At 44.1% G+C, this 144,179-nt stretch overlaps 2 pseudogenes; both read right to left on the reverse strand.

The window, feature by feature from the left end:
• Positions 1 to 54,336: 54,336 nt before the first annotated feature.
• LOC109873446 (integrator complex subunit 2-like) lies at positions 54,337 to 106,652 on the reverse strand (annotated as a pseudogene).
• A 7,059-nt stretch (positions 106,653 to 113,711) lies between these two features.
• Positions 113,712 to 144,179, reverse strand: part of LOC109873444 (mediator of RNA polymerase II transcription subunit 13-like) — a 138,071-nt pseudogene continuing 107,603 nt past the window's right edge.

Here is a 144,179-nt window from a genome sequence, read left to right on the forward strand (position 1 = left end):
GCCTGTAGTGGCTCACACGAGAGAGGAAAGATGAACCGGAGGACGAGGAGGGGACAGTTTCCTGTGTACACGGGGACATGACGAGGTACCCAAACGTGCTGGTGAGGATAACCACCCCAAGGGGGAAGTGCCAGATGCATGTGGGGGCTGTTCCTAACCTGCCCGTGTCCATTCTCCTAGGTAGAGATTGCCCTCTCTTTCAGGCACTGTGGAGGAGGGACCTGGGGACGCGCACATGCGAGGTAGGAAGGAGAGGAAAAAGGATGGTTGCCTGCGCAACCCACCCCCCCACCGCGAGAGGTGTCCACTGGGCCCGAGTCGGACCCAGAGGACGGAGACGACCCAGCTCCGGGAAGCGAGTCATCATGCGTGGTAGACCTCAGGCTCCCCTTATGGATATGGAGACACCAGACGGACCTCCCAACACGGGAATCCTCACAGGTCAGTTCAGGACAGCCCAGTTAGAAGACCCCAATCTCCAGAACGCGAGGGGCCAGGTGACTGCGGTGGATGGCGTGCTGTTACATTGGGTAAGTGAGTGGCGCTACCCCCACTTCGCCATCAAGCATAATTCTTTGTATCAGGTAGTAAAGCACAAGGGGGAGACAAAATACTTGTTACTTATACCCAGCCAGTATGTTAGGACTGTCCTGCAGCTTGCCCACACCCGCCTGCTTGGGGGGTGGTATCGCGGGAGGTCTACCCCGGGGTTGGTAATAGAGGGGAGGTATGTGTTGCGACGTTGGGCTGGGCACCCCGACATGGATGGCTCCAAGTAGAAGTAATCAGGGAAAAGTGCCAACCAGCCGTGGTGGCCACATAAAAGTAGCACTGTGGCACACCGTGAGGAAGAACAGAGAGACTGACACAGAGCAGAAGCTGAGATTTCGTTGTTATGTGTATTTTATTGCCTAGTAAAGTCGTGTTTGCTGACTAGAACCTCCCTGTCTCTGTGTTCATCTCTGCACGCTCAACCCAACACCCCACGGTTTACCACAAGTGGTAATACTAGTCCAGCTAAGAAGATACATTGTATACAGTATATAGCCAATGCTAAGTATGACAGTTTCTCCACACACTCAACACAGTATATCCAGCTGAATCTGCTATGGAAGACGTCATAAAGGCCATTTGAATTCAGCCCTTAATTCATAAACCCTAGTTTATCCACACAGCACATACAGGCACCACTTCCCTTCCCAACCTTATTCACACTGAATAATGGTAAAGAAAGAAAAACCTAATTATTATTTTTCCTTGTTCAGCACAAACCTAGCATTGTTCTTAAAAATAGCCAGGCGTCTTGATTTAAATTTAATCCGGAGGATTGAAGAAACTACCTGAGATCAAAGGGTCTCTTTAGACTTTACTGTGAAGCAGAGGAGAGGAGAGAAAAGACACGTCTCCCTGGATCACAGGAGGGAAATTGTACTCTGTACTACTTCTAGCAAATCTTATTAGAGAGAGACACAGTGGCACTGAACAAGACTATATTTAATGAGAGGGAAAATGTTTGCCTCTAGTGATTGAAGCAGCCTCTGTGTTCTAATTATACCAGAATCAGTTTATGGGTACAGTCTCTCTTCACTGATGAAAAGTGGCTAAGGGTTGCTTTCAATTAGCGTATTAGATTGACACAATCAGATCGTGTCACGGATTTCATGGCTGCGGTGACGCACTCATCAGTGACTGAGAGCAAATTACTTGAAAATAAATGCCTACCTAGGTAATGCAAATTTATATGGTTTTAGCTGTGTTGATTCTGGATCATCATTTATCTGTGTTGATTCTGGATCATCATTTATCTGTGTTGATTCTGGATTGTTATTTAGCTGTGTTGATTCTGGATCATCATTTAGCTATGTTGATTCTGGATCGTCATTTAGCGGTGTTTATCCTGGATCACCATTTATTTGTGTTGATCCTGGATCATCATTTAGCTGTTTTTATCCTGGGTCGTCATTTAGCTGTGTATATCCTGGATCGTAATTTAGCTGTGTTGATTCTGGATCGTAATTTATTTGTATCAATCCTGGATCGGCATTTAGCTGTGTTGATCCATTATCATGATCCTGGGTCTTAATGTTCTAGGCCAGAATTGAAACATGATCATTTGAAAAATAAGCCACGGGAGTTTATTGTGTGAGATGACTTTCAAGTAGAAAGACATGTATAAAAGCATCAGATACCATTCATATCTGTTGGTGAGCTATCAAGTGGCTAGGACAGGCAAACCCCATACTATTGTGGAGGACTTAATTCTTCCTGCTCCCGCAGATATGGCTGGGAAATGCTGGGGGGAAAGGCCCCAAAAAACTATACAGACAATGCCTTCATCAAACAACACTGTTTCACGGCGCATCCGTGACATGGCAGGATATGTTTTGAAACAACTGCTGCTTCGCATACAAGCCAGTGAATTCTATGCGTTACAGCTGGTTGAGTCAACAGGCCTGGCACAGTGCCTGGTATATGTCCGTTATGTTTATGAGGGGTCAATTAAGGAAGACATCCTCTTCTGCAAACCACTGGAAACCAGGACATGAGAGGATATTTTTTTAATAATGGACAGCTTTGTGAGATCAAATGGACTTTGGTGGTCAAGATGTGTTGGTACAGTTGAAGTCGGAAGTTTACATACACTTAGGTTGGAGTCATGAAAACTGTTTTTTCAATCACTCCACAAATTTCTTGTTAACAAACTATAGTTTTGGCAAGTCGGTTAGGACATCTACTTTGTCCATGACACAAGTAATTTTTCCAACAATTGTTAACAGACAGATTATTTCACTTATAATTCACTGTATCACAATTCCAGTGGTTCAGAAGTTTACATACAATAAGTTGACTGTGCCTTTAAACAGCTTGGGAAATTACAGAAAATGATCTAATGGCTTTAAAAGCTTCTGATAGGCTAATTGACATCATTTGATTCAATTGGAGGTGTACCTGTGGATATATTTCAAGGCCTACCTTCAAAATCAGTGCCTATTTGCTTGACATTATGGGAAAATCAAAAGAAATCAAATAAAACCTCAGAAAAAAATTGTCTGGTTCAAACTTGGGAGAAATTTCCAAATGCCTGAAGGCGCCTGCAGCCGTCATACCGCTCAGGAAGGAGATGTGATCTGTCTCCTAGAGATGAAGGTACTTTGGTGCGAAAAGTGTAAATCAATCCCAGAACAACAGCAAAGGACCTGGAGGAAACAGGTACAAAGGTATCTATATCCACAGTAAAACGAGTCCTATATCGACATAACCTGAAAGGCCACCCAGCAAGGAAGAAGCCACTGCTCCAAAACCGCCATAAAAAAACAGACTATGATTTACAACTGCACATGGAGACAAAGATCAGCCTTTTTTGAGACATGTTCTCTGGTCTGATGAAACAAAAATAGAACTGTTTGGCCATAATGACCATTGTTATGTTCATAGGAAAAAGGGGGAGACTTGCAAGCCGAAGAACACCATCCCAACCGTGAAGCACGGAGGTGGCAGCAACATGTTGTGGGGGTGCTTTGCTGCAGGAGGGACTGGTGCACTTCACAAAATAGATGGCATCATGAGGTAGGAAGATGATGTGGATCTATTGAAGCAACATCAGTCAGGAAGTTAAAGCTTGGTCGTAAATGGGTCTTCCAAATGGACAATGACCCGAAGCATACTTCCAAAGTTGTGGCAAAATGTCTTAAGGACAACAAAGTCAAGGTATTGGAGTGGCCATCACAAAGCCCTGACCTCAATCCTATAGCAAATATGTGGGCAGAACTGAAAAAGCGTGTGCGAGCAAGGAGGCCTACAAACCTGACTCAATTACACCAGCTCTGTCAGGAGGAATGGGCCAACATTCACAGAGGGAGAGAGAATGAGGGAGAGTGGCATTTATTTTCATCTTTGGCTGACAGATTGTCATTAATCTTGTGAGGCGGCGTGGGGAACGTTTTGTAACCAGATTTCGTAGCACATTAGCATGGAGAGGTTCACCTGTCACCTGAGTGAGGCAGAGCTGTATAATGAGGGGGATTCGTTTATGCGTCTGGATCAGTATTTAAAGCCTGGAATGGCTGATAGCTGACGGTAAATGGGCTTCTCATTGTGGTGATTAAATCAGTCGCTTGATTGGTTTCTTTTGTCTGGGTTGGTCAGTGAGGAGGATAGATGATCTGTCCATAGGATTCCCTAAGGGCAGGGAATCCCATGGACCTATTTGCATTTCCCCCACTAATAGTTAAGGTTTGGATTGGGGGACGGGAAGCTGATCCTAGATCTGTACCTCATGGAAACTTTCCCTAGAGATACATAGAGGTGAGAGGTCAGAGAAAGGCAGGGGAAACTGGGCGTAGTAGCTGATTTGATCCCTCAAGATAGAAGATGATAATATCAAAAACTAAACTTGTTATTCCTGTGCTCTAGTCGTTGACCTGTGGCACGTTTTATTGTATAGCTGCTGATGCCATTATATTTAGGGGAGTTATTAAAAAACATGATTGATAAGCATTTTTCTACTAGATAATTGAAAGCCATGGATAAGTAATGGGACAGTTGAAGCTTTTTGACTCCGCTTCATTACTCAGTAAAATATTTTCAGTTCTCAACAATCCTCTTTCTCTTTTTCTAGCTTTTACTCCTCCACATGTTCAGTCCTTTGCACAGCTTTGTTTTGCAAGATGTTTAATTACCTTGATTAGCATCATGTGCATGTTGAAATTGTAAATGAAAACAATAGACGAGAACAACAGATGCATTAATTAGGCTGTTTGAAGAAGTTCTGTAATTGTATTAGCTGTTAAGCAGAGTAGCATGTTCAGGGCTGTGTGAGGTGAGCTGTCAGGGGTGGAGATATCAGGTAACTGGGTCTGCCTAGTGGGCTGCCTAGAACAGTGGTTCCCAAACTTGTTATAGTCTCGTACCCCTTCAAATATTCAACCTCCAGCTGCCTACCCCCTCGAGCACCAGGGTCAGCGCACTCTCAAATTTAGTTTTTTGCCATCTCTGTAAGCCTGCCACACACACACTTTACAATACATTTATTGAACATAAGATTGTGTGTGAGTTATGTCACAACTCTGCAATGTTGGAAAATGATGTGGATATATTGAAGCAACATCTCAAGACATCAGTCAGGAAGTTAAAGCTTGGTCGTAAATGGGTCTTCCAAATGGACAATGACGCCGAGCATACTTCCAACGTTGTGGCAACAGCGTGTGCGAGCAAGGAGGCCTAAAAACCTGACTCAGTTACACCAGCTCTGTCAGGAGGAATGGGCCAAAATTCACCCAACTTATGATGGGAAGCTTGTGGAAGGCTACCCAAAATGTTTGACCCAAGTTAACCAATTTAAAGACAATGCTACCAAATACTAATTGAGTGTATTTAAATTTCTGACCCACTGGGAATGTGATGAAAGAAATAAAGGCTGAAATAAATCATTCTCTCTACTATTATTCTGACATTTCACATTCTTAAAATAAAGTGGTGATCCTAACTGACCTAAGAAAGGGAATTTTTACGACGATTAAATGTCAGGAATTGTGAAAAACTGAGTTTAAATGTATTTGGCTAGGGTGTATGTAAACTTCCGACTTCAACTGTAGGTACATGGTTGCAAAGGGCACCAGTGTCTTAACAGCACAATTTGCCAAGGCAAGAAACTCTGAACGCAGCCCTGTCCAAGAAATCTGACAGTGGCTTCCGATTAAATAGAATTTTCACAGAACCGCTTGTTGCAATTTTGATGAGGTTCTCTTGTTCAGATATTGGTAAGTGGACTGGAGGCAGGGCATGAAAGGGATAACGAATCCAGTTGTTTGTGTCGTCCATTTCGGGAAAGTACCTGCGTAACTGTGTACCCAGCTCACTCAGGTGCTTCTCTATATCACATTTGACATTGTCTGTAAGCTTGAGTTCATTTGCACACAAAAAAATCTGACAATGATGGAAAGATCTGTGTTGTCCTTGTTAATGCAGACGGAGAAGAGCTCCAACTTCTTAATCATAGCCTCAATTCTGTCCCGCACATTGAATATAGTTGTGGAGAGTCTCTGTAAACCTAGATTCAGATCATTCAGGCGAGAAAAAACATCACCTAGATAGGCCAGATACTCGTCAGCATGCAAGCGGTCAGAAACCTGTAGAATCAGGATAGATGTTGCGTTACTTCCTGGAATGTATGAGGGCCAGAGTGCTAGCTAGCTAATTAAATTAAAAAGCAATGCATATTAAGTCAGTCGGGTAATGGTGGATGAGGGTGAGATATTGGCAAAGATTGATTTGAACTATTATATTCCATTTTTCTTTCCATGGCTCCATACAATGTCTTCTGGCCTATAACTGTACGTCTGATAAGGTTAAGTCATTTTATTCATGCATTTTTTAAAGGGAATTGGATAAAGCATATTTTCCAATGATCGTTCTACAATCACTCTTTCTTTCTTAATAGATAAAATTGTGTGGAACAAAACATGCCAGCTACTGACCTCATATTTTGTCATAGGTCATTACCAAACCCCCAAAATGAATACAGTGCATTCATGCATTGCCTTCCAAATAGTCGATGTAGTCGATGGAGCAGCAATGCTTGGAAAGTAGGGGCCGAGCAGCTTGAATTGAGTGTAACACAAAGTAACGATGCCTTTCATAAAGCCTGGGCAAATCAAATCAAACTTTATTTGTCACATGTGCCGAATACAACAGGTGTAGTAGGCCTTACCGTGACATTTTTACTTACAAGCCCTTAACCAGCAATGCAGATTTAAGAAAATAGAGTTAAGATAATATTTACTAAATAAACTAGTAACAAAATAAAATAACAATAACGAAGCTATATACAGGGGGTACCGGTACCAAATGAATGTGCGGGGGTACAGGTTAGTTGAGGTAATTTGTACATGTAGGTAGGGGTAAAGTGACTATGCATAGATAATAAACAGTGAGCAGCAGCAGTATAAAAACAAAAGGGGGGGTCAATGTAAATAGTCCGGGTGGCCATTTGATGAATTGTTCAGCAGTCTTATGGCTTGGGGGTAGAAGCTGTTAAGGAGCCTTTTGGACCTAGACTTGGCTCTCCGGTACCGCTTGCCATGCGGTAGCAGAGAGAACAGTCTATGACTTGGGTGACTGGAGTCGTAGACAATTTTTTGGGCCTTCCTCTGACACCGCCTAATATATAGGTCCGGGATGGCAGGAAGCTTAGCCCCAGTGAAGAACTGGGCTGTACACACTACCCTCTTTAGCGCCTTACGGTCGGATGCTGAGCAGTTGCCATACCAGGTGTTGATGAAACCGGGCAGGATGCTCTTGATGGTGCACTGTAGAACTTTTTGAGGATCTGGTCACCCATGCCGAATCTTTTCAGTCTCCTGAGGAGGAAAAGGCGTTGTCGTGCCCTCTTCACAACTTTCCTGGTGTGTTTGGACCATGATAGTTTGTTGGTGATGTGGACATCAAGGAACTTGAAACTCTCAACCCGCTCCACTACAGCCCCGTCGATGTGAATAGGTGCATGTTCGGACCTCCTTTTCCTGTAGTCCACGATCATCTCCTTTGTCTTGCTCACAGTGAGGGAGAGGTTGCTGTCCTGGCACCACACTGCCAGGTCTCTGACCTCTTCCCAATAGGCTGTCTCAACGTTGTTGGTGATCAGGCCTACCACCGTTGTGCCATCAGCAAACTTAATGATGGTGTTGGAGTCGTGCTTGGCCACGTAGTCGTGGGTGAACAGGGAGTACAGGAGGGGAATAAGCATGCACCCTTGAGGGGCCCCCGTGTTGAGGATCAGCGTGGGAGATGTGTTGCTGCCTACCCTTACCACCTGGGGGCGGCCTGTCAGGAAGTCAAGGATCCAGTTGCAGAAGGAGGTGTTTAGTCCCAGGTCCTTAGCTAAGTGATGAGCTTTGTGGGCACTATGGTGTTGAACACTGAGATGTAGTCAATGAACATCATTCTCACATAGGTGTTCCTTTTGTCTCTGATTTTTGATTTTATTTATCCTCAGTCATCTCTGCTCTGCTCGCTGGCTGCCAGGGAAAAGTGAGGCCCACATTATCAGTACTAATAATTTAAGCTAAATACAACTGTCACGTCTCATTTGGACTCATTTGCGCATTATTGTGTTTGTTTATGTTCCATCTGGTTTAAGAAATTACGCGTTGGCTGACAAATCGCTGAAATTAATGAATTACATTCCGGGTTCCAAACCCCCATTTATCGTGAATGAGAATTCAAACAGGCTTCTCTCAGCTTCCTCTGACAATAACACAATGTGGCAGAATGTTCCGGGAGACGAACGCAGCTGTCAGCCGTCAACAGCAGACCTGTGTTTTGTAAAGGAGGCTCAGATCACTCAGCCTCTATCATACATTATTAGCGCAGCACACGTAATAACAGCACCAAAGAGATATGATAATCCTTCCCTTATGTTTAATTCAGCCTACACGGGTCAATTTGACCTGTACCATAAGTACATTATATATGATTTTAACCTCCCAAAATGTATTTTCCAGTAGCTGAGAATGTCCTCTTTCATATGCAACCCCATGAGTTGATAGACCCAACTGTTAAAAATGTAGATCCAAATGCTTGATTACTGTACCAAAGTCCTTAATCAATCAAATGATGACATTTCTGAAATGTTTAGGTCATAATTAGCCAAACTTCCGATCACTGTCCCTCGGCCTCTGAACATCACAGGGAAAACATAGTTATATCCTTGTGATCATCGTGGATAGATCTGCACCGTACATAATACCATTTGGCTCTAGCGCAAAGGTCAAGGTCAGATTTACTTCAAATGTACTTCACATCAGCCTCATTGGGACATCATCCATATATCTATGTGATCAGCATGGTCGCACCATTCTATGTTTTACTTTTCAAAAGTTCTATAGACCAAAGGTCAAATGTTCTATTCAATTGTTTTAATTATGTGTTTTCCAAGTTTGAGAACCATACTTAAGGAAGTAGATTAACTATCAATGGTGTATTGGAGGCGAAGTCAGGTGCAGGAGAGCAGAGTATAATGAACAGGCGCACTTTTATTATAGTTCCCAAAACGAGAGCACTACATAAATCAAACGCGCTCAAAAAAACGGAACATAACAGTAAAGCGTGTAAACTAACACCACTTCACATGAAACAATTACACACAAAACATGATGGGAAACAGAGGGTTAAATACAAGTAGATTGATTGGGGAAATGAAAACCAGGTGTGTATGGAAACAAGACAAGACAAATGGATACATGAAAAATGGAGCGGTGATGGCTAGAATGCCGGTGACGTCGAACGCCGAACGAACAAGGAGAGGAGCTGACATCGGCGGAAGTCGTGACATGAACGGTCATGGTGGCAAAATTACATTAAATTGTATATTTTGGCGATTTCAAACTCTTTTCCCGGGCCAAATTGACCCCGAACATAAGGGAAGGGTTAGTCATTTGATATTGACAGGCACTGACCAGAACACCAACCACACGCCTGGTCCAAACGCCTGGCCCAAACACCTTGTCCAAATGCCTGATCCAAACGCCTGGTCCAAATGCCACCATTAGACTAGGTCTCTGTCTCAGTCTCGCATTTCCCTTGCTGTGTCATCCTAAACACACACCAGCAAGATATTCCTTGGAAGCTAATTTATTCCTACTGTATCTAAACCTTTTGACTATTCTTGTACATACTCTATCACAATCTTTGCAGTATAACAACACAGTCTTTGGAACTGCAGAGCATAGGTGTGGCTCAGCTGACATCATCCAGCCTCTCTCCAAAGGCCTTTCTCGTTAAATACAGTTAAAATCATACAGACCAAACTGCATGAAGTACAGTACAGCTACTGTACTAAGGCACCATGGGATGGAGGCGTCAAGCAGTACAAATATAGAATGTAATTCTGCCGTGATGCACTTAGTGCTCTGCTATGAGCATGTTTCCTCCTAATCAGCACTACTTTCATTTGATAGCTCACTCTGTCAACAGCTTTGCCCTCCTCTCGGCTTCCACTTCCTACGCACTCAATGCCTCACACACCCAAGAGAGATAGGGAGAGAAATTGAATGGAGAGATGGAGGGAGAAGGTTTGGAGGGAGGAGAGAGACGGAGGGGAAATAAAATGTACCCTGGAAAACTACATTCATAAGCAGAGAGGATCAACAATTCATCATTATTAGTGGGCGTGATCCAGTCGTAAAGCCCGCCATACCTCCTTTCCTCCTTTCTCTCTCCCTCTCTATATGCCTGAAGAACTGCCCTTGGGCAAAACTGATGAGCCTCCAACCTGTAGCCTGGCCAGCGTGGAGCCAGGCCCAGAGCCACAGGGCTGGCCTGGTAGTGGTACAGAACAGTAGCCTCCACTGGATGGTTCTGTTGCTCAGTACCAGCCAGTACATTAGCTGTCCAAGGAATTTATCTTGCTGGGATGACAGACATTATGCAGAGGGATTTGGAGATTTATGGCAACACAGCAATGCTACTGCTATCAGACCAACATACAGTACGTCAATAGACAAGACCCAGGAGATGAATTGCCTGTACAAACAGCTAGATGAGTGAGTGCATGGAGAGAGAGAGAGAGAGAGAGAGAGAGAGAGAGAGAGAGAGAGAGAGAGAGAGAGAGAGAGAGAGAGAGAGAGAGAGAGCGACTACCATGTTCTCCAGGAACTGCTGACTAAATGTGTCTGATTGATGACCTTGGTATACCAAGTTTGACGTGTTTGTTAACTAAGCATGGGTTGTTTTCTAAATAATATTTCACTCAATAGCATGAGTTGAAACAGTAGGGCTGTGAGGATTACAGAGCACATTGAGTGGGTCCCTCTCATGACAAGACACATTTCTTTGCACACATCATTACAAAAAATAAATATATTTGAGATACCAAATACAGTTTTAGAACAAGAAAGGACAATAAATCTGCTGTGAGACATTCAGTAAACACTGAATACATGTTGGTACCAAATCTTCACAGTATGTATTGATTCGTCTGGCTTTAAAAGTGCTTCTCGATTAGAGCGGAGTTTGTAAAGACATGGCTTGGCAGGCAGATCTAGCCCATCTCCTCTGAAATAAAGTAGTCTGTTTGATTTAAGTGTCCTGCCTCAGCAGCACTGACAGCACTGCACAGGCTGAACAGCAAATCTGTAGGCACTGTGATGAATGAAGATCTCTCTCTCTCTCTCTCTCTCTCCCTCTCTCTCTCTCTCTCTCTCTCTCTCTATCCTCTCTCCTTTCTCCTCTCTCCCCCCCCCCCCCCCGTCTGGATGTATATGGAGATAGAAAGGGTCTGTGTTGGCAGAGGTGGTGGCAGGTGGTTGAGAGAGCGCTTTGGCAGGCCTGGACTTCTACTCAGTCCATCTGGCCACGTCTCTCTTTTCCTTTGAACTGCACCATGGGAAAGATCCACAGCGTTCGTTCACTGTCGGGGAATACGTTCAACAGACTCTCTCGTATGAGCAAATGTACAAATACTAATGCTATGCCATACTTAAGACTTACGAGCAGAGGGGGACTTGTTCACAATAACAACACGCACACAACACAAAAAGTGCCGCCAAAAAGAAAACACGCCCGAGAAAGGAAACCGAGCGCCTACACCAAGAGTTGTTGTCATGCTGTGTTGAGAGACATAGAGCGTGGGTTGGCACTTTTCAGTGCAGCCTGGGAAATAGAGAGAAATGTGCTGAATTTAGGGAGTTCTCCCAGACGCACTCAGTGTTGTCAGTGAATGACAGACCTGGGAGAAGGGAAATGGAAGGCAGGGTCTACTGCCATGGATCGGAGCCCTGACCTGGGTCTGAGTCCTGACCTGGATCTGAGTCCTGACCTGGATATGAGTCCTGACCTGGACTGAGTCCTGACCTGGATCTGAGCCCTGACCTGGGTCTGAGTCCTGACCTGGGTCTGAGTCCTGACCTGGATCTGAGCCCTGACCTGGGTCTGAGCCCTGACCTGGGTGTGAGCGCTGACCTGGATTTGAATCCTGACCTGGATCTGAGCCCTGACCTGGATCTGTCTTGACCTGGGTGTGAGTCCTGACCTGGGTCTGAATCCTGACCTGGATCTGAGTCCTGACCTGGACTGAGTCCTGACCTGGATCTGAGCCCTGACCTGGGTCTGAATCCTGACCTGGATCTGAATCCTGACCTGGATCTGTCTTGACCTGGGTGTGAGCCCTGACCTGGGTCTGAATCCTGACCTGGATCTGAATCCTGACCTGGATCTGTCTTGACCTGGGTCTGAGCCCTGACCTGGATCTGTCTTGACCTGGATCTGTCTTGACCTGGGTGTGAGTCCTGACCTGGGTCTGAGCCCTGACCTGGATCTGAGTCCTGACCTGGATCTGAGCCCTGACCTGGGTCTGAGCCCTGACCTGGATCTGAGCGTTCCTAGTGGAGCAGGGCCCTGGGACTGCTGCTTGCCCCATCATTTATACACTGTCCATAAACAAATTATCCGTAATAATACTAAAACCCTGTGTTTTCCACCCTATTGTTGATCAATACATTTAATTTACTGCAGTAGAAAGATTAGAATGGATTTGATGAGAACCCCCATGAAGCCACTGTGATGAAGGTACAACACATATGGTGTGACTGAAGCTCCTTCATACTTCTGGATTTGATGTGGATTTAGAGAGGCTTGTGCAACTCTGTCTGTTTACATTCAGATTTCAGGCTGAGCGTTATTTAAGGAGTGAGTTCAAATGAAAGGAGGAGAGGGTCTGCAAGTGTGCGTGTGTATGCAAGTGTGCGTGTGTATGTAAGTATGCGCGTGTATGCAAGTGTGCGTGTGTATGTAAGTATGCGCGTGTATGCAAGTGTGCGTGTGTATGTAAGTATGCGCGTGTATGCAAGTGTGCGTGTGTATGCAAGTGTGCGTGTGTATGCAAGTGTGCGTGTGTATGCAAGTGTGCGTGTGTATGCAAGTGTGCTTGTGTATCTGAACCAGACGAATGGGAGAGGCATGGCAGGTGCAGAGCATGCTCAACTGTCTGTGTCCCATTTGAAAATCTACCTGGACTAACATGAGATGGTATTAACAGCACACACAACTGGTTAATTGAGTTCACTTTTCTGACCAACACAAACTTCCTAGGCATTGCCAAGACAAGTAGCTCAACAGCCCTTCAACCATCCATCAAATCCTTCTCTGATAGATGACATAAACTCTGATATTTAAACAGGAGTGTTATTGGAGTTACATAACGGTTGAAGGAGACCTTTCTATTACCATCACACACAACACCATAATGGAGCCATATCCATGACAGGAGTGACAGATATACTGGTGGTCATTATCTCCCTCACAGATTATATACTGTATTTCCAATGCTGGCTACTTCATCATGACCATAATAGGAAAATCCATGCAGGCAGGCAGACAGGGGTGAGGTTGGTGTGTGAATACCATGGGGCACATTTATTGGAAAATAGCGCCACCCGGTGCTCCATCTTGGTTGTTCACCAAGGCCCTTTTACTACTCAGTGTCAGCTCAGCTACAACATTTAGATCAAAAATTCATGCTGAAGTCCTTATCTAAAGCCTCTTGTTCATTGTTTATTTAAACCCCACCTGCTCTGTTCTGGCATTACATTCATGTCTGAGCTATTCCGACAAATCTTCAGTTGGACCTGTGGAAAGTAATATAAATACTAAAATATTCACAACAACACAGAACCCAGGAACAAGCACCGATCAGACAAACTGTCACAAGCTGTTTTTTTCTGCTGTCACAAGAAATAAACACGATATCTGTCAGGGATAGGCCTAAGGGCCAGTGTGTGTGTGTGTTTGCAGACTGAATAGTTATATGGCTCAGTAATACACAGCATTTCTAACAGAACCAAGACTGTGCTTCTCCTCATGTAATGTAAGGTTTTGACACACCTGACCTTATACCAGAGCATAGTCTGTATTGCTCTTTCACAAATGTGAGGAGTAGGACATTTCACTTTACATCCTATGACAAATGCACATTAAATGTATATGAGCTGGAATTATATCTACTGAAATTATATGAATCAACATTTGAGCTCTGAGCAAATCTCTGTAATATAGCAGTTCATCAAAGCCCATAGTCATAGCCTAACCATATAGAGAGAAACCGCATGCCACAGTGCTATAGTGTGGACACTATATAAATAATGACATTGAATATGTATTGTACTTACCTGCAGTTTAGTATGATTGCTATTCATGTGTGCATTGTTATTATTGGCATTGGCATTGACCGTGACCTTTCCCTTTGATGAGGTCATCACCTAGAGTCGGATCTGGACAAGGAGACTCTATCACATGTTGAATGGGCTGTATCGTTTTGCTGTATTGGTACCGTTTGTACATGGCTGTACACCTTTTATTTCTTAGGTTGAAAATAAAGGAAAGTAATATAGAAATGTGTGTGGGCATTACTTGTCAAGTTACTACACACAGGAAAGAAGATGTCTTCTTATAACACTGTGACTCATTCAAAGGTTTGATACTTTTCCATCTGCGTTTGATGAGAAGGATATACTGCAGTCTGTCTCTGTGGCAGAGGACGGCAAAGACGGAGCTCTCTCTCTCCACGAGGTCTATTATTCACAGTGTGATGAACACAAAAGGAGGAATTAAATGCTCCATTCCTCCATCATGTCCTGCCCATCCTTACCCAAGTTCAATTCGTCATTAGACACCATTGACTGTAATGAGGTTTGACAATTATAAGGTTAAAAAATACAAATACTGAGTAAAATTAAGATAGAAGGGACCTTGAAGTGCAATTACTTATGAAATGTATTGACCTTCACAACTGGAATGATACACATTGTAAGGGTCACTTAATTGTTGGCTGGGGTTATAAGGTGTCAAAGGCTTTTCTAGGTGGTTGTAATGAGAGTTTAGACTACAAAACTACTTGGATAAACTAGTGTCAATGAAGATATAAACCACTGACTAGAGCAATACAAGCTAATACTCTTTCCCCAAAACACCAAAGACATCATACTTATTGGCTTACTCAGTAAGTATTGAGCACTAGGCCTAGACAACACTTGGTTACAGACCTTTCATGGTTTAAGCCAGTCTTTTTTCTTTCTTTTTTTACTCAGTGGGATCTCAACTTACTGTGGCGAGTTAGAATAGTAGAATACAAAAGGTGCAATTTCAAAATTTGTTTGTGCATCAGCAATTTTTCTCTTATGTCAGTCACTGATAGTCTCTCAATTAGCCCATGTCAGGTAAACATATTTAGATTGGTAAATTAGCTGGCCCGCTAGATCTAAATTTAGTAACCATGGTCAAATTATTATTTTGCTAGTCTCACTCACATATCATCTTAAAAACTGCAAACATGTCTCTCGAACCTATGGCAAAATGTGTAGAATTGCAGGAAATTTGCCATAAAACAGCAAGTGTTCCTCTTCGCCCCAAAATAAAATGTGTAGAATTGCAGGAAATTTTCTATAAAACAGCAAATGTTCCTCTTCGCCCCATGATAAAATGTGTAGAATTGCAGCAAACTTGCTTTAAAACTGCAACATTTTCTCTACTCCCCATGGAAAAATATGTAGAATTACACAAAATGATCTCTAAAATGTAAAAGAAAATATGCACATGTGTCCCGCCCTGACCTTAGAGAGCTTTTTATGTCTCTATTTTGGTTTGGTCAGGATGTGATTTGGGTGGGCATTCTATGTTCTATTTTCTATGTTTTTGAATTTCTTTGTTTTGGCCGGGTATGGTTCTCAATCAGGGACAGCTGTCATTCGTTGTCTCTGATTGGGAATCATACTTAGGCAGCCTTTTTCCCTTTTGTCAGTGTGGGAAGTTAACTTTGTTAGAGGCATCATAGCCCTGTTAAGCGTCACGGTCGTTTTGTATTGTTTATTGGTTTTGTTGGCAACATTCAAATAAAAAGGAATATGTACGCTCACCACGCTACACCTTGGTCCACTTCTTACGACACCTGTGACAGAACTTCCCACCACAAAAGGACCAAGCAGCGTGGTAAAAAGGAGGACTGGACATAGGATGACATTCCGGACAGAAAAGGATCCTGGACATGGGAGGAGATCCTGGCTGGAAGGGATCGCCTTCCATGGGAACAGGTGGACGCAGCCAGGAAGGCGGAGGCAGCTGGTAAAGGGGCCCATCGTTAAGAGGGAACACGGCTAGCAAGGAAGCCCAAGAGGCAGCCCTCCCCCAAACAATTGGGAGGGGGCACACGGGGAATTTGGTGAAGTCAGGTTATAGACCTGAGCCAACTCCCCGTGCTTACCGTGGGGAGAAGTGTGGTACTGGTCAGGCACCGTGTTATGCGGTGGAGCACACAGTGTCTCCAGTGCGCGTTCACAGCCCAGTGCGCTACCGCCCAGCTCCCCGCACCTGCCGGGCTAGGGTGAGCATCCAGCCAAGAAGGATGGTGCCGGCTCAGAGCCCCTGGTCTCCAGTGCGTCTCTCCGGCCCAGGATATCCTGCGCCGGCTCTGCGCACTGTGTCTCCGATACGTCTGCACAGCCCAGTGCATCCTGTGCCAGCGCCCCGCATTTTCAGAAAGAAGATAACCATCCAGCCAGGATGGGTTGTGCAGGCTCTACGTTCGAGACCTCCAGTGCGCCTCCATGGCCCAGTGTATCCGGTGCCTCCACCAAGAACAAAGCCTCCGGTATGTCTCCCCAGCCTGGTGAGTCCTGTGCCTGCACCCAGAACCAAGCCTCCAGTATGTCTCCTCAGCCTGGTGAGTCCTGTGCCTGTGCCCAGAACGAAGCCTCCAGTGATGATCCATGGCAAGAAGCCTCCAGTGATGATCCATGGCACGAAGCCTCCAGTGATGATCCATGGCAAGAAGCCTCCAGTGATGATCCATGGCAAGAAGCCTCCAGTGATGATCCATGGCAAGAAGCCTCCAGTGATGATCCATTGCACGAAGCCTCCAGTGATGATCCATGGCATGAAGCCTACAGTGATGATCCATGGCACGAAGCCTCCAGTGATGATCCATGGCAGGAAGCCTCCAGTGATGATCCATGGCACGAAGCCTCCAGTGATGATCCATGGCACGAAGCCTCCAGTGATGATCCATGGCAAGAAGCCTCCAGTGATGATCCATGGCAAGAAGCCTCCAGTGATGATCCATGGCAAGAAGCCTCCAGTGATGATCCATGGCAAGAAGCCTCCAGTGATGATCCATGGCACGAAGTTTCCAGTGAGGAGTAATGGCAGGAAGCCTCCAGTGATGATCCATGGCACGAAGCCTCCAGTGATGATCCATGGCAAGAAGCCTCCAGTGATGATCCATGGCAAGAAGCCTCCAGTGATGATCCATGGCAAGAAGCCTCCAGTGAGGAGTAATGGCACGAAGCCTCCAACGATGGCCTCCAACGACGGCCTCCAGCGACGGCCTCCAGTCCAGAGCCTCCAGCGACGGCCTCCAGTCCAGAGCCTCCAGCGACGGTCTCCAGTCCGGGGCCCGCAGCGAGGGTGCCCAGTCCGTGGCCCGCAGCGAGGATGCCCAGTCCGGGACCTGCAAAGAGGGTGCCCAGTCCGGGGCCCGCAAAGGGGGTCCCCAGTCCGGAGACCGCTACGGGGTCCCCAGTCCGGGGGTAGGCGACGGGGGTCCCTGCATCAGAGGCGCTACCAAAGTGGGGTGAGCCAGAGGTGGAGCGGGGTCTATGTCCCGCACCAGAGCCGCCACCGCGGATAGATGCCCACCCAGACCCTCCTCTATAGGTTCAGGTTTTGCGACCAGTTTTGATAGTTCAGGTTTTGCGACCAGTTTTGATAGCCTTTAGCCGCACCCTCATCCTACTCCTCCTCTGTTCCGTGGGTGATGTGGAGGTAAAACCGGGCCCTGCATGTCCCCAGGCACCCTCATTTGTTGACTTCTGTGATCGAAAAAGCCTTGGTTTCATGCATGTCAACATCAGAAGCCTTCTCCCTAAGTTTGTTTTACTCACACTCTGCCAACCCTGATGTCCTTGCTGTGTCTGAATCCTGGCTTAGGAAGGCCACCAAAAATTCTGAGATTTGCATACCCAACTATAACATTTTCCATCAAGATAGGACTGGCAAAGGGGGAGGAGTTGCAGTCTACTGCAGAGATAGCCTGCAAAGTAATGTCATACATTCCGGGTCCATACCCAAACAGTTCGAACTTCTAATTTTAAAAATTAATCTCTCCAGAAATAAGTCTCTCACTGTTGCCGCCTGCTACCGACCCCCCTCAGTTCCCAGCTGTGCCCTGGACACCATTTGTGAATTGATCGCCCCCCATCTAGCTTCAGAGTTTGTTCTGCTAGGTGACCTAAACTGGGATATGCTTAACACCCCGGCAGTCCTTCAATCTAAGCTAGATGCCCTCAATCTCACACAAATCATCAAGGAACCCACCAGGTACAACCCTAAATCTGTAAACAAGGGCACCCTCATAGACGTTATCCTGACCAACTGGCTCTCCAAATACACCTCCGCTATCTTCAATCAGGATCTCAGTGATCACTGCCTCATTGCCTGTATCCGCTACAGGTCCGCAGTCAAACGACCACCCCTAATCACTGTCAAACGCTCCCTAAAACACTTCTGCGAGCAGGCCTTTCTAATCGACCTGGCCCAGGTATCCTGGAAGGATATTGACATCATCTCGTCAGTTGAGGATGCCTGGTCATTCTTTAAAAGTAACTTCCTCACCATCTTAGATAAGCATGCTCCGTTCAAAAAATGCAGAACTATGAACAGATATAGCCCCGGGTTCACTCCAGACCTGACTGCCCTCGACCAGCACAAAAACATCCTGTGGCGGACTGCAACAGCATCGAATAGTCCCCGCGATATGCAACTGTTCAGGGAAGTCAGGAACCAATATACGCAGTCAAAGCAAAGGCCAGCTTTTTCAAGCAGAAATTTGCATCCTGTAGCTCTAACTCCAAAATGTTTTGGGACACTGTAAAGTCCATGGAGAACAAGAGCACCTCCTCCCAGCTGCCCACTGCACTGAGGCTAGGTAACACGGTCACCACCGATGAATCCATGATAATCGAACACTTCAACAAGCTCGGCCATGCCTTCCTCCTGGCTACTCCAACCTCGGCCAACAGCTCCGATCCCCCCCCCCCCCTCCGCAGCTACTCGCCCAAGCCTCCCCAGCTTCTCCTTTACCCAACCCAGATAGCAGATGTTCTGAAAGAGCTGAAAAAACCTGGACCTGTACAAATCAGCTGGGTTGGACAATCTGGACCCTCTATTTCTGAAACTATCCACCGCCATTGTCGCAACCCCTAATACCAGCCTGTTCAACCTCTCTTTCATATCGTCTGTGATCCCCAAGGACTGGAAAGCTGCCGCGGTCATCCCCCTCTTCAAAGGGGGAGACACCCTGGACCCAAACTGACCTATATCCATCCTGCCCTGCCTATCTTTGGTCTTCGAAAGCCACGTCAACAAACAGATCACTGATCATCTCGAATCCCACCGTACCTTCTCCGCTGTGCAATCTGGTTTCCGAGCCGGTCACAGGTGCACCTCAACCACGCTCAAGGTACTAAACGATATCATAACCGCCATCGATAAAAGACAGTACTGTGCAGCCGTCTTCATCGATCTGGCCAAGGCTTTCGACTCTGTCAATCACCATATTCTTATCGGCAGACTCAGTAGCCTCGGTTTTTCTAATGACTGCCTTGCCTGGTACACCAACTACTTTGCAGACAGAGTTCAGTGTGTCAAATCGGAGGGCATGTTGTCCGGTCCTCTGGCAGTCTCTATGGGGGTGCCACAGGGTTCAATTCTCGGGCCGACTCTTTTCTCTGTATATATCAATGATGTTGCTCTTGCTGCGGGCGATTCCCTGATCCACCTCTATGCAGACGACACCATTCTGTATACTTCTGGCTCTTCCTTGGACACTGTGCTATCTAACCTCCAAACGAGCTTCAATGCCATACAACACTCCTTCCGTGGCCTCCAACTGCTCTTAAAAGCTAGTAAAACCAAATGCATGCTTTTCAACCATTCGCTGCCTGCACCCGCATGCCCAACTAGCATGACAACCCTGGATGGTTCCGACCTAGAATATGTGGACATCTGTAAGTACCTAGGTGTCTGGCTAGACTGTAAACTCTCTTTCCAGACTCATATCAAACATCTCCAATCCAAAATCAAATCTAGAATCGGCTTTCGATTTCGCAACAAAGCCTCCTTCACTCACGCCGCCAAACTTACCCTAGTAAAACTGACTATCCTACCGATCCTCGACTTCGGCGATGTCATCTACAAAATAGCTTCCAATACTCTACTCAGCAAACTGGATGCAGTTTATCACAGTGCCATCCGTTTTGTTACTAAAGCAACTTATACCACCCACCACTGCAAACTGTATGCTCTAGTCGGCTGGCCCTCGCTACATATTCGTCGCCAGACCCACTGGCTCCAGGTCATCTACAAGTCCATGCTAGGTAAAGCTCCGCCTTATCTCAGTTCACTGGTCACGATGGCAACACCCACCCGTAGCACGCGCTCCAGCAGGTGTATCTCACTGATCCTCCCTAAAGCCTAACACCTCATTTGGCCGCCTTTCCTTCCAGTTCTCTGCTGCCTGTGACTGGAACAAATTGCAAAAATCATTGAAGTTGGAGACTTTTATCTCCCTCACCAACTTTAAACATCTGCTATCTGAGCAGCTAACCGATCGCTGCAGGTGTACATAGTCCGTCGGTAAATAGCCCACCCAATTTACCTATCTCATGCCCATACAGTTTTTATTTATTTACTTTTCTGCACTTTTGCACACCAGTATCTCTACCTGCACATGACCATCTGATCATTTATCACTCCAGTGTTAATCTGCTAAATTGTAATTATTTGCCTACCCCCTCATGCCATTTGCATACAATGTATATAGACTTTTTTTTCTACTGTGTTATTGACTTGTTTTTTGTTTACTCCATGTGTAACTCTGTGTTGTTGTCTGTTCACACTGCTTTGCTTTATCTTGGCCAGTTCGCAGTTGTAAATGAGAACTTGTTCTCAACTAGCCTACCTGGTTAAATAAAGGTGAAATAAAAAATAAAAGAAGAGCGCTTTTTATGTCTCTATTTTGGTTTGGTCAGGGTGTGATTTGGGTGGGCATTCTATGTTTTATTTTCTATGTTATTGTATTTCTTTGTTTTGTCCGGGTATGGTTCTCAATCAGGGACAACTTTCGTTGCATGATAAAGTAGTACTTTGTTTATTGTTTTTGTTGGTGACATTCAAATAAAAAGGAATATGTACGCTCACCACACCACACCTTGGTCCACTACTTACGACGCCCGTGACAACATGTGAGTACACAGACCCATGAGCAACTGCAGCCCCTCATGATGACTTAAGATTTTTTGTGGTCCCACCCCTATCAAAGTTGCTCATCCCTGATGTAGATCTTAGCTGTAAAAAGCTCTCACTGGCCTGCAGCACAAAAGCAGACTTGTGTAAAAAAAAAAAAAAAAAAAAAAAATACAAATGTAGTCAATTAATCTTAACATGCCTTCATGGTGGAGGGCTCTGTATTACACATGATATCATTTCATAAGTTTGACTGCAGGATCTCGTTTAACCAGAAAGGCACCCTGTTGCTCGTAGTATGAGCTATGGGCTTTTATTAAACTATAAATTACATTTTGCAGGAACAAAGAGGGGGGAAAAGGGTACTTTGAAACTTTGAATTGATGTCGAAGACCCGTAGTGATTTTTCTGCGAATCTAGCCCTGCCTCGTTAACTTCCACTTGCAGCAGTGTGCAGTCTGTGGGAATGAATCAACCCCATTGACGAGCCCATTTTACAAGAAATGAGATGTGGCCCAATGATGGTCTGGGAGGCAGAGTTGAATGGCTATTGGAGACACACTATTAAATAGGATTTAAAAGAAGAGTCATTTTATGCGTCTGAGAGATCTTCATCTGTCACCTTGAGTAGAACGTGCTTAACAACACTAATACATCCCGCTTGGGGATCTGAGGGATGAATTCAACCATAGATGTTCTCTTTTATTTGTTCTGCTGTTTAATCACAGGGCTGTGATGGCTGCTGGCAGATCTCTTCTCAGCCAGAAGAAGCGTTGAGCATTTTTCCACACACACAGGCTATTCTACATCGATCCATCATATGCTTGAGATTAGCTAAATCATCAGCAAATATTAATAGAGAATCGCAACAATGTGAAACAGGATGGGGAGTGGGTGTGGAGATAAAACTGTGAGGTCTGGAATTGTTATGAGAATAGGGAGTCTAGCTTGTGTATGGTTTATGTAGACATAACAAAGCAAAATGTTGCCAATTTTGTATTGTCAGAGCCTAGCTTTTATATGACAGCGTTTAAAAAGGTAGCATTTCATGGTGTGGTTAACTACCACTTTGTCTTAATTTAAATCATGTGTAAAGCTGTTGCCAGTTAGATAGATGTAATGTGTTTGTCTATTAAAGGTGATGGCCACATTGGGATTGGTTAATCACACTTCCCTCTGTGGACCAGGTGATGTGTGAACCAAGACTCTAGTCTTCCACTGCTATACAGCATCAATGTCATCCATCCTCAGTCCTGCTAGTAAGCCTACAGGGTTAAGGGCAGAGAATGTCCTAATCTGGTTGTCATACAAAAGTGTTATTTTTTTTAGGTTAGGGTTTTATTTCAGGTCCCTCTCCACAAGTTGAAGCAGTACCTTCCCAACTCCATTTCAAAACATTGTCTTCCTACTGAGCATAACCCTGATATTGCACTCACCGTCACCAATCTACTCCAATGTTAAACACTCCCAGGCCCCACCCCCAGGCCATTTGTCAAAATTATCTGTGATTAAAACCCCAGTGAGACATTACATTACAAAATTATAGCTGACAAATGGGACTCCATTTATCCCATGCGCCAACTGCACCCCATGATAAAAATACATCCTCAAGATGTCTAATAGAAACCTGTGTTAGCTGATTACAGATAATGAATAAACAGAGAGAACATGAATGTTGGGGATATGCACTTGTAAGTGGATGATGTGAGGTAGGAATTGAATGATTAGAGCGTTCAAATACCTAAGACACCCAGGATCATTTCTATTCCTACCATTTCAAAAACAAAATCACATATTCTTGCTTTGCAAAGTGGTATTTAAATAGATTTGTTTTTGTTGTGATACAAATTAATAACAATGAAACAACTACAATATAGTTGTTGTATAAATATAAGTATTCATCGCTTTTGTTTAGGCAAGCCTAAATTAGTTCAGGAGAAACATTTGGCATAACAAATAACATAAGTTACATGGACCCACTCTCTGTGAAATAATCAGGGTTGACATGCTTTTTGAATGTCCACCCCTTCCTCTGTCCCCCATACATACAACATCTGTAAGGTCCCTCAGTCAAGTGTTGACTTTCAAGCACAGATTCAACTACAAAGACCAGGGAGCTTTTTGAAAGCCTCATAAACACATGGGCAACGATTGGTAGATGGGTAACAATAACAAATCAGACATTGAATATCAATTTAAGCATGGTCAAGTTAATAATTACGCTGTGGATGATGCATTAAACCACCCAGACACATCAAAGATGCAGTTTTCTTTCTGACCTGAGCGGAATGACTTTTTAAAATGCTATTGCTTTCAAAGCAGCTTGTAGGTAACCCCAAACAGTAAAAAAAACACACAATAGAGAAGGGCACTCAACATGACACAAATGGCTGATGATTGGTTGAAAGAAATTGATAATAAGAAGATTGTGGGAGCTGTACTGTTAGATTTCAGTGCAGTCTTTGATATTATTGACCATAACCTGCTGTTGAGAAAACATGTTTTTTTCAACCTCTGCCATATCGTCGATTCAGAGCTATCTATCTAATATAACTCAGAAGGTTTTCTTTAACGGTTCTCTAATGTCAAAAATGTAGGGTGTGGTGTACTGCAAGGCAGCTCTCTAGGTCCTCTACTATTTAATATTTTTACCAAAGACCTGCCACTGCCATTAAGCAAAGCATGTGTGTACATGTATGCTGATGATTCAACTATATACGTATCAGAACCACAGCTATTGAAGTCACTAAAACTCTTAACAAGGAGTTGCAGTCAGTATTGGAATGGGTGGCCAGTAATAAACTGGGACTGAACATCTCTAAAACTAAGAGAATTGTATTTGGTATAAATCATTCCCTACACTCTAGACCTCAGCTGAATCTGGAAATGAATGGTGTGGCTGTTGAACAAGTTGAGAAGACAAAATTACTTGATGTTACCTTAGATTGTCATGGTCAAAACATATAGATTCAAAAGGTTGTAAAGATGGAGAGAGGTGTCACACCCTGACCATAGTTTGCTTTGTATGTTTCTATGTTTTGGTTGGTCAGGGTGTGATCTGAGTGGGCATTCTATGTTGGATGTCTTGTTTGTCTATTTCTATGTCTGGCCTGATATGGTTCTCAATCAGAGGCAGGTGTTAGTCATTGTCTCTGATTAGGAACCATATTTAGGTAGCCTGGGTTTCACTGTGTTTTTGTGGGTGATTGTTCCTGTCTCTGTGTTTTGCACCAGATAGGACTGTTTTAGGTTTTCGCACGTTTGTTGTTTTGTTAGTTTAATAAAGAAACTGTCCACGAATAAAGTACAATGAATAACAACCACGCTGCATTTTGGTCCGCCTCTCCTTCACCTAAAGAAAACCGTGACAAGAGGTCTGTCCATAATAAAGATATTGTCACGCCCTGACCTTAGAAAGCCGTTTTATTTCTCTATCTGGTTAGGTCAGGGTGTGATTTGGGGTGGGCATTCTATGTTATCTGTTTCTTTGTTTTTGGCCGAGTGTGGTTCCCAATCAGAGGCAGCTGTCCATCGTTGTCTCTGATTGGGAATCATACTTAGGCAGTCATTTTTCCCTATTTCATTTGTGTGATCTTATTTTTGCATTGGTTGTTCGTTTGCCATGCAGAACGTCATGTTCATATTTGTTTTGTTGTTGTCGGTGTTCATTAAATAAATAAATAAATAAATAGAATGAACACGTATCACACTGCACTTTGGTCCACGTGACAGAGATGCTCTGCTTTTTTTGACACCACACTCCAAAAGCAAGTCTAGTTTTGTCTTATCTTGATTATTGTCCAGCCATGTGGCCAAGTGCTGCAAAGAAAGACTAAATATTATGCCGAAGAGTTGAGGAGAGACTGACTGCATCACATATTTTTATAAGAAACATTATTGTGTTGAAAATTCCAAATTGTTTGCATAGTCAACTTACATACACCTCTGACACACACACTTACCCCACCAGCCATGCCACCAGGGGTCTTTTAAAATTCATTCCCTTTATCCAGAACAAATTCAAGAAAGCATACACGATTAAACAGAGACATTATTGCATGGAATTCCCTTCCATCTCATGTTGCTCAAATGAACAACAAACCTGGTTTAAAAATAGATAAAGTAACATCTCACAGTACAACACCTCTCCCCTAGTTGACCTAGATATTGTGTGTATGTATTGATATGTAGGCTCTGTGTGCCATTTTTAAATGGATGTAGTTCTGTCCTTGAGCTGTTCTTGTTTATTCATGTTCTGTAATATTTTGTTTCCCAGGAAAATAGGGATCCTAACGGGGATCCTAATAAAATAACAAAAATACACACACACAAACACAAACCAAAACACTTGGATGCAACCCAAAACCATCCAACAATGAGATGCCACTGAGAACCAGCTTTTGCAGTAGCTGATAAACAAGCCTCCATCTGTGATATCAATTACCAGGAAAACAGCCAGTAAAAACAAGCCCAGTGTGTGTGAGGTCTGTCTAGGTAAAAACAAACAGTCCAGTGGTGTGGCCAGGGTGACATTTATAGAGATGACAGCGGTGGCAGGGGCTGACGGGCAAACACACACACACTGGGCTGATAGTGGCTGACGGGCGAAGCAGGAAGGCGTGCTGATTAAAGGTTCTCTCCCCACCTCCAACCTGGGTTCTGTCAGCCTGTCACCATCTGCTCTGCATCCCACGGGCTGGGTGATCTGCTCCACTGTCTCACAGTGGAACATACTGTAGCTCCATGGATTTATATTGATTGCTTAAGGGGGTAGAATTCTCAGGTCAAAATGTCTAATATTTTCTCACTTTCCCACTGACAAATCCTCTCAACAAAGCATCTTTCAAGGTGAATTAATAATTGATTGCTATTTGATATGATCAGAACCTGAGTAGGTGCATACATCACTGTACCTCTCAGAGTAAACCGAATTCTGATGATTCCACGGGTTTCTCCATGAACTCAGTTGAAATCCATGCTAGATCAATTCATTTCTGATGTGTCATCACATAATGTCTGTCTGGAATTGTGATAACTCATGAGGAATAAAAGATTGGAATGGGTCAGAGTAGGAAATCAAAGTCAGAGCCACAAAACAACAGCACATCACAGGACAGTCAGCACAAAGAAATACAAGAGTCTCGAAAAATCTAAAAGAGAGTAGGATGAAATAGTCCTTCACCAGCAGCAGCAGCACACACCTACAACCACACACACACACACACACACACACACACACACACACACACACACACACACACACACACACACACACACACACACATTTTCTTCTTCTGTGAAAACCAAAAGTACAGGGCCTATTTCCTACATCCGCACCAACAGTAAAGGGATCGCTCACGCTAAATATCTCTCTCAATTTCTCCTCAATGTAAGCACCCCTCCAGGTTAAGACAGCTGTCATCCTGATCTACGGCCCTGTGCTGGCACCGTAATGTAGGCCAAATTGCCTGAGTTGCTGGCAATGATGCAGTCATTGTGGAGGAAATTGGAAATCAATTCTTGTCATCACTGAACATAACTCTTTTTTTTAATCTTTAACTTGGGTTCAGGAGACCCTGTGTATGCTATGGCAGCTCAACCACTGGCAACCACATAACATACCATAATAAATAGAAAGACAGAGAGATGGAGGGAGGGAGGGGGGACAGAAGGGAGGGATGGGGAGAGAGAGAGAAAGAGAGAGAGTGGAGAGAGAAAATAAGGGAGGGAAGGAGAGGGGGAGGTAGTGATAGAGCACGAGAGACATTCAGATAATACACAAGCCCTAAAAAAAACTTTGATGAATTGTGTTGCCATTCAACATAATTATCCTCCTGATTAACAACGGATGAAACAAATTATAGAGCCCCAGGGCTGCGTTTGACGCTGGGAAAATGAATTTATAAATATAGAATCACACAAAAAAAGATAATGATATCTTAATTCTATCCTCAGGGTAGGTGCTTATTAATGAGTTTTCTTAACAGCTTCATAATGTACTCTCAGATAGGCTATGCTACGTTGAATCTTCAGTCTTTAGATGTAATGAATGAATGGTATATGTGAGAACAATAAACAGTTGCACAGCTGAGGGTCATAGCATAATTTTGCATAATGGAACAATTATGGAAGAAAATGTGGTAAGATACATTAATGAATTATCACAATCCATATTAGGCTATTGTGAATGCAAGATAAGACATTGTTCTGTTTTGATCTTCTCCTGGTTCTATACATAAACCACTACATAAATTCTATACGTATCTCGGGAAGGAGTCGTAGTTGTGGTGGTGGTGGTCCCATGGGTTACACCATGGGTGTTTGAGGAACTGGGGGTGGAGTGATGATGTCTCATGAGTTATACCATGGCACTGGACTAGTAGGGGATGTATGGGGATTGGGTCTATGGGGATGGGGATTGGGATTGGGTGGTGGCTGGGGTGTATGCACTCTTAGAAAAAAGGGTTCCAAAAGAGTTCTTTGGCTGTCCCCATAGGACAACCCTTTTTGATTCCAGGTAGAACTCCCAACCCAGAGGCAGCTGTGCTCAATAAGAGCCAATCAGCAGCAGCATTGCTCTTCTCCTTCTCCCCTCCATCATCCCGTAAAACACTGCTTCCATTCAGTCGTCATCCATTATACATCAAAACCCCCGCTACAAATCTCCTCAAATAGAACATTGTGTGTGGGGGCGGTGGGGTGTTTGTTTATGTTCTTATCCCAGTTGTAGATTCATCCTCTCGCGGGACGCTTGCTGAGGCACAAGTCGTCCTTCATCCTAATTGGCTTTGTTAAGAGAGCAGAGCTGAGACGGAGACTGATAGAGATGCATTCCGCTCTTTCTGGTCAAATCAAACGTTGTGTAGTGCCTCAATGCCTCATATCAAAGACCAATGGCTATGTAAATGTAATCAGTCACAGATGTGATGATTATCCTAGTCAGTTTGTTTTCTGAATTTGGGAGTTGGTTTGTGTGTTCTATTCTTGTAATCTGGGATCCTTCATCTGAATGATTCCAGTGTACAGAAGGTTCTTTGTGGAAACTCAGCCTTTCCTTTTCATCTGGTTCTAATCAGAATAGCTGAGATGTTGTACATACATACGGTGCATGTTTCTCTGGCTCTGTGCTTGTGACCGTGCAGAGGAACATCTGTGGGGAGGTCTCATGCCCGTATCCTGGTATGTCTTCTATACATTATGGTCATGGAACAGCAAGCTTCATCAGCTTGGAACTGGAAATACATACTCCCTCCCACTGGCTGGCTGCATTCCAAGTAACAACCCATAAAGCTTCAAATATTCACAGTTTATAATAAGTGCAATAACATTACTGGAACCACACTCAGGTGGAAACCCATTCCTCCCTTTTCAACAGTGAAAATAGCAGTGTTAAATACCCACTTTATAGAGCAAGCCTTGAAATTCCACAAGCAGGAACCCTGGCGAAACAGAGAGGAGGCCCTGATGTCCCCCACCACAATGTAACGTCTGGAAACTAAATCATGTTGATGAAAAAGAGATCTTGTTAAAGTTGGTGAAACAGGGCTCCAAGAAAAGTGAAGAGACCCAGGAGGCCGTTAATAAACAGAGAGAAAAGCACACTGTGGCTGTGCCAAAGGAAACAGGCACCTTCGAAAAGACACGCCACACTAATATAATTCCCTCTCTCCTTTGCCAGCTCACTGGAGCCTGCGATGAATTAAAGGGAGGTTTAAACAAGGTAAGGACAGATAGGATATCCTTGGGTCACAAAAATGATTTTGAGGGAAAATAATCCACCCCGTACTGGGGTTTCATGGTGAATGGAATACAGACGGTCATTGTGACAATGTATAATTTACACCGGGGAAAAAATTTAAGGAATAGAGTGTTTTCTTCTTCTTCTGAATCAGAGCTGACACAGCCTCGGTAAATTGAAAAAGCATGTCAAAGGAGCTGGAAAATGACTTTCAGAAAAGTGTGCCCACTTCATTTGCTTTTTTCACTGGCTGAGAGAAACTGAGCATGACATAATTTTCACTTTCGTAACTCCACTCTCTCTGTCTGAATAACCTCTTGCTCTGAATACCACCGGACTGGAAAATACTATAAAACATCAGAGGTATAAAGCCTATTCCTGCCATAGAGGTGACTTTATCCAAAAGCGAGGACACATTTCACAGCATAAATGAAAGGTGCAATATGCATAAATCGCTCAGCCATATCCTGGTTGCTAAAATTATAGTTTGTCTAATTTTAGTTTGTGACAAAACAAGAAATGTATTGTGTAGAGCCTTTAAACTCAACTCTGGACCTCAAAGCCAGTTCCACTGCATTTTTTCATTGTTCCCCTCTAATCATGGACTGACTTAGACCTGGGACACCAGGTGTGTGCAATTAATTATTGTGTAGAATAAAAAATCAGCAGGCTCCAGACCTCGTAGGGTAAGAGTTGAATACCCCTGATGTAGTGAATCATTGTACCATCTAAACCGCTGTGAAATATATTTTCAATAACCAAAAATATTATATTTTCAGCTGTTTGAAGCTGGTGTACAAAACCGAAAGTAAAAGAAGCAAAAATAAAACTTAATAACATGAAGAATAGAAATAGTGCCCATAGAAAAGCTTATTTTACTTGCTTCCAATGATAATGGCAGATCTATAACTCACATCTCTATGTGAATTTGGTTGGGTCGCCCAAAACGTTTCATATTGCGGCATTAATATAAATAATTTGTCCACATTTCTTGCAGATTACTCAAAAACATGTACTATTTGACCCAGCAGACACAAAAATAATTTTATATAAAATACAAATAGGTATTCACGGTTTTAATTACATTACATCCTGTTCTCTCATAATAAAGTCTACCTTGTGTTTTGTTATCTCTGTCAACCTTCAGCTAACTCACAGTAACATTTAGTGTATTCCTCCATCACCCTTCCCCCAAATTCCTGTTCACTTTCTCCATACCTTCTCTTCTCATTCTGTCACTGTTGAGCTCAGACACTATTCATCCTTCTCACTATTCACACAGAAAGGTGGACGAGTCTTGACCTTATCATTAATCATCTGGTGAAAGGGGAAATACTTGCCATTGATTGACATGCAAACATTTTTTAAAGTCTAATTTTTTAAGTCTTATATTTCGTATACTGTAACTCCTTCACATTATCTCTTATGCCAAAATGGTTTTCCACAAAGAATCTCATGGATAGACATCTACATCCACTGATAAAAGTCCCATAGTGATACAGCTTTGCATGGGTGGACTGGGCATTGCTATGGCAACCGCTCAGACTAGAACCATACAGTAAGACCTGATTATAATGGAGGGGTTGTTAAGCAGGATATCATCACCTTGGTCAAGCAGAAACCAGATATGAATATCAATGACCAGTTAGTTCAGCATGCCAATAGGCCTGGAGAGAGAAGAGCAGGAGCATAGCAGACCTCATTATAGCGGTACAGTTATGCTAAGTGGAACATCTGGCAAATCACAGCCCCTCATCTGGATGGACCCATCCACAGAACACATGCAGCAGAGAGACAGAGACAGAGAGAGCGAGAGAAAGAGCGAAAGAGAGAGTTGAGTTGCACGCCACATAAGATTCAAAGCCACTAATACCCAGCCCTCTCTACCTCCCTGCCATAGCCCCTACTAACCCAGACTGCCCTCCATCTGCTAGGCATCCATTTCCTCTCTAAGGTGAGAAGACCCAGCAGCATATGCCACTGTTTGGATAAGCGAGCATGGCTCCCCAGGTCAGGCTTTCATCTGGCCCACTTTGAAGGGCCGCCGTGGGGCCGACTGGGAGGGTTGGTGAGGGAGTTACTGGGTTACTGTGGCAGGACATATTCACTACACCCCAGAGGACATGCAGGGTTACTATAGTAAAGCACCACTGACCAGTGAATAAACACCTTCCCTGTCGGCTTTCATTGTGTGTGTGTTTAATTTGTTCACCGGCTGTCACAGGGAACACATTGCCTCTTGGAACATTTGTTTCCTGTGGTTTCCAGCATAACAGTTTCACATAGCAAAAAAACAGTTTTAAAATATGCTATCTGTAATAGCGTTTCTGACCTTTTTGTCTGAGCTTATTTTAAAGGTCAACAAAAAGCCAAATAGATTGTTGTTTACTAGTATAATTTGGTTATATTATGATTAGGTCTTTCCCTCGATTTGTTATTCCATGCCCATCCATGAGGCTTGGGGATATGAAAAGAAGCTGAAAATGACTTTAGGTGCAGACATGCTGTCAGGAAGGAAGATAAAAAGAATAAAATAGCAATTACACGCTGGCGTGATTCATTAGGACAAATGCCGAGTGTGGTTATGAAGCCGATTTAACAGCGTTTCATTACAACAACGACCGAGAATTCAATTAGCTAGTCTGCTTCCCGGAAGCCTTACAACACCATGCAACTCCTCTTCTTTGAACCTTGGACATGGACAAGAGGCTCCAGGACTGACACAGTCATATGTCAGTCCTGGATAGTCTTCCAGACTATTCTTGTCCTGGACAAGGACTAATGTTGTCGTATACACTTATACGTATACAGTATATTAAACATTAAGAACACCTTCCTAAAACTGAGTTGCACCCACCCCTTTTGCCCTCTGAATACCCTCAATTCGTCAGGGCATGGACTCAAGAAGGTGTTGAAAGCGTTCCACAGGGATGCTGGCCCATGTTGACTCCAATGCTTCCCACAGTTATGTCAAGCTGGCTAGATGTCCTTGGCGTGGTGGACCATTCTTGATACACATGGGAAACTATTGAGCTTGAAAAACCCAGCAGTGTTGCAGTTCTTGACACAAACCGATGCGCCTGGCACCTACTACCATATCCCATAAAAAGGCACTTAAATCTTTTGTCTTGCCCATTCAACCTCTGAATTGCACACATACACATTTTTTGCAAATTTTTTTAAACCTTTATTTAACTAGGCAAGTCAGTTAAGAACAAAATCTTATTTACAATGGCGGCCTACCGGGGGAACAGTGGATTAACTGCCTTGTTCAAGGGCAGAACGACAGATTTTTACCTTGTCAGCTCGGGGATTCGATCTAGCAACCTTTCGGTCACTGGCCCAACGCTCTAAGGCTTGAAAATCGTTCTTTAACCCGTCTCCTCCCCTTCATCTACAATGATTGAAGTGGATTTAACAAATTAAATTAATAAGGGCTCATAGATTTCAACTGGATTCACCTGGTTAGAGCATGGCACTTGAAATGCCAGGATAGTAGGTTTGATTCCCGGGAAACCCATATGTAAAATGCATGCACGTATGACTGTAAGTTGCTTTAGATAAAAGCTTTTGCTAAATGGCATATATTATTAACGATTAACCAAGATTTACCAACATGAGCCAATGTGTGTCTGCACTGCACAGATGCATGGTGGGTCTGGAGATACTCAGGCCTCATCTATTATCATCTACCCACCCTGGGACTGAAGAGATGAGAAAGATCTACCTCTGCTATCTGCTCTGCTCTTAATATAATGCACTGTGCCGTGATGAAACCCTACATCTGATTTAGCATTTCAGCTAATTGGACCTCAGCAGTGATAATTAAATGAAGAGGGCCAGTTGGTGTGTTTGTATTCATATTCATACAGAAATTCCATGAGATATTCATAAAGATATTGTTTTTCTATTCCATATATAGCCTACACCGAAAGGTTTAAGCCGTCTCATTTAAATGCTGCTTAGAATAAAAAGCCTTTGGTGTCCTGATCTTTTCAGAATCAAGGCTGTTTAAAAATGTTAGGCTCTCTAGTTAGCAATTCAAAGGACCTAAGAGGCAATTATGGCTTCTTCATGTCTCCACTGTGCCCTGCCGCATCAAAAGCTGACACCGCACCCAGCGCTTTAATATGAGGACACGGACATAAATGTTTCAGAGCATATGAAAAGGTAACAGTGTCATATTAATGGGTCTCTTTCTTTTCCTCCTCCTCCCTCCCTCTCTCTCTCTCTCTCTCAGACAATTCTCATTAGCTTTTTTTATTTCCCAGACAGTCTCATTTATAGAAAATAAAGTGCTTGTGTGATTGCGCCTCGGCTTGAAGTGGAGAGCTGAATTGTATCGTCATTCCCAGGCCCATAATCAATTCTGTCAGTAATGACAGTGTTGGGAGGAGAACAGTGGATTGTTATAGGGTCCTGGATACTAGTGGAGGGCTCGGTCTTGTCTTCTCACTATAGCATCTCTCTCCCTGGCCCTGTTGAGTTATTCTAGAAGCATCCCCTCTCCCTCTCTCTCATCCCACACAGCTCAACAGACAGTAGGGCAGGCTTCCCCAACTTAGGGCCCGGGGGCCGAATTTGGCCCACGGGTGGTTTTATTTGGCCCCCCAAGTTTTCTGAGAAAGGGGTGATAATTTTGGAAATCTGTTCCCAAGTACTGATAGTACACACATGTAAACAAGGTTTGAAATGATCATGTTTTTGTCAAATATTATATCCGTTTGGGCTTCTTGCATTCAATTTCCAGTCTACAAATGATTTGTAATTATGTTCCGGCCCCCCGACCAGCCGTTCGGCCCACGGCTGAATATAGTTGATGATCCCTGCAGTAGGGGATCCAACATGCTGTTAACCGACTGTAGCTCTTGTAATCCAATTTTCTAAAATATTATTTTATAGTTTAATATGAAGAGAGAGAGAGAGAAAGCGTCTAGAAAAAGAAAATCAATGAATGCATCTTAAATATCGATAGTAGACATCCTCATGGACTGACGATTATGAATCTGTTATGGTTATATGACTAGACTGAAATACAGGTATGACACTAAACATACAAATCCAGCACATGTGCAGACAATACTCAGAAGCACACTAACATCCACCCTTCTTATATTTTATCTTCATATGCGTTTAATTGGGTTTCAGGAAATAAACCCCATTTTTGATTTTCTCATTTAATTTCATCTCTAATTTGATGAGCCTTTAATTTCACTTGACTTTATTACAACATGTGCAACAGAAAATGAAACCCTCTTTTCCTTAGATACTCACTTTCAATGTCATTTTAGAAGCCCTAGCTACTGGCCGTACAGGGATTGGTAACCTTTGTCTCTATTCACCAAGGAACAAAACAAGTGAAAAAGCATCTGTCCATCCCTACAGGCATAACAAAAGCCACTACATGTATGTTTGTTATCAATATTGAATTACTAGCTAGAACACAAGCATTCTGAAGCCAATGCCCATGGTTGATGAGCCATAGATGTGGCTGCACTAGGCTGTCATGCACATTGTTCAGCAGCACAGCTTACTACATAGTGTATGAGAAAGAGTGCGGCAAGCCAGCCAGACATCCTCTCTGCCCTACTGGCATTATTGTGAGGGTGTGTGAGCAATTTGCTGGTCTTGTTGGTGGATTACACAGAGAAAGTAGGACGTTGTTATCAAAATAGGAAGCAACCAAATAGCATCCAGAATGAACAGGCCTCAAAATCATACACATATACTGTTGATATAGCCAGCAGGCATGCTCTTATGATGTAAAGGCACCACTATCAAAATGTGACTCAATGCTAATTCAAAGTAATGGATGGATCTCCTATGCTCAAGACTTCATATCCCATGACCACATACAATTTCAACCCATCCACCTGTAAAGGTGAAACAAAATTGGCCATTGACATTCAGTTGGGCAGTTTGAAGATGTTGCAGTGTTGTTGCACTTCAGCCGTTTTTATAGTTTGTGATGGGAGCTACCGGGAGGGGGGACATGGAAGGGGAAGGAAGGGAGGGAGGGAGGAACTGTATTATTCAACTGTGGAATGCAATAGCTTTGTCTCGCAGCGGGATATATCATATTTTTGGACCAGGGGAGAGCAGTTTACCTCACTGTCAGGGTGGAGGGGGAGAGGTGGAAAGAGGGAGGAATGGAGGGAGGGGTGTAGAAAATATACAAATTTCACAGCTGAGCACTCCCGCCTAGTTTGACAGCGTGAGGAAAGGATTTCACACCTGAGATAACCAACCACATCAAAGATGGGATCATATTCTTACACACAGGAAGTGGGCTTTGCCCCTCGGCATGGTTTTAAACCAACACAGCAACAAAATGTCTTACATTAACTTACTCCTTATCCTGCTCTTATCCCTTTATCCTCCTACTCAGGAATTACTATAGCTAAAGGCTTAATTCAAATCCTCATGCTCTGTTTGTGGGTCATTCTGTTGTAGCTATTGTTCGAGATTCTGGAGGAGTGCTTGGACAAGGAGTTTTAAATCATAAAACTACTTTAGAACTAATCTAATACATAATTGAGGCAGACTCCTTTCAACAATGTCATTATTTAACTTGGGCCTAACCTTGTCTTATTTTAGATTGATTGTATTGCAGCTTTCGAAAGGGCTAAAGTGCAGTGAGTATATATGGTGGGTTTATTTACTTCTGAATCCAATGCTTGGCCATGCTCCACAGTCCACACAGCGCCAAGGGTAGAGGTGGGTCTGGATCCAACCTCCCCAGCCAGATGGATAAAAGCTGCCAATGGGACAGTTTGGGCCGGCGTGGGGCTAGTAGCCCTCAGATCCTCTCATCACCTCCATGAAGGACTCCAGCTCCATCTCTAACATAGAAATGCATTAATGAGACTAACCATATTTGCCTATTTTGTCTTTTCCTAGGAGCCATTTTCCCCCTTCAACCAATCTCCCTTAAAAAACAATAATTATGCTAAAGCTATTTCAACTCATTAAGTATCAATCAGTTGAGGAGAGCTAGTCAAAACGCCGAGCAGCATCTTTACTGAGGAAATAGGAAATCAATCGGCCATTTAGATTTTCTAAAGCCCCACCGGCAACAAAACACACACTGTATTACTGTGTGGCTGATGATAATTAAAAAACATAATTGCTTTTTAAATCACTGTGTTAATGAAAATATCTTGATGTAATGCATTGTAGTCATGCTATTAATATGGATATCTCTCCAGCATTGAAAGCCATCTGTCTGTCAGGCTAGGATGGGGAAACTAATGGGAAATTTCAAGGACTGTGTTTTGGACGTTGTCCATGGTGAACATAATCAATGAGAATGCCACCACCAACACTGTGGGTGTTTGGGGGCCCAAATTGACCCATCAATCACCCTGCAGTCAGTGTTTATTCAGCTTTGCCTCTGCTCCCTCTGTCATTCTCCAGGTGATGGCAAAGACTGGAGAACTGGTTAAAAGAGAATAGGTTACAACTTTACTTGAAGGGTGTAATATTTGTGTTGTGGAGAAATGACCAGGAAGGAGACGGAGTAGTTAGTTTTCGTTTAGTCAAAACTCCTTGTGCTCTACAATTCCCGGCACCCTAGTGCGCATGTGCATTTCCTGTTAGGTGTAGTAACATAACACTGCCGTAATACGTTACTGCTTAGTAACAGCATAGTAACTAATATAAACAGATGTAGATCCCAGATACTACACTCCTCCCCCATAGTGTTTAACTCCCAGAGAACAAGGTAAATATGTTAGGGAACTACTAATGCAATATCTGAACAATGCATTCTTAAACATTTTTCAACTACTGGGTTGAAGCAGACTTTTCAGAGCCCAGCACAAATCCAGGGGATTATTCTGCCCCGAAGATGGAATTTGTGTCCTAATAACTAACCCAGGTAATGTCCTTTTTCTTTCCTTTTATCTAGGACATATTAAAGTGTTTGTTTGTTTTACTGTCTGTTACATCCTTAACCAGCTCAACTCACAGGTCAAGCTTTTGAGGTGCCCTTCGCTGTCGAATAGGATATCTCCGCTCCTCCTGGGCTTCCTGTGGTGGGCCAGGTTCGGGTGGAAGGTCAGGCTCTGTCTCTTTCATACGTCCACAGTCAGGAGAATAGTCCTGGGGTCGTTATTGTTCTTGTTCTTCCGGCATGTCTCTGCTGGGGCGTTGGACCGTAGCAGATGATCCACATGAACGTTGACATGGCGATGACCAATTTGGACTTGGTAAGTCAAAGGTCCTCTGCGTTGCAAGATCACACCTGAGTTCCACAGGCGCTTGGGGTGTCTGAAATCACGTACCACAACCCTCTTTCCCTCTTTGAATTCTCTGACAGTCTTAGAGTATCTGTCATGAGCTTTCTTCTGCTGTAGCTGGTGCTTTGCCACAGTGCTTGAAAAGTCTTGTTTCAACAATGTCAGGCGGGTACGTGGTTGGCGTTTCAGAAACAGTTCAGCTGGTGTACATTCCGTTACTGTGTGTGGTGTGTTACGGTAAGTAAACAGGAACTGGGGAAGCCTTTGGTGGGTGGGCACAGACTGAACCTTGAGTCTAGTACAGGCCTTCTTAAAGGTTTGCACGGCTCTCTCCGCTGCTCCGTTTGATGCGGATGGTAAGGTGGTGACAGGTGTGCCTTACTCCGTTGTTCTTGAGAAACATTTCAAAATAGTTTGACGTGAAAGGAGGGCCATTGTCCGATACGAGCTCCTTGACTAGTCCAAAGGATGCGAACAGGTGTCTGAGAAGATTGATGGTCTTCTCAGCTGTGGTCAGTTGAGTAGGGAACACTTCCATCCACTTGGAATGGACATCGACGACAACAAGGAAATGTTGCTTGTCAATCTCGGCTTAATCCACATGGATCCGTTCCCAAGGTGTAGCAGCCCAGGACTATGGATGAAGAGGTGCAGCAGCAGGCTTGTTTTGCGAACAGCTTCACAAGGTGAGCAGTGGCCTACATGCTGTTGAATGTCCTGATCCAGTCCAGGCCACCACAGATAACTGCAAGCGAGTGCTTTCATTCGAGTGATCCCTGGATGTCCCTCATGCAGGTCAGATAGGAATTTGTGAGGTACCACCACCCTTGATCCCCACAGAACACATCCTTGATCAGTAGACAACTAGTCAATCTTGTCGATGAATGGACGAAGGTTATCGTCATTTACGAAGGTTGGCCAACCGTGGTGACTGGATCGTCTGTACTCATTCTCGTAGTCGTAGGCTAACAATATCAGAGCCCAACGTTGCATTTGAAGTGCAGCAAGGGTTGGTATAGCTGATTTTGGAAGCACACAACATTGTCTATACCGTCCAAGATCTGATCCATTGTGTGTTGGAATATCGCTGGAGCTGTCGAGATTCCATAGGCCAAGCGATTGAATCTGAATAGCCCCTTGTGTGTATTGATGGTCAGATACTGTTCCGACTCCGGATCCAGCTTCAGTTGCTGATAAGCGAATGCCAGGTCCAGCTTACTGAAAACCTTCCCACCAGCTAGTGGCAAACAGATCTTCAGCGTTTGGTAGAGGATATTCCTCTGGTAGTATGCAGCGATTTACTGTGACCTTGTAGTCACCGCACATTCTGACGGTCTTGTCTTTCTTTGAGACTACAACAATCAGAGCGGCCCAGTCGCTCCCCGCTACTTTCGTGATTATGTTATTCTTCTGTAGGCGGTCCAGTTCCTTCTCTACTGCTTCCTTAAGAGCATAGGGAACTGGACGTGGTTTGTGAAAGATAGGCTTGGTTCCTTCTTGCACTCTGACTTTTGCTGTGAAATCTTGTATTTCACCGTAGCCATCTTTGAAAAGTTCTTTGTGCATCTCCAGCATGTTAGTGAGTGTAGCCTGACTCACTGGTTTGTCATTTCTCAGACTGAAGATTTCTCCCCAGTTCAACTTGATCTTTTGTAGCCAGTTTCTGCCTAGCAAGGCTGATTTTTCTCCTTTAACAATGACAAGCGGTAGTGTCCACTCCTTCCCCTCATACCGGACTGGTACTTGGATCTGCCCTAACACAGGAATAGTGTCACCAGTGTATGAAGAAGGGCGGATGGATGCGGGCTGAAGAGGGCAGTCTTTCAGTTTTTCTTTGTAGAGTCTCTCTGGAACCAGAGATACAGACGCCCCGGTGTCCGGCTGCATTTTTACTGGTTTTCCCGCTAACTCCATGTTGAGATAGATTCCATCTTTTTGTTGTTGAGCTGTGTACACTGTGAACAGTTCCACTACTGTTTCAGTTGTACCTTCCTCTTCTTGGGCTGCCTCTGACACTTTGTGCGCTCTTGCTGTGCGCTTCGAGGCTTTACACACTCTCTGTAAATGTCCAACCTTTCCACAATTGTGGCACTTTTCATTTTGGAATCGACATTCACTGTGCTGATGATTATCTCCCCCACATCTGTAGCAACTTGGCTTAGACCTTTGAGATGTGGGCTGCTTTGTTCTTGTGTAACCTTGAGGACGGGACTGAGAAAAGCCTTTTTCACCACGTGCATCACTGACCTTGTGAACACCTTTCTGACATTCTGCATGTCCCGATAGCTCAATAGTATCCCCCTGTGGACAAGCTCAAGTCCATGTGCGATATCACAGGCTTTCTTAAAGGTCAGGTCCTTCTCTGACAGAAGCCTTCTGTGATATGCTTCACCTGTGAGACCACATTCAAACTTGTCTCGGAGAGCATCATCAAGAAATTGTGCAAACTCACATGTACTTGCGAGCCTTTTCAAAGCAAGGATGTAGTCAGCCACGGTTTCCCCTTGACTCTGGTGACATTGGTAAACTCTGAAACATTCTGCAATGAGAATTGGCTTAGGCTTGAAAGACCTTGAAAGAGTTTGTCAGTTCTGCATAGTTCAACTGGTTTTATTGGTTCAATGAGACCTTTCAGCAATCCATACTCAGTTGGACCCAAAACACTGAGAAATACGTCTGCTTTCTTTTCATCTTTGATTTCATTTGCAGCCAGCCAACGCTCAAAACGCTCCAAATAGGAATCAAAATCTCTTTTGTAGCCTCAAACTCTGGTACTCGACAGAGTTAATTGTTAATTGTTCAGTATCCTTATTCCTTGTATTCCATAATTACCTGAATTTATCTAATTCTTCACTTCAGAAGTTTCTGCAATTACTTCATTCACTGCACTCATTTGTAATAATGTACACACCGTGTTACGTTTCTTCTTCCTTTTTTTTCTTGACAATATTTCTCCACTGAGATCGCCTAATTTCAATGGGTTCAATTCGTTTTTTTATTTAACCACCAGAGGGCAGTGTCGCTATTCTGGACTCCAATAGTCTTGCTACTTCGCAGCTCCTGAATACTGTACCTACTAGCAGTGCTTAGCCTTCTCTACTGGCGAAAGAAAATAAAAAAGTTAAAAATGGATAAAAATAAATACAAAAGTCCCTCACCCATCTACACACAATACCCCATAATTACAAAGTGAAAACATGTTTTTAGAAATGTTTGCAAACGTATTGAAAATTAAATACAGAAATCTAATTTACATAATTCACACCCGAGTCAATACATGTTAGAATCAACTTTGTCAGCGATTATAGCTGAGTCAAAATCAAATCAATCAAATGTTATTGGTCACATACTCATGGTTCGCAGATGTTAATGCGAGTGTAGCGAAATTGTTGTGCTTCTAGTTCCGACCGTGCAGTAATATCTAACAAACTAACAATTTCACAACAACTACCTTTAATAACTAGAAATGAAAAAGAATATGTACATATAAATATATGGATGAGCGATGGCCGTGCAGCATAGGCAAGATGCAGTAGATGGTACAGTATATACATATGTGATGAGTAATGTAGGGTATGTAAACATTATATAAAGTGGCATTGTTTTAGTGACATTTATTACATCCAATGTTTTATTATTAAAGTGGCTAGAGATTTGAGTCAGTATGTTGGCAGCAGTCACTCAATGTTAGTGATGGCTGGTTAACAGTCTGATGGCCTTGAGATAGAAGCTGTTTTCCAGCTTTGATGCACCTGTACTGACCTCACCTTCTGGATGATAGCGGGGTGAACAGGCAGTGGCCCTTGGGGTGGCTGAGTCTTTCTGGGTAAGTCTCTAAGAGCTTTTCACACCTGGATTTGCACATTATTCTTTAAAAATTCTTCAAGCTGTGTCAAGTTGGTTGTTAATCATTGCTAGACAGACTTTAACCTTTATTTAACTAGGCAAGTCAATTAAGAACAAATTCTTATTCACAATGACAGCCTACCAAGAGTTAAAAGGCCTCCTGCAGGGATGAAAAAAGGGGGGAAAAAGAAAGCCAAACCCCACATCATGATAAGAGAGACACCACAGCATTAAATAAAGAGAGATCTTGAAGTCTTGCCATAGATTTTCAAACCAATTTAAGTCAAAACTTTAACTAGGCGACTCAGGAACATTCAATATCGTCTTGGTAAACAATTCCAGTGTAGATTTGGCCTTGTGTTTTTAGGTTATTGTCCTGCTGAACGGTGAATTAATCTCCCAGTGTCTGCTGGAAAGCAATACTTTGTATTCAGGACAAATGTTCATTTGTTTGCCATGTTACAGACAGGATGCATGTTTCGGAATATTATGATTTTGTACAGGCTTCCTTCTTTTCACTCTGTTGTTTAGGTTAGCATTGTGGAGTAACTACAATGTTGTTGATCCATCCTCAACTTTCTCCAATCACAGACATTAAACTCTGTAACCGTTTTAGAGTCACCATTGGCCTCATGGTGAAATAATTGAACGGTTTCCTTCCTCTCCGGCAACTGAGTTAGGAAGGGCGCCTGTATCTTTGTAGTGACTGGGTGTATTGATACACCATCCAAAGTGTAATTAATAACTTCACCATGCTCAACGACATATTGACTTTCTGCTTTTTTTATTTAAAAAATGTTAACCAATTTTGGAAAACCTCCCTGGTTTGTGGTTGAATCTATGTTTGAAATTCACTGCTCGACTTGAGGGACCTTACAGATAATCGTAGATTTGGGGTACAGAGATGATGTAGTCATTCAAAAATCATGTTAAACAATTATAGTCGATGCATCTTATGTGACTCGTTTAGCACATTTTTACTCCTGAATTTATATTGGCTTGCCATAACAAAGGCGTTGAATACTTACTGACAAGACATTTCAGCTTTTGTAAAAATGTTTTTTTAAATATATTCCACTTTGACATTATGGAGTATTGTGTGTGACCCATTTTAAATTCAGGCTGTAACAGCAAAATGTGGAAAAATCAAGGGGTGTGAATAACTTCTGAAGGTACTGTATATATACAGTGGGGAGAACAAGTATTTGATACACTGCCGATTTTGCAGGTTTTCCTACTTACAAACATGTAGAGGTCTGTAATTTTTATCATAGGTAGACTTCAACTGTGAGAGACGGAATCTAAAACAAAAATCCAGAAAATCACATTGTATGATTTTTAAGTAATTAATTAGCATTTTATTGCATGACATAAGTATTTGATCACCTACCAACCAGTAAGAATTATGGCTCTCACAGACCTGTTAGTTTTTCTTTAAGAGGCCCTCCTGTTCTCCACTCATTACCTGTATTAACTGCACCTGTTTGAACTCGTTACCTGTATAAAAGACACCTGTCCACACACTCAATCAGACAGACTCCAACCTCTCCACAATGGCCAAGACCAGAGAGCTGTGTAAGGACATCAGGGTAAAATGGTAGACCTGCACAAGGCTGGGATGGGCTACAGGACAATAGGCAAGCAGCTTGGTGAGAAGGCAACAACTGTTTGTGCAATTATTAGAAAATTGAAAAAGTTCAAGATGGCGGTCAATTACCCTCGGTCTGGGGCTCCATGCAAGATCTCACCTCGTGGGGCATCAATGATCACGAGGAAGGTGAGGGATCAGCCTAGAACTACACGGCAGGACCTGGTCAATGACCTGAAGAGAGCTGGGACCACAGTCTTAAAGAAAACCATTAGTAACACACTACGCCATCATGGATTAAAATCATAGAGCGCACGCAAGGTCCCCCTGCTCAAGCCAGCGCATGTCCAGGCCCATCTGAAGTTTGCCAATGACCATCTGGATGATCCAGAGGAGGATTAGGAGAAGTTTATGTGGTCTGATGAGACAGAAATAGAGCTTTTTGGTCTAAACTCCACTCGCCGTGTTTGGAGGAAGAAGGATGAGTATAACCCCAAGAACACCATCCCAACCGTGAAGCATGGAGGTGGAAACATCATTCTTTGGGGATGCTTTTCTGTAAAGGGGACAGGACGACTGCACCATATTGAGGGGAGGATGGATGGGGCCATGTATCGTGATATCTTGGCCAACAACCTCCTTCCCTCAGTAAGAGCATTGAAGATGGGTCGTGGCTGGGTATTCCAGCATGACAACGACCCGAAATACACAACCAGGGCAACTAAGGAGTGGCTCCGTAGGAAGCATCTCAAGGTCCTGGAGTGGCCTAGCCAGTCTCCAGACCTGAACCCAATAGAAAATCTTTGGAGGGAGCTGAAAGTCCGTATTGCCCAGCGACAGCCCCGAAACCTGAAGGATCCGGAGAAGGTCTGTATGGAGGAGTGGGCCAAAATCTCTGCTGCAGTGTGTGCAAACCTGGTCAAGAACTACAGGAAACGTATGATCTCTGTAATTGCAAACAAAGGTTTCTGTACCAAATATTAAGTTCTGCTTTTCTGATGTATGAAATACTTATGTCATGCAATAAAATGTAAATTAATTACTTAAAAATCATACAATGGGATTTTCTGGATTTTTGTTTTAGATTCCGTCTCTCACAGTTGAAGTGTACCTATGATAAAACTTACAGACCTCTACATGCTTTGTAAGTAGGAAAAACCTGCAAAGTCAGCAGTGTATCAAATACTTGTTCTCCCCACTGTATATTACAAATAATTCAGTGAACAAAGAGGCCCTCCTTAATTCATAAGTAAATACATACACTGAAAAAACATATAAACACAACATGTAAAGTGCTGGTACAATGTTTCATGAGCTTAAAAAAAGATCCCAGAAAATGTCCATGTGCACAAACTGGTTTCTCTCAAATTTTGTCGACACATTGGTTTATGTCCCTGTTAGTGAGCATTTCTCCTTTGCCAAGAAAAATCCATCCACCTGACAGTTGTGGCATGTCAAGAAGCGGACTATACAGCATGATCATTACACAGGTGCACCTTGTGCTGGGTACAATAAAAGGCCACTCTAAAATGTGCAGTTTGAGATGTCTCAAGTTTTGAGGGAGCTTGCAACTGGCATGCTGACTGCAGGAATGTCCACCAGAGCTGTTGCCAGAGAATTTAATGTTCATTTCTCTACCATAAGCCACCTCCAATGTTGTTTTAGAGAATTTGGCACTACGTCCAACCGGCCTCACAACCACAGACCACGTGTATGGTGTCATGTGGGTGAATGGTTTGCTGATGTCAACGGTGTGAACAGAGTGCCCCATGATGGCGGTGGGGTTATGGTATGGGTAGGCATAAGCTACGGATAACAAACACAATTGCAATTTCTGAATGCACAAAAATACTGTGACGAGAATCTGAGGCCCATTGCGAGGCCCTTTTTTTTTTTTTTAGGTATTTGTTATCAACAGATGCATATATGTATTCCCAGTCATGAAATCCATAGATTAGGGTCTAATTTATTCATTTCAATTGACTGATTTCCTCATATGAACTGTATCTCAGTAATATCAATGAAATTGTTGTATGTTCCGTTTATATTTTTGTTCTGCATAGATTTGGGTTACCAGGGTGATTGTTACTGCCTTGGATTACTTCTGGTAACATCAATTATACACGTTTTTTTAAATAATCTCTTTGGTCCTCTTTACAAAAACACATGGAAAAGAGCTCCCTAGGTATCTAACATTATTCCTTTTTATGTTCAGCCATCAAACTTTCTCTTTATTCTCCAAATTCTTCAATGGTCACTGGGGTGGAAATATGGGGCATTCAAGTTGTTATTCCTAAACTTCAAATCAGGGCGCGTCTTCATTTTATCTTCTCTCATGACTAATGTATTACCAGGAAGAAGAAAAAAAGCATACAGTGGCAAGAAGAAGTATGTGAACCCCTTGGATTTCTGCATAAATTGGTCACCAAATTTGATCTGATCTTCATCTAAGTCCCAACAATAGACAAACAGAGTGTGCTTAAACTAATAACAGCAACATTATTGTATTTTTCTTGTCTATATTGAATACATCATTTAAACATTCACAGTGTAGGTTGGGAAAAGTATGTGAACCCCTAGGCTAATGAATTCTCCAAAAGCTAATTGGAGTCAAGAGTCAGCTAACCTAGAGTCCAATCAATGAGACGAGATTGGAGAGGTTGGTTAGAGCTGCATTGCCCTATAAAAAACACTAACAAAATTTGAGTTTGCTATTCACAAGAAGCATTGCCTGATGTGAACCATGCCTAAAAAAACAAAAGGTCTCAAAAGACCTAAGATTAAGAATTGTTGACTTGCATAAAACTGGAAAGGGTTACAAAACTATCTCTGAAAGCCTTGATGTTCATCATTCCACAGTAAGACAAATGGTCTATAAACTGAGAAGAATCCTAGAGTGTCAGCTAAAGACTTACAGAAATCTCTGAGCATGCCAACATCTCTGTCGACGAATCTACGATATGTAGAACACTAAACAAGAATGGTGTTCATGGGAGGACACCACAGAAGAAGCCACTGCTGACCCAAAAAAAACATTCCTACAAGTTTGCCGAAGTGCACATGGATGTTCCACAGCACTACTGGCAAAATATTCTGTGGACAGATGAAACTCAAGTTGAGTTGTTTGGAAGAAACACATGACACTATACGTGGAGAAAGAAATGGCACAGCACACCAACTTCAAAACCTCATCCCAACTGTAAAGTATGGTGGAGGGAGCATCATGGTTTGGGGCTACTTTGCTGCCTCAGGGCCTGGACAGCTTGCTATCATCAACGGAAAAATGAATTCCCAAGTTTATCAAGACATTTTGCAGGATAATGTTAGGCTATCTGTCCGCCAATTGAAGCGCAACAGGACAATGACCCAAAACACAGAAGTAAATCAACAGAATGGCTTCAACAGAAGAAAATACGCCTTCTGGAGTTGCCCAGTCAGAGTCCTGACCTCAACCCGATTGAGATGCTGTGGCATGACCTCAAGGGAGCAGTTCACAGCAGACATCCCCATTTACAACGGGTTCACATACCTTTTCTTGCCACTGTATGTTACTGGAGTTCTAATCTTTTCATTGAACCTTCTTTTCACAATTCTCCACAGCAACTTCTAGAATCTGCCACTCTGTTGTTGCTTGCTGGAGGTAGGCTGGACACATTTTTAACAATGCTTTTTTCTGATAAAAAAACGAGTTCATTGCATTCGCCGTGGAGCCCAGTTTCATAATATGACCATATTTTTCAGCTGCTTGCCGTCGTTTTTAAATAATCACAAAAAAACAGGCCTTATTTTAGTGCCTTTTTCCCCCCTGCCAGCTCCTATTAGTTTTATTGAGAACCGTGGCACCAACTCACCTCCCGAACGTATTTCCCAGCTTATTGTTCTACGTCACAATGCCTGCGTCGCATCGTATTGTTGACAATGTGACCTGCTCACGTTGTTTATAGTTCAAATGTAAACAACAAAAAATTACTCATGGAACTCTGAGGTCGTCCCATTGTTTCCTACAGGGGAAAAATAGGCATGTCTATTTTGCCTATTAACTTGCAATGTGTATATTCAGATCTTTTTTAGGCCGAACGTAATTTTAATCATGTGAATCTCCTCTTTCTAATTATGTAAGTCTGGGCAGCGAGCTCGGTTGTCATCGATCACTAGACCAGACAGTCAGTTTTCCTTTTTTCCCTACTTTCTCATTACACAAACGAGGTGCGGATGTTTACTTTCTATATTAGTTGGGGGGGAGGGGGGTTTCCAGTTTCGTCCGACGAACAGATTGTAGTGGTAAAATAAAAAGGGATAATTGTTTTTGTACCATTTAGGCCAAATGGAATTCTAAGCATCACTCCAGTCAAAACAGGCTCTGCGAACGTTGGATCCCATTCATATGCTATGGGCTCCCGCTAGTGTTCCAGCTTAGCCAATGTTATTTTGACGTTTTTCAGCCTTGGGTGAATTTTGACTCGTTCTATTGTCCAGCCTATAGAACGAGGTGGAGGTGGAAAACCTCTGAAAAGTCCCCACAACATTCTATGGCTTCAGGGGTCATCCTCACCTCCACATTATACAAATATAAACAGTACACAGACATCACATTCTCCCCAATACAACCCCCATATGATTGCAAAGTATGGTTATGGTTCTTATTGGTTACTTCAGGGCTCTGAGGGCAACTCCCATCAGCCATTATGCAACCCAAAGATGGCAGTGCAGTGAAACAAGTTATCGGTTTTCATTTCCATGTAAAGAGTATTTGACCAGTAACATTCAAAAGTTTGTGCTATTCAAAACTTTCAGAGAAAGAGTACTTATTTTGGAGATAAAGGAAACTAATTTGGTTCGATTTATAGGATGTTCTCTGGGAGTTTCAATCTCTTAAAAAATAATGATTTAATTTGTTTTAAGCTTAGAACACCACAGGGAACTAGTACTTCCCTTGTCTCCCTGTTATGGCACATCTCACATTTCTTCCCAGTCAATTTAAATCTTAAGCCTTTTACCTGCGGAAACAGTGGGGCACTGGATCTTTTATAGGATTTTGCTAATAGGCAAGCCCTGTTACACCCCCTAAGAATGGCAGCGGAGTGTTGAGATGAGGGAAGGACAATAAGTGAACGAGTGCAACACGTTTCATCTTTCCATAGATTTCTTAATCGGTTGTAATTAATAGCGTCTTTAAAGAACAAAATGCAAATATGCCGCTGACACGCTGCCAATTAAATTCCCGATCCATTCGTTTCCGACGCTCATCTCTCTCCTAAACTCAGGGGGTTTCAAATAAAAGTTTTGGAGGATGATACAAAACCTCTTTAATGGTGTCCTTTTGTTCCCAGCCAAACACACATTCCCAGCCAAAAAAAACCTACAAAGTACTCATGCTGCATGTAATCAATTTCAGGTTGAAAACAGACAGGGGGGACTGGGGAGAGAAGATCTGTGGAGAATGACAGTCTCAGTCTGTTTAGTCTTGTTCTCTGATCAAGCAGAACAGTGCTTTTTGATACATATTAGCCTTGAGAGAAACTGAGTGGAAACTGCCCTATTCAGTATCCACACCCCTCAGAAAGATACTTTCCCTCATGCTCAGTATTAATCCTGGTGTCTCTATAGGAGTGTAAAGTCATGTCTCAGGGTTAGCTCAGTAGTACCAGTGATATATAACAAGAATCTTCCCCTCAGCAGTGAGCGTTGCCCGGGTTCCTGGGTGACACAGACAGGCTGTGACAGTCCAACATGGGCACACACCTCTACTGCTGCCAGGGAGATAATGAGGAACAGTGGTGTACCTACCCATCTAATGGAAACACGCACAGATTTGGCTCTCACCAAATGGCCCACCTGCCACACCAGACCTAGACCCTGCCTGACCTGTCTAAACACCTGCCACACTGCAGACAGACAGGCAGCACCAGCTAGCATATTGTGGATAATAAAGGGCCTCATAACAGACACCTGCTGGACATTGGATTAATTCGGGTCCTTATTGTTCCGATTGCCTGCTATTACACCAATGAAACCCTGTAACTGACAGTGGAGATGGTTATCATACTCTGAGCTACAATGAGCTGTAAGACATTTTCCTGACTAATTGAAAAGGCTCTTGATATTGAGGTGACTCCTGTAACTGCATGTCACTGTCTGGTTTACCAGCTCATGTCATGATGACAGTGTCCCACCTGTAGGGATGTCAGGAAAAAGTCAAGCCTCATAAATTGGTCAATTGCCTAACGTCAATGTCCCCACTCAGCAACCCTTTACAACTAAACATTATAGACTGGTCAAATATTTCCAGTGAAGAAGGTATTTTGACCAGTCAATAAAACAAAGAAATCCTTTGAAATGAATCCCATTGTAAAGCTTTTTTCTAAGCTGTGAGGTGAGAAAATGCTTTAGTGACCAAAATCAGGGGCGAACTTTCACTGGGGACAGGTAAAAAGCCATTCTCCCCCCCCCCATCTGAGCTCCTAGAATGTGTGGCTCCCCTTTACTTTTTCAAGATAGTGACAAATCAGAAGAAACTGTTTAACCAGGCATTTATGGCAGCTAAGTAATTTATTGCCATTACTTTGAATGTAGGTTATCCTCCCAAATGACAACGGATGGCAGAAATGTCAAGTTATGTATCACTAGATTTGATTTATTACAAGGGTATACTGGGCAACTTTCATAAGGTCTGGATGTCTTATATGGAATACAGTACGACGAAAGGAATCTATTGAAAACATGCCCTCGTCAGGGGAGATACCTATTTAGGCAATCCCTAGCTGCTGGGCTGCTCAGTCCAGGCCCTGGGAGTCTGCTGTCCTTTGGGTTGTCACTCTGACCTTGGGCTAACACAATTGAAACCAATAAGGAATGTTTCACTAAGATCCTAAAGCTGAGTGGGGTGTGTTGTGTTGGGACGCTGCTGGGTGGTGGACCCCTAGGGACAGGAAGGGGAGACCCATCTATATTGTGTGAAAGTAAAAAAAGATCTCTACTGTACCATTAGGCCTATGAGATAAATTATATATGGAGGATGTGCTGTTTCTGTGTGTTAATGTATGTGTGTCGGTGTGTATTTAAAAAAAAAGTGTTTCCAAACCTTTCCAAATTTTTTTTTAGCTATTGACAAGACTGGTGAGGGTTGGGTGTGCAGGCGGCTTGGGCTGGCCTGTTTTTAAAGAGTTGTTTGTTAGGCTGGTTAAAAGGTGCAAACACAATATTGATTATTGAATTATGTTTGATCTAGTTCAGTCTTACCAATCACTTAAACATATTTAATAATGATCTCATACCTAGCTTGATGACTGTGGGCATTTATTTTATTTTTATAGACAGCTCGAAGGGCCATGGGTCATATTGTATTGTGTAGAAATGCAGGAAATTAACTTTAGATGCCCCAAATAATTATGGGGGAGGACCCCCAGAACCCATCAAGGTTATGTCCCCACCGCTTCTAAAACCAAAGTTGTGTCCCTGACTACAATGACTTAGAACAAGTTGAAGTGCTATTTATATTGGCTTGTAAGGGCTTCTCTTCTGTTGCCATCGAGTAAATAGGAACAAATAGCCTCTCTCTGTGTAAAGAGTAAATCAAATCCAAGTATATTGGTTGCGTACACAGATTTGCAGGTATTATAGCAGGTGCAACAAAAATGTGTGTTACTAGCTCCAGCAGTGCAGTAGAATGAGCAAGAAATGTATACAAGAAATCAGTAAATGTCAGAACGATCAATTGTAAATGCGTGGTTTGTATAGACAGTATATCATTTGGAAAAGAAAATGATATGTACAGTAGTATGTATAGCAGGAAATAAGTCAATTATGGTTTAAAATATCCCAGAGGCATTCTAAAGGTAGTTACATTATAGCAAATATGACAAAACAGGAACCACAAAGCATAATCTCAAACTGTGAGCCTGCTTGTTTTAAATTCTTACGGGTCCAAGGCACTGCATCACAGAGGCATCACTACAGACCTGGGTTCGATCCCGGGCTGTATCACAACTGGCAGTGATCGGGAATCCCATAGGGAGGCACACAATTGGCCCAGTGTCTTTCAAGTTAAGGGAGGGTGTGGCCGGGGGGGGGGGGGGGGGGGCTTTACTTGGCTCATTGCGTTCTAGCGACTCCTTGTGGTGGGATGGGCGCCTGCAAGCTGACCCCCGGTCGTCAGTTGAACAGTGTTTCCTCCGACACATTGGTGCGGCTGGCTTCCGGGTTAGGCGGGCGGTGTTAAGAAGCGCGGTTTGACAGGTCATGTTTCGGAGGACGCATGTCTTGACCTTCACCTCCCGAGCCCGTTGGGGAGTTGTTTTATATATAATAAAACAATATTTATAATAAAAATACAAAGAAAAACATTTAATAATTAGGGGTACTTTTGTCAACATTAACAACAGACAAAAGTAATTTCCTAATTGGTCTGTGAGATGAGGGGGGGCTTGATTTAATGTGTCTGGCTCAGTGGTTTTTAGAGCCAGCTCTCTCAACAAGTCCATTTGATCCAACACTACAAAACAAAAAGCTTTGCCTGCCTGCTGTGGTACATCATATCTTGGCATCGACCGTGCCGTGCCACTTTTCCCCAGATGAATGGATTGTTACAGGGTCTATGGTCTCCGTAATTTTCAGTGCTGTTGTTGGGAAAGATCACCATATACAGTAACTCTATTCACTCTGATCCTATGTTTGTTCTAGTCGATATACCATGTGGAAAGTTGGCATCAGTTAGAAATAAGATAAGCTCTACATGGCAAATGCAACAACAGATGTCAATTGTCCAAATCAAAGCCGGAATGTGATTGTATGTGTATTTGGATGACATCAAAGGGCTGTTTTTTGGTTAACCTACTGATTGCTGTGGAGAACAGAGATGTGGCAGCAGAAGCAGCACACTTCTGCAGTAGGAGGTCATACATACACCTTTAGCTTCATTGACATGCAATGTTATTGAAGACTCCCTTTCCACTCACTCACTCAGGCTCGGCAATCATTTAGCACACAATTAACTGGCTAATTCAATGTCTGTCGGCACCAAATGAGCAAATAATTAACCCACACGCTGAATGACACTGACAGATCTAATTGGGAGGTAGCTAATGACTAATCTCATAGATGTATGCTCTCTCTCTCCCCCCTCCGTCTCTGCATAGCAGTAAACAATGTGATGTTCATGGGGTGGAAGAGAAAATGAAAAGACGTGTGGTTTGAGTAAAAGTTGTTCTCATTGAGGTGTTCTCATTGCTCTCATTGAAAACAAAAGCGCTCTGTAATTTCACCCCCGCTTGGCTGAGGCGTCTCCCAAAGCATCAGTGAGCTACAGCAACAGTAAACCCATTCTGCATGTCAGTCTGCCGCACAGAGCCGTACAACAGCATCCACAAGCTAACCACTACACACAAGACAAAGAAGACTGCACTCAGATTTCACCTGCAAATTAAGATGGAGCTCAATAATCCCTCCATGGAATGCCTGTCCTATTCGCTCTAGAAAATAAGTATAGCATAAGCGGCATCTCTGACATTGCTATAAAAATATGTAATTAGGAGGCACCAGTAAATTTATGAGATCTATCATTTATTTTATGAGAGGGGGGACCCCAGGGAAACTAAGATGATGCCTCACTAGTGTCACCAAGGGTGCAGGTTCTAATGCGGAATCCTAAACTGGTCCCTTCCCCTTCAAAGCTGAGGCAGTAAGAACATGGACCCTAATTAGACCCTCTGATAGCCACTTAGACCAAGCCAACAGGCTCGAGAGCGAAGTGCTATTTCAACACGAACCGCGATGTGTTTGGAGTTTGCACAATTAAATGAAAAAATAAATCGATAAGCGTACCTAATTATGTGTGCGTGTTTGTTTCTGATTTTGGGACATGTAAAACAAATTAAATAGCACCCAAATTAAATGTTATTGAGGTTTAAATCTTGTAAAAAATTCATTTGAATTTCATGCTTGTTTTATTATTTAAAAGTGGAACATGAATTTAAATCAGTATCCTGAAGTTGATGGGTTTATTGATCCCCTCGCCGCTCTATTAAAGTCACCCTCAGAGTTTGGTCACATACACGTAACAGAGGGCCCTCCGAACTAGTTGGTAGGCTGCTAGTTAGCAGTCGTTCAATCTTCTCTGTGTAACTGTTGGAATAATGGGCCAATTAATATCTCATCCCTGGATTGAGGTACGTTTTCCGAGCCATATCTTGCGCCGGGGTGTCTGAATCTAAACAGGAAGTCTGTCTGACCCAAGTGCAGCTTGGGAATCTATGCTGTCTCGAAGTACATCATGCTCTGAAGTCTAGCAGTTGGATGAGAACCTAGACGGCATCCCAAATAGTATCCCATTTGAGATGCAGCCCTAGTCTGACTCCAGATGAGTTTAGATTCTACCTCTCTGAGGAGCTGTGCTGTGGTGGTGAACGATGATGAATCCTGCCTGGGATTCTGAGGGCACTTGTCTATCGCGTGGCAAGACTGCCCTCTGGTGAATCCCTGGAATAGAAGGTCAGTCAGAAAACCTTTAAAATATAATCTGACAGCTAGGGACTTGGTAGCCTTAGAATGATGATTTTGGATTAATACATCCAGATGAGTGAAAAATCTATTCTCGTGAAGCACCCTCCTAAATTGCAGTGCAGATCTCTCTATCAGCAGTAGGCAATTATAAGTCCAAGTGTTATTTTCTATCAGCTCAAGTTTAATTCTTCCAATTTCCTCCACAAAGCTTAATCAAGTAGCAGCAGCACATCACTCACTCATTGTTGAAGATTAAGCTGTTAAGCCCCTACAAGAGATGGCAGTCAAAGCAATCACTTTCAATCTAGCAAGTGTCTACTGAAGGGATCTTGAGTCTCTGTTTAAACACTCACCGGTAAGACTAGAGAGTCCCTTTAGCAGCAACACGAGAGCCATTACAGAAGCCCTGGACAGCTGGGTTTGCATCTTGCCGCTACACGCTCCATAAATAATGGATGTGCACAGCCGGTCTTCTCATAAGCATGTACAGTGTGTTACTGTCGACTAGAGACTTTCCTTGGTTTGACTGTCTAGCTCTAGTACACATGCTCCCTTCAGACAGAGTTCATAAAGTTATGTGACCTACCTTTAATGTCTGTCTGTTTGGCAGCTCAAGGTTAAACAGGTGTTTCTCTAATAGGGCTCGTTCACGTCGCCCCCATTATGCAGATCTGATCCAGCCGCAGCTCATAGCTCAGGGTGTGACGGGCATCCCCTACTCTGTAAACCACTTAACCGTAGAGACCTGGGCGCAGGAGGGAGCCCACAGCCAGAGAGAGAGGAGCCTCCAGGTTAGAGGAGTCGTAATTAAAGATAATGTACCCAGCATCCATCCACCCCTTGCCCTCTGACTAGAACTACATCAAAGACATCCCTAATGAAGATGGTTCACACACCACACGTCTCCCTCTCTCTAGTACACAATCAGCAGCAGTCAAGCAGTTTAAAATGTTACAAAAACACTCTTGTAATGAATGCAGAGTGCCGGCTAGGTTGTATAACAGCTGTTTAAGAACCTGTCAAAAGAGGTATAATGATGATAATAGGTAAGTGGTTGGTGTGTCTAAGCAAACACTTCTCCTGGCTGATTATAATTGAGACAGATGCCTTTACTGATAGCAGGCAGTCGATGCTGTATTCTAGCTCTTAGCCCAGCAGCGGGATTGGCAATAGAAGGCCCCTGTGCGGTAAACTGTAGCATGGCCCCAGAGGGACACACTGAAAAGATAAACCTGGGGGTCAAAACCACTAGAACTCTGACAGGCATCTGTGGAATTATAACTACTGCAGAGATAGGAGACTGGTCCTGGAGGACTGAAACACCTCAGGGAGACAGGACGGACAGCTGATCGTCCTCGCAGTGGCAGACCACGTGTAACAACACCTGCACAAGATCGGTACCTCTGAACATCACACCTGCGGGACAGGTACACATTAATCAATTTCTGTTAGTCACATGTCTGTGGAACTTGTTCAGTTTATGTCTCAGTTGTAGAATATTTTTATGTTCATAGAAATATTTACACGTTTGTGGAAAATAAATGCAGTTGACAGTGAGAGGACGTTTCTTTTTTTGCTGAGTTTACAATATAAAAACACAATGTCACCTAACCACTTCAAAAATACATGTTTTTGCTGGGAAAAATAAGACATGCAGATTAGAAAAATATATGTTTACAGGGGTCAAGGGGTCAAGAAAACAGACGTATATCTTTCAACACCTACAAAACACTGTCATTGCATACACACTACAACATACAGTACTATTGAAAATAACACTCATATCTAAATCTACAACCCTCCTCCAGCCCCAGTGCTTCTCTACCTGCATGTCTCTGTGTTTGTAGTCCGTGGAGGCTGGTGCAGATATCCATGAAGGTGGTTTCTATATGGTGGCAGAGCTTGACATCTGGGTCGGCACCACCCAGCTCCTCTGCTGCCCTCTGTGGAAGCCTCAGCTTGGACTGACCCCTTCCTGGTACCAACACCTCCCAGGGCTTCTCTTTCAGATACTGCAACCCTAAGGGACAGAGGGGAGGGGGGGGGGATTGTGGGAGGGGACAAAGGGAAGGAGGGAGAGGGTATGTATTTGATTTGATTTATTAGGAACCCCATTAGCTAACGCCAATGGCGACAGCTAGTCTTACTGGGGTCCAACATATAACGAAAAAGACAAAGGACAAAATAATTTACCATTTAAATACATTAACATGTAGTGTGTGCATCTATCAGTTACACATACTGTTGAAGTCGGAAATGTACATACCCCTTAACCAAATATATTTAAACTCAGATTTTCACAATTCCTGACATTTAATCAGAGTAAAAATTCCCTGTTTTAGGTCAGTTAGGATCACCAATTTATTTTAAGAATGTGAAATGTCAGAATAATAGTAGAGAGAATGATTTCTTTCAGCTTTTATTTCTTTCATCACATTTCCAGTGGGTCAGAAGTTTACATGGACTCAATTAGTATTTGGTAGCATTGCCTTTAAATTGTTTAACTTGGGTCAAATGTTTTGGGTTGCCTTCCACAGTCTTCCCACAATAAGTTGGAAGAATTTTAGCCCATTCCTCCTGACAGAGCTTTTTTATTTATTTATTTATATATATTTTTATTTCACCTTTATTTAACCAGGTAGGCAAGTTGAGAACAAGTTCTCATTTACAATTGCGACCTGGCCAAGATAAAGCAAAGCAGTTCGACACATACAACAACACAGACTTACACAGGGAGTAAAACAAACATACAGTCAATAACACAGTAGAAACAAGTCTATATACGATGTGAGCAAATGAGGTGAGATAAGGGAGGTAAAGGCAAAAAAAGGCCATGGTGGCGAAGTAAATACAATATAGCAAGTAAAACACTGGAATGGTAGATTTGCAGTGGAAGAATGTGCAACGTAGAAATAAAAATAATGGGGTGCAATGGAGCAAAATAAATAAATAAATAAAATAAATACAGTAGGGAAAGAGGTAGTTGTTTGAGCTAAATTATAGATGGGCCATGTACAGGTGCAGTAATCTGTGAGCTGCTCTGACAGTTGGTGCTTAAAGCTAGTGAGGGAGATAAGTGTTTCCAGTTTCAGAGATTTTTGTAATTCGTTCCAGTCATTGGCAGCAGAGAACTGGAAGGAGAGGCAGCCAAAGAAAGAATTGGTTTTGGGGGTGACCAGAGAGATATACCTGGTGAGCAGGTGTAAGTGCGTCCTCTTGATGCCATCGATTTTGTGAAGTGCACCAGTCCCTCCTGCAGCAAAGCACCCCCACAACATGATGCTGCCACCCCCGTGCTCCACAGTTGGGATGGTGTTCTTCTGCTTGCAAGCCTCCCCCTTTTTACTCCAAACATAACAATGGTCATTATGGCCAAACAGTTATTTTTTTGATTCATCAGACCAGAGGACATTTCTCCAAAAAGGATGATTTTTGTCCCCATATGCAGTTGCAAACCGTAGTCTGGCTTTTTATGTTGGTTTTGGAGCAGTGGCTTCTTCCTTGCAGAGTGGCCTGTCAGGTTATGTTGATATAGAACTCTTTAGTGTGGATATAGATACTTTTGAATCTGTTTCCTCCAGCATCTTAACTTTTCGCACCAAAGTACGTTCATCTCTAGGAGACAGAACTCCTTCCTGAGTTGTATGACGGCTACGTGGTCCCATGGTGTTTAGACTTGCGTACTATTGTTTGTACAGATGAACGTGGTAACTTCAGGCAGGGTAGCCTAGTGGTTAGAGCGTTGGACTAGTAACCGGAAGGTTGCAAGTTCAAATCCCAGAGCTGGCAAGGTACAAATCTGTTGTTCTGCCCCTGAACAGGCAGTTAACCCACTGTTCCTAGGCCGTCATTGAAAATAAGAATTTGTTCTTAACTGACTTGCCTGGTAAAATAAAAATTTTGAAATTGCTCCCAAGGATGAACCAGACTTGTGAAGGTCAACAATTTTTTTTCTGAGGTCTTGGCTGATTTCTTTTGATTTTCCCATGATGTCAAGCAAAGAGGCACTGAGTTTGAAAATTGGCCTTGAAATACATCCACAGGTACACCTCCAATTGACTCAAATGATGTCAATTAGCCTATCAGAATCTTCTAAAGCCATGACATAATTTTCTGGAATTTTCCAAGCTGTTTAAAGGCACAGTCAACTTAGTGTATGTAAACTTCTGACCCAGTGGATTTGTGATACAGTGAATTATAAGTTAAATAATCTGTCTGTAAACAATTGTTGGAAAAATTACTTGTGTCATGCACAAAGTAGATGTCCTAACCGACTTGCCAAAACTACAGTTTGTTAACAAGAAATTAGTGGAGTGGTTGAAAAACGAGTTTTAATGACTCCAACCTAAGTGTATGTAAACTTCCGACTTCAACTGTACATGTCTATATATACACACAACAAGTAGGTCACATGGTTGTGCCGTGAGGTGTTGCTTTATTTGTTTTTTGAAACAAGGTTTGCTGTTCACGCACTAAATAAGACGGGAGTTCCATGCACTCATGGCTCTGTAAAATACTGTACATTTCCTAGAATTGGTTCTGGACCTGGGGACTGTGAAAAGACCCCCTCTGGCATGTCTGCTGGGGTAAGTGTATGTGTAAGTTATAAAACAGATGACGCAGTCAGTATTTCCTCAACTGTTAGCCAATATATAACATTTTACATTTATTGAATTTGCCTGCTGCCTTGATACACCTTTAGAAATGACTCTATATGGTACAGGACATATACTTTCTCCATTGAAGTGCACTTTTTCATTGAACTCCAGAATGGACTGACATTTTGGTGAAATCGACTGCGAATCGATCACGTCACTGATGTAATTACACTAATGAGTAAATCTATGCCAGCATTCCAAAATATCAATCCAGGTCATGGTCTTCGGCTTCTCCAACACTACTCAATCAATAACAGGGGAAACATGGCAACTAGAATGAGATGCATAGCATACGAAAATATATTTTTATTTAATCTCACAGACAAAACACAAGTGATGCGTGGGTCAGCTGTTGGTTAACTCACACGCAATGGCTAATAACCCATTCGTAACCGACTGGTTTTAAGGAATGTTTTTGATATGATTTCAGTTTGGATGCATATTATTTTAAGTGATTGAAATACTATAAGATTTTATTATGCTGATTAAGATCGCATCACCACCTTTACAAACGGCCACTATTCATACATGAATTCTCTCATGAGAGCTGAAAGAAAGAAAACATTTCACCACTCCTGTTCTCTAAACAAAATCTATATCTGGTGTATCATTTTACTGCAAGTTCATATTAAATTAGGCTACGTGAGAGGTTATAGACTTACAGTCAGTGTCCAGATTTCAGTTAGGCTACTGTTCCATTTAACCCATCTGAACAGTACAATTCCCTTGATGTGCCATTTTGAAGTCCCTGTCTTGTGCCTGTCAAATTTGTATAGCGCCTCACAATCATCACACATAACATATCCAGCACAGGTATCATCCTCTTTAACCACTTCATCTACTGTTCTGGCCTTCCCTTCGATTTACTTTCAACTCTCCATTTGCAGGTTCTCTCTTGTTGAATTAATCTCCGACGTTGCCCTTTTTGCCTCAGTGGAACTTTTTCAAAAGCATTTGGCAATAAATTTGTTGAGCATACAGTTAGCCCTTAAAACTTAGGCTACGCACTAATGCCAGATAAAAAAATAATGAAAGAAACCCCTAAAAGTAGCCTATAGATATGAATGGTACATTTATGGATTTGTAATGCATTGTTTTCTTTTTATTCAATCAGCACCACCCACCTTCATCCACACAATATTTCATGACCCTAAACTCACCCTCCCTGCAGATATAACCACAGGGACTGCGGTTTAAGAGTCAACTCGCGCCTCATAAACACACACAAACTTACTGGCGATGAGCAGGTCGATATCCCTGGCCTTGGTGGCAACATCTGAGGCACAGACCTGTCCCACCTGCACAAGCAGGGCCGCCACGTCATCCTAGAGCAGAGGGAAGGCCGGGCAGAATGCCACCAGGCACAGCAGAGTGGGCATGAAAAATACAAAAACTTCATGAACAGCAGGGAAGTGAGTACAAACAGAAAAAAAGTATAACATGAGTAATACTGCACTAACAGAGACCCACCAGGAGATGGCAGTAACATATTAAAGTACAGAAAGGGAGGCACAGCAAGTAGGACATGTAGTAAGGGGAGGAAAGGGAGGGAGGGAGGGAGGGAGGGAGGGAGGGAGGGAGGGAGGGAGGGAGGGAGGGAGGGAGGGAGGGAGGGAGGGAGGGAGGGAGGGAGGGAGGGAGGGAGGGAGGGAGGGAGGGAGGGAGGGAGGGAGGGAGGGAGGGAGGGAGGGAGGGAGGGAGGGAGGGAGGGAGGGAGGGAGGGAGCTGTGAGCAGGGTAGCCATGACGCTGACAGCCAGACGTGCCACGCTGAGGGACTGTGTACTGGGAACACAGGTGGGACAGCAGCTGGATGGCAAAAATCTGTAGAGGGGGACAAGAACCACAGTTAATGCCAGTCCTTCCCATCCAGAGACACAGGTTTCCATTATAAATGAATACAGGCCATATACATTTTGTGGCCTGGAAACTAATTGATGTACACTGAACAAAACATATAAAAACGCAACATGAAACAATTTCAAAGATTTACTGAGTTACAGTTCAATGAAGGAAAATCAGTCAATTGAAATAAATTAATTAGGCCCCAATCTATAGATTTCATATGACTGGGAATACAGCATATGTAGGTCACAGATTCATAAAAAAAAACAGGCAGTATGTAGTGTGACCGACGGAGTTGATCAGGCTGTTGATTGCGGACTGTGGAATGTTGTCCCACTCTTCTTCAATGGCTGTGCAAAGTTGATTAATATTTGTCCGGAGCTGTAACACGCTGTCGTACACGTCGATCCAGAGCATTCCAAAAAATGCTCAATGGGTGACCTGTCTGGTGAGTATGCAAGCAATGAAAGAACTGGGACATTTTCAGCTTACAGGAATTGTGGACAGGTCCTTGCGACAGGGGCCGTGCATTATCATACTCAAACATGAGGTGATGGCAGCGGATGAATAGCACAACAATGGACCTTAGGAACTCGTCACGGTATTTCTGTGCATTCAAATTGCCATCGATAAAATGCAATTGTGTTTGTTGTCTGTAGCGTATGCCTGCCCATACCATAACTCCACCACCACCGTGGGGCACTGTGTTCACAACGTAAACCGCTCGGCCCACATAACGCCATACACGCTGCCTGCCAGCTGCCCGGCACAGTTGAAACCGGGATTCATCCATGAAGAGCACACTTCTCTAGAGTGCCAGTGGCCATCAAAGATGATAATTTGCCCACTGAAGTCGGTTACGATGCCAAACTGCAGTCAGGTCAAGACCCTGGTGAGGATGACGAGCACGCAGATGAGCTTCCCTGAGACGATTTCTGACAGTTTGGGCAGAAATCCTTTGGTTGTGCAAACCCACAGTTTCATCAGCTGCAGGCTGGCTGACCTAGATGATCCCGCCAGTGAAGAAGCTGGATGTGGAGTTCCTGGGCTGGCGTGGTTACACACCATCTGCGGTTGTGAGGCCGGTTTGACGTTCTGCCAGGTGACTTATGGTACAGAAATGAACATTAAATTATCTGGCAACAGCTGCTCTGGTGGACAAGCCTGCAGTCAGCATGCCAATTGCACACTCCCTCAAAACTTCAGACATCTGTGGCATTGTGTTGTGTGACAAAAATGCAAATTTTAGAGTGGCCTTATTGTCCCCAGCACAAGGTGCACCTGTGTTATGATCATGCTGTTAAATCAGCTTCTTGATATGCAACACCTGTCAGGTCAATGGATTATCTTGGCACAGGCAAAATGCTCACTAACAGGGATGTACAGTGCCTTCAGAAAGTATTCAGACATCTTGACTTTTATTCCCTCCACATTACGTTACAGCCTTATTCTAAAATTGATTAAACTGTTGTTTTTATCTACACACAATACCCCATAATGACAAAGCAAAAACTGGATTTTAGAAATGCTAGCAAAAAATTTAAAAAACATACCATGACATATTCAGACCCTTTGCTATGAGACTCAAAATTGAGCTCCGGTGGATCCTGTTTCCATTGATCATCCTTGAGATGTTTCTAAAACTTAAAGTCCATTTGTGATAAATTCAATTGATTTGACATGATTTGGAAAGGCACACACCGGTCTATACAAGGTCCCACAGATAACAGTGTATGTTAGAGCAAAACCCAAGCCGTGAGGTCGAAGGAATTGTCAGTAGAGATCCAAGACAGGATTGTGTAGAGGCACAAATCTGGGGAAGGGTACCAAAAAAGGTATGCTGCATTGAAGGTCCCCAAGAACACAGTGGTCTCCATCATTCTTATAAGACTCTTCCAAAAGCTGCCCCCCCAGCCAAACTGAGCAAGTCGTGGGTGAAGGGCCTTGGTCAGGGAGGTGACCAAGAACCCGATGGTCACTCTGACAGAGCTCTAGAGTTAATTTTCTGGAGATGGGAGAAGCTTCCAGAAAGATCATTATCTCTGCAGCATTCCACCAATCAGACCTTTATGGTAGAGTGGCCAGACGGAAGCCACTCCTCAGTAAAAGGCACATGACAGCCCACTTGGAGTTTGCCAAAAGGCACCTAAAGACTCCCAGAACATGAGAAACAGATTCTCTGGTCTGATGAAACTGTTCTTATTTTTCAGATTAAATAACTCACGGACACTAGAGAAGCTTCAACCAAGTTTAATTATTCCTAAAGGTTCTGTACAGCTGTAATTAGACAGCAAAACATTTCAGACATCACAGTTATATACATCCTACCTAAGACACTCCCTCTCTCCATCCTTAGTTTATGCCCAAAAGAAAGAAGGTAACCAGACACTAACCCTGATTATTCCCTTAAGGGGAACTGACCTCAACCCTCACCTCCTGACCTCAACCCCTCCTTCACCTAATCCACAGATATCCATCTGTCTTCCCTATATCAACACATCACTCTCCTCTCCTCCATCAAACACATTCCAAAGCCTTCTGGCTTTTTTTTACATACTCTTTCTATTCAAGGTTTCGTCTCTATCATCTATTTAATATCTCAAATGTTCAAAGTTTAGCCAATTCCAACAAAACGAAGATTGAACTCTTTGTCCTGAATGCCAGGTGTCAAGTCTAGAGGAAACCTGGCACCATTCCTACGGTGAAGCATGGTGGTGGCAGCATCATGCTGTGAGCATGTTTTTCAGCGGCAGGGACTGGGAGACTAGTCAGGATCGAGGGAAAGATGAACAGAGCAAAGTACAGAGAAATCCTTAATGAAAACCTGCTCCAGAGCGCTCAGGACCTCAGACTGGGGCGAAGGTTCACCTTCCAACAGGACAATGACCCTAAGCACACAGCCAAGACAACACAGGAGTGGCTTAGGGACAAGTCTCTGAATGTCCTTTAGTGGCCCAGCTAGAGCCTGGACTTGAATCCGATCGAACATCTCTGGAGAGACCTGAAAATAGCTGTGCAGCAACACTCCCCTTCCAACCTGACAGCGCTTGAGAGGATTTGCAGAGAAGAATGGGAGAAACTCCCCAAATACAGGTGTGCAAAGCTTGAGCAAAGGGTCTGAATACTTATGTAAATGTGATATTTCCATAAATAAATAAAAAACTGTTTTTGCTTCGTCATTATGGGGTATTGTGTGCAGATTGTTGAGGGAGAAAAATAATAATTTTTGGCTGTAACCTAACAAAACGTGGAAAAAGTCAAGGGGTCTGAATACTTTCCAAAGGCACCGTTAACTAATTTGTGGCCAACATTTTAGAGAAATAAGCTTTCTGTGCGCACAGAACATTTCTGTGATCTTTAATATCAGCTCATGAAACATGGGACCAACACTTTACATGTTGCCTTTATATTGTTGTTCAGTAGAAAACCCTGAAAAAGACACAGGGCTAATGTAGCTCAGGGTTGTGGGTTTGGATGCCTGTTTCCTCAGCTGGGGCTGGGCCAGACAGCTCTGGGATGAAGTCCAGGCAGATATGGATGGAGGGAATGCCTACCACAGTCAGAGGTAGTAAAGCTTGAGGGCAACCCTGAGAGAGAAAATGAGAGGAGACAAAAAGAGAAAGAAATTCAAGTGAAAAGCAGAACTCGGTGAAGCGAACATTTGTGCCTTGCACTACCTTATAAAGACCTTTGTCTGAAAAACAAAAAAGCAATATTACTGTTTGTTCCTCTTGAGATGCCGTAGCAACCTAACCTAACCTAACACACTTACTCAAAATAGTCTGAATTCATCCAAAATAAATCAAGAAATCTGTAATTAGGTCTTAGTCGTGCAATTTTACATCTAACTAAGATGTAATATTCAATATGCAATATTTCTCAAGTGAAAAAAACTAGCATGAAAACAAGTCATCTCTTGTTGAGTGATAAACACTTAATTGAAGAATCCCGTCCATAGTTCCCACTCCTACTAGGAGTAGTACTGTTGACCAAATCACAGACAAAGGGGCGTAGACTTCGGCTACCCAACTTAGAGTTGCCTCAAGAACAAAATGTCGAACAGCCGGAAAAAAATAAACTAACAAAAACATAAAAATGTAATCATAATATATGCGCTAAATGTTTGGGAAGCATGCGACAGGCTTTAGTTTTGCCTTTGACTGAGGTTCTTCTCTCTTGTGATGTAAACACACACACAGCAATTTGTGTGCACAGCATGGATCCAGGCATGCAGGATTACTGCGACAGAGAGGCAGGATTGGGTTGATGAAGTGAAACATATGGCAGCGTCCTACTACTGGGACTGCTGCAGTCATTCAGGCTGCAGGCAATTGATTCCCCTCTCACCACTCAGGCACAGATCACTGACAACAGCACTTCTGTGGCACACTTATAATCTTATGGAAGATACCATTTGGTTATGCTGTTTGTTATGACTAAATGCTGCCTTGACATGTGATCATATAAACATGATCCTTTCAGCTCTCGGAGCCTTATCGACAAAAGGGCTAGAATTTGAGATTAGAATTTGGCAAGAACATCTCTTCTACGTAGTAAAAGGGTTTACCTGGAAGTGCACCAGCTTGGCGATGTTGGGGTCAGCAATGAACATCTGGTACAGCAGACAGCAGATGTGACACTGCACCGTAGGTCACTGAGTAGCCCCTCATCCTCCTCAGCAGGCTCCCAGCATCGCACCTGGCCACGGTCCTTAGGGGCCCCTGCTGCTCCTCTGAGGTGGGCAGACACACCTCCAGCAGGATCTGGACTGCTGCACTGTCCTGGAGGCAGAAAGAAGCACAAGACACACACCATGTGGGATTCTACTTACAACTAAAATTACTGACATACTATACACTGTGTGTGTGTGCACATGTATGAGTGTGTGTATCTGTCCCTGTGTGTTACCTGTGCAGCCAGCAGGGCGTTCTTAAGCTCTTCTCTGGTGACCTCTGGCTGTCCAGCCTGTCCTAGGCCCTGGTTAGAGAGGGTCAAAGTCTGTGGTCTCCTTTAGGTGGAAGTTGAGGTAGGCCTTGGAGGCCAGCAGGTAGCTGGTCAGCACGTGGAGGACAATGTCCATCAGGGGGGGACACCTGGGGACAAACAGTTTATTTACTCACATGTACAAAAAAAATATTTTGTGGTGAAATAACACACAATAGATATGTTCAATTTTAGGCATGGGCAATTCCACTATAACAGAGTGATGCGGAGACTCAGATTTTTCAACTCAAACAAGGACTACTTTTAACCATGTCCACGGAAAAATGGACAAAAACACATTCCTTGTCCCTGTGCATAGAGTTGTATGGTTTGTTTAATTTTGCAATCATTGGCTTTAGTTTTACATACATTTTGAAGTACATTTGAGTACATACATTTGAGTCTCAGCATCACTCTTACCGTGGAATTGCCCACTTAGTGAAATTACGCACATATTATATGTATACTTCATTATCTGATTAATGTCAAACATATTCCAGGCTCAGTAAGCATTGTTTTGTCCTGAGAAAAATACCTAAACTAAATACTTGATAAAAATGTCCTTTTTAACACTTTTCATTGTACAACATTCTTAAATATAGTGATCTAATGCAAAATAGTAAGCAAAGCAACAGGTGCAGTAGGAAAGGTAGCCAAGTAATACTCTACCTGTAGACTCTCTGGTCACTGCACAGCACGATGAGGGGGTCCACCATCAGGTTCTGAGTGTACCTCTGCTGCCTAAGCATCTTCACTGAGGGCTGCAGCGCATTCACCATCATCACCCACAGCCTGGCTAACACAGGGACAGAATGTTTTGCTATGCTGTGGCCAACTGAACATGACCCAGTTACAACACTCATTCAGGAACAGAAAGCAGGAGCATGTTCAGTCGACAGAAAATGTTTTGAGACACATTGCAACAGTGCAACCTGAACCTGTCCAATTTCTCATTTACATTTTCTATGCATGAAAATAAGATAGTTTGTTTATTTTTATGTATTATTTAGTTACTACTAGCCATGCCTGTTGCAGATGTATTTTGTGATAATCATATCCATCCAATTGCTTGCAATATCTTTCAGTTTCCCATTGAAAACTCAAAGGGTGCCATTAAACCAAGGACACATTGTACTTTCACAGAGAATCAGCTGTAACCAACAGTTCTTCTACACCAAAAGTCTTGTCTGCAGTAGGGAACACTGACTAGCTGACATTAATCAATGGTTCCTCTGAGGCTGACACTCCAACACCACCACTCCCTGCTTCATCACTCCTTCCTCCCTCCGCACCATTCAATACCACCGCAGATGAGTACAGAGGGGAGGAGGGAAAAAAACGATCCATTAAACCCAAACCCTGTAGAGACCCCTCCCTTTATCCTGTCCTGAGCTGTCCTGGTTACATAGCAGCTTAGCTTGTGGGTATGAATTGGTCTGCCTGCCTGCTCCTGCTGACTGTGGCTCTGTGCTCCTGGGGACAATGGGTCAGTGAGAGTCAATCCCCTTATCACCACCAATGAACACACAGAGGCTGAAGGCCAGAAGAGCTGACCTACCAGTAGCCCTGATTCATTAATTAACTAGGATCACTTCACAGAGAGACTGAAGTCCTATCCAGATGGCATTCATTTAGGATGTAAAAAAAATTATGTAATTGACATTTACTCTCAAGAATTGGGCCCATCACTGGTTGTACTATCCATTGAGCCAGCCCTTCCCATAACCCTAACTTTATCGTGCTGACCTGAGGGGCATGACGGTGTTGAGGACCATCCAGAGCTTGTTTAGGGTCTGGGGGATGCGTCGGGGTACCCCAGGGCCCAGCAGGAGCCCCATGTTATCCATCAGAGCCTCAGCGTAGGGGATCAGGTCTCCAGATGACAGCAGGGTCAGGTGGTCCAGCATCCTCATCAGTCTAGGACCACTGGACAGAACCTTCTGGAAGGCTGGGGAGAGAGGGTGATAAGAGTATTTAGTGGGAGACATGACTGGAATCTTAATACAGTACATTTAGGGTTGGTTTCCCGGACAGAAATCAAACCTAGTCCTTGAATAAAAAGCACTTTCAATGGATTTTATAATCCTGAACTAGGATGTCTCTCTTTCTTTCCACTCCACTGATCTGAAACCAGATAACAGCTTGAAGGTGATATAGCATAGGTCAATGGTGAGGCTTTCATTTGTCCAGTTAATTCACATCAACATGGATGGAGGGAACAGATGGCGTGGGTAGAAAGGAAAGAGAGCTAGTCAACCCCTCACTGTTCTGCAGTGGAGTCATACACTTAAAAAGGTCAACCTCCCTAACAGAGGCTGTTAATATCACCATGATATAAAAGCACTGCTTGCATCCCAGCCTCCACTGAGCAGCATCAAGCCTCAGTTCTGCTGCAGTGTAGGAGCCCTCCTCTCTTTCTCTGTATTCCTCTTTCTGTGTCTACTGTAATACAGGAGACCGTCACCTCTGGGCCTTCTCCCTCTGTCCCTTCCTCTTTCTCCCTCTCCTCCTTTTCTAAAAACAGCCACTTGTTTCAGTGGCACATCCAGAAAAAAAACTCCACATATATCAGGTAAAAAAATATATAATAAATGGCACTTTACAGTTAAAGTTACAAATGATACAGTTGAATGATCTGTGTGCTGAGTAAGGCTTTGAACCATTATCTGGGAAAAGGAGGCGTGGAATATGACTAGATCTCCTCTCCGCCCAGAAAGCTACCATTCAAGCTGCATGCAACTATTGTCATTTACTGCCGTTAAACCCGGCATGTACTTCCACAAAAGGTGCCTCTTCTGGTCAAAAATGCTACATTTATCTTTTTTTGGTTGCTTGTATTATATATTTTTTTTACCTTTCTTGGACGTACATACTGTGTGAAACAGCAGTAAATTATAATAGTTGCAGCCAGGCCAGGCATATTTGGTAAAAATACATCTTATGGAACAGCGGGGACTGTGAAGCAACTCAAACATAGGTTCAGACACACAATATACACCCAATAACATACACATGGATTTAGTACTGTAGATGTGTGTTAGTGATGAATTAGGGGCCTGAGGGCACACAATGTGTTCTAAAATCTGTGAATGTATTGTAATGTTTTTAAAATTGTATAAACTGCCTTAATTTAGCTGGACCCCAGGAAGAGAATAGGGATCCATAATAAATATAAATATATCTTAAATCAGTTTTAATGTTTTCTGCCGTGCGTAATATGCGGTAGGCAATGTATTGTATAACCACACAATAATCATTTTAATTGAGTTTTGTTTTTTCAGGCTTGGGCTTATATATAGGTCTAAGCGTATACATAAGCTCTAATATGTGTATGGGTGCTTTGAATGAATCATCTTCACCTTAGAAAGCACGGTCCATTTCATTGTTTGAAACAGGCTTTGAAACAACATCTACAATGACCATGTTTCCACTCAGTTTTAACCCATTGTTGAACTTCTTTCTTCAAATTGATCAAACACAGTGAGGTGAGTTTAAAAAGCACAATACTCTTTTGATAAGTGTTTGATGTGATTTTTGATTGCACTTGCATTGATGTCAGAGTAGTTAGAGGTACTATAGAGCCCTGAGTACCAGGCCATTAGTGCATAAGAGGAGATTATTTTACTGCAGTCATGACCCATGACTGCTGGTGTAGCAGTAATATGATCACCACAACAGCCCTAGGTAACACCTCTCCTGAGAGAAAGCCTAGCTGGGGGAAGGAAACCCCCAAAGCAATAAAGAGTCTCCTAGTAGCTTAAACAACAAAGGACAAAACCCGTCTTTCTCTTGGCTCCACGACACACTTTCTCTCTCTGACCTTCTCAAACACAGCATACCAACTTCAATGGAGGAGAAAACAATGAAAGAGGAGGAGAAGAATAAGCAGCAACAGGGTGACTCGGAGAGAAGCCAAGTGTGGCTGAATGAATGGAGTTCAGGAGTAGCATACACTATGGTACATAGCCAGGAGGAGACACTGTACAGCAGGATACGTACCAAGTTGTTTAGTATTGGCCAGTAGAGCCTCTTCATAGGACAGAATATAGTAGAGGATGAGGAGCTGTGTGGTGATGCTGTATCTGGAACGCACCCCTCGACCACCCTCAACCTGCCAGAGAGAGAGACGGATAGTGATGGAGAGAACAAGACCTGAGAGAAGAGGGAGAAAAAGAGAAGAGTAGAGGTCAGGGGCAGGTCACCCCAGTGTTCTACACTGCAGGGCCAATGGACCACTAGCAACAAATGGCCTCTCCTTCTAGGGCGACCAAGGCGGAATAAAATAATCAAGTGGATGACGGGACATCTATACGGCATGGCTGATGTATGACATCATTAAATATCATATCAGTCAGTGGCTGCTGACAGCCCAATAGCTCGGGGAGACCTTAATGATATTGAAGGCAATTTACTCCCAATGGCCTCCAAACATAATGAATGACAGGATTAATTGAAACTGACCAACTATTATTTGATGTTGAAAACGTCTTTACATGGTGGTTTAATGTCACTGCCTGCTTTTCAAATGTGCAACACTCAGCAATTGTGTAAAAAACTTTTACAACCCATTAGTTATCAACATTTTACAGCATGCAGAGGAAAGGATAGAGAGATATGCACACACACACGCAAATATATATACACACACACAGAAAACAGTTGAAGTCGGAAGTTTACATACCCCTTAACCAAATACATTTAAACTCAGTTTTCCTAAAAATTCCCTTTCTTAGGTCAGTTAGGATCACCACTTTATTTTAAGAATGTGAAATGTCAGAATAATAGTAGAGAGAATGATTTATTTCAGCTTTTATTTCATCATATTCCCAGTGGGTCAGAAATGTACATACACTCAATTCGTATTTGGTAGCATTGCCTTTAAATTGTTTAACTTGGGTCAAACTTTTTGCACGATAGAACGCATCTCCTTCCTGAGCGGTATGACGGCTGTGTGGTCCCATGGTGTTTATACTTGCATACTATTGTTTGTACAGATGAACGTGGTACCTTCAGGCGTCTGGAAATTGCTCCCAACGATGAACCAGACATGTGGAGGTCTACAAATTGTTTTCTGAGGTCTTGGCTGATTTCTTTGGATTTTCCCATGATGTCAAGCAAAGAGGCACTGAGTTTGAAGGTAGGTCTTGAAATACATCCACAGGTACACCTCCAATTGACTCAAATTATGTCAATTAGCCTATCAGAAGCTTCTAAATAATTTTCTGGAATTTTCCAAGCTGTTGAAAAAGGCACAGTCAACTTAGTGTATATATGTATGTATGTATGTACATATGTACATACAAGGACATACTATCTGGGGGCTATTAATTAGGCTAGGTTGACGTGACTCTAGGGATGCAAAATTCCAGTAAGTTACCCAAAATTCCCAGGTGGAAGAGTCACGGAATCAGGAATTCTGGAATCTTCTAAACAGGATTTCTGGAAAACCAAGGAATTTGGGGAAATGTACTGGAATTCTGCAACCCTACAAGTTTTTCTAATTATTAGCCATTGATGAAATGGGTTTTGACCTCCAATTCAATTGAAAACAAATATATCAATCTGTACTGATTCAATTAATAAATTGAGACATTTACAGCATAGTTAACCCTTTGGTTACTGTGTATTTGTGATGTGTTTATGCAGTGACAACACTCACCCCATCTGAGCCCTGCTAGACGGTGAGGACCTCCTGCTCGGTGATTGGTGGCCTTGGGGTTGGCGGCCTTGGGGTTGGCCTTGGAGGCCCGGGGTGAGGATGGAGTTGATGTAGACATTGATGAGGGGTAGCAGCTGGGTGTGGAGAGGACTGGACGTCTCACACAGCTGCCTGTAGATCCAGTCCTATAGGAGACAAGGTGGAGTACAACAGCATTAATGTGTATATTATAGGGATGTAACGATTCACCGATACACATCGGTCACCAATTAAAATGTTTAAAATACAAGTGCATTGTTCCGCAGACCCCAAACGGATCCAAATGTAGCATGCATTGGTCAGAAAACATATTCAATCTTTATGAACCGCCAGTTCACAAAAGTTTGTTCTAGAAATGTATTTTGCTCATATTACATTCAAACTAGTTTCCAAAAAGACCTCATCTTCTGTCACAACTGATTCGTCATCCCCTTTAGTGTCTAACTGGATGTAACTGTTTGGACAGTCATTGATCTCCAAGTCATTTTGCACGCCAAACAACTCCAAGTAATACAGCCTTGTCAAACAGCACACTGTGCCCAGCTTGCAAGCTGACCACATCTCCTCGGCACCTTTAGCATTAAAACGCTAACATGGCTTGCGAGATATTAGGTTTAATTAGTTGAGTGACAACCTATTGAAAATTGTGTTTTACCGGATTAAAGTAAGCAAGTAACATAGATTGTGGGCTCTTTAAAAAAATATACTGTTTTTATTACCCCCCCCCCCCCCCTTTTCTGTCATACCCAATTACGATCTTGTCTCGTCGCTGCAACTTGCCATATATGTTTCAACTGTGCTGTGATGTTTAAAAAGTTTTGAAGCTTTCTAATCTCATAGTTTCTCCAGAATTAAAAAATGAAAGATGACCAAGAGTATTGTTATTTTATTGACAGATTGAGTATGGCTTTTCAAGTCACCCAGCAGTGCTATTTGCAGAGCTAGCTTTAGATAAATGTTATGATATTTTCAGCCATTCCTGAAAAACCAACCAAAAACAAGCTACATATGGGCAGTACCAAGACAAGTGATATAATGATTGTCTGTTCACAGAAAAATCTGCCTGAGCTAGGATGGTTGTATCCCCCATATACAGTGCATTCAGAAAGTATTCAGACTGGCTTTTACACATTTTGTATTCAGACCCTTTGCTATGAGATTCAAAATTGAGCTCAGGTACATTCTGTTTCTATTAATCATCCTTGAGATGTTTCAACAACTTGATTGGAGTCCACCTGTGGTAAATTCAATTGATTTGGAAAGGCACACAATTGTCTAAATATATATAAGGTCCCACAGTTGACAGTGTATGTCAGAATAAAAACCAAGCCATGAGGTCGAAGGAACTGTCCATAGAGCTCCGAGACAGGATTGTGTCGGGGCACAGATCTGGGGAAGGGTACCAAAAAATGTTGGCAGCATTGAAGGTCCCCGAGAATGCAGTTGTCTCCATCATTCTTAAATGGAATTAGTCTCGAACCACCAAAACCGCACGGCCAAACTGAGCAATCTGGGGAGAAGGGCCTTGGTCAGGAGGTGACCAAGAAAATGATGGTCACTCTGACAGAGCTACAGAGTTCCTCTTTGGAGATGGGAGAACTTTCCAGAAGGACAACCATTGCTGCAGCCAAAAGGCACCTAACAGGACTCTGACCATGAGAAACCAGATTATCTGGTCTGATGAAACCAAGATTGAACTCTTTGGCCTGAATGCCAAGTGTCACATCTGGAGGAAATCTGGCACCATCCCTACAGTGAAGCATGCTGGTGGCAGCATCATGTGGTGGGGACGTTTTTCAGCGGCAGGGACTGGGAGACTAGTCAGGATCAAGGAAAAGATGAACGAAGCAAAGTACATAGACCCTTGATGAAAAGCTGCGCCAGAGCACTCAGTACGTCAGACTTGGTCGAAGGAGTGGCTTCGGGTCAAGTCTCTGAAAGTCGTTGAGTAGCCCATCCAGAGCCCAGATTTGAACCCGATAGAAACTCTCTGGAGAGACCTGAAAATAGCTGTGCAGCGACGCTCCCCATCCAAAACAAACAGGTGTAATCTCTGCCAAAAGGTGCTTCAACAAAATACTGAGTAAAGGGGCTGAATACTTAAGTAAAATATTAACAGTTTTTTACACCATAAATTTGCACAAAAGAAATACTGTTATTGCTTTATCATTATGGGGTATTGTGTGTAGATTGATGAGGGGAAAATACTATTTAATCAATTTTAGAAACAGGCTGTAATGTAACAAAATGTGGAAATAGTCAAGGGGTCTGAAAACTTTCCGAATGCACTGTAGATAACATTCTATTCGTTGCAAGAATTTTGTATAATAAGTTAAATGTAAAGTGATGAATCCGGCATTGTTTTGTGCATCAGTTCATAAACACAGCAAAAATCTCTTCCGAACGATATTTTATATTTTGCAGCTGTCCATTTTCTGGTCCTTAAATGCAACTAGTATACTTCTTTTATTCATCACAATATTTTTTTAAACAATTTTGGTCTTTAATGCAGAGAAGTTCCTTACATTCTCCCCCTTCCACTTTCCTCCTCCAATTGAGGTAATACTGCAATCAGTTGGTTGTAATTTTGGATAGAGCTTGACATTTCCATATATTTTTGTTAGCTGCATGTGTGACATAAGTCCACCAGTCCTAATTATAGCATTAAAGATTATATAGTTAAAAGAAAATCTCAAAACCTTTTTCTTTTTAATCATCAGAGTGGCTCCCACGACGGGGATGGGGAACAACCTCCACACCACTCTACCGAGGTCGACCTGCCCCAAGAATTAAAGGCATAGTTCAGAACCTCTCAGCATAGAGACCCAGACATATGGGATGCAATGAGGAAGGTGAAGGTGATCAACCTTCAGGTGAGCTCTCTCTTCCCTACTATGCAATCATGCGGGGCCTCTCGTATTGGGTCATGCAACGAGGGGGGGAAGAACAGGAATTACTAATGGTGACTAGACCATAAAGGGATACTGTCCTACAGCTAGTCGATTCCCACATCCTAGGAGGACACCTGGCACGGGACAAAATGCTCAACAAATCATGCAGAGGTTCTATTGGCCCCGTGTCACCCGAGATGTGGCCAGGTATTGTTGGACGTGTGATCAATGTCAGCGTACGGCCCCACGGCCACACCTGCATAATCCTTTGGTTCCTCTCCCCATTATATATACTCCCTTCGAACGCATAGCTATGGACCTCGTGGGACCCCTCCTGAAATCCTCCAGAGGACACGAGTACATCTTGGTTGTCGTAGATTACGCAAGGTACGTCCTCTCCTTTGGAGAAGCTGGGCTACTGTCGGTGGGAGCAGCCTGCCCTCTGGTGGTCCATCCACATACCTCCCCCTCAGGACCGGAACACCAGAGGGCAGGCTGCTGCCACAGACAGTAGCCCAGCTCTGCATGTGAGTCAAGGTGATCAGAGGTAATTAAGCAACACAGTAACTGTACTAATGAGCTATTCTCTTTCCCCTACAAAAGAGACGGGAGAAAGAAAAGTGTTTGCTTCTCCTACGGAGAGGACGTACCTTTCGGAAGGGAGAAGAACTACCTCTTGGGAATGGCCACCACGGATCCGGACCACCACCCAAAGTGAGCTCTCCATGGACGGATCGTTAAGCGGTGACACACCCATGATTTACATTATAGTTTAAAGATAATCCCCTTATGTTCCTTGTTCCTGTAAAGAAGACATGTTTTCCTTGGGAGATCATCCTTGATTGTGTTGGAGTGTTTAAGAAGAGAGGAATACCTCAATAGAGAACTTTGTTTAATTAACTTCTTTGGGGTAGGGGGCAGTATTGGGTAGCTTGGATGAAAAACGTGCCCAAATTAAGCTGCCTGCTACTCAGTCGTAAAAGCTAGAATATGCATAGAATTAGTATATTTGGATAGAAAACACACTGAAGTTTCCATAACTGTTTGATTGATGTCTGTGAGTATAACAGAACTCATATGGCAGGCAAAAACCGGAGAAAAAAATCCAACCAGGAAGTGGGAAATCTGAGGTTTGTAGTTTTTCCACTCAGCCCCCATTGAAGATACCGTGGGATATTAGTTATGTTTCACTTCCCAAGGCTTCCACTAGATGTCAACAGTATTTACACACTGTTTTGAAGATTCTACTCTAAAGGAGGGGCTCATAAGAGATCTTTGAGTGAGTTGTCTGGCAGAGTGCCACAGCCTCGGTCTCGCTCACGTGAAAGGTAGCTACATTCCACTTCATTTGTACAGACAAAGGAATTGTCCGGTTGGAACATGAACCTTTTGCGTGTAGGGGGCAGTATTTTAGTTTTTGGCAAAAAAAGGTACCCATTTGAAACTGCATATTTCTCAGCCCCAGAAACTAGAATATGCATATAATTGTCATATTAGGATAGAAAACTGTAAAAAAAAATATTGTCTGTGAGTATAACAGAACTAATATTGCAGGTGAAAACCTGAGGAAAATCCAATCAGGAAGTGCCTCTTATTTTGAAACCTCTCTGTTCCTAAGCATGCCTATCCTCCATTTAAAGGGATATCAACCAGATTCCTTTGTCTATGGCTTCCCTAAGGTGTCAACAGTCTTTAGACATAGTTTCAGGCTTTTATTTTGAAAAATTAGCGTGAAAGATCACATTGCGTAAGTGGATAGGTGGGGGCTCTCAGAGTGAGTTTTGCGCTACAGAGTAAAGCGGCCATTGTTTCTCCCGGTGTTTTTGAAAAACCTACACACGCGTTTGATATATTATCGAATGTATATTTTAAAAACAACCTGAGGATTGATTATAAAAAACGTTTGACATGTTTCTGTGGACATTATGGATATTATTTGGAATATACGTCTGTGTTGTCGTGACCGCTCTTTCCTGTGGATTTCTGAACATAACGTGACAAACAAAGAGGTATTTTGGGTATAAAAATTATCTTCATGGAACAAAAGGAACATTTGTTGTGTAACTGGAAGTCTCGTGAGTGAAAACATCCGAAGATCAAAGGTAAACGATTCATTTGATTGCTTTTCTGATTTTCGTGACTAGCTACTTAATGCTTAGTGTACATAATGTTATGTTATGCTATCGATAAACTTACACAAACGCTTGGATTGCTTTCGCTGTAAAGCATCATTTCAAGATTTCAGACGACAGGTGGAATAACAAAAGGCTAAACTGTGTTTTGCAATATTGCACTTGTGATTTCATGAATATGAATATTTCTTAGTAATATTATTTTATTGTTGCACTATGCTATTCAGCGATTGCTGACGAAAATGATCTCGGGATGGGTAGCGTCAAGAAGTTAATGAAGTTTTATGTTAAAAACATCCTAAAGATTGAATCCATACTTAGTTTGGCATGTTTCTACGGGCTGTAACGGAACTTTTTAAACTTTTCGTCCGACGTCCGGACGCAATAAAATGCAAATGAATTACTTAAAAATCATACAATGTGATTTTCTGGATTTTTGTTATAGATTCCGTCTCTCACAGTTGAAGTGTACCTGTGATAAAAATTAGACCTATACATGCTGTGTAAGTAGGAAAACCTGCAACATCGGCAGTGTATCAAATACTTGTTCTCCCCACTGTATATGAACTTTATCAAACAAAACATACATGTATTGTGTAACATGAAGTCCTATGACTGTCATCTGATGAAGATCATCAAAGGTTAGTGATAAATTTTATCTCTATTTCTGCTTTTTGTGACTCCTCTCTTTGGCTGGAAAAATGGCTGTGTTTTTCTGTGGCTTGGTGGTGACCTAACATAATCATTTGTGGTGCTTTCGCTGTAAATCCTTTTTGAAATCAGACACTGTGGCTGGATTAACAAGACTTTTATCTTTTAAATGGTGTAAAATGCTTGTATGCTTGAGGAATTTTAATTATGAGATTTTTGTTGTTTTGAATTTGGCGCCCTGCACTTTCACTGGCTGCGGGGGGGGGGTTCCCCAGTCCTAGCAGATTAAGAACCTGCTCCTGACTCGTTTATTCCACCTTTCCGCTTTAGAGCAACCTCAAAGTACTCGGGCTGCTGACAGTGCGTTTATTTATTTTGGGATATGAATACTGATTATGTTCACTTCACCATTAGATCATTTTATTGGTAAACTGAAAGGTAATGTAAAAGTAAAATTGTGTAGTGATCCAGTACGTGATATGGCACACTTATCATAGTTTGGTTGTAATCCAGAGAGCTAAGAGAAATGATGGGGGTGCAGGGATCCAAATTGTGGATTTAAAAGAAAACATGAATTGTCAGCGTACAATGGCATCTTTGTTTTTAAGCCCTAGATTTCAAGCACCAAGATATTATTGTTGGCTCTGATTTTAATAGCCAACATGTCAAATGGTCATAATAAATAGATATGACGATAGAGGACAACCCTGTTTTACTCCTCTTGACAGTTACTGAGAAGTAGCCATTATTTACAATTTTACACTTGGGGTTACTATAGCTAACTTTCAAATCAAATTTTATTAGTCACATGCGCCAAATACAACAACCTTACAGTGAAATTCTTACTTACAAGCCCATGACCAACAATAGTCTCAAAGAAATACGGATAACAAAAAGCAGCAGTAAAATAAAAATAGTAAGACTATATACAGGGGAGTACCGATACAGAGTCAATGTGCGGGGGCACCGGATTAGTTCAGGTAATATGTAGGTAGAATTATAAAAGTGACTATGCATAGATGACAACAGAGAGCAGCAGTGGTGTAAAGAGAGGGTGAGGGGGCACTGCAAATAGTCTGGGTAGCCATTTGACTAGATTTTCAGTAGTCTTATGGTTTGGGGGTAGAGGCTGTATAGAAGCCTTTTGGACCTAGACTTGAAGCACTACCGCTTGCCGTGCGGTAGCAGAGAGAACAATCTATGACTAGGGTGGCTGGAGTATTCAACATATTTTAGGGCCTTCCTCTGACACTGCCTGGTAATAGAAGTCCTGGATGGCAGGATGCTAGGCCCCAGTGATGTACTGGGCCGTTCGCACTACCCTCTGCAGTGCCTTGCGGTCGGAGGCCGAGCAATTGCCATACCAACCAGGATGCTCTCGATGGTGCAGCTGTAGAACCTTTTGAGGATCTGAGGACCCATGCCAAATGCTTATAGGGGAATAGGTGCCCTCTTCACGACCGTCTTAGTGTGCTTGGACCATGTTAGTTTGTTGGTGATGTGGACACCAAGGAACTTGAAGCGCTCAACCTGCTCCACTGCAGCCCCATTGATGAGAATGGGGGCGTGCTCAGTCCTCTTTTTCCTGTAGTCCACAATCATCTCTTTTGTCTAGATCACGTTGAGAGAGAGGTTGTTGTCCTGGCACCACACGGCCAGGTCTTTGACCTCCTCCCTATAGTCTGTCTTGTCATTGTCGGTGATCAGGTCTACCACTGCTGTGTCATCACCAAATTTAATGGTTTTGGAGTCGTGCTTGGCTGTGCAGTCATGAGTGAACAGGGAGTACAGGAGGGGACTGAGCACGCACCCCTGAGGGGCCCCTGTGCTGAGGTTCAGCATGGCGGATGTGTTGTTACCTACCCTTACCACATGGGGGCGGGCCGTCAGGAAGTTTGATCCAGTTGCAGAGGGAGGTGTTTAGTCCCAGGGTCCTTAGCCTAGTGATGAGCTCTGAGAGCACTATGGTGTTGAACGTTGAGCTGTAGTCAATGAATGGCATTCTCACATAGGTGTTCCTTTTGTCCAGGTGTGAAAGGGCAGTGTGGAGTGCAATAAAGATTGCATCACCTGTGGATCTGTTTGTGCGGGTTTCTGGGATGATGGTGTTGGTGTGAGCCATGACCAGACTTTCAAAGCACTTCATGGCTACAGAGGTGGGTGCTATGGGTCGCTAGTCATTTAGGCAGGTTACCTTAGTGTTCTTGGGCACAGGGACTATGGTGATCTGCTTGAAACATGTTGGTATTACAGACTCGGACAGGGAGAGGTTGAAAATGTCAGTGAAGGCACTTGCCAGTTGGTCAGTGTGTGCTCGCAGTACACATCCTGGTAATCTGTCTGGCCCTGAGGCCTTGTGAATGTTGACCTGTTCAAAGGTCTCACTGCGGAGAGCGTGATCAGACAGTCTTCCGGAACAGCTGCTGCTCTCATGCATGTTTCAGTGTTATTTGCCTCAAAGCGATCATAGAAGTAATTTAGCTCATCTGGTAGGCTCGTGTCACTGGGCAGCTCTCGGCTGTGCTTCCCTTTTAGTCTGTAATGGTTTGCAAGCCCTGCCACATCGGACGAGCATCGTAGTGCGATTCGATCGTAGTCCTGTATTGAAGCTTTGCCTGTTTGATGGTTTGTCTGAGGGCATAGCAGGATTTCTTATAAGCTTCCGGGTTAGAGTCCCGCTCCTTGAAAGCGGCAGCTTCTCGTTGGGGTATGTACGTACGGTCACTGTGGGGACGACGTCCTCGATGCACTTATTGATGAAGCCAATGACTGATGTCGTGTAATCCTCAATGCCATCGGAGGAATCCAGGAACATATTCCAGTCTGTGCTAGCAAAACAGTCCTGTAGCTTAGCATCTGCTTCCTCTGACCACTTTTTTATTTATCTAGTCACTGGTGCTTCCTGCTTTAATTTTCCTTGTAAGCAGGAATCAGGAGGATATAATTATGGTCAGATTTGCCAAATGGAGGCGAGGGAGAGTTTTGTATGCGTCTCTGTGTGTGGAGTATAGGTGGTCCAGAGTTCGTTTTCCTCTGGTTGCACATTTAACACGCTGATAGAAATGTGGTAAAAAAAGATTTAAGCTGGGTGAGTGTTTGCTTGTTTGCTTATGGCTTAGTGCCAGCCTCTGACTGTTATGGTATGTAAACAGCTACAAAGAAAAAATATGAAAATGCTCTAGGTAGGTAATGTGGTCTACAGCTTATAATGAGATACTCTACCTCAGGCGAGCAATAGATTGAAACTTCCTTAGATATGGTGCACCAAGGCTGCTGTGGTCAGAGAGAGGTTGTAAATTGCATGCCTTTTTATACCCACCCATTTGATTGTCAAAACTACCCAATTGCGTAACACCTCAGGTGTGGTGATTGCCCTGATTGTAACTGACAATGACAGGGCCATTATCACATTGACAGTTCTGCTCAACAAACATGATAACAATATATGAAACTGCACTCATATCTGCCCGACTGAGGCATAGAAAACATCAGTTTACACGTAATTTGTCCTACTGTTCACCTTATTATTTATAAGAATACATTTCATAAGATGGAAGTATTGTTTAATAATTAGATCCAATTAAATATGATTCCCGATTAAACTGTACAACATATTTGAGGGGTTCTTTTGAAAGAACAGATATCTCCATTTGTATATATTATCCTAAATCATGTTTGTGTTTTTTTGTGTGCACTCCAGGGAACTCTTCATATATAATATGTGAGGTAATATTTCAATCTATTTTACACAATGATATCAATTTCAAAGCGTTTCTCGAGTTTTATCCTTCTGCCATCGGAGTAGCAGTTTCTCATTTCTCTAGTTTAGGTGCGTACATATGGGTCAAAGTGTCCGTGGAGGACCTGCACATTCTCCCGTCAAGTTTTTTAAAAATAAATCCTAAAGTTTGCTTAGAAAGTGGCGTACGCCTGCTTTTGTGCCTACGCAACGTTTATAAACGAGGCCCCTGGTGTTTTCTCGGACTTAAAGGCTTTGAGTGCGTCAAGAAGTTACTCCTCTGTATTTTGGCCTTTTAAACAGCTGTTAATTTTACACTATTAATAGAAAAATATATAATTTTGTAAAGATCGTCGTCCTCCTCCTCGTCTGAGGAGGAGTAGGAAATATCGGACCAATGCGCAGCTTGGTACGTGTTCATGATGTTTATTTGCCTGAACACTGAAATACAAAATAACAATGTGAATAAAGGAAACGAACAAAACAATCCGGTGTGGAACAAACACTGACACCCACAAAACACAGGTGGGAAAAGGCTACCTAAGTATGATTCTCAATCAGAGACAACGTACAACACCTGCCTCTGATTGAAAACCATACCAGGCCAAATACATAACCACAACATAGAAGAAGGAACATAGACAACCCACCCCAACTCATGCCCTGACCATACTAAAACAAAGACATAACAAAAGAACTAAGGTCAGAACGTGACAGCACCCCCCCCCCCCCCCAAAAGGTGCGGACTCTGGCCACAAAACCTGAACCTATAGGGGAGGGTCTGGGTGGGCGTCTGTCCACGGTGGCGGCTCTGGCGCGGGACGTGGACCCCACTCCACCATAGTCTTTGCCCGCTTCTTTATCCGCCTCCGTGGTTCCTTTAGAGCGGCCGGCCTCCGACTGGGGACCCTAGCAGCGGGCCCCGAATGGACGGGGGATTCCGGCAGCGCCGGATGGACGGGAGATTCTGGCAGCGCCTGATGGCCGGGAGATTCCGGCAGCGCCGGAGTGAAGGGCGATTCCGGCAGCTCCTGACTGACAGGAGGGAGACTCTGGCAGCGCTGGACAGGAGGGAGACTCTGGCAGCGCTGGACAGGAGGGAGACTCTGGCAGCGCTGGACAGGAGGAAGACTCTGGCAGCGCTGGACAGGAGGGAGACTCTGGCAGCGCTGGACAGGAGGGAGACTCTGGCAGCGCTGGACAGGAGGGAGACTCTGGCAGCGCTGGACAGGAGGGAGACTCTGGCAGCGCTGGACAGGCGGGAGCACCTGGAGGAAGGAGACGGAGAGACAGCCTGGTGCGTGGGGCTGCCACCGAAGGCCTGGTGCGTCGAGGAGGCACCGGATGGACCGGACTGTGGAGGCGCACTGGAGGTCTCGAGCACTGAGCCTGCACAACCTTTCCTGGCTGGATACTGTAGCCCGGCCAGTGTGGCGGGGTGGAACAGACCGCACTGGGCTGTGCTGGCGAACCAGGACACCGTGCGCAGGGCTGGTGCCATATACCCCGGGCCGAGGAGACGCACTGGAGACCAGATGCGCTGAGCCAGCTTCATAGCACCTGGCTCGATGCCCACTCTAGCCTGGCCGATACGAGGTGCTGCGATGTAGTGCACCAGGCTATGCTTCTCCACGGTAAGCACAGGGAGTTGGCTCAGGTCTCCAACCTGACTTAGCCACACTCCCCCGTGTGCCTCCCCCATACATTTTTGTGGCTGCCTTTCGTCCCTGTTGCGCTGCTGTGCCAACTCCTCAAAATGCAGCTGCTCTGCTTTGGCTGCCTCCAGATATTCCCCAGCCTGTGCCCAGGGTACCTCTCCGTCCAAAATCTCCTCCCATGTACAGGAGGCCAGAACCCGCTGCTGCCCGATACCACGCTGCTTGGTCCTTGGTTGGTGGGTGATTCTGTAACGATTGTCGTCCTCCTCGTCTGAGGAGGAGTAGGAAATATCGGACCAATGTGCAGGATGGTACATGTTCATTATGTTTATTTGCCTGAACACTGAAATACAGAATAACAATGTGAATAAATGAAACGAACGAAACAATCCCGTGTAGAACAAACACTGACACGGAAAAATAATCATCCACAAAACACAGGTGGGAAAAGGCTACCTAAGTATGATTCTCAATCAGAGACAACGAACAACACCTGCCTCTGATTGAAAACCATACCAGGCCAAACACATAACCACAACAAAAGGAACATAGACTACCCACCCCAACTCACGCCCTGACCATACTAAAACAAAGACATAACAAAAGAACTAAGGCGTGACACCTTTCAATTAACTTCAGTTAGTGGAGATGGAGGAGACTGAAATGATAACATGTGCTTAAAAGTACTTTGCTTCCTCTTTTAAAAATATTCATCATGGATGACTCATTCCCTCTATTTATAAGTTTCTGTAAATTACTTTTGGTAGCATTTATATGTGGAAGATTAAAACTTAATTTGGTGCATTTTCCCTATATTCCATCCAGTTCACTTAATTTTTTATAATATATTCGTTTTTTGAATAAGTTCCTCCAGTTCTTTTTGTTTTTCCTTTTTCCATATTATGTGCCTCTAATGAGTTTTTATTGCTATCTATCTGTACTGTTAGTCCCTCTATTTCCTTTGTTAATATGAACTCTTTTGACCTACATTGTTTTTGTTTGAGTATTGAATTGAATAGCCTTTAAATACACATTTGAGACACAATTGAATGTGTCATCCAATAAGGGGACCTGCTGTACCAATGTTATGTAGTAGGTTAAAAACAAGTTGTCATCCAGTAGGCTTTGATTACATTTCCAATATCCTCACCCACGTGGAAATTCTATAAGAGTAATATGTATGGCAATTATTTGATGGTTTGACTGCATTCTGTCCCCTATCAACACTAACCTGACTGAATGACATAAGATAGTAGTCAATGGATGTACTGTATATGTATATCTCATTAGGTCAGGCTCCATATAGCCACGAGTTCCAATAAATCCTTAATATGTGTGATTTCCTTAAGTGCATGAGGGTGATAGTTTGTAGGTAGATTTCCTTTACAGTCCATTGAGAAACTTAAAAAACGTATTATAATCTCCCACCAAATTATTATGTACAGTTGAAGTCAGAAGTTTACATTCACTTAGGTTGGAGTCATTAAAACTTGTTTTCAACCACTCCACAAATGTCTTGTTAACAAACTATAGTTTTGGCAAGTCGGTTAGGACATCTACTTTGTGCATGACAAGTAATCTTTCCAACAATTGTTTACAGACAGATTATTTCCCTTACAATTCACTGTATCACAATTCCAATGGGTCAGAAGTTTACATACACTAAGTTGACTGTGCCTTTAAACAGCTTGGAAAATTCCAGAAAATTATGTAATGGCTTTAGAAGCTTCTGAAAGGCTAATTGACATCATTTAAGTCAATTGGAGGTGTACCTGTGGATGTATTTCAAGGCCTTCCTTCAAACTCAGTGCCTCTCTGCTTGACATCATGGGAAAATCTAAAGAAATCAGCCAAGACCTCAAAAGAAATTGTAGACTTCCACAAGTCTGGTTCATCCTTGGGAGCAATTTCCAAATGCCTGAAGGTACCACGTTCATCTATACAAAGAAAAGTATGCAAGTATAGACACCATGGGCCTATGCAGCCGTCTTACGGCTCAGGAAGGAGACGCGTTCTGTCTCCTAGAGATGAACATACTTTGGTGCGAAAAGTGCAAATCAATCCCAGAACAGCAGCAAAGGACCTTGTGAAGATGCTGGAGGAAACAGGTACAAAAGTATCTATATCCACAGTAAAAAGAGTCCTATATCGACATAACCTGAAAGGCCGCTCAGCAAAGAAGAATCCACTGCTCCAATACAGTCGTAAAAAAGCCAGACTACGGTTTGCAACTGCACATGGGACAAAGATCGTACTTTTTGGAGACATGTCCTCTGCTCTGATGAAACAAAAATTGAACTGTTTGGCCATAATGACCATCATTATGTTTGGAGGAAAAGGGGGTGGCTTGCAAGCTGAAGAACATCCCAACCGTGAAGCACGGGTGTGGCAGCATCATGTCGTGGGGGTGCTTTGCTGCAGGAGGGACTGATAGATGGCATCATGAGGAGGAAAATTAGGTGGATATATTGAAGCAACATCTCAAGACATCAGTCAAATCAAATCAAATGTATTCATATAGCCCTTCGTCTATCAGCTGATATCTCAAAGTGCTGAACAGAAACCCAGCCTAAAACCCCAAACAGCAAGCAATTTAGGTGTTGAAGCACGTTGGCTAGGAAAAACTCCCTAGAAAGGCCAAAACCTAGGAAGAAACCTAGAGAGGAACCAGGCTATGAGGGGTGGCCAGTCCTCTTCTGGCTGTGCCGGGTGGAGATTATAACAGAACATGGCCAAGATGTTCAAATATTCATAAATGACCAGCATGGTCAAATAATAATAATGACAGTAGTTGTCGAGGGTGCACCAAGTCTGCACCTCAGGAATAAATGTCAGTTGGCTTTTCATAGCAGATCATTAAAAGTATCTCTACCACTCCTGCTGTCTCTAGAGAGTTGAAAACAGCAGGTCTGGGACAGGTAGAACGTCCGGTGAACAGGTCAGGATTCCATAGCCGCAAGCAGAACAGTTGAAACTGGAGCAGCAGCACGGCCAGGTGGACTGGGGACAGCAAGGAGTCATCATGCCAGGTAGTCCTGAGGCATGGTCCTAGGGCTCAGGTCCTCCGAGAGAGAGAGAAAGAAAGAGAGAGAGAGAATTAGAGAGAGCATTCTTAAATTCACACAGGACACCGGATAAGACAGGAGAAGTACTACAGATATAACAAACTGACCCCAGCCCCCCGACACAAACTACTCCAGCATAAATACTGGAGGCTGAGACAGGAGGGATCAGGAGACACTGTGGCCCCATCCGATGATACCCCCGGACAGGGCCAAACAGGAAGGATATAACCCCACCCACTTTGCCAAAGCACAGCCCCCACACCACTAGAGGGATATCTTCAACCACCAACTTAACATCCTGAGACAAGGCTGAGTATAGCCCACAAAGATCTCCGCCACGGCACAACCCAAGGGGGGCGCCAACCCAGACAGGAAGATCACATCAGTGACTCAACCCACTCAAGTGACGCACCCCTCCTAGGGACGGCATGAAAGAGCACTAGTAAGCCAGTGACTCAGCCCCTGTAATAGGGTAAGAGGCAGAGAATCCCAGTGTAAAGAGGGGAACCGGCCAGGCAGAGACAGCAAAGGCGATTCGTTGCTCCAGAGCCTTTCCGTTCACCTTCACGCTCCTGGGCCAGACTACACTCAATCATATGACCCACTGAAGAGATGAGTCTTCAGTAAAGACTTCAAGGTTGAGGCCGAGTTTGCGTCTCTCACATGGGTAGGCAGACCACAGCAGGACCAAATCAGAGAGATAGGTAGGAGCAAGCCCATGTAATGCTTTGTAGGTTAGCAGTAAAACCTTGAAATCAGCCCTTGCCTTGACAGGAAGCCAGTGTAGGGAGGCTAGCACTGGAGTAATATGATCAATTTTTTGGGTTCTAGTCAGGATTCTAGCAGCCGTATTTAGCACTAACTGAAGTATATTTAGTGCTTTATCCGGGTAGCTGGAAAGTAGAGCATTGCAGTAGTCTAATCTTGAAGTAACAAAAGCATGGATACATTTTTCTGCATCATTCAGGAAGTTAAAGCTTGGACGCAAATGGGTCTTCCAAATGGACAATGACCCCAAGCATACTATCAAAGTTGTGGCAAAATGGCTTAAGGACAAGAATGTCAAGGTATTAGAGTGGCCATCACAAAGCTCTGACCTCAATCCCATAGAAAATGTATGGGCAGAACTGAAAAAGCGTGTAAGAGCAAGGAGGCCTACAAACCTGACTCAATTACACCAGCTCTGTCAGGAGCTTGTGTAAGGCTACTGTCGTGTCTTTACTATCATTAACTGAAGACTGATAGTTTTTATCAAAGATTCTCTGTAATTAGTTACTATGCGATCAACTGGTTAATCATGTAACTAATTAACTATGAAATCTATGCACCAAGGAAAAATATTCAGATTACAAAGTTATCATTTCCTAAAATAACTTTTCAGATATTTTATCTGATCAATTAGTCTTCGAATTAATGAATTATTTACTTTACCTCACGTTAGTCTCATTCCAAACGTCGTTAATTGTTGGTTATCTGCACGAACCCAGTCTTCACTATGAGTCATCCATACATCAATAGTCTTAAATTGTTTATTTATTACTAACTAAGTAATTCACAGAAATGCATAAACAAACAGTAAATATGGTTACATGAAATGATAGAATTTGCCCTAGTGTGCTGAACCGGCATGGCGGCTTGTTTGACAAAAGGGGAGTGGGGGTCGACTAAGAAGTCACTACAGAGTTAATTATAACAATTAAAATGCTAATCCTTTACCCATGAACGCTCACTCATTCGGGAACAATTGCAATCAATATATATATTTACGCTCAGTGTGTTGTCTTGATCGCTGGTGAAAAGTTTTTCTTTTGTAGAATTGTCCGTCTCTCTCCCTCTCTCTCTCTGTCTTGGTTAGAGGGGTTGTCGTTCTTCGTGTTCAATGATGCCGAATTCCTAGCTGCAGACTAGTAATCAATATCAAAGACTTGTTCTTATTCTGTCGGTATCGAAAGTCTAAGAGTTTAACCACGTGGTATGGTTAAAAAGATAGTCTCTCCCTCTCTAGAGGGGAGGGGCCTCTCATCCAATGGGTTTTGAGAAGGAGACGAGGTGTATGCAATTCAGATCCCCCCACCTTCCGCCATCACTCCACCTTACCTTCATCCCCAAAGTGGAGCAGACCAGCTCGATGATGGCGCTGAGCTAGTTGCTATGGAAATACATGGCAACCAGTAATAGCATCTCTGTGAAAGAAGCGGCGACACCCGCATCACTAGAGAGAGAGAGAGAGAGAGAGAGAGAGAGAGAGAGATTTAAACCGGCAGCTGAAAATGCATCTTAGGAGGATGGCACTTTAATAAACTGATTATACCCAACTATGACAGACACCCTGCTCCCTCCTCCTCCGGCTCAGTGCCCCCTCTACACTCATTTACCTTCCCACTGATGGGTCCACAGCACACAGAGGAGACACACGTTTACACAGACAGGGAGTTGGGCTGATACAGTAATAACTCACAGACGATGAAGGGCTTATTACATTTTTAAAAGCCTGTCAGGGCCTCTCGGGTTGGTCCCCCCCACTCCCCTATCCCTCCCTAGCCCTGCCCTATTCCACCCCGCGTCCCTGCACCGTTTGTTCTTATTTTTAGATGAGCTGTCTGCCCTCTGCCTTTCCCCTCCAGTAGCATAGACCAGAGCAGAGAGGAGAAGGGGAGGGAAGAACAAGATGTGGAGATGGGGCATTAACATGCACAGTACACCTGTGTTTTGCGAGGCAGCATTAAAGGAGAAATTAACTTTATTTGAACCAAATCTGTATTTTCGATGTATATTGCATGTTACAGAATGTACATGTTTTTGAGAAACCTACCCCAAAAAAGATAGACCGCTCATTCCGCAGTTACTGGGGGAGCAGATGAAACATGAAAGAGAGCTTGATAAACAAAAACAAGGACAAGTCGTAATCACCTCTCAAAATCCTCCTCCTCTTTGATCATCCAGCTGAGCCACATCACCATCACCTGCTCTTGCCCAAGGGGTGCTGCAGGAGAACACAACACTGTCAAAAACCACTTAATGTAACATCAGGAACCTTTCCAAACAAGCTACCTGTTGAACCTGGCTCTGTTAGCCCAGCGAGAATCTGACTGCCAACTGCGTGGCATAAGATACAATGACTAACTCAACTACTTAAACATCTACCCTCTCCTCATTTCTCCTCTTCATCTGCACTGATTGGAAAATATTTGACAGGCAAAACCAATGGTGGCTTTTACCTGGTCAGTTCTTTCAGATCAGTGCAATGAAGTGAAGAGTGCCTATGGACAATTGAGAAAGAGCCAATAACATCTGTAGGAAGGGGTGAGTAAGGAGATACGGACGAGTAAGAGGCTGGTTGTAGTGGTAACATGGTCCTACCTGACTAGTGTGGGGTTAGGCTAGTAGTTTACAGTAGGACAGAGAGACAAAGTGAACCCCAGCTGGAGTGGCCGGAGGCCTGCTGATCATCAGCTGGAGAAGCTGCTCTGCCTACTCAACAGTAGGCATGTCCATGGGGGAAGACACACACACACCACTATTACTTCAAATCTCACAAAACACCCCAAATTGCCACCTAAAGTTAATCATCCACATACATTACATACACCCACTTTCAAAAGTAAATTACATTCTCACACAAACAAAACTAAGATAACTCCTCACCCCCCTCTTGAAAATAACTCATAAAACAGAGTACCTATCAGAAGAGACCATCAGCGCCATCCCTACTGATGTCCTCTCCTCTCTGCAGTGTTGCCTACCTGAGTCCTGCGATGCCCATCAGTGCACAGTAGAGTCGGAGCAGGGTGGAGGCCTTCACCACGTGCTACTCCCTGAGACCTGAGTACCCTGAGCTGCTCTCTGCATCCTCCACACTGAGGTGTTCTCATGCTTTCTCTGACGGAGTGAGGGAGCAACGGAGAGATGGCAAGAGAGAAAGAGGGAGGGGGGTTGAGAGCTGTATGAGAGAATATAAGCCACTTTCAAGGTATCAGTGAGAGCTGTGTGTGTGTGTGTGTGTGTGTGTGTGTGTGTGTGTGTGTGTGTGTGTGTGTGTGTGTGTGTGTGTGTGTGTGTGTGTGTGTGTGTGTGTGTGTGTGTGTGTGTGTGTGTGTGTGAGTAACAATGTACAAGATACCTGTCCGATTCAAGCTGAGTGGACTGATCCATTGTGGAGGCCGTGGGGATGGCACAGTCAGTCTAAGACATGTGCTACTGAAATTGTACATAGTTATATTACCTAAACAACGGTTTAATATTATTTTATAACAAATGCGCTTTCTCCCTCATTGGATTGCGGTTGCTGTCCACGGTTCTGAAAGACATCATTGAGCTGTTTAATATGCCTTTTCTTAAACCATGTTGCTATGTGCATAATAGCCAGCAGCACATAGGTGTTGAGAACAATACCTGAGTCAGAAACAAAATGAGGAGATGAGAAAACAGCCCTTGCCTTATTGTATAAGAAACGTGAGGAAAGAGGAAACCCAAACTTAATTAGGTCTATAATCAGTGTTTGTTTAATAGCCTACTGATTCAGTGAGCACCAAGAAACAATTTCACAAATTTGGCAGTATTGATCATCTTTGCTTTGCTGCAATTAAAGCTTTACACTTTTTCTTCATTATAAATAATACCAGAGGCTGTTCTCATTTATTTAGTGTTTACACTGTTCCAAATTGTATGAAAAATATTAATAAATGCTCCTTTTTCTTGATCTCCTTATTGTTATTTTTTATAATAAGTCATTTCATCATTAGTAGGCTTGGTATAGTAGTCCTGTATAACCACCGTTGAGCTGTAGGCCAATGAACACATCCTGTTTAGTCTTAATACCGTAACTTACTTTCCTTTTTACTTACCTACTGTTTTAATCAATCATTCATTCGTTCATGTCATCACACAAGAAACGAGTAATTCGTGATTTTAAATGCAATCACACATTTTAGTTTAAAAATAATAAAGCGAGTCTTTAATAATTAGCTTAAACAATAAATCGTTACATTTCATATATTGCGTTCACCAATGATTGTGACTGTTTGTCTTTGCTGTAATAAAGGCTTACCAAAAAAACTTTACAACAGACTCTCTGGTACGCTTATACTTTATTTAGGGTTGTTTGCATTGTTACAAAACGGTCAGAAAAATTATTTTGTAATCTATACTGCACCTATTTGGCACCCATAATACGCACGCAGCGCTTGCTCATCTTCTTTTTCTTGATCTCCAGTATTTTCCACAACGAGCCACATTTATTCCACACATCTGTTTTTTCCTTTACCTCCTGAGCAACCTGTAAATATTCCGCCATTTTGAGTTTATTTGTCACGTCATTAAGCAGGATTAGGAGGCCGCCTATGGCAGCAGATAGACGAGGGTGGCATTTTCTGAGCTAAACTGACCAAGACGCACCTCCAACAACAACACATAAAACCTAACACAATTCTGCCCAAAAACAATGACAATTTCTCTCAACCGGTGGCATATGGGCTTTGTAGGTGAGCGCTGATGCCGCCCTTTGATAAGCAGTGCTTATCAAAGATAAAATTAATTACAACGTAATGAGGGACACTTTTTACATCATGCCGGATTCTCCAATCAAATAGCCGAACCTAAATGGCGCCCAATCAAATAAAAAAGTAGCTGTCATGTTAACAAACAGCATATCCTAAAAACATAACAGGCCAAAGTAAAATGGACATTATGGAATGGACAATCACAACTGTTTTTCAAGAGTTTCACCCCATTGTCATGATCAGTGGTTTCAAGTTCATATCTGTAACTTTTTTGACAAGCTGATCATAGCAAAAAAGAAAATACTCCTGCATTTCCCAATGTGTAAACACATTGCAAATAGACTGGAGATAGGGTAGGAGATTTTCCAGTCATCTGATGATTCTCAGTACCTATACTGTTCTCTTTGAAGTAGAAATAATAATCGATATAAGTTTAGATATTAGACATGTGTAAGCAGAATGAAGGCTGAAGCGCATGTGAGTGTACAAAGCTGGATCAATATCGAGTCAACTAAAACAGAATGTAAGCAGAATCTGTGTGGATGAGGCAAGTTGGCTGGTCTGGGCCATATCTGATCTTGTGAAGGCTACTGGACACACACATGGATTAATCATACATAGACAACATCGGCCTAAACTTGTGAAGATCTTTGGACAGGAACATTAGCTAATCAGTGATAGGCACCAGTAGGAGTATGCCCCAATGTCTGAGCCAATAAGAGAATGGAAACTAAGTAAAACAGCAAGATTTGTAAAGTGGAGTGACAACGTAATGTAAGGCTAAGACTGTCTGTATAGTACTGCCAAGTACTAAGAATGAAGATTCAGTTCCTCTATGGAATTGTTCAGCTTTGTTACTCTCTGTAATAAAGTCTATTTGAATTCACAAGCTCCGGTATCTGAGAAGTATTTGATTCAATATTTTCCACAACAATAGCTCCTGATAAAGTTGGGTAGCTGATATTCAGTGCGTAAAAAGCCAAATTGATTAGTCACAGGAATCAGGACTAATAAAGCCAATGCAATGGCCTGTTTTACAAACGGTGGGCCTACCACACGGATGGGCATTCATAAAATCCATTGCGGGCTGACATGGCGGGCTACACCCGAGTAAGCACAAGCCGACGTCTTTTGGAAGTATTTTTTCGGTCCTGTACAGATGTCGGTTTTTGGTGTTTTAGAAACAGTAGGCATACCACATAGATGGGAGTCAATAAAATGCTATTTCAGGCAACACTGTAGGCTACACCTCAGCAAGCACGGACCGACGCCAACGCCTTTTGGATGTCTTTTTTTGGTGCGGTTCCGGACCGGCCTGGATTTTCCACATCCACAGACATTGGTTTTTGGTCAGATCCAAATATGAACCAATAATAGACGTTTATATGTTTGGTTCAGATTTTGTCTGGTCTGGACCAGCCTCGATTTGGTCCAAACATAGATGTATATAAATGACTTATTTTCTACTTTCATTCAGAAACAAAAATGAGCCTGATTTCAACATCAGAAAAATAAACATTTTCTACATCTGTAAAATACGTATTTTCAACATCAGGAAAATAAGTATTTTCCATTTTCATTCGGAATGAAAAATGTACCTGGTTTTATGTTAAAAGAAATGTATTTTCGGCGTTCTGGAAAATGCATATTTTAAAACATATGGAAAGTACATTTTCACCTTTTATTCAGAACCTAAATTTAACCTAACGTCAGTGTCTGGAAAAGACGTATGTTACATCTTTTCAACGTCATTTTTGGGGAAGCAGGTAGCCTAGTGCTTAGAGCGTTGGACTAGTAGCTGAAAGGTTGCAAGATCGAATCCACGAGCTGAAAAGGTATAAATCTGTTGTTCTGCCCCTGAACAAGGCAATTAACCCACTGTTCCTAGGTCGTCATTGAAAGAATTTGTTTTTAACTGACTTGCCTAGTTAAATACATTTTGCTTACTGGGACTATTCTAGTTTTGGTCTCGCCTATGGCAGCAGAACGGCAAAGAGCGGCCCTGGCTATAGGTCAGGCCCAATTGTGCCCTATTCGGACAGGATTAGTTTTACTGGGGGAGATCGGATAATGTAATTATGTGCACGAGCACAAAACACCACATCTGTAATTTTTGTCCAAACCGAATCTGCTATGTCAGTAATCTCCCGAGTGGCGCAGCGATCTAAGACACTGCATCTCAGTGCTAGAGGCATCCCTACAGACCCTGGTTTGATTGCAGGCTGTATCACAACCGGCTGTGATTGGGAGTCCTATAGGACGGCGCACAGTTGGCCCAGTGTCGTCCGGGTTAGGGTTTGGCTGGGGTAGGCCGTCATTGTAAATAAGAATTTGTTCTTAACTGACTGCCTAGTTAAATAAAGGCAAAATATATATCTTTTTTTATAAAATAATTAGATGGCAGGAGAGTAACATTTCCAACCAGAATACCCTGTTTCTTTGGCTAACTCCAAGGTCCTATGATAATACAGGTCCCATGTGAATCGACATTCCTGTGTTTTGAGATAAATGTATGAGTTTGACAGGTGTTGCTCGCAGTTTGCGAAACTGTTTGCGAAAACTAACTGATTGATAAATGTAGGTATATCATGAATGGCCTACATGCAGCCTATCAAATTTCACAGTGAATGCTTTTGTTTATATGGTTTTGTGCGTATGAATTGAATATTAACAAACAAACAAAAACAAAAATTTTAGCCTATTTAATGCAAACCTCTTAATAGACCGCAAAGCAACACTATACAACTGACTTAAATGTTTGGATATGATAAGTTTACTATCTCATCCATTCCCTTAAAATGAGTCTCATGTGCAATGTTAAGCTCACATCTGAAGGGTGGGGGGGCATTTAGGATGTACTGCAGATTGCTAAAATATCCCAATGATTATGATCACTCATCCTGGGACTAAACACCTCTCTCTGCAACTGGATCCTGGACTTCCTGACATGCCGCCCCCAGGTGGTAAGGGTAGGTAACAACACATCCGCCACGCTGATCCTCAACTCAGGGGCCCCTCGGGGGTTCTCAGTCCCCTCCTGTACTCCCTGTTCACTCATGACTGCACGGCCAGGCACGACTCCAAAAAGATCATTAAGTGGCCTGATCAACGACAACAACGAGACTGCCTATAGGGAGGAGGTCGGAGACCAGGCTGTGTGGTGCCAGGATAACAACCTCTCCCTCAACGTGAGCAAGACAAAGGAGATGATTGTGGACTAAAGGAAAAGGAGGACCGAGCATGCCCCCATTCTCATCAATGGGGCTGTGGTGGAGCAGATTGAGAGCTTCAAGTTCCTTGGTGTCCACATCACCAACAAACTAACATGGTCCAAGCACACCATGACAGTCGTGAAGAGGGCACGACAAAACCTATTCTCCCTCAGGAGGCTGAAATGATTTTGCATGGGTCCTCAGATCCTCAAAAGGTTCTACAGCTGCACCATCGAGAGCATTCTGACTGGTTGCATCACTGCCTGGTAAGGCAACTGCTCAGCCTCCGACCGCAAGGCACTAGTAGTGCGTACAGCCCAGTACATCACTGGGGCCAAGCTTCCTGCTATCCAGGACCTCTATACCAGGCAGTGTCAGAGGAAGGCCCTAAAAATTGTCAGTCTCCAGTTACCCTAGTCATAGACTGTTCTCTCTGCTACCGCACGGCAAGAGGTACCAGAGCACCAAGTCTAGGTCCAAGAGGCTTCTAAAAAGCTTTTACCCCCAAGCCATAAGACTACTGAACATCTAATCAAATGGCTACCCAGACTATTTGCATTGCCCTACCTCCCATTTTACACCACTGCTACTCTCTGTTATTATCTATGTATAGTCACTTTAATAACTCTACCTACATGTACATGTTACCACAATTACCTTAACCGGTGCACCCGCACATTGACTCTGTACCAGTAGCCCCTGTATATAGTCTCGCAATTGTTATTTTACTTCTGCTCTTTACTGCTCTTTAACTACTTGTTACTTTTATTTATTATTCTTTAAACTGCATTGTTGGTTTGGGGTAAGCATTTCACTGTAAGGTCTACACCGGTTGTATTCGGAGAATGTGACTAATAAAATTTGATTAGACTTCCTCAATTCCAATATTATGACGACACGATTGGAAAGATGGTTTGGTTTAGAAACTTAGGAACTGAGCTCAAGTTCAGTGTAGCCCTATCACCTATGAAATACTGTACCTTCACACCTAGAATAAAAACCTCCAGGCTTGCGTCCTGTCAATTTAGATTTTATTTTTAAACATTTTGAATTACAGGGGGCAGTTAGGAAAAAAAACTAATCCCGTCCAAATCGTCCTCTGGGATAACAGACATTCTTGAGTAATAATTACATAGTCAGCATATGAAAAGGTCTTTGGGCACGTGCATGCGATGCATACATGTGTCACGTAAAGAGAGCAAGGGTTGAGGGAATAGGGAATGTTTTTCCTAAAAACACATAGGATGTGTCAACATATGGAAAAATACATGTTTAAAAATGTCGACCAACGATTGGTCAAAAGAACAGACGACTCTTGCCAAAGCAGCAGCTACTCTTACTGGGGTCCAGCAAAATTAAGGCAGTTATATACAATTTAAAAAATTACACAACACAGTGTGCCCTCAGGCGAGCACTTTATAACCACAAACTTAATGTGTATGGGTGTGTATGTTATCCTGTGTGTGTATGCGTGCCTGTGCCTGTGTGTATCTCTTTAGTTTTATTTGCGCGAAAGAAAACAAGGGATATACAACAATACAGATTTTGAAAATATATATTTTTTAAACAGTGTGCTGATGTGGTTGGAAGCCCATGGGTGTATATGAAAATCACACCACAAAAAAAGTTCCCGCCGTTGCATAAGGTGTAGTTTTATAATTTTTTAAAACCTGATTTTACTGCTTGCATGAGTAGGCAGTCATTGTAAATAAGAACGTGTTCTTAATGGACTTGCCTAGTTAAAATACAAATTAATAAATGAGTTACTTGAAGTGAAATAGTTCCATGTGGTCATGGATCAACGTAGTACTATGCGTAGTACATAGTCTGTTCTGGCCTAGTGGACTGTGAAGAGAGCTCTGGTGGCATGTCTTGTGGTATGCGTGGGTGTCTGATCTGTATGCTAGTAGTTTAAAACAGATCCCAAGGTGCATTCAAGTAGGGATGAAGTCTCTCCTCTACTTTGAGCCAGGAGAGATTGACATGCATATTATTAATGTTAGTTCCCTGTGTACATTTATGAGCCAGCCCTATTCTAGGCCATTTGCAATTTTCCTTAGTCCCGTTGCGACAAAACTAGGGCCTGTAGGAGCTGCCATAAGACAGCAGAGTAATGCTTTATTATGGACAGACCTCTCCCCATCATAGCTACTGTTGCTTCAATGTGTTTTGACCATGACCTCAAAGTGCTCAATTTCCAAATGATTTATTACAAGATTTGGTTGAGTTTTAGAGTTTAGTGAATGATTTGTCCCAAATACAATTATTTTAGTTTTAGGAAAATGTAGGACTAACTTATTCCTTGCCACCCACTCTGAAACTAACTGCAGCTCTTGTTAAGTGTTGCAGTGATTTCACTTGCTGTGGTAGCTGACGTGTATAGTGTTGAGTCATCAGCAGACACACAGGCTTTACTCAGAGCCAGTGGCAGGTCATTAGTAAAGATTCAAAAAGTAAGGGTCTTAAACAGCTGCCCTGGGGAATGCCTGACTCTACTTGGATTGTGTTGGATGCTTCCTTTAAAGAACACCCTCATGGTTCTGTTAGACAGGTAAGTCTGTATCCACAATGTTGCAAGGGATGTTAAACCATAGCACATACCTTTTAAAGCAGAAGACTATGATCGATAATGTCAAAAGCTGCAATGAAGTCTAACAAAACAGCTCCCACAATCGTTTTATAATCAATTCCTCTCAGCCAATCAGTTGTTTGTGTAAGTGCCATGCATGTTGAATGCCCTTCCATATAAGTGTGATGAAAATCTGTTAATTTGTTTACTGTGAAATAGCATTGTATCTGGTCAACCCCCCAAAAATCTAAAAGTTTACAAAGGGTTGGTAACAGGTGGTCAGCTGTTTGTGCCAGTAAAGGGTGCTTTGCTATTCTTGGGTAGCAGAATGACTATTGCTTCCCTTCAGGTCTGAGGGCACACACATTCCTGTAGGCTTAGATTGAAGAGATGGCAAATAGGAGTGGCAATTTTGTCCGCTATTATCCTCAGTAATTTTCCATTTAAGTTATCAGACCCAGGTGGCTTGTCATTTTTGATTGAAGAAATATTAGTCTCCTCTTTCACACTCACTTTACAGAATTCAAAAATATAAACGCTTGTATTTCATAATTCGGTCAGTTATGAATAGATGTGTCACCTCAAGACTTGTTGTTGGCATGTCATGCCTAAATTTGCTAATCTTGCCAATGAAAAATGTATTAAAGTAGATGGCAATACAAGTGGGTTTTGTGACGAATGAGCCATCTGATGCAATGAATGATGGAGCCGAGTTCGCCTTTGTGACTAAAATGTAATTTAAGGTGCTCAAAATCTTTATTATTTAGAGAATGTCTTTGTTTCATAGTATAGTTTATTTATTATTCAGTTTAAATCACATAATTTCTCTATTTATAATTTATTTGCTAATCGGCTGTGAATTCCTCATCAATCCACATGGATTTAACAGTTTTTACAGTCAATTTCTTAAAATGCGTGAATGCTTATTAGTAACTGGAATAAGCAATTTCATAAATGCTACTGGTTGCTCCTCATTTTACAGTCGTGACCATAAGTTTTGAGAATGACAAATATTAATTTTCAAAGTCTGCTGCTTCAGTGTCTTTAGATATTTTTGTCAGATGTTATTATGGAATACTGAACTATAATTACAAGCATTTCATAAGTGTCAAAGGCTTGTCAATTACATGAAGTTGATGCAAAGAGTCAATATTTTGCAGGTTGACCCTTCTTTTTCAAGACCTCTGCAATCCGCACTGGTATGCTGTCAATTAACTTCTGGGCCACATCCGGATTGCAGGCCTTTCTTGCATAATCAATGCTTGGAGTTTGTCAGAATTTGTGGGGTTTTGTTTGTCCACCCGCCTCCTGAGGATTAATGAGGGGATTCATCAGAGAAAATATGACTTCACCCCAGCAAGCTCTGTACTGGTGGTGCCCCAATCCTGATGCTGAATCAACTTTAGGAGACGGTCCTGGCACTTGCTGGACTTTCTTGGGCGTCCTGAAGCCTTCTTCACAACAATTGAACCGCTCTCCTTGAAGTTCTTGATGATCCGATAAATGGGTGATTTAGGTGCAATCTTACTGGCAGCAATATCCTTGCCTGTGAAGCCCTTTCTGTGCAAAGCAATGATGACAGCACGTATTTCCTTGCAGGTAACCATGGTTGACAGAGGAAGATCAATGATTCCAAGCACCACCCTCCTTTGAAAGCTTCCAGTCTGTTATTTGAACACAATCAGCATGACAGAGTGATCTCCAGCCTTGTCCTCTTCAACACTCACACCTGTGTTAACGAGAGAATCACTGACATGATGTCAGCTGATCCTTTTGTGGCAGGGCTGAAATGCAGTGGAAATGTTTTTGGGGGATTCAGTCCATTTGCATGGCAAAGAGGGTCTTTGCAATTATTTGCAATTCATCTGATCACTCTTCATAACATTCTGGAGTACATGCAAATTGCCATTATACAAACCGAGGCAGCAGATTTTGTGAAAATGTATATTTGTGTCATTCTCAAAACTTTTGACCTCGACTGTACACCACAGAAGAGCAACTATTATTTACATCGTCAACATAGAAATCACTACAAAACATATTGTATGACCTTTAATTTTCCAAGATATGGCTACTATATTATGATAACTACATCCGATCGATTTGGATACTGCTTTAGAGCAGATTTCTTCAGAATCAGTAAAGATGTGATTAATACATGTGGATGATTTAATTCCTGTGCTATTTGTAAATACCCTGGTAGGTTGACTGATATCCTGAACCAGGTTGCAGGCACTGGTTACAGTTTGGAGCTTTTTCTTGAGTGGGCAGCTTGATGAAAGCCAGTCAATACTTAGGTCATGCAGAAAAGATACCCCTCTATTGATATCACATACATTATCAAGCATTTCACACATAATATCCAGATATTGACTGTTAGCACTTGGCGGTCTATAGCAGCGTCCCACAAGAATGGCCTTTAGTTGAGGCAGGTGAACCTGTAGCCATATTACTTCAACAGCATTTGAAATGAGATTCTCTCTAAGCAGATATGTGACTGAATATAAACGGCACCACAACCACCGTTGGGATTCCTACCTCTTCTCAAGAAGTTGAAACCATGCATTGCTAACACTGTATCAAAGGTATTATCTATGTCAGTGTCAGAGATGGTCAATATATGAATGTTATCTGCACTAGCACGTTATCGATTTCATGAACCTTGCTTCTTAAGCTAAATATGTTAATGTAGGCTATTTTTTGCACATTTCTGGGATTCTTGATTGTATTTATTGCTTTACTGGGAGGCTTATCACCAGTAGACATGACTGTGATATTTCTGTTTGAGCTGTACAGAGTGAGCTGCACTGAGGGGCCTTCCTACTAGGGCAAACTGCCTTAGTGTTAACAGTATAACTCAGGTTCATAGACGGATGATTACTGCACACAATAGCCGTAGGACTGACAGAGGCATTTCAGGGGAGTTAGAGGGACATACAGTGCATTCGGAAAGTATTCAGACCCCTTGACTTTTCCACATTTTGTTACGTTACAGCCTTATTAAAAAATGTATTAAATTGTCAATCTACACACAATACCCCACAATGACGAAGCAAGAACAGGTTTTTAGAAAATGTATCAAAGTTAATTAAGCTGAAATATCACATTTACATAAGTATTCAGACCCTTTACTCAGTCATTTGTTGAAGCACTGTTGGCAGCAATTATAGCCTCAAGTCTTCTTGGGTTTGATGCTACAAGCTTGGCACACCTATATTTGGGGAGTTTCTCACATTCTTCTCTGCAGATCCTCTCAAGCTATGTCAGGTTGGATGGGAAGCGTCGCTGCACAGCTATTTTTAGGTCTCTCCAGAGATGTTCGATCGGGTTCAAGTCCAGGCTCTAGCTGTGCCACTCAAGGACATTGAGACTTGTCCCAAAGCCTCTCCTGCGTTGTCTGTGTGCTTAGAGTCGTTCACCTGAGGTCCTGAGTGCTCTGAAGAAGGTTCGTCAAGGAACTCTCCCACGATCCTTAGTCTCCTAGTCCCTGCCGCTGAAAAATATCCCCACAGCATGATGCAGCTGCCACCACCATGCATCACCGTAGGGATAGTACCAGAGGTCCTCCAGATGTGATGCTTGGCATTCAGGCCAAAGAGTTAAATCTTGGTTTCATCAGACCAGAGAGTCTTGTTTCTCATGGTCTGAGAGTATTTAAGTGCCTTTTGGCAAACTCCAAGCAGGCTGTCATGTGCCTTTTACTAAGGAGTGGCTTCTGTCTGGCCACTCTACCATAAAGGCATTATTGGTGGAGTGCTGCAGAGATGGTTGTCCTTCTGGAAGGTTCTCCCATCTCCACAAAAGGAATTCTGGCGCTTCTTCAGAGTGACCATCGGGTTCATGATCAACTCCCTGACAAACAACCTTCTCCCATGATTGCTCAGTTTAAACGGCAGCCAGCTTTAGGATGAGCCTTGGTGGTTCCAAACTTCTTCCATTTAAGAATGACGGAGGTCACTGTGTTCTTGGGGACCTTCAATGCTGCAGAAATGTGTTGGTGTCCTTCTCCAGATCTGTGCCTTGACACAATACGGACTTCCTTCAACCTCGTGGCTTGGTTTTTGCCATTAAGGGGTATTGTGTGTAGATTGATGAGGATTGTTTTTATTTAACCCATTTTAAAATAAGGCTGTGATGTAACCAAATGTGTAAAAAGGAAAAGGGTTTGAATACTTTCAGAATGCACTGTAAATTCGGTTTCTAACATTATGACCTCCAACACCCCACTATGACAACTCAGCGACACAATGGTAGGGATTATCTGAGCAGGGCTTGGATCACTGATAAGTCAAACCAAATTGAGTAAGTATGTAGAATTCAAATATGTATGGTCCTATATGTTACTGTAGGCAGTGGTCTGTGTTTCTCACTGGTTGTCCGTTGCATATGAACATGCTGAACCAAGTGCGTACTTTCCCATTGGTGCCCAGCAGCAGGCCACTGATGTAGGACACCAGAGGGCTGACCGCATCGTCGGCCACGTCAGGCTTATAGTCCAGGGTCAGGGCCACACCCAGACCTGGCAGGTGACACTCCTCCACCTGGGGACAGGTGGGGACACACATAGAATGACAGTGAGGTTTTCTATAGATTCACGGCGGTTCTCTTCAGGGCAGCAAACAGAGCTGGCATTGGCACAACTTAAAGGGGCAATCAGCAATTGCTACATCCATTTTTTTTATATATATACCCATTGATTCTTGAAGAATATAACTTCTAAATGCCTCATGGGCCTAGTTGAACTTTCGTACCCCATAAGGAACCCAAAATATAAGCTTGTTTTACTCAATTTATCCAGCCCCATCCCTCAGCTTTTTACTGAAACAGACAAGGGGAAAATGCTTTGTCATTGTTTTTACTGCTGATTGCCGCTTTAAAAAAGGTTTAATAAAAGACGAGCTGTACTGTGCTGGCCTGGTTACATATCCAACCTAGCTGGAACCGTGCTGAAAGAACAAACGGTTCAGATCAGCACGATAGTGTGAAAATGATGTAAGACAGACTCACCACCATGGCTCTGATGTTGAGAGCCTGGGAGGGGTTTATCTGACACAGCTTCCTCAGTGCTTCTGTCCTGCACCTCCCACCCATGCTCTCCTCATCCTGACATTCCCCATTCTTCAATAGTCCCCTGCACACACAGTAGAGATATTGGTTCCAACATTATGTAGAGAAGGGTTCTTTTCTGAGGATATGGAAAGCTTTATGGAATCCCAAAGCACTTTTTTTTTAAACAGTTTTGAAATAATGGGATTTGAGCGGATAATTCAATTAATCCCGTGTTTTATTTAGCAGAGTTGGCACTTATTGGTACTTGAACGTTGGAATAATAACAAAGGACATCAGTATTTTCAAAGATGCATGAAGACATTGTTCCATGTTTTTATAGACCACAGTGCTCCACTTATTGACCTTCTTTCAAGGATCTGCACTATTACTCCCACCAGAGCATTTTATTGTCTATTTGTGATGCCTTCCATGTCTGTAGCAGTGCATTATGTCATAGCTGACGGACTGCTTACGGAAATACAATGAACCATGGTATCATTACTCATTTATTTGCCTGTAATAAGATCTTATAGCTCTCAAAAGCTACTGCACTTTAACAGGGCTTCACTTTTGGGCCTGTTCTTCGCTGCAGCTGTCAGTTTAAAAGGCTAAATGTTTATGGTCAACTGAGATGGTGACTGAAAGGATATTAGCTTCCATCTCCGCTACTTACAGAGAATTGCATATGCCATAAAATACTCAGAGCAACTGAGTTAGTTACCGCTTCATGTTATAGGCTAGGCTATGCAATGCCTCGAGACAGGGTCCATTTCCCGACCGTTTCACCAACTTAAAGTGATTCATTTAAATGCGATACAATAAAAGAGGCCAATTCCAATAACAAGCCATGAGGATTCACTAATGTTCAGCACTATGTAATGTAACGCTGCCTACCGACTGACTTCTTCATCACTTCTCGCCTCGCTAACGCAAATAAGCTATTGACTCAGACCTGAGCCCTGGGGGATAAGGAGGCACTAGAGAGACATCTAGAGGCGCTAGATCTCCATTTCCTCCTTCATAATGTGTATTTTAAAGCAGAGAACACACACACACACCGGCCCTGTAGCGAGACAATCATATGCATCATCAATATTATAAGGAGAATACATTAACATTAGACTAGTCCTACCTCCTGGGGTTGAAACATTGTCCAACTACGAGTGGAAATACCTAATTGGGTGAGAGAAAAAAAACAGGAAATAGCCAGCCAACGTCAATAATTCTCTGCCTAGAATTACAATGAGATCTATTAGATTAAGTATACTCCCTCTAGGATGATTTTGCCAAGCATATGTCAGGCTCCGGGCTCAATAAAACCAAATAGCCATTAATACTAATGGATTAGTTGACTAATGAAAGCTAAACAGTTTGTGCACCATACTGTAAGAGCCCAAACATACAAGTAGCTACAGCCCAATATGGCGACCGGTGTATGGGCGAATGTGGGTGTGTCAAAAGGAGTGGGTGGAAAGTGAATCAGCTAATTGGGCAGATTTGTTAACACTCAAGACTGTTTTGCATTTTTGATTGGGCTGCACTACGAGTAGATAGTAACCCGGCAACCAGTACTCTGGTGTGTGCCTGCCGACTTGAAGTGCTTCCTACTGGGTCTCATGGTTGTGCCGCCAGCGGTAGCTAGAATTTTTTCGCTCACATGATTTTATTTCAATTAGCATAGCAACCTACACAAGAAATAACTAACATTGATGAGCATCTAGACGTCACCTTGATACATACATAGTCTACTACTCAATGGGGAGCGCATGAACGGCAACAATACGGCGCACAGTGTCATTAGCTCCCACTTGACAAACACTACTGTCCCGCAAAGGTGTGGGAAGTAGCTACCTTGTAGCCAATCAGGGTGACAGTCACAGTAAACACACCCAAACAAAGCACAAAGCATCGAAACATTTAATAAAAAATAAACGAATAGTTTTATAACTGACTATGTGTCAAAATAAAATAACAGTGAAATACAACTCAGAATCATCCTTTGCTTAATTAAAAACAGTCCAAACTCTTATGGTACGGTAGCGGAATATATGGTAGTTGCATGGTAAGAAACGGAAGAAAATACAGCTCAATCAAAACTCGAACCTACTTCAGAGCACTGTCGACAACACCCACTCCTTTCCACAAACCCACTACTTCAGAGCACTGTCGACAACACCCACTCCTTTCCACAAACCCACTACTTCAGAGCACTGTCGACAACACCCACTCCTTTCCACAAACCCACTACTTCAGAGCACTGTCGACAACACCCACTCCTTTCCACAAACCCACTACTTCAGAGCACTGTCGACAACACCCACTCCTTTCCACAAACCCACTACTTCAGAGCACTGTCGACAACACCCACTCCTTTCCACAAACCCACTACTTCAGAGCACTGTCGACAACACCCACTCCTTTCCACAAACCCACTACTTCAGAGCACTGTCGACAACACCCACTCCTTTCCACAAACCCACTACTTCAGAGCACTGTTGACAACACCCACTCCTTTCCACAAACCCACTACTATCCTTTCGACACACCCACACTCCGGTCAACATATTGGGATGCAGCTAACCCTTCTCCAAACATACAGATTAGAACAGCATTGTCCATTTACTATTAGCATAGACATTATTTTGTATGTTTCAGTTAACCGTCATTGAAGCCGTCAGGGACATTAGCAACCAGCAGGCACAGGAACCAGTCACCGTTTCTCACCAAGCCTCTGCACACATCTATGATGGAAAGCAGGGAGGGAAACTCTGAGAAAGGGTGGGGGGGATAAAACATGAGACACCACACCATCCATGAAGCAGCCTGTGTAGAGGCAGACCGTGTAGTAAACTTGTCTACATCTTACAAATCACTATCCAAGAAATGTTGCATTTCTCTCCAAACAAATACAAAACAGCATTTTCAGATAAGGCAACTGAAAACGTGGTCAGATGTTACCTACATTATATAGAGCAGGGGTGCCCAAACTTTTTTTAGCGTGAGAGCTACTTTTAAATGATTAAACATGTCACAAACTACTCCATTTTCCCCTAGCTTTCAAATAGGCACTCTTTGTATTTTCCCGAAATTGTAAATTCGATGTCAATATTGAGAATCACATCAGATTACCATTTTGGGGAAAAAAATGAAACATTTTAGATTTTTTGTGTAATTCCCATTTAATTGCGCATTTTCGAGAGGAATGTTCTCATCAAGAGACGTTTTTGCTGCTGCATGTATCATGACAGAGTCTACAAAACAAAAGCCCATCCGATTGATACTAATACAACCTTGATATAATTCTGCCAGGTAAGCCTACTTTGCAGTTAACATTTAATTGAGAAGGTTTTTGGGAAAATCTACTCAGAAGACAGTTATCATTATCGCTAACTGGCTACACAAAGTGAATGATTGACAAATGCGCACACCAGACAAACGGGGCATTATTGCTGGAAATTAATTTGCATATATTGTGTTATGTTTGGCTTTTTAAGCCAATTGTGGCTAATCAGGGGTGGGATAATGTCCATTTGGATTTGATTGGATAGTAGCCGGGATTTTGAGGTGTCTGATATTTCATGACAGTTTGTGATGGAACAATTGAAGAGCATATGCACTTCCAGAATTGTTTGGCGAGCTACTCATAGGTGGCTGTGAGCTACTGGTAGCTCGCGATCAACTTGTTGGAGATATAGAGAGATGCATGTACCTGCTTGTACTATACAGAGGACATCTGCAACTTATTCCAGGTATACAGAGCACTCAAAGAGCTCAGGCGACTTTAGGAACCATACCTCATTGGAATCAGCCACCTGGAAGACAAAACATGAAATATAAACTGAGCAAGAAAAACTGGGTGTACACTAACGACAGGCCAAATCAACCACTTGAATGTTACATGTAGATCCAATCAAATTTGATTAGTCACATGTGCCGAATACAACAGGTTACAATGAAATGCTTACTTACAAGCCCCTAACCAACAGAGCAGTTAAAAAAAAATATGGATCGGAATAAGAGATAAAAGTAACAAGTAATTCAAGAATAGCAGTAAAAAATAAAATAACTATATAAACAGGGGAGTGCTGGTACAGAGTCAATGTACGGGGGTACTGGTTAGTTGAGGTAGTATGTACATGTAAGTAGAGTTAATTAAAGTGACTATGCATAGATGACAACAGAGAGTGGCAGTGGTGTGGAGAGGGAGGGGGGCAATGCAAATAGTCTGGGTAGCCAGTTGACTAGATGTTCAGGAGTCTTATGGCTTGGGGGGTAGAAGCTGTTTAGAAGCCTCTTGGACCTCGACTTGGCGCTCCGGTACCACTTGCCGTGCGGTAGCAGAGAAAACAGTCTATGACTAGGGTGGCTTGAGTCTTGGAATTTTTTTTGTGCCTTCCTCTTGACACCGCCTGGTATAGAGGTCATAGATGGCAGGAAGCTTGGCCCCAATGCTGTAGTACACACTACCCTCTGTAGTGCCTTGCGGTCGGAGGCCGAGCAGTTGCCATACCAGGCAGTGATGCAACCAGTTAGGATGCTCTCAATGATGCAGCTGTAGAACCCAGGGGATGCAGTGAGGGGAGCGAACCTGAACCTTAAGTCACTGTTCTAGCAGGCTACCACCCACTCTACCTTGCACCTTAGAGAGACTGCTGCCCTATGTACATAGAGTCATTGAACACTGGTCAATTGAATAATATACACTGTATTGTAGTCATGGCTCATCCTATATAACTTCTGCTGTACACACTTTTTCTATTCATATACTGTCCATGCTGACTTACACACCATTATTCCGGTCTCTGACATTGCTCATTCTGATATTTCTTAATTTAAATGTTTTCTGGATTGTGTGTATTGTGTGTATTGTGTTGTTTTGTATTTCTAGGTATTTACTGCACAAGCATTTCACTGCACCTGCAATAACATTTGCAAATCTGTGCATGCAACTAATAAACTTTGATTTGACATTACCTTGTTCATGATGGTCAGTAGTTCACTGAGCACCAGTCTGAGTCTCTTGAGAGGGTCACTGTGTTCAAAAAATTATAATTATGTCATTCTGCCCCTGAACAAGGCAGTTAACCCACTGTTCCTAGGCCATCATTGAAAATAAGAATTTGTTCTTAACTGACTTGCCTAGTTAAATAAAGGTTAAATAAAAATAAAATAAACTCCAGGGTGAGTCCATTCTGCAGCTGAGACAGCAGGATGCTCTCTCCATTATAGCCACCAGCCTTGTGCCTATCAGAGAACACCCCTACATCAGAACTGTCAGCCTCTCTACCATTCTCACATGCTAACCAAACTTTTACTCTGCTAAACAAATAGAGACAAAAACTATTTATTTAGTTTTGATTCTCCAAGTATATTCACACAGAAAAATATTTTTACTCCAGTCTAAAAGGTTATGTAACCTAGGTTAGTTTTATGTGAGTTGAGTGTCCTTGAGTGTTATAATATACGAGTTTACTAGTGTCTCTCAGATGTTAGCAGGTCATTCAAAAGGTTTAAGCTGAGTTGCTGCTCCTTCCTGGCATCCTGCTCCAGAGCATGGAAGTCAATAGACAGGAGGGCCATGATGGAGTTGACAGCCTCCACCCCAGATAGCAGGCGCAAGATGAGCTTCTCGTCCTGGGCCCTGGCCTGGCTCTGGTCTGCTGGGAAACATAGAGCCATCCGAACCAGGCAGGGTAGCAGCAGCCTCCGCTCTGGGTCACTCAGTGCAGCCAGACACACCACATCCACCTTCTGCATGGCCTCAAAGGCATACAGGACGACAAACTGCAGCCCTGCACTCTCTGACATCTCTGCTGTTTGTCTGGGACTGGGTCCACACCTGTGAGAGAATGAGATGGGGACCTAATGAGGTTTCTTACATACAGCACCCAGCTTGCACCATTTCTGTCCGACTACCATCCGCTACTGCAAGAGCATGAACTGATCCCAAACCCAACTGCAGTCCCACAATGTTATTTTAGGTGTAGCCTATGTGAAGCAGCTCACTTGCCAGCCATGATTCCAGCAATATTGCGCCCTTTAGGCAATATCAAATGCGTAAAATATCTCAATAAATTGGTGAAATTACCAGAGATTCTCACATAGTATAATGGGCTATCTGTATTACTGTGCTATATCCACCAATATACTAGATGTATTGTAGTTTGAAGAGACTTTCTCTTGAATTATATTTTATAGCCTAGTTATTGGGAGTGGGACGATTTTCAGACATATTTTTTTAGGCAATGTAGTAAACTACAGCCTAATCATATTTAGGAAGTACATTTACTTGGAAAGATAAGTGGCCCGTGCTTCTCCACCCATGTATAGACTGTATAGTCTACTCTATTTAATTGAGACCACACACGCACCTGATCTCGCGGGTATGGCTGCTGAACTTAAAGCAGCAAAAATGATGACAGCGACCCTTGCCACGTTTTGAATATAGGATATAGCCTAACTTTTAGGAGGCCCACTTGCAGACAGAGACATATAAATGAGTAATCAATACTTATTGGAAATTAAAAGGCGCAACGCTCGCTCACCATAGTAGCGCGCATTGTGCCTTCTTAATAAATAAATAAAGGGAACACTAAAATAACACATCCTAGATCTGAATGAATGAAAAACACAAAAATGATCCATGGAAATCAAATTTATCAACCAAATGGAGGTCTGGATTTGGAGGCACACTCAAAATTAAAGTGGAAAACCACACTACAGGCTGATCCAACTTTGATGTAATGTCCTTAAAACAAGTCAAAATGAGGCTCAGTAGTGTGTGTGGCCTCCACGTGCCTGTATGACCTCCCTACAACGCCTGGGCATGCTCCTGATGAGGTGGCGGATGGTCTCCTGAGGGATCTCCTCCCAGACCTGGACTAAAGCATCCGCCAACTCCTGGACATTCTGTGGTGCAACGTGGCGTTGGTGGATGGAGCGAGACATGATGTCCCAGATGTGCTCAATTGGATTCAGGTCTGGGGAACGGGCGGGCCAATCCATTGCATCAATGCCTTCCTCTTGCAGGAACTGCTGACACACTCCAGCCACATGAGGTCTAGCATTGTCTTGCATTAGGAGGAACCCAGGGCCAACCGCACCAGCATATGGTCTCACAAGGGGTCTGAGGATCTCATCTCGGTACCTAATGGCAGTCAGGCTACCTCTGGAGAGCACATGGAGGGCTGTGCGGCCCCCCAAAGAAATGCCACCCCACACCATGACTGACCCACCGCTAAACCGGTCATGCTGGAGGATGTTGCAGGCAGCAAAACGTTCTCCACTGCGTTTGACGTCTCCGGTTTGACGTCTGTCACATGTGCTCAGTGTGAACCTGCTTTCATCTGTGAAGAGCACACGGCGCCAGTGGCGAATTTGCCAATCTTGGTGTTCTCTGGCAAATACCAAACCTCCTGCACGGTGTTGGGCTGTAAGCACAACCAACATCTGTGGACGTCGGGCCCTCATACCACCCTCATGGAGTCTGTTTCTGACCGTTTGAGCAGACACATGCACATTTGTGGCCTGCTGGAGGTCATTTTGCAGGGCTCTGGCAGTGCCCCTCCTGCTCCTCCTTGCACAAAGGCGGAGGTAGCGGTCCTGCTGCTGGGTTGTTGCCCTCCTACACGTCTCCTGATTTACTGGCTTGTCTCCTGGTAGCGCCTCCATGCTCTGGACACTACGCTGACAGACACAGCAAACCTTCTTGCCACAGCTCGCATTGATGTATCATCCTGGATGAGCTGCACTACCTGAGCCACTTGTGTGGGTTGTAGACTCCTTCTCATGCAACCACTAGAGTGAAAGCACTGCCAGCATTCAAAAGTGACCAAAACATCAGCCAGGAAGCAATAGGAACTGAGAAGTGGTCTGTGGTCACCACCTGCAGAACCACTCCTTTATTGGGGGTGTCTTGCTAATTGCCTATAATTTCCACCTGTTGTCTATTCCATTTGGACAACAGCATGTGAAATTCATTGTCAATCAGTGTTGCTTCCTAAGTAGACAGTTTGATTTCACAGAAGTGTGATTGACTTGGAGATACATTGTGTTGTTTAAGTGTTCCCTTTATTTTTTTGAGCAGTGTATATTTTTTTACCCCTTTTTCGTGGTATCCAACTGGTAGTTAAAGTCTTGTCTCATCGCTGCAAGTCCCGAAGGTGTGTCCTCCGAAACACAACCCAACCAAGCTGCACTTCTTCTTGACACAATGCCCACTTAACCCAGAAGCACCAATGTGTCAGAGGAAACACTGTACACCTGTCAGCATGCACTGGGCACGGCCCACCACAGGAGCCGCTAGAGCATGATGGGACAAAGGACATCCCTGCCGGCCAACCCCTAACCCAGACGACGCTGGGCCAATTATGCACTGCCCCATGGAACTCCCGGTCTCGCCCGGCTGTGACAGAGCCTGGACTCGAACCCAGAATCTCTAGAGGCACAGCTAGCACTGCATTGCAGTGCCTTAGGCCACTGCGCCACTCAGGAGGCTGACTGACTTTCTTGATGTCTATAGTATTCTCTCTGGTATGCAATCTGGTTTCCACTCAGGTTATGGATGTGTCACTGCAACCTTAAAGGTCCTCAATGATGTCACCATTGCCCTTGATTCTAAGATATGTTGTGCTGCTATTTTTATTGACTTGGCCAAAGCTTTTGATATGGTAGACAATTCCCTTTTTGTGGGCCGGCTAAGGAGTATTGGTGTTTCTGATGGGTTTATGGCCTGGTTTGCTAACTACCTCTCTCAAAGAATGCAGTGTATTTAGTCAAAAAATCTGCTGTCTCTAAAGTACATGTATGTTTTGCCAAAATTATATAATTACTCCTGTCTAAACAAGGATTGTTTCAATTGTTGTGTGGATTGTTTCAATTTGGGTTGTGGGCCTGGCAATATGTCTAGCTGATTGAGCGGCCGTCTGTGAAAAGCATCGAAAATATGTGTTAAGATAATGTGTCTCGAGTATAATTTAAAACGTTGCATCAAGAAGGGGAGGGGTGTGTGGTGAATATATGGTGCATCTCCAGAATGCATGAATATGTAGGGAGGAATAGGATATTTTCTACTGTTTTTATTTGTCGACTTTAGGCCTGTTTTTTACTTAGTAGATGATGGAAGTAGGCCTACTGCTGAGTTCTATGCTCTCATTTATTTAGCTGCAATAGATCACAGTGTCCATATAGCAGAGGCTAGTTGAATTTAAACTTTTAGATTTTTATAACTTTACCTCAGATTTTTATGATTAACCACATGACAATGATTTTGAGAAACAAAAACGTTATTATTGTAATGAAACTGTTCCACGAAAATGTGCTTATATTCATAAGGCAGATCAGGCTCTGGATGGGTTCTTCATAGTAATAATGACAGACTGGTTACAGTCATTAATTAAACTGTAATATTGTGTTGGATTGCAGGCTCTGGATGGGTTCTTCGTAGTAATAATGACAGATTGGTCACAGACCCGTTCTTGCGCCAGGTCTGGAATTTATAGCAGCCAGCAGGTCAAGTGAACAAATCACTCAGAAAAACGAATCATGACTCTCGAGTCAGTTAAAAGAGTCATTCAAAAAGAACGAATCGTTATTTGGTAGGGGCCAAAAGGGTATGGTTTGGGATTCTCATGCTACGTTCAAAACAACTGGGAACTTAGAAAAATACGAGGTCAAATCACGATGTCAGTGATCTTCAGGTCGGAAAGTTGGAGCTCTAGAAAGAGGCCAGTGAACTCACTGAAGTCTGAGATTTTCGAGTTCCCTGTTGTTTTGAACGACAGTAATGTTGACTGCTTGAACTTTACATGAAAATCATGTCATCAAAGGTCCTGATGTTGCTTCGCACCAACGGCATGCAGCCATCACCTGTATTGTGGGAGGAACTATTTGTCAACCAAACACTCGATTTGGACTATGAACAAACCAGAAAGGTAATGTAGCACTAAAAAATATATATATATATATATATATATATATATATATATATATATATATATATATATATATATATGAATAGAGGTCTATTTACACACAAAAGCATACCATAGTAGTACATCTTGATGATAAAAAATGTCTTGCAAGTATTTGCATGAATACACCATGCGGTGTCAAATTTGGATTTTTACTGAAAGTACGGTTTTATTTTGAACAGGTGAAGATACAAGATATGATGTTCCTCTGCACAAATAGACATTGCATATCCAATGGGCACCCATCCATTTGGCCAAAGTTATTCATTTACACCACACAGAAGTCAAATGAAGTTGGTCCAAATTAGAGGTCGACCGATTAATCGGAATGGCCGATTAATTAGGGCCGATTTCAAGTTTTCATAACAGTCGGAAATCGGTGTTTTTGGGCACTGATTATTATATATATTTTTACACCTTTATTTCATCTTTATTTAACTAGGCAAGTCAGTTAAGAACACATTCTTATGTTCAATGACGGCCTAGGAACGGTGGGTTAACTGCCTCGTTCAGGGGCAGAAAGACAGATTTTCACCTTGTCAGCTCGGGGAACCAATCTTGCAACCTTACAGTTAACTAGTCCCAACGCAATAACGACCTGCCTCTCTCTCGTTGCACTCCACAAGGAGACTGCCTGTTACGCAAATGCATTAAGCTAAGGTAAGTTGCTAGCTAGCATTAAACTTATCTTATAAAAAACAATCAATCATAATCACTAGTTAACTTCACATGGTTGATGATATTACTAGATATTATCTAGCGTGTCCTGCGTTGCATAAAATCTGACTGAGCGGTGGTAGGCAGAAGCAGGCTCGTAAACATTCAAACAACACTTTCGTGCGTTTTGCCAGCAGCTCTTCGTTGTGCATCAAGCATTGCGCTGTTTATGACTTCAAACCTATCAACTCCCGAGATGAGGCTGGTGTGACCGAGGTGAAATGGCTGGCTAGTTAGCGAGCTAATAGCGTTTCAAACGTCACTCGCTCTGAGCCTTGGGGTGGTTGTTTCCCTTGCTCTGCATGGGTAACGCTGCTTCGATGTGGTGGCTGTTGTCGTTGTGTTGCTGGTTCGAGCCCAGGGAGGAGCGAGGAGAGGGACGGAAGCTATACTGTTACACTGGCAATACTAAAGTGCCTATAAGAACATCCAATAGTCAAAGGTTAATGAAATATAAATGGTATAGAGGGAAATAGTCCTATAATAACTACAACCTAAAACTTCTTACCTGGGAATATTGAAGACTCATGTTAAAAGGAACCACCAGCTTTCATATGTTCTCATGTTCTGAGCAAGGAACTGAAACATTAGCTTTCTTACATAGCACATATTGCACTTTTACGTTCTTCTCCAACACTTTGTTTTTGCATTATTTAAACCAAATTGAACATGTTTCATTATCTACTAGAGGCTAAATTGATTTTATTGATGTATTAAATCAAGTTAAAATAAGTGTTCATTCAGTATTGTTGTAATTGTCATTATTACAAATACATTTTTAAAAATATATTTTGTAAGCCGGCCGATTAATCGGTATCGGCTTTTTTGGTCATACAATAATCGGTTTCGGCGTTGAAAAATCAATCGGTTGACCTCTAGTCCAAATGCATCTGTTATCACTCAGAAATGGTGCCAAAAAGCAAAACCTCAAGAGCAAATTGGGATTTGTATGGATAAGAAGAGGTATAGAGGGATGTGCTGAATCTGAAAGGAACCATTCTTGCTCTATTCTTTTTTCTTTCTCCATCAAGATCTGTCACCAGACAGGGGTCAAACGTGAGGTCAGCTACATCCAAGAGAAGCCAATAGTTTTCTTCCACTCCACTATTGGCGTCCTTGTCAAATAGTTGCACATCACAATCACTCACCCAATAAGCAAGAACCACAACACACAAGCACATGTAAAATTGAGTTGACACACTTTATTCCTAGAACAGAAGCCGCACCACCCATCGCTGGCATGGCATTCATATATAATTATCTATATATATATATATATATTGCCGTTTGGTTTGTGTGTCTAAATGTGTGGTATAAAATACTATATACGACAATGTACCTCTTTATTTGAACACAGTGAACTTCATTGCTGTACAAGTCCTCTGCTGCTACAGCTTAGCTGTAAATCCTCCACGCACAAAGGCATGGACATAATTCTCCAATCTACTTCTTCTGTACATCGTGACAATACAAATATTCCCCAATACAAAAAAATAATACTCTAAAAGCAATCTACTGCAACTTTATTTCATTTTTCTGGGTGTTTTTTAATTAAGATTATTACATATATCTTAGACAAGTTGCTTAAAAAGCAGGAAGGCGATATAAACCTTCTATATTTTATATATATATATATATATATAAATAAATAAAAGAGTTTTAGAAATAAGACAAAATATACAATTAAAAACTTATAATAAATAAGATAGATGCAGGCATTTCATTTGGATAACATTTCATCCAAAGGAAAAAAGTGAATATTTCGGGTCTTAAAACCAAGGATCCATTCTCCAGTTCTTGTTCACTGAAATGTTCCTTTTCTTCCAATATTTTACAGACATTTTCCAAAAGAACTATCTGACTATGGATCTTTCTTTTTCTCTTGTTCCTGTTATTAGCATAACCCGTTCCAGAAATCTCCCTCTTTTTCTTCCTCCTCCTCTTCCTTCTTCATCTTCTTGTGTGTGTCACAGTGGCAGGAGCAGACTGAGACGTTTCTATTGCCCGTTGTTATGGCTGAGGGCGTTCTTCAATCTGGAAGCCCTCTGATCTCCTATTCAGATCTAGATCCACACAACGCATAGTGAAGTCCAACACTGCAGTCCAGCATCAGCCTGTCAGGTTGGAATTTCCTTAGGCGTGTCCCCTCCTCTTCTCCTACTCCCCCTCAGGCTATTTGTTACAACATGTTCATGATGAAGTTGTACATCTGGTTGAGCACCACAAAGTGGATGGGCAGACAGGAGCGCCGGTCCTGCGTTGCGGGGTCACACGTCAGCCAAGAGAGGGCATTGTACTGCTCCAGCACAAATCTGAAGGGGGGAGGAGAGAGAAGAGCGGGAGGAAGAGGAGAGAGGAGGAGGCGGAGGAGGAGAGGGGGAGGAGGAGAGATAAAAACACGTGTTATTCACAATGAACACTGCTCAAAGAGAGCAAAAACCTTGAGATTAAGTGGAATACTTCACTCTCTCTTTCATAAGCACATTAGATACACAGACAGGCTAGGACATTTTTTTTATATCTTCAATGGCTGAGCTGTGGATGAGATTCACCATGAGACTACAGAGTGCATGTGTGACCAGAGTGTAGTATGTGTGGCTGCAGAATGTGTGTGTGGCTGCAGATTGTGTGTGTGGCTGCAGATTGTGTGTGTGTGTGTGGCTGCAGAGTGTGTGTGACTGTAGAGTGTGTGTGGGTGTGTGTTTACCTGAGTACGTCCGAGGTCTGATTGGAGTCAAGGGGATGGGAGTGTTTGCTGTGCAGCAGTTCATCTGATTGAACTGAAGACACGTGGAGGTGCAGAGAGGCCTGAGCATCGACAATACAACACACACAGGGAGTCAGTGACAGGCCTAGTTAAGCCATTCACACAGTAATACCTGAGCAAATGTCAGTCAATCGCTGATATTCTGAGCAAGTGAATATTAATACAGGTCTAAAGAAAAGGATGTTTCAATTAACTCAGTGTTTGATATGCCAACTGCAAGCTTTAGTCTGTCAACACCTATCAGTAGAAAACAATCCTTTAAAAAAAGGACCATTAATAAGTACTTCAAGCTAGCTAGCATAAAATCAGAATACATATAATAACGCAGGAGTGAGGGCTGGCAGAGGTTGTCTGACAGGTATACCTTGAGGAAAAGAGGACACTGGTTCTGAGCTTGAGGGCAGGCTGACCAGAACCAGTCAGGCAGTGCGCCGGCTTTAGCTGTGGACACAAAGTAGCCCAGAGCCAGGGGCTGCTGCAGGATGTTAGGAGCTTCATCATGGGATTCCATCCGATCCGTACTCTGGCCCTGGAAGGGAGGAGGAGTTAGTCTCTGGCTTGTTATAATGTACAACAGGGCTATACAACTGGTGGCCCACAGGCTAGATCCGTACCGTTTATTCATTTACACTGGCCCTTTGAAAAATTCGGAACATTAATCAAATCTAGAAAACAATCCCTGCCAAAATCTGATGTTCAGTGCCAAGATGACAATAACTATGGTGGTTGTCTAGTGTGGTTTCTATCGGTTTTTAGCGCCTATATGGCATGTTGATAATATTTTCTTCATATGAATTTGGCTCAAGCATTTGAACAGTTTAAACTAAAATATTATGACTACTTTCCTGAAAGCTACGACTCTAAGGAACTCATAAGTGACTTCTGTTTCCCTCTCTGATACCCACAAGGACTCCTTAGAAGAGAGTGTGGCAAAAACACACCGAATGACTGTGTCACGCGCTGATCTGTTTCACCTGTCCTCATTATTGTCTCCACCCCCTCCAGGTGTCACTTGTTTTCCCCAGTGTATTTCTCCCTGTGTTTCCTGTCTCTCTGTGCCAGCTCGTCTTGTATGTTTCCAAGTCAACCAGCGGTTTTCCCATTCTCCTGCTTTTTGCATTCTCCTTTTTCTAGTCCTCCCAGTTTTGACCCTTGCCTTTTTCTGGACTTTGTACCCGCCTGTCTGACCATTCTGCCTGCCTGACCCCGAGCCTGTCTGCCACGCTGTACCTCCTGGACTCTGATCTGGGTTTGACCTTTTTGCCTGTCCACAACCATTCTCCTGCCTACCCCTTTGGATTAATAAACATTGAAAGACTCTAGCCTCCTGTGTCTGCATTTGGGTCTCACCTTGTGCCTTGATAGACTGAGGGGAATGAATTCCAATTCCCTTTAGACTGGAATTTGGCATTACCTGATATGACATATACTACAATCTTGTGGACACACATTCAAATGAGTGGATTTGGCTATTTCAGCCACACCTGTTGCTGACAGGTGTATAAAACTGAGCACACAGTCATGCAATCTCCATAGACAAACATTGGCAGTAGAATGGCCTGTACTGAAGAGCTCAGTGACTTTCAACGTGATAGGATGCCACCTCTCCAACAAGTCTGTTAGCTTCACGAAATTAGTTTCCATGGCCGAGCAGCCGCATATAAGCCTAAGTTCACCATGCGGAATGCCAATTGTCAGCTGGAGTGTGATGGCTGGCGCGGAGGGGATGGCTGTCGTTTTACATGTTTCTAACCAACTTGGCTATTTTGTTAGTTTTTTTCCCGCATTTTTAAAACTCTTTGTAACTTCTGTAACTCTATTTGTCAATAACTGCTGGTGCGTGAAGTCTAATATTAAAGAAGTCTCAAGTTTTTGAGGTTAGAGTACCTTATGATAAGCTGTCGACCACACTATCTACCAAGAGAGTTTACATCTATATTATTCGTAGCCATCTATTTACCACCACAAACTGCTGGCACTAAAACTGCACTCAACCAACTCTATAAGACCATAAGAAAACAAGAAAATGCTCATCCAGAAACGGAGCGCCTAGTGGCCGGGGCCTTTAATGCAGGCAAACCTACCACCTTTACTCCACACAGAGACACATACAAAGCTCTCCATCGTCCTCCATTTGGCAAATATGAACTAAATTCTTTCCTCCTGATTTCTGCTTACAAACAAATTCTAAAGCAGGAAGTACCAGTGACTTCCTCAATACAGAAGTGGTCAGATGACGCAAATGCTAAGCTACAGGACTGTTTTGCTAGCACAGACTGGAATATTTTCCCGGGATTCATCCAATGGCATTGAGGAGTATACCACCTCAGTCATCGGCTTCATCAATAAGTGCATCGACTACGTCGTCCCCACAGTGGCCATACGTACATATCCCAACCAGAAGCCATGGATTACAGGCAACATCAGCACCAAACTAAAGGCTAGAGCTTCCGCATTCAAGGAGTGGGACACTAATCCGGACGCTTATAAGAAATCCTGCTATGCCCTCAGACAAACCATCAAACAGGCAAAGTTTCAATACAGGACTAAGATTGAATGCTACTACAACGGCTCTGATTCTCGTCGGATGTGGCAGGGCTTGAAAACTATTATGGACTGCAAAGGGAAAACCAGCTGCGAGCTGCCCAGTGACGTGAGCCTACTAGACGAACTAAATGCCTTTTATGCTCGCTTTGAGGCAAGCAACACTGAAGCATGCATGAGAGCACCAGCTGTTCCGGACAGCATGCTCCGTTCAAAAAATGCAGAACTAAGAACAGATACAGCCCTTGGTTCACCCCAGACCTGACTGCCCTCGACCAGCACAAAAACATCCTGTGGCGGACTGCAATAGCATCGAATAGTCCCCGTGATATGCAACTGTTCAGGGAAGTCCGGAACCAATACACGCAGTCAGTCAAAGCTAAGGCCAGCTTCTTCAGGCAGAAGTTTGCATCCTGTAGCTCCAACTCCAAAAAGTTCTGGGACACTGTGAAGTCCATGGAGAACAAGAGCACCTCCTCCCAGCTGCCCACTGCACTGAGGCTAGGTAACACGGTCACCACTGATAAATCCATGATTATCGAAAACTTCAATAAGCATTTCTCAACGGCTGCATGCCTTCCGCCTGGCTACTTCAACCTCGGCCAACAGCTCTGCCCCCCCCGCAGCTCCTCGCCCAAGCCTCTCCAGGTTCTCCTTTACCCAAATCCAGATAGCAGATGTTCTGAAAGAGCTGCAAAACCTGGACCCGTACAAATCAGCTGGGCTTGACAATCTGGACCCTCTATTTCTGAAACTATCTGCCACCATTGTCGCAACCCCTATTACCAGCCTGTTCAACCTCTCTTTCATATCGTCTGAGATCCCCAAGGATTGGAAAGCTGCCGCAGTCATCCCCCTCTTCAAAGGGGGAGACACCCTGGACCCAAACTGTTACAGACCTATATCCATCCTGCCCTGCCTATCTAAGGTCTTCGAAAGCCAAGTCAACAAACAGGTCACTGACCATCTCGAATCCCACCGTACCTTCTCCGCTGTGCAATCTGGTTTCCGAGCCGGTCATGGGTGCACCTCAGCCACACTCAAGGTACTAAACGATATCATAACCGCCATTGATAAAAGACAGTACTGTGCAGCCGTCTTCATCGACCTTGCCAAGGCTTTCGACTCTGTCAATCACCATATTCTTATCGGCAGACTCAGGAGCCTCGGTTTTTCGGATGACTGCCTTGCCTGGTTCACCAATTACTTTGCAGACAGAGTTCAGTGTGTCAAATCGGAGGGCATGCTGTCCTGTCCTCTGGCAGTCTCTATGGGGGTGCCACAGGGTTCAATTCTCGGGCCGACTCTTTTCTCTGTGTATATCAATGATGTTGCTCTTGCTGCGGGCGATTCCCTGATCCACCTCTACGCAGACGACACCATTCTATATACTTTCGGCCCGTCTTTGGACACTGTGCTATCTAACCTCCAAACAAGTTTCAATGCCATACAACACTCCTTCCGTGGCCTCCAACTGCTCTTAAACGCTAGTAAAACCAAATGCATGCTTTTCAACCGGTCGCTGCCTGCACCCGCATGCCCGACTAGCATCACCACCCTGGATGGTTCCGACCTAGAATATGTGGACGTCTATAAGTACCTAGGTGTCTGGCTAGACTGCAAACTCTCCTTCCAGACTCATATCAAACATCTCCAATCGAAAATCAAATCAAGAGTCGGCTTTCTATTCCGCAACAAAGCCTCCTTCACTCACGCCGCCAAGCTTACCCTAGTAAAACTGACTATCCTACCGATCCTCGACTTCGGCGATGTCATCTACAAAATGGCTTCCAACACTCTACTCAGCAAACTGGATGCAGTCTATCACAGTGCCATCCGTTTTGTCACTAAAGCACCTTATACCACCCACCACTGCGACTTGTATGCTCTAGTCGGCTGGCCCTCGCTACATATTCGTCACCAGACCCACTGGCTCCAGGTCATCTACAAGTCCATGCTAGGTAAAGCTCCGCCTTATCTCAGCTCACTGGTCACGATGGCAACACCCATCCGTAGCACGCGCTCCAGCAGGTGTATCTCACTGATCATCCCTAAAGCCAACACCTCATTTGGCCGCCTTTCGTTCCAGTACTCTGCTGCCTGTGACTGGAACGAATTGCAAAAATCGCTGAAGTTGGAGACTTTTATCTCCCTCACCAACTTCAAACATCAGCTATCTGAGCAGCTAACCGATCGCTGAAGCTGTACATAGTCTATTGGTAAATAGCCCACCCTTTTTCACCTACCTCATCCCCATACTGTTTTTATTTATTTACTTTTCTGCTCTTTTGCACACCAATATCTCTACCTGTACATGACCATCTGATCATTTATCACTCCAGTGTTAATCTGCAAAATTTGCACACATTGTATATAGACTCCCCCTTTGTTTTCTACTGTGTTATTGACTTGTTAATTGTTTACTCCATGTGTAACTCTTTGTTGTCTGCTCACACTGCTATGCTTTATCTTGGCCAGGTCGCAGTTGCAAATGAGAACTTGTTCTCAACTAGCCTACCTGGTTAAATAAAGGTGAAAAAAAACACACAAAAAAACAGCTGTGTGATCAAGCTCTCCATAGCCGATGTGAGCAAGACCTTTAAACAAGTCAACATTCACAAAGCCACTGGGCCAGACGGATTACCAGGATGTGTACTCAAAGCATGCGCTGACCAACTGGCAGGTGTCTTCACTGACATTTCAACCTCTCCCTGGCCAAGTCTGTAATACCTACATGTTTCAAACAGACCACCATAGGCCCTGTGCCCAAGATAGCGAAGGTAACCTGCCAAAATGATTACCGCCCCGAAGCACTCACATCGGTAGCCATGAAAGGATTTGAAAAGATGGTCATGGCTCACATCAACACCATCATACCAGAAACCCTAGACCCACTCCAATTCTCATAACGCCCCAACAGATCCACAGTTGACGCAATCTCAATCACACTCCACACTGCCCTTTCCCAGCTGGACAAAAGGAACACCTATGTGAGAATGCTGTTCATTGACGACAGCTCAGCGTTTTTCATGGTTCATGGTTCGGGCTCGTCCCCTTAGTTCCAGTAAAGGGAAATCTTAACGTGACAGCATACAATTACATTCTAGACAATTCTGTGCTTCCAACTTTGTGGCAACAGTTTGGGAAAGGCCCTTTACTGTTTCAGCATGACAATTGACAAAGCGAAGTCCATACAGAAATGGTTTGTTGAGATCGAGATCAGTGTGGAAGAACTTGACTGGCCGGTACAGAGCCCTGACCTCAATCCCATAGAAAACATTAGGGATCCATTAGAAAGCCTACTGCGAGCCAGGCCTAATCGCCCAACATCAGTGCCCGACCTCACTAATGCTCTTGTGGCTGAATGGATGTAAGCCCCTCAGCAATGTTCCAACATCGAGTGGAAAGCCTTCCCAGAAGAGTGGAGGCTGTTATAGCAGCAAAAATGGGACAAACTTCATATTAATGCCAAGCAGGTGTCCACATACTTGTGTTATTTATTGAGACGCTTCGTTTTTAGATGATTTTAAAATGACCTAATTATTCTTAAGAAGTGTTTAATAGTTGCTTAAAGAAAACAAAAACTATTATCAGCGAGCGTTGCACCTTTTCCTTTACAATGACCATCACATCTTTTGGTTGCATCTCGATTCACGTTGGTTGAGCGGCTTGGCCTCCACTTTCCTAATTACTTTTGGCAACATTTCATTTTAGGAAAAGTAATTTTTTGGTGGTTGTGCTTTGCAGATTTATACAGATTAATCGCATGTGGAAAATGTCTGACCTCCCTGCAATTTAACCTTTTTTACATCTGGCCCCCAAAATAATATAGTTGAATAGCCCTGATGTACACTGTACAAGGCTATTGCTTTTTCATACAAAACAGATCAACTCATCAATACTAAGTAACACTAGCATTATCAATCCAGCCATTTATCCCAAGCCAAATCGACTTTACTACACTGAACAAAAATATAAACGCAACATGCAACAATTCATGAGTTCGAGTTCATATAAGGAAATCAGTCAATTTAAATCAATTCAATAGGCCTTAATCTATGGATTTTACATTGGGAATACAGATATGTTGGTCACAGATACCTTTAAAAAAAAGTAGGGGCGTGGATCAAAAAAACAGTCAGTATTTGTTGTGACCCCCATTTGCCTCATGCAGGGCAACACATCTCCTTCGCATTGAGTTAATCAGGCTGTTGATTGTGGCCTGTGGAATGTTGTCCTACTCCTTTTCAATGGCTGTGCGAAGTTGCTAGATATTGGCAGGAACTGGAACATGCAGTCGTACACATCGATCCAGAGCATCCCACACATGCTCAATGTGTGATATGTCTGAGTATGCAGGCCATGGAAAAACTGGGATATTTTCTGCTTCCAGGAATTGTGTACAGATCCTTGCGACAGGAGAGTGTCACCCCCTCCAGGTGTCGCCCATCTTCCCCATTATCCCCTGGGTACTTAGACCTGTGTTCTCTGTTTGTCTGTGCCAGTTCGTCTTGTTTGTCAAATCAACCAGGGTTTTGTCTCAGCTCCTGCTTTTCCCAGTCTCTCTTTTTCTCTCGCTCTTGGTTTTGACCCTTGCCTGTCCTGACTCTGAGCCCGCCTGCCTGACCACTCTGCCTGCCCCTGAACCTGAGCCTGCTTGCCATCCTGTACCTTTGCCCCACTACTCTGGATTATCGACCACCGCCTGCCTTGACCTGTTGTTTGCCCGCCCCCGTTGCTGTAATAAACATTGTTACTTCAACACAGTCTGCATTTGGGTTTTACCTGAAACATGATAAGCGGTGCATTATCATGCTGAAACATGAGGTGATGGCGGCAGATGAATGGCATGACAATGACAATGACATGACAATGGGCCTTAGGATCTTGTCACGGTATCTCTGTGCATTCAAATTACCATAGATAAAATTAAATTGTGTTTGTTGTCTGTAGCTTATGCCTGCCCATACCATAACCCCACCGCCACCATGGGGCACTCTGTTCACAATGTTGACATCAGAAAACTGCTCTCCCACACGAGGGCTGGTACAGTTGAAACTGAGATTCATCTGTGAAGAGCACACGTCTCCAGCATGCCAGTGGCCATCGAAGATTAGCATTTTCCCACTTTAGTTGATTACGATGCCAAACTGTAGTCAGGTCAAGACACTGGTGAGGATGACGAGCACGCAGATGAGCTTCCCTGAGACTAATTTCTGACCGTTTGTGCAAACCCACAGTTTCATCAGCCGTCCAGGTTGCTGGTCTCAGACAGTCCTGCAGGTGAAGAAGCCGGATGTGGAGGTCCTGGGCTGGAGTGGTTACACAGTGGTCTCCAGTTGAGAGGCCAGTTGGACTTTTTGCTCAATTTTCTAAAACGACGTTGGAGGCAGCTTATGGTAGAGAAATGAACATTAATTTATCTGTCAACAGCTCTGGTAGACATTCCTGCAGTCAGCATGCCAATTGCACGCTTCCTCAAAACTCGAGACATCTGTGACATTGTATTGTATGACAAAACTGCACATTTTAGAGTGGCCTTTTATTGTCCCCAGCACAGGATGCATCTGTGTAATGATTGTGCTGTTTAATCAGATTCTTGAAATGCCACACCGGTCAGGTGTGTGGATTATCTTGGCAAAGGAGAAACGCTAACTAACAGGGATGTAAACAAATTTGTGCACAAGATTTTTAGAGAAATAAGCTTTTTGTGCATATGGAACATTTCTGGGATCTTTTATTTCAGCTCATGAAACATGGGACCAACACTTTACATGTTGCATTTATATTTTTGTTCAGTATAAATTACTTTGTGTTAATCTTAAATGTAGGTTATTTCTTTGCTTCTATAAAGTCTGTACAACTACTAGAGTCTCTACACAGATGAGATGTGTTGTGGTGGGCCTACCTTGCTGCCGTCTCCCCCCTGGTGGTAGTGGCCGCCGGGGGAGTGTACGGGTGAGGTGGTGGGCGAGGAGGGCAGGATGTTGATGATGTCAGGGTCCACCAGCTCGTTCTCCTGATCCAGCAGGTCAAAGATCCCGATGGCGTCCGACCCATCTAGACAGAAGGGAAGAGAAGAGGACAGAGACTTAGAATAAACTATTTTTAATATACTCTGAGTATGCAGGCCATGGAATGGAGAGATAGAGATCCATATGAAGCAAAAACAACAAGACAGAGTTGAGAACTTGAATAGCGCAAAAAACTATTTCCAATGGACTCAATCAATTATTTTCAAGAGAGATAAGACAGCACAAGTTGCAGTAGAAGCCTTCCAATAAAACTGATGAATTGAGGTCAAAGGTGAGAGTTGAGAGGTGAGGCCAGAGGGAAAAGCATTGTGACTCACCGGGGATAGGGTTGAAGGCGATGTCTATGTTGGTGTCAGTAGTGTAGTTGGAGCTGGCCACCTGGACGAAGGCTGAAGTGGGGAACACCAGGATGTGGGTGCAGGACGTGTCCTGGGGAGTACTCAGCTGGGACGTCTGCATGTTCAGAGTGGTGCTGCGGCCGAACACTGAGCCTGTAGACACAGAGTCTGGAGAGAGAGAGGAGACAGGGTAATAATACAGTACGTTCATCTGCATTGAATCTACATTGAATGCAGACAGTATACACACAAATTAGAACTGTTGACATCTGCTATAGCTATCATCCATTCATCTGTGAATGAATTAGTAACACCATTTAATTGATGCAGCAAAATGTAAGTGGTGCCAATAAAAGCAACCATCTTCCAACTGGCCATTATTAATTAGTCCAGCGCTCTAGTCACAGATTATAATAATTATCTGTTGAGTACAACCCACAATGTCTGGGTCAAAGCTAAGTCACCAAAACCACCGGTCTGGAGGGACCCGTCCAGCCCCTCCTCATATACAGCAGTAGACTCATATTATACACTGACAGTGTCAATGGTCCATGCCAATCACTCCCCAAAATAAACCCATTGATCTAGAGCTCCATCACATCACACAGAAATCAATGGAGCCTGAGAACTAGTGGTTTATGACTGAGAGAAGCAGTGTCCTCAAAACTATCAATCTGATAACGACAAGGAGCGACATGCATTATAACAGGCTGCCACCATCCATCAGATGCAAGTACACACACACACACACACACACACACAGGCAGGCAGGTGGACATAGTACCTGGCATGATGACAAAAGAGCACTGTGGCTCCATGGCGACCAGACAGGCGCTAAGGATGCTGGGAGTGTCGGAGGCAGAGATGCCACACATACGACACATCTCCTTGAGACGGCGACTTAAAGACTGCAGGTTCCTCCTGCTCAGCAGAATACTCCAGTCTGGAAAGGAGGGAAGAAAGAGAATAATTATTCAATGAGTAAGACAAGATAAATGTAAAATAGCAAAGTACCTCTGAGGACACCACTATTCTTTGACTAACAATAATGTTTTATAGAGGAGATTGAAAAGCATGAGTAAAACAAGATGAGTGTAAAACAGCAAAGTACCCCATTGAGATTAAAGAGGGCTAGATTCTAAGTACCCCATTGAGATTATAGAGGGCTAGATTCTAAGTACCCCATTGAGATTATAGAGGGCTAGATCCTAAGTACCCCATTGAGATTATAGAGGGATAGATTCTAAGTACCCCATTGAGATTATAGAGGGCTAGATCCTAAGTACCCCATTGAGATTATAGAGGGCTACATTCTAAGTACCCCATTGAGATTATAGAGGGCTAGATTCTAAGTACCCCATTGAGATTATAGAGGGCTAGATTCTAAGTACCCCATTGAGATTTTAGAGGGCTAGATTCTAAGTACCCCATTGAGATTATAGAGGGCTAGATCCTACGTACCCCATTGAGATTATAGAGGGCTAGATCCTAAATACCCCATTGAGATTATGGAGGGCTAGATCCTAAATACCCCATTGAGATTAAAGAGGGCTAGATCCTAAATACGCCATTGAGATTATAGAGGGCTAGATCCTAAATACCCAATTGAGATTATGGAGGGCTAGATCCTAAATACTCCATTGAGATTATAGAGGGCTAGATACTAAATACCCCCCATTGAGATTATAGAGGGCTAGATACTAAATATCCCATTGAGATTAAAGAGGGCTAGATCCTAAATACCCCACTGAGATTATAGAGGGCTAGATCCTAAATACCCAATTGAGATTATGGAGGGCTAGATCCTAAATACCCCATTGAGATTATAGAGGGCTAGATCCTAAATACCCCCAATGAGATTATAGAGGTCTAGATCCTAAGTACCCCATTGAGATTATAGAGGGCTAGATCCTAAGTACCCCATTGAGATTATAGAGGGCTAGATCCTAAATATCCCATTGAGATTAAAGAGGGCTAGATCCTAAATACCCCATTGAGATTATAGAGGGCTAGATCCTAAATACCCAATTGAGATTATGGAGGGCTAGATCCTAAATACCCCATTGAGATTATAGAGGGCTAGATCCTAAATACCCCATTGAGATTATAGAGGGCTAGATCCTAAGTGCCCCATTGAGATTATAGAGGGCTAGATCCTAAGTGCCCCATTGAGATTATAGAGGGCTAGATCCTAAACTGCTGGTTGACTGTTGTCCTCCTCACCTCTCAACTCGCCGTGTCCCATTCGGCCCAAGCGACCTATCACCACCCTCCATGGCACAGATGTCATCTGCACCAGCCCCAAGCACCAATCCCACAGCTTCTGCAGGCCCGACCTCCGGGCAGAGCCTTTTTTCCTCCGCGCTCTGTCAGAACAAAAACACCCGCATACTGTCACACTGAAAACATTTAACACTACACTCATAACTACAAATCACCAAGGAGTTGCCAGGTTGAAGGAAACGTGTAGATTGTTGATCTTGTAATAATCACTATACTTCAAAGCTACACATTGTTTTCATCATTACCTGGAAACAACCCACAACAAACATTGTTTTCATCATTACCTGGAAACAACCCACAACAAACATTGTTTTCCAAAAGAAAAAGAAAAATACTAGCTGCAAAATACATTTGCAATGCTCTGCTTGAGGTTTTCTGACTCTAGATGGTGGTAGAAGTGGTGAGGATGATGTGGTCCCACCTGTTGGGCACGTCGATGCTGATGATGCAGGTCTCCAGCAGCTCTCCGTACAGGTCGGTGCAGGTGGCCAGGAGCCAGCGCTGGTCGTGGGACAGGCAGTATCCCACAAACAGCACGTTGTACTTCTGAGAGGCCTCCCCGAACGTCTCCCCCAGCTCAGTCTGCTTGTCCTTGGTGGGTGCCAGGATGAAGGGAGGCGTGTAGAGCCGCAAACACTCTGGTCTCTGTTGGGTAGAGAGAGAGAGGGGTCAAAGGTTAGGGTTTAGACGAGGGTCATGTTCAGTAAGGATATTTTTTTTTACTGGGAGACGGCTACCTACTTATGTCCAATAACGATGAATATGTTTTTGTTTACCATTGCAACACAGTTAGGTACATTGTGCCCTACAGAACACAACCCAGGACTATATCTGTCTGTCTACTCTAGGACTAGAAAGACATTGTATGTACAAGAGTCACTGGGTTGGTTAGTCGACAGCCAACATTCTACCAGTGTCACTACAGAGATACCATTTATCCAGCTAGCTAAGTAGCTCAGCTCCTGCTCTAGTCCCCACTCCACTCCACTCCACTGTGTACAGGGTAAATGTAATGTAGTGGCTGGCTGGCCTGGGAAAGTTAAATAGGATTGGGTGGCAGTCTGGGGCCTCTCCCTGTCTAAACCTGTAGTCTGGAACCCCTTAGGGAGGTCTACGGAAGCTAGCCAAGCAGATAATGGAAAGAAAACTGGAGAGAAGGAAGAGGGTTATAAGATCCCCTGGTCTTGTTCCAGGACTAAGGGGGTTAGTGTAACACTTTCTCCATCTCAGTGCTCCTTTCCTCTCTCCCTTGCTATCGTTCTCTTGCTGGCACACCACACAGGGCCAGAGTAGGGCTGAGGAGCAGAGGGGAGGGTCAGGCTATGACAAGGATCGGCAATCCTGGTCCTCAGGGGAGGTAGTGTCTGCCGGTTTACAGTTTCCCTGGCATTTCATTCATCATTGTTTTCCCATAGCACACACATCTGGTTTCCCAGCTCTAAACCAATCAATGATTCAAACCAACAGACACTTAGGACCCGACATGCCCCCCCCCTGGTGTAGGAGCTGCATAATGTTAGTTAAGTTAAATTTGGGATAGTGTTAGTTAGGCTCATGTCATGTTTGTTTACCTCTGGGCTCTTCAGTGCGGTGTTGATGGCCAGGCCGGGGCCGAAGCCAGTCAGCGACTTGACGTTGGTGGATCTGGGGAGGGGTCGCCTGCACTGGGAGAACACTGAGAAGGCCAGGGACTTGAGGTGCTGAGCGTAGATATGACGCTCCTCGCTCCTCACCGGTTGGAGCAGGTACTGGCACGGGATGATCTGAGAGGGGAGAGGTGGAAACCAATCGGTCAGCATACAACTTTAACAAAACCACATCTACGTTCTGTCTTCTCTTGTACCGATTGTCCTGTCTGACATATTTGGCCCTAAAACAAAGTCTTATCAACTATTTGTGAAACATTTTATTCTAAATAAACATACACATTCTAACATTGCCACCAAACATTCTTTCATCAACACACACATGCGCAGACTTGTGTTGAGATGACCTGTACAGACACAGAGTTGTGTTGAGATGACCTGTACAGAGACAGAGTTGTGTTCAGATGACCTGTACAGAGACAGAGTTGTGTTGAGATGACCTGTACAGAGACAGAGTTGTGTTCAGATGACCTGTACAGAGACAGAGTTGTGTTGAGATGACCTGTACAGAGACAGAGTTGTGTTCAGATGACCTGTACAGACACAGAGTTGTGTTGAGATGACCTGTACAGAGACAGAGTTGTGTTGAGATGACCTGTACAGAGACAGACTTGTGTTGAGATGACCTGTACAGACACAGAGTTGTGTTGAGATGACCTGTACAGAGACAGACTTTTGTTGAGGTTACCTGTACAGAGACAGAGTTGTGTTGAGGTTACCTGTACAGAGACAGAGTTGTGTTGAGATGACCTGTACAGAGACAGACTTTTGTTGAGGTTACCTGTACAGAGACAGAGTTATGTTGAGGTTACCTGTACAGAGACAGAGTTGCGGATGTGTGGTGGGAGGAACTGAAGCATCTCCAGGTAGCAGCGCAGCAGGCCCAGGGTCCACACACTGGACCCCGCCTCAGGCTCCTCATAGGTGAAGGGGTCCACGATGTACACCACGATGGCCGGGGGGTACGTTATGGCATGAGATTCTCCATCCGTCGGCACACCCACCTTCTCTCGCTCCATGGTGCTGGAGAGGAGGACAAGAGAGAGAGGGAGTTAGGACAAGGAATGGGGTTTCGCTCCGGGCACTGTGTGTGTGTACATGAGTGAATTCAGGCCCGGTGTTGTACCTACCTCTCAAGGGGTTCAGTGGGTGACTGGGCCTGGCTGGCTGAGTCCACCCCGGTGAGGCCTGCGTTCTGGGCTCCAGCCTGTTGGCCCAGCTGCCCTCCCTGGCCCTGGTTCTGCATGCTCATGGTCCCAAAGGGAGGGAAGGAGCTGGGCTTGGCAGACTGCAGCCCGCTGCTGGGCTGGCTCCCTGACGACGCCGTGCTGTTGGCACTGTTGGCTACACCAGTGTTGTTACTAGGCACGCTGCTGTTGTTGTTGTTGGGGAGGGAGGGGGTCGCTGAGTTTTGGGGGCAAGCAGAGGTGGTGGAGGAGGAGCCAGAGGATTGTGTGGATGAGGATTGGTTGGTGGCAGGAGGGGGGCGTGGGCTGTGTGAGGAGGGAGCTGTCTAAAGGCTGTGCGGCGAGGTATGGAGCTGATGGGAGAGACAGGAGCACAGAGAAAATCTTCATTTATAAGCCATCTAAATGAACAAGGATTACACTTTAGTCATCATCCGCTACAACAAACCTTTTAGAAAAACAAGATCCTTTTAGAAACCAAAAATAGGCTTTTTGATCTTCTAAATCCTTGGGTTTATGGGCATGGGGGGTATAGAAAGGCCTGAGCCCGACCAATTCCCCACCTGTGTCGTCATTGGAACCTACCGAGGTCGTGGCGGCAGACTTGTGCATAGAGCTTGAGTTTGGCGAAGGCATCGCTGTTGCTGCTGGCAGCCTTGATGAACCAATCGCTGACGGGCTGCTCTGCTAGCTTCTTAGCAGCCGATCCGCCCACTCTCACGATGCCGTCCGGGTGACCCTTTGAGATTGGCTGGTGCTGGCCCAGACGACATGACTGCAGGGAACATGGAGGGAGAGGAGGGCTGGATGAATAGTTAGACAACAGCACAGGACTGAGTGACTTGACGTCGAGGCAATAAGGAATGGTAAGGAAACGGAGTAGACAGATCTTCTTCTTTTTTTACAGTAGGCTGTGTTGTAAGCGTCTAGTATGTTTTTTTTATTTAACTAGGCAAGTCAGTAAGCGTCTAGTAAGGTCTGGGTCAATTCTATTTCATTAAAGAATTGAAAAGTGACCTTTGTTTTCAAATAGGAATTTGTAAATTTTTCATATCCAAAATTAAAACGCATCTGACCCCAACCCTAGCCTGGTCCCCAATCTATTTGTGCATTCTTGCACTTATGGTCATATGCTCTTAACCCCTAACTGCTATGGTCAACTCCAATGGGTCATTGTCGTGAAAAACACAAGATCTGGGACCAGGCAACTCCAAAAAGGTGGTTGCTTCAGCTGTCCAATATGCCCACTCTCTTGCATGATAAATGGACAGTTGTTGACGTTCTCCAGCCTTACCTCGTAGACGGCGGTGAGGTCCCTGAAGAAGCTCTTAGCCCCCTGGAGCAGGGCCTCGTTGTCGGGACAGACCACCAGGTAGCCCACATCCCTGTGGGAGCCAAAAGGGTCCAGCAGCAGCTTCTCCCAGTAGGGCAGGCCGAAGGGCGACAGCACCACAAAGTCATACTCATAACCCACCAGGAAGGTAGGGATGGGCAGGGGCTCTGGAGACTCATCTGTGCCTGATGGAGGGAAGGAGGGGGGAGAAGGGAGGAGAGGCCGGAGAGGATGGGCGGGGGAACGGAAGGGAGGAGAGGGAGAAGAGAGGGGAGGAATGGAGAGGAGAGGGAGATGAGAGGAGAGGGAGAAGAGAAGAGAGGAGAGGGAGAAGAGAGGAGAGGGAGAAGAGAAGAGAGAAAAGGGAGAAGAGAGGAGAGGAGAGGGAGAAGAGAGGAGAGGGAGAAGAGAGGAGAGGAAAGGAGAGGGAGAACAGAGGAGAGGGAGAACAGAGGAGAGGGAGAAGAGAGGAGAGGGAGAAGAGAAGAGAGAGAGAAGAGAGGAGAGGAAAGGAGAGGGAGAACAGAGGAGAGGGAGAACAGAGGAGAGGGAGAGGAAAAGAGAAGAGAGGAGAAGAGAAGAGAAGAGAAGAGAAGAGAAGAGAGGGAGAAGAGCGGATAGGAGAGGGAGAAGAGAGGAGAGGAGAAGAGGAGAGGGAGAAGAGAGGAGAGGGATAAGAGAGGAGAGGGAGAGGAGAGGGAGAAGAGAGAGAGAAGAGAGGAGAGGGAGAAGAGAGAGAGAAGAGAGGAGAGGAGAGGGAGAAGAGAGAGGGAGAAGAGAGGAGAAGAGAGGGAGAAGAGAGGAGAGGAGAGGAGAAGAGAGGAGAGGAGAGGAGAAGAGAGGGACAAGAGAGGAGAGGAGAGGAGAGGAGAGGAGAGGAGAGGAGAGGAGAGGAGAGGAGGAGAGGAGAGGAGAGGAGAGGAGAGGAGAGGAGAGGAGAGGAGAGGAGAGGAGAGGAGAGGAGAGGGAGAAGAGAGGAGAGGGAGAAGAGAGGAGAGAGAGAAGAGAGGAGGGAGAAGAGAGGAGAGGAGAGGGAGAAGAGAGGAGAGGGAGAAGAGAGGAGAGGAGAGGAGAAGAAGAGAGGAGAGGGAGAAGAGAGGAGAGGAGAGGGAGAAGAGAGGAGAGGAGAGGGAGAAGAGAGGAGAGGAGAGGGAGAAGAGAGGAGAGGGAGAAGAGAGGAGAGGGAGAAGAGAGGAGAGAGGAGGGAGAAGAGAGGAGAGGGAGAAGAGAGGAGAGGGAGAAGAGAGGAGAGGAGAGGAGAAGAGAGGAGAGGAGAGGAGGGAGAAGAGAGGAGAGGAGAGGGAGAAGAGAGGAGAGGGAGAAGAGAGGAGAGGAGAGGGAGAAGAGAGGAGAGGGAAGAAGAGAGAGAGAAGAGAGGAGAGGGAGAAGAGAGGAGAAGAGAGGAGAGAAGAGAGGAGAGGAGAGGGAGAAGAGAGGAGAGGGAGAAGAGAGGGAGAAGAGAGGAGAGGAGAGGGAGAAGAGAGGGAGAAGAGAGGAGAGGAGAGGAGAGGGAGAAAGAGAGGGAGAAGAGGGGAAGAAGAGAGGAGAGGGAGAAGAGAGGAGAAGAGAGGGAGAAGAGAGGAGAGGAGAGGGAGAAGAGAGGAGAGGGAGAAGAGAGGAGAGGAGAGGAGAGGAGAGGGAGAAGAGAGGAGAGGAGGGGAAGAGGAGAAGAGAGGAGAGGAGAGGGAGAAGAGAGGGAGAAGAGAGGGATTAAGTACTTAGTCATCCTCCAGCGATAAAAATAAAACAATTCTATTGAAAAGTGATATCCCAAGTATAAATACATAGACATTTTATGTTTTGTTATTTGTTATTGACTGTACGTTTGTTTATGTGTAAATCTGTGCTGTTTGTTTTCGTCACCCTGATTTACTTTATCTTGGCCAGGTCGCAATTTTAAATTGTTCTCAACTAGCCTACCTGGTTAAATGAAGGTGTTCTCAACTAGCCTACCTGGTTAAATGAAGGTGTTCTCAACTAGCCTACCTGGTTAAATGAAGGTGTTCTCAACTAGCCTACCTGGTTAAATGAAGGTGTTCTCAACTAGCCTACCTGGTTAAATAAAGGTGTTCTCAACTAGCCTACCTGGTTAAATGAAGGTGTTCTCAACTAGCCTACCTGGTTAAATGAAGGTGTTCTCAACTAGCCTACCTGGTTAAATGAAGGTGTTCTCAACTAGCCTACCTGGTTAAATGAAGGTGTTCTCAACTAGCCTACCTGGTTAAATGAAGGTGTTCTCAACTAGCCTACCTGGTTAAATGAAGGTGTTCTCAACTAGCCTACCTGGTTAAATGAAGGTGTTCTCAACTAGCCTACCTGGTTAAATAAAGGTGTTCTCAACTAGCCTACCTGGTTAAATGAAGGTGTTCTCAACTAGCCTACCTGGTTAAATAAAGGTGTTCTCAACTAGCCTACCTGGTTAAATGAAGGTGTTCTCAACTAGCCTACCTGGTTAAATGAAGGTGTTCTCAACTAGCCTACCTGGTTAAATAAAGGTGTTCTCAACTGGCCTACCTGGTTAAATGAAGGTGTTCTCAACTAGCCTACCTGGTTAAATAAAGGTGTTCTCAACTAGCCTACCTGGTTAAATAAAGGTGTTCTCAACTAGCCTACCTGGTTAAATGAAGGTGTTCTCAACTAGCCTACCTGGTTAAATAAAGGTGTTCTCAACTAGCCTACCTGGTTAAATAAAGGTGTTCTCAACTAGCCTACCTGGTTAAATAAAGGTGTTCTCAACTAGCCTACCTGGTTAAATGAAGGTGAAAGAAAGAAATATAAAACAGTAAAGCAGACACACTAAAGGGGCAAAAACTAATTGGAGCAAAATAGTGTTTTTTAGACACAACTGCAAACTTCAAGGAGTTGATCTGATGGTAGAGGAGCAATAGAGAACAAAAGAGGAAACGTCCACCCGCCCAACCCCGACCCCCCACTTGTGCCCATGTCATGACCTACCTGGACCACCTATTGAGATGTGTCTTTTGTTCAGTAAATCAGGTGTTAAATGAGGTGAAAAGGACACTAAATTAGGGCTTTAAACCAGGCAGCACTGCCACCTGTCACAGAGAAGAGTTGAGAGCCCAAAGTGAACCCATCACAACAGCAGTGGCAGCTTCCCACTGAGCTGACATCTGGACTGCAGCAGTGTGACTGAGATAACTACTGATCTGCCTGTGTAGGCCAGTGGCTCTTGGAGTATTTTTCCCTGGTGGCTTACCGTAGGAGCCCCGTCCAGCCATCTTGTGGAACTGCTGCCAGGTGAGGGGTCCCTGAACACCCCAGGAGCGCACCGTCCTCTTCTTCTGGATGGCATCCTGGAGTACAGGCTGGAGGGAGAGCAGCACCCGCAACACGTCCTGAGAGCACAGAGCACTGACGTCCACCACTGGGGAGAGGGGGAGGACAGTTAGAAAGAGGACACACAGAGCACTGATGTCCACCACTGGGGAGAGGGGGAGGACAGTTAGAAAGAGGACACACAGAGCACTGATGTCCACCACTGGGGAGAGGGGGAGGACACACAGAGCACTGATGTCCACCACTGGGGAGAGGTGGAGGACACACAGAGCACTGATGTCCACCACTGGGGAGAGTGGGAGGACACACAGAGCACTGACGTCCACCACTGGGGAGAGTGGGAGGACACACAGAGCACTGACGTCCACCACTGGGGAGAGGGGGAGGACACACAGAGCACTGATGTCCACCACTGGGGAGAGGGGGAGGACACACAGAGCACTGATGTCCACCACTGGGGAGAGGGGGAGGATACACAGAGCACTGATGTCCACCACTGGGGAGAGTGGGAGGACACACAGAGCACTGACGTCCACCACTGGGGAGAGTGGGAGGACACACAGAGCACTGACGTCCACCACTGGGGAGAGGGGGAGGACACACAGAGCACTGACGTCCACCACTGGGGAGAGGGGGAGGACACACAGAGCACTGATGTCCACCACTGGGGAGAGGGGGAGGACACACAGAGCACTGATGTCCACCACTGGGGAGAGGGGGGGGACACACAGAGCACTGATGTCCACCACTGGGGAGAGGGGGAGGACACACAGAGCACTGACGTCCACCACTGGGGAGAAGGGGAGGACACACAGAGCACTGACGTCCACCACTGGGGAGAGGGGGAGGACACACAGAGCACTGACGTCCACCACTGGGGAGAGTGGGAGGACACACAGAGCACTGACGTCCACCACTGGGGAGAGGGGGAGGACACACAGAGCACTGACGTCCACCACTGGGGAGAGGGGGAGGACACACAGAGCACTGACGTCCACCACTGGGGAGAGGGGGAGGACACACAGAGCACTGACGTCCACCACTGGGGAGAGGGGGAGGACACACAGAGCACTGATGTCCACCACTGGGGAGAGGGGGAGGACACACAGAGCACTGATGTCCACCACTGGGGAGAGGGGGAGGACACACAGAGCACTGACGTCCACCACTGGGGAGAGGGGGAGGACACACAGAGCACTGATGTCCACCACTGGGGAGAGGGGGAGGACACACAGAGCACTGATGTCCACCACTGGGGAGAGGGGGAGGACACACAGAGCACTGATGTCCACCACTGGGGAGAGGGGGAGGACACACAGAGCACTGACGTCCACCACTGGGGAGAGGGGGAGGACACACAGAGCACTGACGTCCACCACTGGGGAGAGGGGGAGGACACACAGAGCACTGATGTCCACCACTGGGGAGAGGGGGAGGACACACAGAGCACTGACAACATAAAAGATAGCAACATTTGGATAACTGTCAGGGAAAATGAACAGACTGGTTTATATTGGTTAGTTATGCTAGCCAACTTAAGCTCTACAGGGCCAAATGCGAAGAACAATGTATTATTAGACACAGACTTGAATGTTGTTTAGAACAACAAAAAGGTGCTTTTCTTACCGTTTTGTTTGGACCAGTGGTGTAGACAAGTACTCTTGACCAGGGCCTCGTCCACCTTTCCTCCTGACATGTTGTCCATGAACTGGCGGCCGTGCTCCAGAGCCATGTAGCAGTCACTGTGGTAGTCCCTCTCCTCCACCCTCACACAGGCCGGCACTGGACAACACCCGGGCCCCCGCGCTGCCAGGCTGTCAGGCTCCATCCCAGCCATGGGAGAGAAAGGGTTGGTGCACTGGTCCTGTAGCAGTAAGATCAGTTCGTCTGGTACCCTCTCCCCCCTCCCTCCTCCCCCTGTCCTCTCCAGCGAGTGTTGCCGCAGTGCCTCAAAGCGCTTCTCCGCCTCGCGGCTGACGTCCGAGTCGCGTCCGATGATGTCCAGTTCGTCCTCCAGGAAGAGGCCCGAGCCGTTGCCGTAGCGGCGGTTGACCACAGCGCTGAAGCCGCAGGTGCAGGGGTACTGGGCCTCTCCCGTGGGGTCGCTCAGGTACACCCCCACGTCGGCCCCCTTGATGTTCATGTTGCACACGCAGATGCAGCAGCTGTCGAAGTTGCAGTCCTTGAAGAGGTTCATGACAGACTCAGAGAGGATGAGGGTGACGTAGAGGCTGTGGGCCTCGGGGATGGAGGGCACAGTGGCAGGTTCCACTGAGTTGAGGGGTCGACAGGTGGAGGGGGTGGAGGCAGGCGAGTAGAGGTCCGAGTTCTCATACTTAAGCGAGCCCTGGACACTGGCGGGCCCTCTGGGGGTGCGTGGGGTACGGGGTGTGCGTGGTGTGGGGGCGGAGAAGCGCGGGGTGGCCGGTGAGGGCAGGATGCCCGTGCCACTGTTGCTGGGGGGGGCACTGTTGGACATGAAGGGAGTATGGGTCTGGGGTGTGTAACTCTGGCTGTAGTCCTGGTCCATGGCACTGCCCACACTGGGGATGTTACTGTGACAGAGAGAAGAGGAGTCAGTCACACAACAGCCTGTTGGGACAATATGCTTCAAAACACAACAACAAAGCAGAGCTCAGTATATTATAACAAAACCATCAGAAGGAGGAATGGTAAACAAACAAGCAGAGACAACTGGCTGCCTGTCGGGGTATGCAAATGCACTGCAATTTCAAGCAGCCCCTCTGAGAAAAGAGTATATTTTTGTCAGGTTGATGTTTACTGTCATTAATCTTGCCCTGAAGACAGAACGGAGTGATTTCCGCTAGATGGGCCAGCTGTATAGAAAGAAATAGGCTTCATGGTAAAATTTCATAAAAAATGTGGTTCTTAGGCCTCCCAGGTGGCGCAATGGTCTAACGCACTGCATCGCAGTACTAGCTGTGCCACCAGAGACTCTGGGTTCGCGCCCAGGCTCTGTCGCAGCCAGCTGTGACCGGGAGGTCTGTGGGGCGATGCACAATTGGCCTAGCGTCGTCTGGGTTAGGGAGGGTTTGGCCGGTAGGGATATATCCTTGTCTCAACGTACACCAGTGACTCCTGTGGCGGGCCGGGCGCAGTGCACGCTAACCAAAGTCGCCAGGTGCACAGTGTTTCCTCTGACACATTGGTGCGGCTGGCTTCCGGGATGGATGCGTGTGGGCTATGTCTAGCTGGGAAAGGGCAGTGTGGAGTGTGATTTCATCATTTGTGGATCTGTTCGGGCAGTACGCGAATTGGAGTGGATCTAGGGTATCCGGGATGATGCTGTTGATGTGAGCCACATGACCAGCCTTTCAAAGCACTTCACGGCTACTGAAAATTACAGATTTCCGATTGTTATAAAAACTTGAAATAAGGCCCTAATTAATCGGCCATTCCGATGAATCGGTCGACCTCTACTCTATACCACTCTACACCGCCCTCTATACCACTCTACACGGCCCTCTATACCACTCTACACCGCCCTCTATACCACTCTACACCGCCCTCTATACCACTCTACACCGCCCTCTATACCACTCTACACCGCCCTCTATACCACTCTACACCGCCCTCTATACCACTCTACCACTGCCCTCTATACCACTCTACACCACCCTCTATGCCACTCTACACCACCCTCTATACCACTCTACACCGCCCTATATACCACTCTACACCGCCCTCTATACCACTCTACACCGCCCTCTATACCACTCTACACTGCCCTCTATACCACTCTACCACCGCCCCTCTATACCACTCTACACCGCCCTATATACCACTCTACACTGCCCTCTATACCACTCTACACGCCCCTCTATACCACTCTACACCACCCTCTATACACCGCCCTCTATACCACTCTACACCGCCCCTCTATACCACTCTACACCGCCCTCTATACCACTCTACACCGCCCTATATACCACTCTACACTGCCCTCTATACCACTCTACACCGCCCTCTATACCACTCTACACCACCCTCTATACACCGCCCTCTATACCACTCTAAACCGCCCTCTATACCACTCTACACAGCCCTCTATACCACTCTACACCGCCCTCCTCTATACCACTCTACACCGCCCTCTATGCACTCTACACCGCCCTCTATACCACTCTACACCGCCCTCTATACCACTCTACACCGCCCTCTATACCACTCCACACCCGCCCTCTATACCACTCTACACTGCCCTCTATACCACTCTACACCGCCCTCTATACCACTCTACACTGCCCTCTATACCACTCTACACCGCCCTCTATACCACTCTACACCGCCCTCTATACCACTCTACACCGCCCTCTATACCACTCTACACCGCCCTCTATACCACTCTACACCGCCCTCTATACCAATCTACACCGCCCTCTATACCACTCTACACCGCCCTCTATACCACTCTACACCGCCCTCTATACCACTCTACACTGCCCTCTATACCACTCTACACCACCCTCTATACACCCCCTCTATACCCTCTACACCGCCCTCTATACCACTCTACACTGCCCTCTATACCACTCTACACCGCCCTCTATACCACTCTACACCGCCCTCTATACCACTCTACACTGCCCTCTAACCAATCTACACTGCCCTCTATACCACTCTACACTGACCTCTATACCACTCCTACACCGCCCTCTATACCACTCTACACGCCCTCTATACCATCTACACTGCCCTCTATACCACTCTATACCACTCTAACACTGCCCTCTATACCACTTCTAACACCGCCCTCTATACCACTCTACACTGCCATCTATACCACTCTACACCGCCCTCTATACCAACTCTACACCACCCTCTATACCACTCTACACCGCCTCTATACCACTCTACAACCGCCCTCTTACTACCACTATACACCACCCTCTATACCACCGCCCTCTATACCACTCTACACCGCCCTATACACTCTACACCGCCCTCTATACCACTCTACACTGCCCTCTCTACCACTCTACACTGCCTCTATACCACTCTATACCACTCTACACTGCCCTCTATACCACTCTAACCCGCCCTCTATACCACTCTACACTGCCCTCTATACCACTCTACACCACCCTCTATACACCGCCCTCTATACCACTCTACACCGCCCTCTATACCACTCTACACCGCCCTCTATACCACTCTACACTGCCCTCTATACCACTCTATACCACTCTATCACTGCCCTCTATACCACTCTACACCGCCCTCTATACCACTCTACACTGCCCTCTATACCCACTCTACCACTGCCTCTATACCACTCTACACCGCCCTCTATACCACTCTACACCGCCCTCTATACCACTCTACACCGCCCTCTATACCACCCTCTACCTCTCCTCTCCTGTCCTCTCCTCTGTATCAATCAACCATGCTCTCTCCTCTCCTCTCCTCTCCTCTCCTCTCCTCTCCTCTCCTCTCCTCTCCTCTCCTCTCCTCTGCATCAATCACCATGCTCTCTCCTCTCCTCTCCTCTCCTCTCCTCTCCTCTCCTCTCCTCTCCTCTCCTCTCCTCTCCTCTCCTCTCCTCTCCTCTCCTCTCCTCTCCTCTCCTCTCCTCTTTATCAATCACCATCCTCTCTACACTCCTCTCCTCTGCATTAATCAGCCATGCATGAGGAATAGAACAGGCTCCTCAGAGGGTAGAGGGATAAGCCCTGAATGTGTATGTGTATGTGTGTGTGTGTGTGTGTGTGTGTGTGTGTGTGTGTGTGTGTGTGTGTGTGTGTGTGTGTGTGTGTGTCCACACGCATGCATACACATGCGTGCCAGCCAGTGTGTGTGTTTGTATGCCTATATCCTGTAAGTCTAAATTACACCTCAGCACAGATAAGCATTACGAATTGTAAAGAACCATCGGAGCAGCTGGAAAAATATCCATTGGTTCCACAGGCTTCAGGAGGAGAGTGTCCTGAGACAGTCAGCTTGCCCTAGCAGTCAGGAAAAACTCATATCCCTGGTCATGAGTGGTTCATATAGAGATTGATTGATTTGATTTACTATATCAGACAATTAAAATGCACAGCCACACACCAATGCAATGGCAGGTGTTTACCTGTCTTTGTTGAGGTAGGCCATGGAAGGCACATGGGGGTGGTTGAGCATTTCCAATTTGCCCACTGTTGTCCAGCTGGGCCTGTAGATGCACTCCTCTGGCAGCTTGATGGGGGGCAGACACTGGCTGGGCAGGGTCTTCATGGGGGCAAACATAGAGCAGCCCACAAATGCCTGGCACAGCTCCGGCTTGTATACAAACGAGAAGTCCTGAGGGGAAGAGCCAGGGAGGATGAGACCATGTACGATATGTACACCGACTAGTCCAATGGCTGCTACACTGATATGACTTAGATTTCTTTTTTCATTTGACATTCATCTTTATGTAAACTGCACAGTTACGACAAAGACAGTTAGGCCATGCAGAGGAATTATCATGCACGAGCACAATTATCCATGACTCCTAAGCATGGTCAAATAGGGGATCAAGTTTCAATTTAGGGCCCAAAAACCCACCTTGATTTCCTGTGGCTTGGGGCTGCAGTAGCCCTCCTCCACTTCAATCTTGTAGTGTCCCCCAAGGGACGAGGCACCGTCCAGGTTGGTCATGCCATGTCCAGCCTCGATGCCGCCGTATTCTTTACTGCCCATGTTCATGGGGGAGTAGCCCATGATGTGCTGCTCCAGGCTGGGGGGAGTGGGGAACATCTGGTGCAGGTCTGCCGAGCCTGTAGGAGAGAGACGGGCGGTAAGTGGAGCGAGAGCGAGATGGAGAAAGAGAGAGATGGGGAGAGAGATAGAGAGAGGGGCAGAAGAGAGAGGCCGTGAGAAACTAGAGATAAATCAAGGTTCCCATTCAGTGACAACAACAACTGAAGATCTGAAGTCTCAAAAGGCAGTCGAGGCTCAACAGTCTAAGTGCTGAGGCAACAAGCACCTTGTTTCACATACAAAGCTATAGACTAGTCACATAGAGAGGTAGATAATGAGGCACTTGTTCCTGCCCCAAGGCACAGAGCTGTCTGTTTGGAGTAGAGCAGGGCCACTCAGCCAGCCAGTGACTGTTGTACAACTGTTATCGCCACAAGGGGGAGCAGCATAGGTAAACAACATATTTTTGAGGCCGTATGTATCATCTTTCTCAGAGTAGGAGTGCTGATCTAGGATCAGTTTTGCCTTTTGGATCATAATTAATAAGATTCACAGGAGGTTGGTGGCACCTTAATTGGGGAGGACGGGCACATTGTAAATTCAGGAGCGGAATAAATGGAATAGTATCAACAACATCAAACACATGGTTTCCATATGTCCATTATTATGAGCCATCCTCACCTCAGCAGCCTCCACTGATAAGATTATTATGAACATGAGGACCTGATATTAGATCGGCACTCCTACTGAGATGCCTGATACATAAAGATCCTGGAATGCAAACGTGTGCTGAGACTAGTGACTGAAGAAGCTTCATGCTTCATTCGTGAATGAATGAGTATGAACAGCGTGTGATTTCCAAGTGTTATATGATGAGTTTCTGCATGGGTTTGAGTTGCCTCGAGCACATTTTCACTGTATCATCCTTAGGCCTTTTAAGCAGCAATCTGTGATTGCTACATCCATTTTTGGACGTATAAATGAATGATATATACACACTGAATATAACTTAGAAATGCCTCATGAGCTGGATTCAACTGTCGTACCCCCATCAGAACCCAAAATATAAGCTTGTTTTATGTCAATGTTTTACAAACACTGTATAGCCTCAAAACATGGTTAAAACTATGATTTTGATATCATGGATGGTGAGTCCTTACACCCATAGCTCTGTCTAAAGCAGTGAGAAGCAGTCTTACTGATGCAGGAGACTGGGTCCAGAGGGGCTGGCTTTGGTTCCTTGGTGCCAAATGTATTATCTGTTCCATTCACCGCACGTCTGGAACCAGGCTGTTGAATATAACACATGGCAATAATAAGATTCAACACATACAAGTTTATTCACAAAAACACAAAAAGCCCCTGCAATGATGGGTTGGGGAACCCTGTTGGCAGGCTGTAACCCAGCGGTGACATTGCACTCCTCAGTGTATTGTTGCACGATTGGTACCCAGCCACCTAGTCACCAGAGAGAGCAGAGCACAGAAGGGGTTGGACTGTGACTACTCTGTTCTGTGGGGGCCAGAGTCAGAACAGAGCACTTTGGAAGCCACCATATCCATCTTTGGGGCTGGGAAAATATTTTCTGAATCTAAGCCACTATGGCTGCGTTTACACAGGCAACCCAATTTGTATATTTTTGCCACTAATTGGTCTTTTGACCAATCAGATCAAATCTTTTGCCAATAATTGGACAACAGATCAGAATTGGTCTGCCTGTGTAAACATACTTTTACACTGCAATGTGTTGTAGGATGACGTGTTAACCACAGCCGTTGAGGTACTCACCAACACACACAAGATGCGCACGCACACACAAACACTTGCCAAACGGTACTGTAGCTAATGGGATATTCATTGTGGTTTAGTGCAGCGGCCAGGCTGTAGTGCTGGCAGGTCCCACTGACCGCGGGTTCATGCTCGTCACACACACACACACACACACAGGCCCCATACTGACCGTGAGCTCGTCCTCATCAGAGTTGAAGAGGTTGTCAAGGTCGTTGATGGACACGGCCAGGTCGGTCTCGTGGATTAGGCTAGTGGACGCCGTGCGTGCGTTTGCTGCTTCCCGTGCTGCGTCTGAACGGGGGTAGAGGAACAACAAACACCAGGGCTAGGTAAATAACGCACCTCTAGCTCAGGCTCTCTAAAACTCCCATATACTGTATCCCTCAACATCAGAGGCTGTCAGTCTTACAAGTGGCCCTATTCCTGAGGCTGCATTCAACAGTAAACATGTGAGAACGCTCTAACACCCTGCTAAATCAATTCTGAATCAAGTCAATGAAACGTAGTAATGCACCTACATGCCGGAGGGATCTAGATAAGACGGTCATTAAGATTGATATGCAGTATGAGCTATGGATACCCCACACTATTCTAGCTGAGACTGACTTATTGCATTTACTGTTGCTGAGAGAAGCCTATGACAGACAGGTGGTAAGCTACAGTATGGCTTCACCCCATCATCCAAGGCTACCATAAGCTCAGGACTAGTGCTCAACTTCTCTACAGATAGTTTGGCTTTCCGTCGAATTTGTTTAAATATCAATTAGAACCATGCACTGTAATAGAACCATGCACTGTAATAGAACCATGCACTGTATTAGAACCATGCACTGTAATAGAACCATGCACTGTAATAGAACCATGCACTGTAATAGAACCATGCACTGTAATAGAACCATGCACTGTAATAGAACCATGCACTGTATTAGAACCATGCACTGTATTAGAACCATGCACTGTAATAGAACCATGCACTGTATTAGAACCATGCACTGTAATAGAACCATGCACTGTAATAGAACCATGCACTGTATTAGAACCATGCACTGTAATAGAACCATGCACTGTAATAGAACCATGCACTGTAATAGAACCATGCACTGTAATAGAACCATGCACTGTAATAGAACCATGCACTGTAATAGAACCATGCACTGTAATAGAACCATGCACTGTAATAGAACCATGCACTGTAATAGAACCATGCACTGTAATAGAACCATGCACTGTAATAGAACCATGCACTGTAATTTATACATGAATTTGCACAATATAATCTGCTGAATCTTTCACAAGAGAAAAGGGCACTATGGAAGTTGTGCCAAACCAGACCGTTCATCTGTAGGCTACGTGCAGCAATTTGTTTTAAGCATCTATTTGTTTCCATGTTCTTACCCAAACTGGGTGCAGCACCTGTTCAACTCTGTCAACTCCCTCAAAACACAGGGATGAGGATTTGCACAGGCTTTATCAGAGGACCTGGGAGTTTGCAGAAAAACAATAGGTTCTTGGGGCTGGAATAATAACCTTCCCACCAAGTAATAATTACCGAAGTGGCAGATTCGGACGGGACTAAAATGACAGATGTGGTGTTTTGTGCTCGTGCATGTAATTACATTACCTGTCCTCCCCCAGTAAGTCAAACTAAAGGCTGCTACTGCTGTCACTCAGGTAATTGACCCAGGTAATGACAGCCATGTCCCTGTCATCTAACAGAGCCTAGAGTTGCACAGTACAGCAGAGACAGACAGGATCCTTACCATCTGATGGACCTGCTGCTCCATCCTCCCCCTGCGCGCGATAGAAAAACAAACAGAGAGAGAGACAGAGAGAAACACAAAGAGAGAGAGAGAGAGAGACAGAAACACAAAGAGAGAGAGAGACAGAGAGAAAAACAAAGAGAGAGAGAGAGACAGAGAGAAAAACAAAGAGAGAGAGAGACAGAGAGAAAAACAAAGAGAGAGAGAGAGAGACAGAGAGAAAAACAAAGAGAGAGAGAGAGACAGAGAGAAAAACAAAGAGAGAGAGAGACAGAGAGAAACAAAAAGAGAGAGACAGAGAGAAACAAAGAGAGAGACAGAGAGAAACACAGAGAGAGAGACAGAGAGAAACACAAAGAGAGAGACAGAGAGAAACACAAAGAGAGAGACAGAGAGAAACACAGAGAGAGACAGAGAGAAACACAAAGAGAGACAGAAACAAAGAGAGATAGAGAGAGACAGACGGAAAGAGAAACAAAGAGAGATAGAGAGAGACAGAGAGAGAAACAAAGAGAGATAGAGAGACAGACAGACAGACAGAGAGAGAAACAAAGAGAGATAGAGAGAGAGACAGACAGAGAGAGAGAAACAAAGAGAGATAGAGAGAGAGACAGAGAGAGAGAAACAAAGAGAGGTAGAGAGAGAGAGAGAGAGACAGAGAGAGAAAGAAAAACAAAGAGTGAGACAGAGACAGAGAGAAACACAGAGAGACAGAAACAAAGAGATAGAGAGACAGACAGACAGACAGACAGAGAGACAGACAGACAGAGAGAAACAAACAGAGATAGAGAGAGAGACAGACAGAGAGAGAAACAAAGCGAGATAGAGAGAGACAGACAGACAGAGAGAGAGAAACAAAGAGAGATACAGATAGAGGGAGAGCGACAGAGAGAGAAACACAGAGAGATAGAAACACAGAGAGATACAGATAGAGGGAGAGAGACAGAGAGAGAGAAACACAGAGAGAAACAGATAGAGGGAGAGA

Source organism: Oncorhynchus kisutch, linkage group LG28 (genome assembly GCF_002021735.2).
Source record: "Oncorhynchus kisutch isolate 150728-3 linkage group LG28, Okis_V2, whole genome shotgun sequence".
Lineage (NCBI taxonomy): Eukaryota > Metazoa > Chordata > Actinopteri > Salmoniformes > Salmonidae > Oncorhynchus > Oncorhynchus kisutch.